This window comes from Anolis sagrei, chromosome 2, assembly GCF_037176765.1.
Source record: "Anolis sagrei isolate rAnoSag1 chromosome 2, rAnoSag1.mat, whole genome shotgun sequence".
Lineage (NCBI taxonomy): Eukaryota > Metazoa > Chordata > Lepidosauria > Squamata > Dactyloidae > Anolis > Anolis sagrei.
The window spans coordinates 22,303,346-22,445,983 of record NC_090022.1 but is presented as its reverse complement, the minus strand read 5'-3'; the positions used below and the strand labels follow the sequence as shown (position 1 = coordinate 22,445,983).

General features: G+C 41.4%; 4 protein-coding genes and 2 long non-coding RNA genes across 9 annotated transcripts; 4 read left to right on the top strand and 2 right to left on the bottom strand.

The window, feature by feature from the left end:
• Window positions 1-10,401: 10,401 nt before the first annotated feature.
• On the top strand, window positions 10,402-22,923 carry LOC137096014 (C-type lectin domain family 2 member D-like). The gene is made up of 6 exons (XM_067463346.1): window positions 10,402-10,490; window positions 14,139-14,561; window positions 17,816-17,953; window positions 18,170-18,348; window positions 19,940-20,043; window positions 22,174-22,923. The coding sequence occupies exons 2-6, from the start codon at window positions 14,429-14,431 to the stop codon at window positions 22,301-22,303; spliced, it is 684 nt and encodes a 227-aa protein (XP_067319447.1). The 5' UTR covers window positions 10,402-10,490; window positions 14,139-14,428; the 3' UTR covers window positions 22,304-22,923.
• Window positions 22,924-28,536: 5,613 nt separating this feature from the next.
• Window positions 28,537-43,760, top strand: LOC132765176 (C-type lectin domain family 2 member B-like). 3 transcript variants are annotated; one of them, XR_010909132.1, is made up of 7 exons: window positions 28,537-28,960; window positions 34,915-35,333; window positions 35,782-35,910; window positions 36,830-37,017; window positions 39,765-39,871; window positions 40,084-40,548; window positions 43,181-43,760. XR_010909132.1 is itself a non-coding variant. In XM_067463344.1 (6 exons), exons 2-6 carry the CDS (start codon window positions 35,198-35,200, stop codon window positions 40,211-40,213), a joined length of 690 nt encoding a protein of 229 aa, XP_067319445.1. In that variant the 5' UTR covers window positions 28,537-28,960; window positions 34,915-35,197; the 3' UTR covers window positions 40,214-43,760. The 3 variants fall into 3 exon arrangements, 2 of the variants coding, with proteins under 2 accessions (XP_067319445.1, XP_067319446.1); XM_067463344.1 differs by having other exon boundaries at window positions 40,084-43,760; XM_067463345.1 differs by lacking the exon at window positions 28,537-28,960 and having other exon boundaries at window positions 34,732-35,333; window positions 40,084-43,760.
• Window positions 43,761-48,797: 5,037 nt separating this feature from the next.
• LOC132765661 (C-type lectin domain family 2 member B-like) lies at window positions 48,798-55,561 on the top strand. Its single transcript, XM_067463343.1, has 6 exons — window positions 48,798-49,969; window positions 50,639-50,761; window positions 51,381-51,565; window positions 53,929-54,035; window positions 54,257-54,430; window positions 54,764-55,561. Exons 1-5 carry the CDS (start codon window positions 49,834-49,836, stop codon window positions 54,384-54,386), a joined length of 681 nt encoding a protein of 226 aa, XP_067319444.1. The 5' UTR covers window positions 48,798-49,833; the 3' UTR covers window positions 54,387-54,430; window positions 54,764-55,561.
• Window positions 55,562-76,797: 21,236 nt separating this feature from the next.
• Window positions 76,798-84,576, bottom strand: LOC132766742 (killer cell lectin-like receptor subfamily B member 1B allele A). Its single transcript, XM_067465531.1, has 6 exons — window positions 84,296-84,576; window positions 82,953-83,045; window positions 80,478-80,609; window positions 78,900-79,060; window positions 77,747-77,862; window positions 76,798-77,508 (listed from the first exon to the last, which is right to left on the bottom strand). Exons 1-6 carry the CDS (start codon window positions 84,378-84,380, stop codon window positions 77,385-77,387), a joined length of 711 nt encoding a protein of 236 aa, XP_067321632.1. The 5' UTR covers window positions 84,381-84,576; the 3' UTR covers window positions 76,798-77,384.
• Window positions 84,577-104,023: 19,447 nt separating this feature from the next.
• LOC132761981 (uncharacterized) lies at window positions 104,024-110,352 on the bottom strand. 2 transcript variants are annotated; one of them, XR_010909412.1, is made up of 3 exons: window positions 108,888-110,352; window positions 105,440-105,838; window positions 104,024-104,171 (listed from the first exon to the last, which is right to left on the bottom strand). It is a non-coding gene; the product is annotated as an uncharacterized lncRNA (long non-coding RNA). The 2 variants fall into 2 exon arrangements; XR_010909411.1 differs by lacking the exon at window positions 108,888-110,352 and adding an exon at window positions 106,305-106,780 and having other exon boundaries at window positions 104,025-104,171.
• Window positions 110,353-121,077: 10,725 nt separating this feature from the next.
• Window positions 121,078-130,275, top strand: LOC137096377 (uncharacterized). Its single transcript, XR_010909410.1, has 3 exons — window positions 121,078-121,242; window positions 125,888-126,027; window positions 130,236-130,275. It is a non-coding gene; the product is annotated as an uncharacterized lncRNA (long non-coding RNA).
• Window positions 130,276-142,638: the final 12,363 nt, after the last annotated feature.

Here is a 142,638-nt window from a genome sequence, read left to right as displayed (position 1 = left end):
GTTTGTGTTTTATCTGCACTCCCCCACCCACATCATGTCAGCTTCAAAAGCAAAATCCTTTCTTTGTGTATATTTTTTACTATTACCTGTTCTTATTCCTCTGTTAACTCAAAACTAACACAATGTGCTAGATTACACTTGACAGGAGACAACTTAGCCATTGGTCAAATTGACTGGGGAGTATGGATGCTGTAGTTCATCTGGAATTAATTCTGTTGAGGAAGATTCACTTTTGAATATACTGACTCATAATGTGCAGCCTGTTTTTATGTGGAGCTGAGGGAGGATATTTTTCTTTGCAGAGTTCTTCATTTCACATGTGGTTACAGCAGTGGTTCTCAACCTGTGGGTCCCCAGGTGTTTTGGCCTACAACTCCCAGAAATTCCTGCCAGTTTACCAGCTGTTAGGATTTCTGGGAATTGAAGGCCAAAACATCTGGGGACCCACAGATTGAGAACCACTGGGTTACAGTCTTGGAATTCCTCGAAAGAGGAGCTGGAATAATTGCAAGACTCAAGTTCTGGGCACTGCAATTGAAGGGAGATGTTGGCAAGCTGGAATGTGTCCAGAGGAGGGCGACTAAAATGATCAAGGGCCTGGAGAACAAGCCCTATGAGGAGCGGCTTACAGAGCTGGGCATGTTTAGGCTGAAGAACAGAAGAACAGAAGGCTGAGACATGATAGCCATGTATGAGCATGTGAGAGGAAGTCATGGGGGGAGGGAGCAAGCTTGTTTTCTGCTGCCCTGGAGAAAAGGAAGTGGTGTAGTTTCACCACAGGAAGTGGAAAAAACAGAAATGAGGCCAAGTTATAATCCAAAACATGAGAGGTTACGCAAAACATTTCCTGTTGTGCTGCATCAGTGCATGTACTCATACACCCTGTAGCTCTCTAGCTCTCAGGTCATGTCCTATACCCAAAATGCTTGGGACCAGAAGTGTTCCTTGTTTTGGATTTTTTCAGATTTTGAATTGCTTGCATATGCATTATGAAATATCTTGGAGATGCAACCCCAGTCTAAAAGCAAAATTCACTTCTGTTCCATAGACATCTTATACACATAGCCAGAAGGTAATTTTATACACAATGTTTTATACACAAATTTGTGTATTTTGAACCATCCAAAAGAAAGGGTGCCACCATATTAGCCACCCACTATGGACAATGTTGGGATTTTTCAGATTTCAGAATTCTGGTAAGGGATGCTCAACCTATAGTCAATCTCTCTCAGGACCATACCACAATTCACTGCTGAAGTGGGGGCAAGGCTTCAGTGTCTGTCCATATAAATAGTTTCCAGTTCAGCTCATCTGGAACACACCTGAAAACTCACCAACACAAAATGTAGTTGATGTTCTTCAGTAAAACTGCAATAACACAGATCTTGGCTTCTACTTGCTCAGTGTTTCTCAACCTTCCTAATGCCACGACCCCTTAATACAGTTCCTCATATTGTGATGACACCCAACCATAAAATTATTTTTGTTGTTACTTCATAACTGTAATTTTGCTACTGTTATGAATCTTAATGTAAATATCTGATATGCAGGATGTATTTTCATTCACTAGACCTAATTTGGCACAAATACCCGATACACCCAAATCTGAATACTGGTGGGGTTGGGGGCGGTATGTGGATTGATTTTGCCATTTGAGAGTTGTAGCTGCTGGGATTTATAGTTAGCCTATAATCAAAGAGCATTCTGAACTCCATCAACGATAGAATTGAACCAAACGTGGCACACAGAACTCCCATGACCAACACTGGAAGGATTTGGTGGGCATTGCCCCTGAGTTTTGGAGTTGTAGTTCACCTACATCCAGAGAGCATTGTGGACTCAAACAATGATAGATCTGGACTAAACTTGGCACGAATACTCAATATGCCCAAATGTAAACACTGGTGGAATTGTAGTTGCTGGGATTTATAGTTCACCTACAATCAACGGGCATTCTGAACCACACCAATGGTACAATTGGGTCAAACTGCCCACACAGAACCCCCATGTCTTGAAGGGACTCACTGTCATGAGCCTCCCTCTAGCCTTGTGCACTCTCTTCGCCCGTGCATGCACTCCACAATGCCATGTGCTGAGCATGCCTGATGTACCCTCATCGCTTGGAGTGTCAGAAACAGCCCTCTTCTTGCCTGAGAGGCCAGCTGAGATGGTTGGTTGAGATTGGTTGAGATGCGCCAGCCCCCAGCAGCTCCTCCCGGTCTGCTGATGCCAGGGAAACCCTGGACCAATCACAGTGAAGCCGGCCCAGGGCGGCAGGCATGGGAATTTCAAAGGGGAAAAGTGTATAAAAAGTATGTTTTGCTGTATCTATGTATGCCAGCTTCTTCAGCAGATTACTGCAGCCATCATCCTTTTCCAGCTGGAACAGAAATAAAACTTTGGTGGTCTTTGCTTCATCCTGGTGAGATTTATTTGGGGAAAGGGAAAGTTTTATTTGCTTCAAGAAGCTCTCCAGGCATTGTGGATCCTCAGGGCAGCCTCTGGTAAGAGCATCTTTCTCTGGCATTTGCAGCCCTTCCGGGGGGGGGGGGGGGGGGGTGAGGGGGCAAGGATTTTCTGCCTTCCACCAGGAGAGCATGCTTCTGGAACATGGCCATACAGCCTGGAAAACTCACAACAACCCAACGATTCCAACCATAAAGCCGTCGACAATGTATCAGAAAAATGGCTAAAATTATCCTATAGGAAACAGTTTTGTCAGAGCTCAGCAGCTGTGCAAATTTTATCACCTACCTCATAATGTGCACCAAAGCAGAAAAACCAATATAATTTGTTGCTATTATACATCTGCAATAATCATTTTTCAGCTAGCTTGTTTGCTTGTGTTCCATTTTTAAAGCAGAGTGCCATATGCTCCATCTGTCCACTTGCACAGTCTTTGTAAATCCAGTCATAAGTACAGATCTAACAAAACTCTTACAACCCTCCAACAATATTTTGTACAACCCTAAAAGATACAGATTGCCTGGCTAGACAACAGTCATTGTGAAAAAGATCTTAGCACTCTTTGTAGACAACAAGTTGAACATGAGCCAATTGTGTGTTGCAGCAGCTAAGAAAGCCAATGGAATTTTGGGCTTCATCAAAAAGAATCTAGTACAGGGGTCAGGAACCTTCGGCTCTCCAGGTGTGGTGGACTTCAACTCCCACAATTCCTTGGGCCAAGGTAAGCCTTTGGGGCAAATGCCGAGCCTCAAGGAATTGTGGGAGTTGAAGTCCACCACACCTAGAGAGCCGAAGGTTCCCCATGCCTGGCTAGTGTCTAGATTGAAGGAAGTCATGGTACCTCTCTATTCTGCTTTGGTTAAACCTCTCCTGTAAAACTGTGTCCGATTCTGGGCACCACAGTTCGAAAGATGTATTGACAAGTTGGAAGATGTCCAGAGGAGGGCGACCAAAGGTCTGGAGACCATGAGTCCCTATGAGGATCATCTTAAAGAACTGGGCCTATTTAGCCTGCAGAAGAGAAGGTTTAGAGGAGACATAATAGCCATGTATAAATATGTGAAAGTGTGTCATCAGGAAGAAGAAACAGGCTTGCTTTCTGTTGTCCTGGAAACTAAGAGTTGGAGTAATGGATTCAAATTACAGGAAAAGAGATTCCACCTGAACATTAGGAAGAAGTTCCTAACTGTAAGAGCTGGTCAACAGTGGAGCTCTCTGCCTCAGAGTATGATTGAAGTTCCTTCCTTGGAAGCTTTTAAACAGAGGCTGGATGGCCATCTATGTGCTTTGATTATGCTTCACTTACATGGCAGGGGATTGAACTGGATGGCCCATGTGGTTTCTTTCAGTTCTATTATTCTATGATTCTATGATCACAAGTGAATAGCCACTTAGGAATGTCACATCTGTTCATGAGTCAGCTGAGGGATTTTCTAAGGTCAAGGCTGTTAGCAGCACCTGTGAGCATTAAATACAGAAACGAAATTGCCAGATATAGAATAGACCACAGAGCAACTCAGGGAACGTCTACCACTGTATAATTAATGCAGTTTGAAACCATCTTCATTGCCAGGGCTAGTGCTACGGAATCCTTGGAACTGTTGTTTGCTGAAGCCCCAAGAACCATTTGGTGGAGAAGACTATAAAACTACCTTCCCCAACACATAACTTTCTATCTCTGTGTCCTTTCTAAAAAAAAAAAAAGTCTAGGACAATTTTCCCATAAATTCTTTCTTCAGACTTTTACATTTTACATCAGCCCTGCTTTTATCTTTCTTTAGTCTGTAACCAGACTCGCCTATCTTGGACTGAAACCCATGACACATTTTTTTCTTCCATTTCTTTTCAGCACTGGCCATCTACCATGTAATCAGCCTCTTAAAAACTGGATGCTGGCCTCATAAGCCCCTATCCCATAATAGCACATGTGAATTCTGTGACCCTGAGCTTACAACTGGCAGTGAATATTCTGTGTTTGACTGGTCTTTCCCCGCTCCCTTTGATGGATGCTTCTCCTGACACAGGATTGATACTTTGCCTCCTCCAGTGATAGTGAATGTGCAGAAGGAATATGAAGTAGCTCAGGCGCTGGACATGTGTTATTATTGTTGTCTCTAATTGATTGGATAGAATATGGACCAGAATATGGCAAGATGCATTGAATGCTCATGTTCTGGTTAGATCAGCACTTCCCTGATAAAATTGGAAACCACCAACCCTCCGCTAGGCAATGGCAATTATAACCCTATGTATGCCTACAAATTGCCCAGTACTCTCTGGTAGTCTTGTTGTTTAGAATTTTCCTCCTTGATGATTATCAACATTTCTCCATTTTCTGTTCTCCAGACCCCTGGGCTACCACAATTCATTACTGCTTATCTGGACTATTGCCATGCTTAATGACATCTGGACTGGTGGTGATCAATCTAGATGCCTTTGCTGCTTACTTCAGTCAACTGGATACTCTGTGACTAAACTTGACTAAATCAACTAACTTCTTATTTTCTGGAGCACTTGCATACTGAAGCACAAGACACTTATAACCACGAACAGATTCTTTGAGCAGATTATCTTTTTTGAATTTTTTTTACATAATGCTTTTTAACTTTTTCAAATTAAGGTGGTGGTGTGCCTTCCCCTGAAATAAGTGTTCCTCAACTCAGCTTTACTGAAAGAGTGTTGAGGGCAAATGATCCCAGAAAAAGCGATTTCTTAAGTCTGGTGCCTCAACCCAGGTCTTATTGAAGGATATAAGGAGAAACGATCCCAGAAAGGGTGGTTTCTTAAGTCTGATACCGTAACAAAGATGGAAAGGGAGTCTTGGAAGTTCCCTTTTATCGCCAATGGGCCGGATCTTTCCTGAGGGAAAATGGATTTTGCCTGCCAGATTGAAAAATGGAAGTTTGCCCACCTGATTTTGGAAGGCTCCTGATAAATGAACACACCGAAATCTGGACATTGAAAATGGCATGGGATTTAGCTGAATTGCACATTTTGCTCTGAAGAGTTAAGAGTGGCTGCTGGTCAGGAGACAGAGTAAGATCATGCAATGGTGTGTCAGCTTCTCATGACTCCCTGAGACAAGAATCATAAGCCTTTTTAAAGTGGGAGACCTAAACTTCTCTTTTCTATGAGACTAGGGGAAATTCTGATGGTTTTTTCCCCATCAAAAATACTCTTCTTGACCTTGGGTGATTTGTCACAGAAAGATAACATTACAAGTACTTGAAAGAGTTTACACAGTGAAAGAGACTACAGACCCAAGGTTTTCCTGAGTTTTAGAATTATAGGTTGGAAATGACCACAAGGGCCATCGAGTTCCATCCTTGCACACTGTCTCGGTAAAATTGAGAGATCATCCAACCTTCAAAGAAGGAAAATCTACCAGCCTTTGAGGCAGTATATTACACTATGTAACTGCTCTTAAGACCCTTCTACAATGCCATATAATCCAGATTATCAAAGCAAATAATCCATATTATCTGCTTTGAACTGTATTATATTAGGCCCCTTCTACAGTGCCATATAAAATCCAGATTATCTGCTTTGATAACTGTTTTTGCATGGAGATCCTCATTTGCCAAAGAAATTTGGGAGGCTATACACCATGGTTGTAATCTTGAGTGAGGGCTGTCATCCCTCTCCCCGCCCCCCCCCCCCCCCCCCAACAACTCTGCTATTTACAGATACGTTGCGGGAAGTTTTTTTGTGGCCAACTCCACCAAACTTTAGCTGATGCAGATGGCTGATTGTATGGGTGTGTGGCGGGAGGGGTGGGGTTCATTTTGCACATTTCTACCATAACAGAAAGAATTTGAAACTTTTAAAAGGTTATGTGAACAAAACTAAACTTCATCAAAATTTTACCAGTGCTAGTCAAATAATTACTTTCCCACAAAGTATAGCTGATGAATTTCCTGGCCAGGAAATTTATAGTATAAAATTAAAGGAAAGGATGGGCTATTTTCATATAGGAAATGTTTTCACAAAGGAAATGTCCAATATTTTAATCAAGGCAACTGTTTATTTTACAGATTCTATGAAAGGTCTAAAGTGTCTATCAGGATGTAATTATATGCAGTGTATGCATAATGAGGAATAGGAATGGAAATAATCTTAGAGTCTCCTTGCCATGCCAACACCTTAAATCAAGAAATAATTTTCTAAGATCTACAGAGATACTCACAGGAACATCTCAGCAAGCGAGAGTCCAAAAGTGGCAGGCTAAAGCCCAGATGAGATACCAGATGAGAGACTCCTTTCTGGGCAGACAGAAGACTGGGTGACCTGGAAGGCACCGAACAGATTGCACTCTGGCAACCTTAAGAAATGAGGCCACAAAGTGGAGTCCATGACTTGTGAGTGTGGAGAAGAGCAAACCACAGACCACTTACTACAATGTAGTCTGAGCCCTGCCATGTGCACAATGGAGAACCTTCTTGCAGCAATACCAGAGGCACTCCAAGTGGTCAGCTACAGGTCAAAAGACATTTGGTGTAATGCCTGGTCAAAGGACATTTAGTATAACACCAAGTTTTTTTCCCAAAAAAAACCCTCTGTGTTCTTTTTAAAATGCATTGCAACTGTACCCTTGGTTCGCTCCTGATACAATAAATAAAATAAAACCTATATGTAGTAGGCATTGTGAGAATAAGGGATGCAGGAACCCTGCAAAAGTAGGGAATGAAATCACATTCCTAATTCTTAAGAAGGTTCATATGGGCACAAGTATCCTAAGGCACCAGATTTCACCTGATTTTGGAAGTTAAGCAGGTTCAATCCTGGAAGCCCACCAATAATGCCAGATGCTGTAGGTTATATTTAAGAGGAAGGAATTGGTAAACCACATCTTACTATTCCAAATAAAATCCTATGACATTCATGGACTTGCTATAAGACAGCAGGTGACACGTAGTTGACCCTTTCTTTCAAGAGCTGTATTTCCTCATACGTTGTCCACCAGAAACTGCATTTTATTAGTGGGAATTTTTAAAGCCAGAGCTGAGGTAATTTTACTATACATATTTTAATAACTACTTATGAGGTAAAGCAGAATGCAAATAATATTCTGGATGGAAAAATAGGCAAATTTATGAACTCAAAGGTTAGATTAACAATGCATGTTTACTGTCAAACAAAAAGAAGAATGCGGTAAACATTCCGGATGGAAAAATAGGCAAATTTATGAACTCAAAGGTTAGACTGACAACACGTGTTTGCTGTCAAACAAAAAGCAGTATGAACAAAATACGACAGTTATTTTGTTGTTGGTTCCGAATATATGTGTTATGCCAACAGTGCAATTGTACTACCAAATATTTATTTATCTCCCTTGACTTCTATAGAGGTAGGTGATATTTCTGTGCTCTATTTCAGTCCTTTCAAAATAATTAATAGAGTTTGCAGGAGACAGCTAAGACCATACTAGAACCTCTAGTGCAGTGGTTCCCAACCTTTTTTTGACCAGGGGCCACTCTCCAACATTAGCACCAAAAGGGTTATGAATCAGTTTTTGGTCAACTTTAGATTCAATTTGGTTATTTGGGATGCTGATTCAGAAAACTGCATTGGATAGACCACATCAGCTCTAGTTTCTGATACAGAACATATGCCATCCAGTAGTCGCCATCTGCTCACCCACAGAAAACCATGTTTAATAATCTAGAGCGAATGTGATAGTAGTAATCTTCTGTGAGTAGTCAGCTTCTCCCCCTCTTCACATCCCCGTTGCCTCAACACTATAAGAGGGTTTCACAAGACCAGTTGCTCTCATTGCCACATCGTTTTGAAGCAATAGTGTAGTAATAGTGAGGCAACAGACCATATTTTTGTTTTTGTGGACCACTGGTGTTACACGGACTAAAGGTTGAGAACCCCTGCTCTAGTAGCTTTGGCATTCTGCAGTTCTGAAGCTGTGTAAAATATTTTTTTTAAAAAAAAATCTCTTGCTTAGAGTCTCTTGGAGGTCTATTAAAAATTGGGGTGGGGTGGGGGTGCCATGGCTTGACAACAGATGGAGCTACTTGAAAACATGTGGGTGGAAATTATACTTGGCAGTTTCTCCTCATATGTTTGCTTGTATGAATCTCTGATCCCTCAGCCAAGGAATTCCTTCCTCTTTCCCTAGCAAAAACCTCCTCTTTATTCATTAAATGTTTACTGTGTATAAAAACAAATGGCTAATTACAATACATTTTTGAGTTGAGTTGGATCTGGATGACGTCAAAGCCTAGAATGGCAAAACAAACTTTTCTTCTCTGTAAAAACAACTGAGCTGAACTTTTATTGCTGTTTGGTCTACCGTCAAAATATGGCCTCTATCAGGAAGGGGAATCATGATGGGTTAGGAGGGGAATGATTTTGTCATTTGAGAGTTGTAGTTACTGGGATTTATAGTTCACCTACAATCAAAGAGCATTCTGAACTCCACCAACGATGGAATTGAACCGATCTTGGCACACAGAACTCCCATAACCAACAGAAAATGCTGGAAGGGTTTGGTGAGCATTGACCTTGAGTTTTGGAGTTGTAGTTCACCTACATCCAGAGAGCAGTGTGACTCACACAATGATGGATCTAGACCAAACTGGGCAAGAATACTCAATATGCCCAAATGTGAACAGTGGTGGAGTTTGGGGATAATAGACTTCACATTTGGGAGTTTTAGTTTCTGGAATTTATAGTTTACCTACAATCAAATCTCATTCTGAACCCCACCAATGATAGAATTGGGCCAAACTTCCCACACAGAACCCCCATGACCAACAGAATACTGTTTTCTGATAGTCTTTGGTGACCCCTCTGACACCCCTTCACAACCTCTCCAGAGGTCCCGACCCCCAGATTGAGAACCACTGCTCTAGCTGGATTTTCACCCATACCTGGTGGAGACACACCTACTGAGGCCAATCTCCCTAATATGGGCATTGCAAGCTCCATGAACCTTAGAGCAGAGCTAGTAGGTTAAAGATTTTATCCTTATCTGGGTTTTTAAAACTTCATTAGAAAATAAGAACAGGAAGTAGCCATCAAAGTCAGCATTGTTCCTTATTTTCCCTTCCTCTATTTTAGAGGATGTAAACACTCTCTGGAAATGTTGGGGCCGCCACAAATTGAGAATGAACTTGAAGGCACGCACACAATGCACAAAAAGATCAGGTTCACACCCTAGTTTTTTTTTTGTCTTGTCCTTTATTTACTGTTCTGAATTTAGGGAAATTGGAGCTCCCAGTGACACAGTGGGTTAAAGCGCTAAGCTGCTGAACTTTCTGACCAAGGTGTCACAGGTTCGAATCCAGGGAGCTTTGTGAGCTCCTGCTATTAGCCCCAGCTTCTGCCAACCTAGTAGTTCGGAAACATGCAAATGTAAGTGGAGCAATAGGTACTGCTCTGGCGGGAAGGTAATGTCAGCCACATGACCTTGGAAATGTCTACTGACAACGCTGGCTCTTTGGTTTAGAAATGGAGATGTGCACCAACCCCCAGAGTTGGACACAACTAGACTTAATGCCAGGGGAAAACCTTTGCCTTACCTTTACCTTTAGGGGAATTCCAGACAAGAATCAATCAGGGCCAGCTAACACCTCCCAACAAAGGATTCCCCCAGACAGTAACCAGCCAGGCCTTTAAACTGCAAACCACTAAAGGCTAATCAAGGTGGCAAATTGCAACATTCACAAGTACCTCAAGCAGACAAGAGTTGTTTCTCCCACCCTGGACATTCCACAGATATATAAACCCCACCAAGAGACCCTACAATCGTTGAGGATGCCTGCCATAGATGTGGGCGAAACGTCAGGAGATAATGCTTCTGGAACATGGCTATACAGCCCGCAAAACTCACAGCAACCCATGAAAGCCCAGCCCCTCCTCTCCGATTTGTTCTCTTCCCAAGAGGCGGGGAGGGATTTGAAGGGCTCGGAGCCGTTACCACAATGCGGAGCCCGCTCTTTCTCTTTCGACTCTCCTGGGATCTAGGGAGGATCAAGCAAAGCGAAGAGAGGCAACCAGCCCCTTCTTGCCTGGTAGGTGCCTTTCTTCTCCTGGGCTCCCTCCCCCTTCACTCGCCTCTCCCCCACTCCCATGACAAACATCTCCCGTTTGGGGCTTATAAGTTGGTCGCTAGCTGCTTTCAACGCACTTCTTTCTTCTTAAAGCGAATCAATGTCTTCTTGGCAAGGTTTTTTCAGGCTTTTGCCTTTGTATAAATACCTGAGAGGAAGAATGGGGTTGGACTGGATGGCCCACGAAGTCTCTTCCCACTCTATGATTCTATGAAGCGTGTGGATGCATCTCCCACACTGAAGAGTTAATGCAGTTTGACAACGCTTTATCTTCCAGTGGGTTAAACCCTTGTGCTGGCAGGACTGACTGGAAGGTTTGGTTGCTGACATGAAGGTTGCCGGTTCGAATCCAACCCGGGAGAGTGCGGGTGAGCTCCCTCTGTCAGCTCCAGCTCCATGCAGGGACATGAGAGAAGCCTTCCACAAAATCCAGGTGTCCCCTGGGTAATGTCCTTGCAGATGGCCAATTCTCTCATACCAGAAGCGACTTGCAGTTTCTCAAGTTGCTCCTGACACACACACACACACACACACAAATCCTCCAGGGTTCAATATTATAGAATAGAACTTCTCGATTTTCAAGTCTTGAGCTGGTGCATGACAGCTAGCCTGGGAAGGGAAGCTGCGAGATTAAAACTAACACTTTTAAAATCTCGCAGCTTTCCTTCCCTGGCAAGCTGTAATGCAGAGGGACGAGGCCGGCTTGGCCTTCAAGAAGAGCTGTGCTTAACCATGCCCACCCCATCCGTCCCTCTGCATCACAGCTCACCGCAAGGGAAAGAAGGGAAACCAGGAGATTTTGATGGTTTTGGAGGGAGGGAGGGGCACCTTCCATTAAGGAAGCAAACAAAGCGATTAGTATTTCCTGATATTTCCAATCTTTTTTTCAAGAAAATTTCAGAAATAATTTCAAAATCGAATCACCAGCGCCCCCTACATCTGAAACGAGTTTTGAACCTTTTTTTTTTTTTGGATCACCCAAGCCTAATAGATATGATTCACACACACAGATATAGTATCATAGATTTGAAAGGGACCCCTAAAGGACAATTATATGTTGCATATTCCAGAGTAGGCAAACCAGACTGCACCACAGCAACACATGGCAGGGGATGGCTAGTCTTTCAATAATAAAGATATATTTTTTAAAATCAACTTAAAATCCAGTTTCTGCTTCCTGAAGAATTCTGAGAAGACTGTTAAAGGGTCCTTCCTTCCTAGGATTCTGTGAAAAATGACACCTTTGGGTTGGGAGTTTTAGTTGCTGGGATTTATAGTTCGCCTACAATCAAAGAGCATGCTGAATTCCACCAACAATGGAATTGAAACAAACTTGGCACACAGAAGGGCTTGGTGGGCATTGACCTTGAGTTTTGGAGTTGTAGTTCACCTACATCCAAAGAGCACTGTGGACTCAAACAATGACAGATCTAGATCAAACTTTGCATGGATACTCAATGCGTCTAAATACTGGTGGAGTTTGGGGGAAAATAGACCTTGACATTTGGGAGTTGTAGTTGCTGGGTTTTATAGTTCACCTACAGTCAAAAAGCATTCTCACCCTCACCAGCAATAGAATTGGGTCCAACTTCCCTCACAGAACCCTCCTGCCTTGAAGAGACTCACTGACCTGAGCCTCCCTCCAGCCTTGCACACTCTTTCTCACCTGCACATGTGCACCACACTGCCATGCCCCGAGCATGCCTGCTCTCCCCTCCCCACTTGGAGCCTCAGAAAGAGCCCTCCCCCTTGGCTGAGAGGCCGGCCTATCACAGCAGAGGAGGGCTTTTGATGGGAGGATTCGTTTCTGGTTTCAAAAAGGAAGAGAAGGACAGGCAGACAGATCTTCAGCCTTCTCTGCCAAAAGGGTTCCTAAGAACATCAAAAATAAATGTTTTCTGATGGTGTTTCGTGACCCCTAGGTTGAGAAATGTTGTCTTAGGCAAAAGAAGATTCACATATTATGTATTGATTCCTCTTTCAGTCAGCAGTATCATGTTCGTTACTGGATTACAACTCCTGTTGCTTCAATTCTGTATGTATGTATGTATGTATGTATGTATGTATGTTCTACAAAGGCTCCTACGTGACTTGATGGTTCTAGACCAAACTTGGAACACATGATCCTTTATGATTCAATTTAAAATACAGGTTTTAAACTAAAATAATCACTCCCTTTTGTTAGCTGCCTTATTTTTAAAATAGCCTACATTGGTGGCTCATGAACCTCATGCTGCAATGCTTAGATGCTACCACAAGAGGGAAGACTATCGATAGAAAGGTTACCTTATGAAGAGATGACAAATCGAAGAGAATTAGAGTGTCTTTACAGAGATGTTCTAATTGTGGTGGTGAGAATTGGAGGAGTAAGCTTAAAGAGCTGGGCATGTTTGACCTGCAGAAGAGTAGGCTGAGAGGAGACGTGATGATGGTCATGTATAAATATGTGAGAGGAAGTCATAGGGAGGAGGGAGCAAGCTTGTTTTCTGCTTCCCTGGAGACTAGAATGTGGAACAATGGCTTCAAACTACAAGAAATGATATTCCATCTGAACTTTACGAAGAACTTCCTGACTGTAAGAGCTGTTCAGCAGTGGAACTCTCTGCCCTGGAGTGTGGTGGAGGTTCCTTCTTTGGAGGCTTTTAAACAGAGGCTGGATGGCCATCTGTCAGGGGTGCCTTGAATTCAATTTTCTTGCTTCTTGGCAGGGAGTTGGACTGGATGGCCCACGAGGTCTCTTCCAACTCTGTGATTTTACGTATGATTCTATGAGGTTTTCTCAGAAGGACAGCCAAAGATGAAAGTGAGCTGGGAATGTGAGAAAGAAGCCCTTAACATGACAAAACTTGGATAATTATAAAGTTCTTAACCGAATCCTATATTCAGACAGTGTATTTCTTCTGCAGAGAGGAAAATAATTAACCTGAGTTACTTTGTGCCAAAAAGCTTTATGATATTGCAAATGGTCCCTTTAGAAAATGTATACGTGGGAATACTAGGTATATTTTCTAGTTGCGTACATATAGAATTAGGACAGTGGGAACTATAGCCCAAGGTCTAAAAACACTACATCAGGAAAAGTGGTTGTACGCCGCTGTGTCACATTTGTTGCAAAGCTGTGGAAGCAAAGCTAAAAAGCCACTCTGTAACAAAAGTACACTGCATGTGGAAATATTTATTTATCGTGTCAGAAGCGAACCAAACAGTTGTGTTTTTAAAAAACCACAAAGTTTGCAAACTTGGCATTCTATTAAATGTCCTTTGACCAGTAGCTGGCCACTTGGTGTTGCTATAAGAAGGTCCTCCATTGTGCATGTGGCAGGACTCAGGTTGCATTGTAGTAGGTCATCAGTGGTTTGCTCTTCTCCACACTCACATGTTGTGGATTCCACTTTGTGGCCCCATTTCTTAAGGTTGGCTCTGAATCTGGTGGTACCAGAGTGCAGTCTGTTCAGTGCCTTCCAAGTCATCCAGTTTTCTGTGTGCCCAGGGGGGAGTCTCTCATTTGGTATCAGCCATTGATTGAGGTGCTGCCGCTTTTGAACTCTCGCTTGCTGAGGTGTTCCAGTATAAACTATTTGTATTCTGTGCATTTTTTCCCCAATACAGATCAATCTTGGAGACAGACCTTAAGAGGAGAATATCTTCACAAAACAAAGACTGTCACTTCAGCAAATGAAAACTTGGGTCATTTACATTAACTAGAAGAGCAGACAAAGCAACGGTTTTATACAGGACTAGAGGGAAAGACTGCATTGCCAGTTTGGATGGGCAAAGGCACAGATTAAAGTGCATGATTAAATGGTATTTGAAGTTTGTTTTCTCTGATCATATCACGTGAATAAAATCTGCAGCAAGAATCGGCTTAGTGTAGACAATCAAGTATATTCTCAAGAAAAATGGCTGAAGCTCATAAAATAGAAAAAGGCAAGGAATATTCTTTTGTGAAGTCAAATGAAGAAGAGAATGGAGCTGTGATTCGAGCAGTCAAAATGCCTTTGGACGGAAGATCCTCAGAGTATTTAAAAAATGGTGAGTGTGATGGGACAGACAGTACTTTATTTCCAGAAAAGCTATGAATTCACTGCCAACCCAAATTGGATGCATAGCCTGTTAACCTACGTCTAAGAAAGAGGAGCTCCCCCGCTTCCTCGGCAAAAGGCAGATTTTCTTCTCACTGTATGTATCTTGTGCTCCTTGGATGTATGTCAACAGAGACATATGCAAGATACTCCACTTCGGCAGAAAAAATGAAATACAAAGATACAGAATGGAAGACAGAGCAGTATGTGTGAAAAAGATCTTGGAGTCTTTGTGGACAGCAAGTTAAACATGAGCCAACAATGTCATGTTGTGGCTAAATAAACCAATGGGATTTTGGTCTGCATAAATAGGAGTCTAGTGTCTAGATCCAGGGAAGTAATGCTACCCCTCCATTCTGCCTTGGTCAGACCACACATGGAAACACACTGTCCAGTTCTGGGCACCACAATTGAATGGAGATGTGGACAAGCTGGAACATGTCCAGAAGAGGGTGGCTAAAATGATCAAGCTCTATGAGGAGCAGCTTAAAGAGCTGGTCATGTTTAGCCTGCAGGAGAGAAGACTGAGAGGAGACATGTTATTGTTTATTCATTCAGTCACTTCCTCATGGACCAGCCCATGCCAGAACTCTCTGGGAGAAGACATGATGGCCATGTATAAATATGTGAGGGGAAGTCATAGGGAAGGGGCAAGCTTGTTTTCTGCTGCCCTGGAGACTGGGATGTGGATCAATGGCTTCAAACTACAGGAAAGGAGATTCCACCTGAATATGAGGAAGAACTTCTTGACTGTGAGAGCTGTTCAGTAAGTGGAACTCCCTGCCCCGGAGTGTGGTGGAGGCTTTTAAACAGAGGCTGGATGGCCAACTGACAGGGGTGCTTTGAATGTGATTTTCCTGCTTCTTGACAGAATAGAGTTGGACTGGATGGCCCACAAGGGCTTTTCCAACTCTAAGATTCTGTGTATACTGTACATAACCAATATATAGGTTCCTTGTCTCCAAGACCTCAGACTTTTCTCTCATTTCAGTACATGATATAAAGGGGGGGGGGGGGGGTCATATCCTTTCATCCGGACTGTGGAGGACTGTGGGATAGGGAATTTCTCCATTCCTAATATGACATCTTTGCAGATATTGGAACTATGTAGAAACACTATTGGGGAAGGGATCTTTCAGCAGCAGACTCCTTCCCTGATTCTGGGTTAAGAGCATAGTCCATGGACATTCTCACTATAGTCAAGTCTTCTGTAATGTTTTACCTGTTGTTGTTCATTCGTTCAGTCGTCTCCGACTCTTCGTGACCTCATGGACCAGCCCACGCCAGAGCTCCCTGTCGGCTGTTACCACCCCCAGCTCCCTCAAGGTCAGTCCAGTCACTTCAAGGATGCCATCCATCCATCTTGCCCTTGGTCGGCCCCTCTTCCTTTTGCCTTCCACTTTCCCCAGCATAATTGTCTTCTCTAGGCTTTGCTGTCTCCTCATGATGTGGCCAAAGTACTTCAACTTTGTCTCTAGTATCTTTCCCTCCAGTGAGCAGTTGGGCTTTATTTCCTGGGAGGCAGTTATTCCTACCTTATGCTAGGGTTGGTGGTCCTAGTTGAGGGGTGATGTTAGAAGACCAACTCAGTGGTTTTCAGGAAACATAATTGCATCTTTCATTTCTGTGACCTGGGGCATGACTGCAGATTATGGGCTAAAAGTTACATTTTCAGGACATTCTGAATGATGATACCAACAATATAGGTGTGTTGGGATTGATTGATTTACGGTATTTATATTCCACCCTTCTCACCCTGCAGGGGATTCAGGGTGGATTACAATGCACGTGGCAAACATTCAATGCCATTAGACATACACATATATAGACAGACACAGAGGTAATTTAACATTCCAGCTTTCCGGCTTCATGAGGATATGCTTGATCCCGGCTACAGGGGGAGCTGCTGCTTCATTCACTTGTGACACCAAGTCCTTGACGGAGTACTTCCTTATTCTTTTGCATGCTGCTGAAAGGTTTCATGGTGTTGTAAATTAGTTAAATTAGCCTCCTCGCATAAAGCGGTACCTAAATTTCCTACTTCACAGAGGCAACTGTCTTTCAGGCTGCATAGGTCAAGAGCAAGCTACACTATTAATGGTCGGGAGCTCACTCTGACCTGGGCTGGCTTCAAACTCATGACCTCTCAGTCAGTTTTGATTTAATGCAGCTGGCTACTAACTAGCTGCGCCACAGCCCAGTGAAAGAAGCTGTGTACTTGATACCTTGGTTGCTTATTTATTATTTATTGAGTCATCAGCAACCAGTCAGTTATATTACATTTCTAACAGAACAAAGCAAACAAACAGACAAAAATACAAAATACAGAGTACAAAATTTATGAGTTTGGTAGTTGATTAAATGTCCTTTGACCAGTATCTGGCCACTTGGGAGTGCTTCTGGTGTTGCTGCAAGAAGGTCCTCCATGGTGCATGTGGCAGGGCTCAGGTTGCATTGCAGCAGGTGGTCAGTGGTTTGCTCTTCTCCACACTCGCATGTCGTGGACTCCACTTTGTGGCCCCATTTCTGAAGGTTGGCTCTGCATCTCGTGGTGCCAGAGCGCAGTCTGTTCAGCGCCTTCCAAGTCGCCCAGTTTTCTGTGTGCCCAGGGGGGAGTCTCTCATTTGGTATCAGCCATTGGTTGAGGTTCTGGGTTTGAGCCTGCCACTTTTGGACTCTCACTTGCTGAGGTGTTGCTAGCTTTCACGAAATACATTCTTTGAAAGGGGTTGTTAGTGAAGATTTAAAATAGGAAGATCTTACTTAAAAAATAATTTCACTTTCTTAAGCTCTTTTTGGACCCCCTGGTGGTGCAGCTGGTTAAACCTCTGAGCTGCTGAACTTGCTGACCAAAAGATTGGCAGTTCGAATTCAGGGAGAGGGGTGAGCTCCCGCTGTTCAGCCCAACTTTTCCCAACCTAGCAGTTTGAAAACATGCAAATGTAGGTAGATCAATAAGTACTGCTTCTGTGGGAAGGTAGTGGCGCTCCATGCAGTCATGCTGGCCACATGACCTTGGAGGTGTCTATGGACAACACCAGCTCTTCGGCTTAGAAATGGAGATGAACACCATCCCCCAGAGTTTGACTAGACTTTGTCAGGAGAAACCTTTACTAAGTTCCTCTTATTCACTGATGTTTCCTCTTCTACACAAAATTGTTAGATTCACTCTGGGTACAAATTCATCCTGCTTTTTCTTTTAAGGGTCTTCCTGGAACAACCGTTGGTGCTACAAGAGTGGAAGAGGAGAGTGGGTCATATCTGCAACATATTTCTTATATGCAGTAATTTTGCCAGTGATACTTATTAATATTATTCTTATCTCTGCCATTTTGTTCTCAGGTGAGTGAAGAACTGCATTAGTCCAATTATACAGTACAATCTATCAGTTATATTAAATTTTGAAAGAGTCTTAACATATTTGTGAGCAGTCTAGAATGTGTGTTAATAGATCCACTGCATTTATGCTCATCTTAATCTTTTTAGTGCTGACATTCTGACACGTAGTATGGCCAATGCTGTTAACATTCTAGTTTATGAAATCCTTTGTCCTACCAGGGAGAAGAAATGCAAGATGTCCAGATCTTCTCCCTGCTGATCCCTGTCCAAAGGGTTGGCTGGGATATCAAATGAAATGCTACTACTTTTCAACAATTGAAGGAAACTGGACCTCTGGCAACAGACACTGTTCCTCCCACAATGCCTCCTTGGCCATGGTCGATTCCCAAGAAATACTGGTAAGTATAAAAATTCAGAGCACGGTTAATCTCAGATCATTCATCAAATTCTATAACACATTATCACTACATTTTCAAAAGAAAAATACTGTATCAACTGGTTTGCTGTGTTTTTTTGGTTGATAATATAGCAATCCGCTTGGGGTTCTTTTCTAAGAATGAAAAAAACAGATTGAATAAAACAGAAGCAGCAAACTTTAAAGTTTGGTGGATTTTGCTCCTTTGCTTCCAATTGCTAAATGAAGGGTTTAAAATACCGTTGCATTTTCAGTTTCACCCCTCAGTAATTTCTGAAAGTATGTGTAGAAGTGAGTTGCTGTTAGCTTTCCAAGCTATATGACCATGTTCCAGAAGCATTCTCTCCTGACGTTTCACCCACATCTACGGCAGGCATCCTCTGAGATTGTGAGGTCTGTTGGAAACTAGGCAAGTGAAGTTTATATATCTGTGGAATGTCCAGGGTGGGGGAAAGAACTTTAGTCTGCTTGAGGCAAGTGTGAATGTTAGCAATGATTAGCATTGAATGACTTTGCAGCTTCAAAGCCTGGCTGCTTCCTGCCAGGGGGAATCCTTTGTTGGGAGGTATTAACTGCCTCTGATTGTTTCCTGTGTGGAATTCCCCTGTTTTTTGAGTGTGGCTCTTTATTTATTGACCCAATTTTAAAGTTTTTAAATACTGGTCACCAGATTTTGTTCATTTTCATGGTTTCCTCCTTTCTGTTGAAATTGTCCACATGCCTGTAGATTTCAGTAGCTTCTCTGTGTAATCTGAAATGGTGGTTGTTAGAGTGATCCAAATTTTCTGTATTCTCAAATAATATGCCGTGCCCAGGTTGGTTCATCAAGTGCATTACTATGACTGACTTCACTGGTTGAGATAGTCTGCTGTGCCTTTGTGTTCCTTGATCCGTGTCTGGGCAGTGCTGTGTTTGGTGGTCCCTATGTAGTCTTTTCCACAGTAGACTCCTGCGGAGGTGAGAGGATTCCTCTTGTCCTTTGCTGAACATAGCATTTGTTGTATTTTCTTAATGGGTCTGTAGATAGTTTGTAGGTTTCTTCATCAGCTTTCTTCTGCGGTCAGAGGTTCCCTTGATGTATGGCAAGAACACTTTTCCTCTGGATGGATCTTTGTCTCATGGCTTGTTTTTGGTCTTGCCACTCTTCTGATGTCTGTGGTGGAGTATCCATTGGCCTTTAGAGCCCAGTTTAGTGATTCAGTTCCCCTTGGAGAAGGTGGGGTTCACAGATTCTTTTTGCACGGTCTGCCATGGTTTTAATGGTGCTTCCTTTATTTAGACTTGGGTGATGGTTGGAGTTTTCATGTAGGTATCTATGCATGTGTGTAGGTTTTCTGTAAACTGTGTGGCCCAATTGTTGATTGTGCAGAAGTTGTGAGAAGATTATGTGTAGAAGATTATGAGAGAATTGAGGGTGGAAATGGCTTCACATGTTCACAGCTATCCAAATAAGGCAATGTTTATTTCAATGTTTCAACCATCAGTTTTATTTTCACTTCATCTAGTTCTCAAATGAGAGGTAAATCAAATTGCAGTTGGTAATCTGTGCTTCCTTCCTTCCTTCCTTGATTAAGGATTTCTTTTTACGTTACAAAAGCCCTCCCGATCACTGGATTGGTCTCCAGAAAGATTCAGGTCAACCTTGGATATGGATTAATGGCAGCATCTTCACAGAATGGTAGGTAGTTAGGATAACTAACAATCATGTGTGCATTTTGAAACGGCTTCTGTAGTCTCCATGTTTATGTGTAACCTAACCCTCTTGCCTTGCTGAGTGTTTATGGCATCCTCATTTGCATGGGGTTCAGGGAGCGTCTCCATTGAAGACATGGGACAAGTCACATATTTGATGTCAGGAGTCTATAAAAGAGGGATGCTTCTTTGTTTCAGCTCTAGTGTTAGAATGTAATGTGTGCTTCATGTTTCTCTACTTCTATTCCAGTTTCTTTCTTCGCTATGTTGCTTTTTGCAGGTTGCATGGTGATTTTAGGCCCATGCTATAGAAGAGAATGTTGCCTTTTTACTCTCTATTTTGGATTGTATCTTTTGATATTCTGCAACCAAGAATGCTGTACCTGTGTGATTTTTAAAATTTAATTTAATTTAACTCATGTTTTAGCTGATAAGGCCTCGAGTCCCCCTCAGGGTAGAGAAAGGCTGAATATAAATGAGGTAAATAAATAAATAAATAAACTCAATATTTGTGAGCAAGCTACCTTTTATTACATCAGCAAGTTAATGTGGGGTTTTCTTTTGTTTTACTGGCCTTTCTGAATGTGTATTGTATGTTAATGGGGGTGCTGGGATCAATAGCTAATTGAACTTTTAAATTTGGTTGTATCCTTTGCTTCTCAAAGGGCAAGCTATCTTGTATGTCTGCTCATCCCATCGTTGTTTTAACTCTGCTAATGTGGTGCTTTTGCAGGAAGATATTACTATTTCAAGCGATTTAGGATTTAGTTTGCCTCTGGTCAACCCCCCCCCCCCCCCAGCCCTTCCATGCTCTAAGTATCTGCATAATAAAAACACAATATAGGGGGGTTTTTTCTATTCTGTTAGAAGCAAAAAAAAATGTCCAGATTAGGGTTGGCAGGTCGAGAAATGGAGAGGCTTCTGTACCTTCAGTGCTTGTGTAGAAAGGAAATTTCAGCAGGTATTGCTTGATGACTACCAAGACTGAAATTCCCACTTCTACACAATCCTTAAAAGTAAAGGACCCTTTTCTACTTTTCAATTAGGCAACCCTAGATCAAATGCTGATAAATTCTTAAGTGCAACAACATAACATTCTGGCCTCTAAATTTGTTATGTTTTGTTAAATTTCAATCTTCTAGTGAACTGACACACAACCAATGAGTTAAGTGAAATATGAACTTTATTGTGGAACTTAATAACAGTAATTAAAATGGGAGAGAAAGAATGTAAGAATGACTAGTGAGATAAATGGAAGGATGAGATCTAAATAAATGTGTGGATAAGTCCACACAGATAGCTAAAACTGAGAGCAGATTCGTAAGGGACAACCAACCAAACAGACATGCCAGACAACTCTATGGACCTCATCACACTAGAGCATGGATCCACTTTAAATCTAGTTTCTGCCTCCTGTTAAATTCTGGACCTTGTAGTTTATGGAGGGGCCTTTAAAGTGCTCAGCTGGACAGGTCCTGAGCCTCACTAAACTATAAACCCTTGAATTCAGAAGGAGGCAGAATCCAGATTTATAGAGGATCCATGCTGTAGTGCAGTGGATTCCAACCTGTGGATCCCCAGATGTTTTGGCCTTCAACTCCCAGAAATCCTAACAGCTGGTAAGCTGGCTGGGATTTTTGAGAGTTGTAGGCCAAAACACCTGGAGACTTACAGGTTAAGAACCACTGCTCTAGTGTGATGAGGCTGTATATAGATAACAGACACATAAGGAAAACACATTGCAAGCTAATGTAATGGACTATTACATGCCTGCCTTGTTGGAACAGAACACTCCTCACTTGGAATGATTAGATTTCACTAGTCATTTAATATAAGATGACAGTTCCTATGCTGATCCCTCACCACAGTAGAAGAGCAGGATGACTGCAACAAGAGGTTTAAAAAATGTGTTATACAGGCTGTGAATTACTCAAACCTTTAGTGAATTTTAATTCTAACAGTCCTCCTCTGAGTGTTCGCAAATGGAGGTTGTAATAATCTGGTTCAGTCTTCTTGACTTGGTGTTCCAAAGGGTGGTACTGGATTTCTCACCATGTGACTTCATGCGAGCTATATCGGTAATGCCTTTGCCTGACAGAGTTTTGTTGCTCCTCAGGTTCTTCATGCTTCCAACGGAAAAAGGGAGGAGATGTGCATATTTGAATCATAAAGCTGTTGCCAGCTCCAGCTGCACAAGGGAAGAACGCTGGATCTGTAGCAAGGACATGTTTGAAGGATTTGCCTGATTTGCAGAAACTGAACCCTGATTCCTGCTCTACTTAGCACCGAGGCCCTTCAAAATGTACTTGAGCTTTGCTATGTTTTCAGCCTCTTGCCCCATGCAGGAAAGAGTCTATTCAGTCCTTGCAGAACTTTTCCTAGAAGACTTGGCACTTGAGCTGTCTTGTAGTACCCGGCTTTATAACCAGCTTTATAAACGCTGGCCAAGCTGAAGCAGGAAAAAAGGGATAGAGACAAGACCAGATTCACATTAAAAGATGTGAATCAAAAGATGTTCAATTTCCCAAGACTTTCTTTCCAGGATGAAGAGGAACCATAGCTGAGCACCCTTTGGGCTTGGTCACTTAACCAATTACAAATCCACCTAACAGTAATATTGTCTAGTCCACATTTTACTAGTTTGTTTGCAAGAAATCATGAGGACCTTGTCAAATGACTAACTGAAATCAAGACACAGCAGGTAAATCGCCAGCTGCAGTAAATCTTGCTAACCAAAAGGTTGACAGTTTGAAACCGGGACAGGGTGAGCTCCTGATCTTCAGCCCAACTCCCCACCCACCTAGCAGATCAAAAACAGCAATGTGAGTAGATGAATAGGAACTACATTAAGTGTGTGTGTGGGGGGGGGGGGGGGAGGTAGGCACAGCATTTGGGGAAAAGAAAGCTCTTGGCAAAGAGATGGAGTGACAGCACCCCCTTGTGGCCGGAACTGAGCACAGCCTCCAAAAGATGCCAAATGATGAGAAAAAGCCTATACACACCTCTATCTGTTGTCTGTCTTGTCATTGTATAATTGTCATTGAATGTTTGCCATATATGTTTCTGTGATCCGCCCTGAGTCCCCTTCGGTGTGAAGGGTGTCCAGACTCTGAACCGGTGCTTGGCTGCTGTGTCGGACTGAATGAGAGCTAGCAAATTGAAACTGAATCCAGACAAGACAGAGGTCCTACTGGTCAGTTGCAAGGCCAAACAGGGCATAGGGTTACAGCCTGTGTTAGATGGGGTTACACTCCCCCTGAAGATGCAGGTTCGCAGCTTGGGAGTGATCCTGGACTCATCGCTGAGCTTGGAACCTCAGGTCTCAGCGGTGGCCGGGAGAGCTTTTGCACAATTAAAACTTGTGCGCCAGCTACGCCCGTACCTTGGGAAGTCTGATCTGGCCAGTGGTCCACGCTCTTGTTACATCCCGAATAGATTACTGCAACGCGCTCTACGTGAGGTTGCCTTTGAAGACTGTTCGGAAACTTCAACTAGTCCAGTGGGCGGCAGCTAGACTTCTCACTGGAGCATCATACAGAGAGCATACCACCCCTCTGTTATGTCAGCTCCACTGGCTGCCGATTCAGTTCCGAGCACAATTCAAAGTGCTGGTTTTGAGCTATAAAACCCTATACGGCTCCGGCCCAGTGTACCTGTCCGAACGTATCTCCTTCTACGTCCCGCCTAGGTATTTAAGATCTTCTGGAGGAGCCCTGCTCTCAGCCCTGCCCTTGTCACAAATGAGATTGGTGGGGATGAGGGACAGGGCCTTCTTGGTGGTGGCCTCCCGCCTGTGGAATTCACTCCCCGGGGAAACTAGATCATCGTCATCATCCCTCCTCTCTTTCAGAAGGAAATTAAAAACATGGATATGGGACCAAGCCTTTGGAAAATCTGGCAGACTGGCAATGGACAATGACGACTAAAGCTTTGATAACAGACTATGATAAGCGGAATGAATTTATTAATTACGGACTTGGCAAAACGATGGCTACCAGGCTGGCCTTTTATTGTAATTTTATTGTATTAATGCAGTGTTTTAACTGTTATAATTTATTGTTACTATGTATTTTACTGTGTGAATTGTAAGCATCAATGTATGCCGGTTGGAAGCTGCCCTGAGTCCCCCTTTGGGGGTTGAGAAGGGTGGGGTAGAAATACCTGAAATAAATAAATAAATAAATAAATAAGGGGCAGTATATGAGTACTGTAAATAAAGAAATAAATAAATACTCACAGCATTCTAACTCTATAAAAAAAAAGAGATGCAACCCTTCAAAAAGTGAATCTTCTCTCATTGAAACTATCCAACAGGATGCTAGCCCTAGTATAAGTGGAAACCAGGGACTTTCCTTTGATCTTGCTTCGGCTCCGGCTTCTCAAGAGATGTTGACATGCTGGACTGTGTCCAGAGGAAGGTGACTGAAACGATCAAGGGTCTGGAGAACAAGCCCTATGAGGAGCGGCTTAAAGAGCTGGGCATGTTTAGTCTGGAGAAGGCTGAGACAGCCATGTATAAATATGTGAGGGGAACTGATAGGGAGGAACAGGCCCATAGCCAGGATTTTGATTCGGGGGGGGGGGGGTGAGTCTGATTCGAAGGGGTGGGGGCTGAGGATCTACCCTAGCAAACCTTTTGTATTGTTATCCCAATAGCTCCATGCATATGGGATATATTGAGTATGGTGATCAGATCATGATATGAATAAACACAACAGTTTAAATAATGTACCAGTAAGGCCTTCTTGCGGACCACCCTGAGAATTTCGGGGGGGGGGGCTGAAGCCCCTCAAGCCCCCCCCTCCCCCGCTACATGCCTGGGGAGGAGTGAGCAGGCTTGTTTTCTGCTGCCCTGGAGACCAGGATGCGGAACAATGGCTTCAAACTGCAAGAAAGGAGATTCCATTTGAACATGAGGAAGACTGTGAGAGTTGTTCATCAGTGGAACTCTCTGCCCTGGAGTGTGGTGGAAGCTGCTAGGCTTGGGCGATCAAGAAAAAATTTGGTTCTAAACTCGTTTCGTTTCCAGGGGGCGCTAGCATTTCAATTTTGATAGGACTTCCAAAATGTCCATTTTCAAAATTTCGAAATTTACGAAATTTCGTTAATAACGAATCGATTTGTTAATGGCGGACGCAATTGCGCAATATGCTAAAAAACCCTCCAAACAGGACAGGGGGAACTTCTGAAGCTTCCCTCTCCCTCTGTTGTTGACTGTTGGTGTGATAAAACAAACAACAACTATATTATATTATATTATATTACATTATTGTACATTATATTAAATTATTATATATTATATTATAATATATTATTGTATATTATATTATATTATATTATATTATTATAATATTATTATATTTTATTATAATATTATTATATTATATTACTATATTATTATATTATATTATTATAGTATTATTATAATATTATATTATATATTATATTATATATTATTATTATAACAACAAAAATAGCAAGAAGCACTTAATTCAGTGTATCTACTTCTAGTATCAAGAACTTAAAGTCTGTAACAAATTGCTGTGCAAAACGTAATTTAGCAAATAATCCAGATTATCCTGGTATTTAATCTGGTATAAGAGCAGTTCAAGCAAACTGTTTCAGAATCACAGGGTTAGAAAACCTGTGGTGGAAGCAAGGAAAAGTGTTCTCAAAAAACTGTCCCAAGCCCATAGCATGCCCAAAAGCAGAAGATTAAGTCAGAAGGAAATGTCCATCCAAAAACAATCCGATGTAAGAATCCAGTTTAAACCACTTTGAAACGGCTTGTCTTAACCCAGCAAAACGTCTTCCTTGGCCAGCAGCTTAAAACTATTATAATACAATACAATATAATATAATATATTATTATTATTATTATTAAGAATGAATGGACATCTGTCAGGGGTGCTTTAATATACAATTATATTAATATAATATAATAATATACAATTATAACATATAATGTAATATAATAACAATATAATATAATATAATATACAATAATAATATAATATTATTGTATATCATTGTATATTATTATTGTATATTAAAGCACCCCCTGACAGATGTCCATCCATTCTTAATAATTATTATATTATATTATTTTATATTAGAATAGTTTTAAGCTGCTGGCCAAGGAAGACGTTTTGCTGGGTTAAGACAAGCCATTTCAAAGCGGTTTAAAGACTGGATTCTTACATCGGATTGTTTTTGGATGGACATTTCTTTCTGACTTAATCTTCTGCTTTTGGGCATGCTATGGGCTTGGGGCAGTTTTTTGAGAACACTTTTGCTTGCTTCCACCCAATGTTTCTTGTGTTTTCTAACCCTGTGATTCTGAAGCAGTTTGCTTGAATGTCCTCTTATCCCAGATTATATACCAGGATAATCTGGATTATATGCTAAATTACGTTTTTGGCACAGCAATTTGCTACAGACTTTAGTTCTTGATACTAGAAGTAGATACACTGGATTAAGTGCTTCTAGCTATTTCTGTTATATTATTATTATATTATTGTATATTATATTATATTATATTACATTATATTATATTATATCCATCAAAAACAATCCGAAGTATAGTAATAATAGTTTTAAGCTGTTCCTCCTGATCCTCCTCCTCCTGATTCTTCTCCTCCAGCTGGCTGCAGGATTCTGAGTTAGATGGCTGTGTGGAAAGGTCCTGGGTTATCTGACTCCACACTGCCATATAATCCGGTTCAAAGCACATATTGTGGGATTTTCTGCTTTGATATTCTGAGTTATATGGCTGTGTGAAATCGCCCTGGGTTATCTGAGTCCACATTTCTGATAGTTTGGCTGATAGGCTGATCAGTAAACATATTCATGGATTTCCTGCTGTTATATTAAGACTCTTACCCACGCTGTGACAGTAATCTGCCCCCCCCCCCCCTTTAAAACGTTTGAGGACCCCTGATATATAGTAATAATAGTTTTAAGCTGCTGGCCAGGAAGACAATTAGCTGGCTTAAAGACTGCATTCCTGTAAGTGGTTTTAAAGACTGCATTCCTGTAAGTGCTGACCATTCTTAATTCGGATTGTTTTTGATGGATATAATATAATATAATAATATTATTATAATATAATATAATATAAATAATATATTATACTACATTACATTATATTATTATAATATTATTATATTATATATATTATATTATAATATACAATTATAATATAATAATAATATAGTAATATAATAATATATTATAATATAAAATAATATAATATATAATATATAGTAATAATAGTTTTAAGCTGCTGGGCGAGGAAGAGGATTAGCTGAGTTAAGACAAGCATGAGGAAAGAGGAGGGAAGCAGCAGAGCAAAGGTGGCTGGCAGGAGGGGAGAGATTGGAAGTGGGGTAAATGCGTTGCTTGCTAGCTTGCTACCAGGAGGGAAGAGAAATGGAGAGATTGTAAAACTTGCACCAGACATACGAAAATTATTACAAAAATTGGAAAAATTGTTTCGATTCTTAATTACTCCTCACACTATTCCTGCACGGCTCGATATTGGATCGTAAGCTAATTTAAATATGAATCCATAACTAGTAACGAAAATAACGAACACGATCGCCCAAGCCTAGGAGGCTCCTTCTTTGGAGGCTTTTTAAACAGAGGCTGGATGGCCATCTGTCGGAGGTGTTTTGAATGCGATTTTCCTGCTTCTTAGAATCATAGAATCATAGAATCAAAGAGTTGGAAGAGACCTCATGGGCCATCCAGTCCAACCCCCTGCCAAGAAGCAGGAATATTGCATTCAAATCACCCCCGACAGATGGCCATCCAGCCTCTGCTTAAAAGCTTCCAAAGAAGGAGCCTCCACCACACTCCGGGGCAGAGAGTTCCACCGCTGAACGGCTCTCACAGTCAGGAAGTTCTTCCTAATGTTCAGATGGAATCTCCTCTCTTGTAGTTTGAAGCCATTGTTCCGCGTCCTAGTCTCCAAGGAAGCAGAAAACAAGCTTGCTCCTTCCTCCCTGTGGCTTCCTCTCACATATTTATACATGGCTATCATATCTCCTCTCAGCCTTCTCTTCTTCAGGCTAAACATGCCCAGTTCCCTAAGCCGCTCCTCATAGGGCTTGTTCTCCAGACCCTTGATCATTTTAGTCGCCCTCCTCTGGACACATTCCAGCTTGTCAATATCAATTCTTGGCAGGGGGTTGGACTGGATGGCCCACGAGGTCTCTTCCAGCTCTAGGATTCTAGGCAACGTGAACAGGTCCCAGCGCCCTCATCTCCCTTGTTCCTTCCACTCGCCTCCCTCCTCGCCCCTACATTCCAATCATTCCTTTCCAGTTTTGTAGTCTCCCTTCAAGCCATTTCTGACTTCCTCAGGCGGAACCTCCCACGGAGTTCTCTTCCAAACATAGTTCGGAGAGGTTTCATTTTTGCCTCAGAAGCTGGGAGAGTGTGATTCACCCTCCACTTGCTCTCCAGGGTGGTCGCCCAGCCCTCAAAGCGCCAAACCGCGCTGGCTGGTCTGCGCTCGTTATAATACGGGTATTGCCAGCATTATTCGCTAGTTTAAGTGATTCCAGGCCATGCATTCATGCGGGTTTTTTTACCCACTACGTTTCAGGCGTGGCACGACCATTTTCATAGCGGGATCCCAGAGACCCAAGTTTTGACTATCCCTTGGCTCAAAGTTTACGCCTTCTTCTGGGCAGTCTTGTGCTGCCCCACTACGGGAATTGGGACCCATCTGTCTACATTGCCGTGGCTTTTGTTCATTGGTGAGCTGCTTGGCCGCCCTATCCTTTTTTGATTTGTTGCGACCACATTGGATCTAAAGTCCACCAACGGCTCTCCCTCCGCTCCGCGTCTTTGGGATCCCGGAGGCTTATTTAAGGGTCGGCTACCCTTCTTCTTTGGTAGGTGCCTTGCTTCATTTGGGGTCCCTTTTGCCCCCCCCCCCCTCGCCTTCCCATCAGTCCTATTTGAAGCTTTCCTCTTCAGTGTTGTGTGTGTGGCTGCTGTGTGCTTTGAATCATTCCTGAGTTCTTAAAGTGAACCCATCAAAGGGGGTTTCCTTGACAAGGTGTGTTCCCAGAGGTGGATTTACCTCTGAGGCTGAGAGAGTAACACCTGCCCAAAGTTTCCAGGTCCAAGCAGAGATTGGAAGTCTGCCTGCATCTAGAGTTAATGCAGTTTGGCACCACTTTAACTGCCCTGACCAGGTTTTGTTGACCTGAATAACCGTAAAACTTCCTTTCTCTTTAACCAAGTATGTAAAAGTTTCTTTGTTTTTAGGTCCCTTCCACACAGCCATAAAACCCAGAATATCAAGGCAGACAATCCCACAAAAGCTGCTTTGAACTGGATAATCTGAGTCCACACTACCATATATTCCAGTTCAAAGCAGATGTGGGATTTTAACATGGCTGCGGAGGGATTTTCAGACACCTGACCGCTCCACCCGTCTCTTAATTACACCAGAAGACAGTTTATGGCTTGATGAGCTGTTGGCAATACGATCCTGCCTAAAGAAATGGGGCATTACCATCACAAGGGTAGTTGTGGACCCCCATATTCGCCCCCTCTTTGACACCGGGGTACCTTCCCATCTTGTTCCACCAGGTCCCCGTGATAAAGCCATAGATAGCTCCCCAATTAGGGCCCCCCCTCCTGGTTTGTACCAATTTGAGACCCCATCAGCCCCAGTTGTCCCCACACAATCAGCCACACTTTCCCGCCTAAGAACACTTCCCCTATTCAACCCTCTCAGTTCCCTCACTGGTTCTCTGTCCACCTCAGCATTGGAAACATCCCTACCTGAAACCCAAGGGAGACTATACTCCAGCCTCACTTCCTCCGGGAGTTGACTAGCCACAAATTCCAACCAGGTAGGAGTTCGGGGGGGAGGGGGGGAACCGGAGGAGGGGACGCCATTCGGGTTGTGTGGGGGAGGAGATTTGCTGATCACCAACACCCCAGGGAGAAGCGCAACAGAGTTCTTGCGACCCTGGAGAAGGTAGGAGGTGGTAGGCTCCAAGGCAGTCCCCTTGGCCTTAAGGTCCTGCTGATTAATGCTAGATCCGTCAATGGTAAGACCGCTGTCATTCAGGACCTGATCCTGGATGAGAGGGCGGATCTGGCGTGCATTACTGAGACCTGGTTGGATGAACTGGGGGGAGTAAATCTCACTCAGCTGTGTCCACCGGGTTTCGGAGGGGTCGCAGTAGTTTTTCAGCAATCCATCACCGTGGTCAGATGCGCTGTTCTGCAGGCACCTGGGTTTGAGTGTGTCCACCTGAAGGTGGGGAACCGTGACAGTGAGGGGTTCCTGCTGGTGTACCGCCCACCCCACGACCCAGCGGGTTCCCTGTCTGAGCTAGCAGAAGTGGTCACCAATTCGGCCTTGGCCTCCTAGCGCTGGTGGTACTGGGAGACTTTAACATCCATGCTGAGACCTCTTTGTCTGGTGCAGCTCAGGACGTTATGGCCGCCATGACGACCATAGGACTGTCACAAATTATATCTGGATCCACCCATCAGGCTGGACACACACTCGACCTAGTTTTTGTGGCAGACAGTGGAATGATCAGAGTGGAAGAACAAAACATCCTTCCAGTGTCATGGTCTGATCACTATCTGATCAGTTTGAGGCTTTCTGCGACCCTTAACCTCTGCAGGGGTGGAGGACAGATTAAGATGGTCCGCCCCAAGAGACTGATGGATCCGGATGGATTCCTGAGGAATCTTGGGGTTCTTCCTGCCATGGAGCCTGGCGATCCTGTCGACGCCTTGGTCGATCTCTATAACAGGTAGAAGTCCAGGGCGATAGATACGATCGCTCCCGAACGCCCTATCACGTTGCGTCGTGACAAGCCGTCTCCCTGGTTCACTGGGGAGCTGGCTGTGATGAAGCATACGAGAAGGGGGCTAGAGCGCATTTGGAGGAAATCCCGGGACGTGTCTGCCCAAGCACGGGCTAAAGCCTCTCTTAAGGCATATTCCGTGGCTATTCGGGTGGCCAGGGAGTCTTTCACGACCACCCATTTAGCGTCTGCAGCAAATAGATATCGGAGCTGTTTCGGGTTGTCGGGGAACTCCTTCACCCACCTGTGGTTGAGGAGATCTTCGACGACCCAACAACTCGGTGTTGCGATTTCGCACACCATTTTGCAGGTAAAGTTGCTCAGATACGTCTCGAGCTCGACTCCAATTTCATCACAGTACCAGATGAGGTGATTGAGGCATCTGCTTGTCCAATTTTGTGGGATTCTTTTAGGCTTGTTCTTCCTGAGATCGTGGAGGAGGTCCTTGGAGCTGTGAGGGCGACCACTTTGACTCTAGACCCTTGCCCATCATGGCTAATTAAATCGGCCAAGGAGGGGTTGGTTGATTGGTTTTTGCTGATCATTAATGCATCGTTGGAGCAAGGGATTTTTCCATCTAATTTGAAACAGGCTGTGGTTCGTCCACTCCTCAAAAAGGCCTCCCTTGACTCCACGGTGCTGAACAATTACAGACCGATCTCCAACCTCCCTTTTTTGGGTAAGGTGTTGGAGCGGGTGGTCACCTCCCAGCTCCAGGGCTTTTTAGATGACACCAACTACCTAGATCGGGCACAGTCTGGTTTCAGGCCTGGTCACAGCACCGAGACAGCCTTGGTCGCCTTGGTGGATGACCTCCGTAAAGAGCTGGACAGGGGGAGTGTGACTCTGTTGGTTCTCTTGGACATCTCAGCGGCTTTCGATACCATCGATCATGGTATCCTTCTGGATCGCCTATCTGGGATGGGTCTCGGGGGCACGGATTTGTTGTGGCTCCGATCCTTCCTGGAGGGTCGCTCCCAGATGGTGAAGCTGGGAGACGCCTGCTCGGACCCCTGGCCTTTGACCTGTGGGGTCCCGCAAGGCTCTATTCTGTCTCCCATGCTTTTTAACATCTACATGAAACCACTGGGAGAGGTCATCCGGAGTTTTGGAGTTGGGTGCCACCTCTATGCAGATGACACACAACTCTACTACTCATTTCCACCAAATTCCAAGGAGGCCTCTCGGGTGCTGGACGAGTGCCTGGCCGCTGTGTCTATCTGGATGAGGAGGAACAAGCTGAAGATCAATCCTGACAAGACAGAGGTCCTTCTGGTCGATCGCAAACCTGACCGGGGTATAGGGTGGCAACCTGTGTTGGACGGGGTTACACTCCCCTTGAAGTCACAGGTCTGCAGTTTGGGAGTCCTCCTGGACTCATCGCTTACGCTTGAGGCTCAGGCGTCGGCGGTGTCTGGGAGGGCTTTCGCACAATTAAGACTCGTGCGCCAACTGCGACCGTACCTCACAAAGGCTGATCTGGCCGGAGTGGTCCATGCCCTGGTCACCTCTAGGATGGATTACTGTAATGTGCTCTATGTGGGGCTGCCCTTGAAAATGGCTTGGAAATTCCAACTGGTTCAACGAGCAGCAGCCAGGATGTTGACTGGCGCTCCCTACAGAGAGAGGTCAACCCTCCTGTTCAGGGAGCTCCACTGGCTGCCGTTTATCTACTGAGCCCAATTTAAGGTCCAGGTGCTGACCTACAAAGCCCTGAACGGTTTGGGACCTGCCTACCTGCGTGATCGCATCTCCGTCTACGAACCCACACGCTCTCTTCGGTCATCTGGAGAGGCCCTGCTCGTGATCCCACCTGCGTCGCAGGCGCGCTTGGTGGGGACACGAGACAGGGCCTTTTCCGTGGTGGCCCCTCGACTCTGGAACACCCTCCCCAAAGATCTTAGACAGGCCCCTACATTGGCAGTCTTCAGAAAGAACTTGAAGACCTGGCTGTTCCGATGTGCCTTTCCCGAATAGGAAACCTTTTTCATTACCAAGTCCCACAAGCACTTTATTAAAGCCAAGATCGCTGCACACTACACTTGTCCATAAGCCCCATTTCCACCTGTCACATCAGCACTTTTAACCCTTGTACCCTTACTCTGGCCTGGCCCAGTTTTATTGTGTCTTAATGGATTGTTTACTGTTTGTTGTTTTAGATTGCTTTAGTTATTTTAATTTGTTTAGGTTTGTATTGTTGTATTATTGTTGAGGCCTTGGCCTTTGTAAGCCGCATCGAGTCCTGCGGGAGATGCTAGCGGGGTACAAATAAAGTTTAATAATAATAATAATAATAATAATAATAATTTTATTCAACTGTGGAAGGGCCCTCCACATAGCCCTATATCCCAGAATATCAAGGCAGAAAATCCCACAATATCTGCTTTGAACTGGAACGTATGGCAGTGTGGACTCAGATAACCCAGTTCAAATATTGTGGGACTTTCTGCCTTGATATTCTGGGTTATATGCCTGTGTGGAAGTGGCCTTAGTTTTCTAACAAGAGTTGAGGTGAAACAACATGCTTTCTCTTTTCTCCCAATCTCTTTGTTTTCCAAATGAAATGGTGGAAGCAAGATATTCTTCTTTTAAACCCTTGAATGGAAAGTTTTTTTCTGGCTTACTTAACTTGATTTGTGGATCTTTTTCTGTCTTCCTCAAGAGTCCTTTTGTCTTAATTCGCATGCTTTTATAAGTTAATATTTTAGATATTTTACTCTTGTGTTCATTTGCTTTCTTTTAAACTAGTGTGGTTTTGAAGGCCAGCAAATACTGAGAGAGAGAAAAGAGGGGAGACTGAACCACTGTTGATCTATCTTTTTGAAAAGGAGGCCTCTTCCACACAGCTGAATAAAATCCCACATTATCTGCTTTGAACTGGAATATATGGCAGTGTGGACTCAGATAACCCAGTTCAAAACAGATATTGTGGAATTTTCTGCCTTGATATTCTGGATGATATAGTTGTGTGGAAGGGCCCAGAGTTTCAAAACAGCAGCAGAAAGCCTAAAACTTTTGTTGTTCGTTGCTCTGGTTTTCTTTGTTTACCAGAGAGATTTGCATCTCATGTTTAATTCAGAGAATTAAACCTCAGCAACTTTTGGATCAACCGGCTTTATATTTCCAGTAAAAACACCTCTCCAGGAATCTATATATTAGTGGTCAGTACTGATCTTTAAGGAGAGTGGGAAGATCCAAAAGGGGGTAAAGAAAAAGGGGGCATTATCTCCATTAGAGAGAAAGAAACTTTGGGCAGAAAAAAATCAAAAATTCATATACTATCTCATGGACTGGTCAAGCCATCGCAGCATCCAGCTCCTTGGATATTGTATTGTGCTAATTTCTAACCTTAACTCAATCCATACCTGATGCTTCTCTGATGCTAAGATAAATAACTGGGATCTGATCATTGTAGGAGTGGGGTGGGCATAGAGACTCATAGAATCATAGAGTAGGAAGAGAACTGGTAGGCCATCCAGTTCAACCCCCTGCTAAGAAGCAGGAAAATCACATTCAAAGCACTCCTGACAGATGGCCATCCAGCCTCTGTTTAAAAGTCTCCAAAGAAGTAGCCTTCATCACACTCTGAGACAGAGTTCCACTGCTGAACAGAGCTTTGCTTCAGTCCATGTCCAGGAGACAAAGGTCACTTTAGGAATTTTTTATGTCCTCCCGAGATTCTATGGCATGCTTCTAAAGATGATGTCTCCCTCAGAATTTTTGAGTCCTCCAAGGTGACTCTATGGTAAGCTGGGAAAAGGAAATCAGGTAATTCTGCAGTTTCAGGGACCCTTTCTGGCCAGGAATGCATCTCCCATGATACAGGGGCTTTACTGCACACATATAAATTGTTGCATCATAACATCATATTGAACTTACTATGTGTGAAGCTGTTAAGATCCCCATTAACATAGAGATTGGAAGATAACTTCTATGTATGGAAATAATACTTTAAAAATTATTAAAGCTATTTAGAAAAATGGCACTCTTCCCATGGTTCTCCACAGATAAATCTTGGGTAAAGACTTCAGTGGGAGAGTGTGTTGACAGAACACCATACAGATACTTCCTCATCTGGAGCAGCGCTCTTAACATTAGCCATAAGAGCAGACCCGAGGATCATTTTCCATAGGACAACTGGGCAAAACAGGCAGCCCAGTTTTGCTGGACCAAGGCTGACACTAAAGTGCATGGTTAAATGGTACTTATGGTGGGTTTTCTCTGACCACGGCACATGAAGTAGAATAATTGACTACCCAACATCTGTAAACTGATTTGAAAAGAAAATAGATGGTTGAAACTCAGGAAAGAAAAGAAGGATGGCAATCCAGATGTGCCTTGGATCCACATGCAAAAGAAAATGCAATAATGGCGGAAAGCATCGAAATAGAAGACTCTCATTTGAAGGGAAAGGACTCTAAACATGGTAAGTTGTGGTACCACATGCAGAAATATCTTCTTTGCCTCCCAAATCCCATAAGATAGATGCATTCACTGATCACATGAGATGAAAATGAGGCCCCTTTTACATCCAGACTATCAAAGCAGATAATCCATATTATCTACTTTGAAATGAATTGCATGAGTCTACACTGCCATATTATCCAGTTCAAAGCAGATAATCTGGATTTTATTTGGCTGTGTAGAAGAGGTCTTGGTGCTTAGGTTCTGAGCTGGAACTGGCTGAAGTCCCTTGCCTCCCGAGATTTCTTTTTGATAGCAAAAGGTGACACGTATCACTATAGGATCAGCTGCCACTTTTCATTAATGTAAAAAAAAAAAGTTGCCAATCTCAACTTCTTTTCTTTCACTGAGTGTGATTCTTCATTCTTTTGTATCTTGGATCAAAATGTCACATTTTCTATTCCTTCAAGGGTCTGCCTGGAAAAACTCTTTATGCCTCAGAAGTAAAAAGGGTTCCAATGAAAAATGCAGACCAATTTTGAGCATGACACTTGGGAGCCTGATTATCATTCTCATAATTTCCATCATTGTATTATTTGGTGAGTAAATCATCATCATCATCATCATCTTCATCTTCATCTTTATTTATAACCCTCTCTGTCTCCCTGAATGGACTCAGGGTGATTTACAAAAAATAACAAAATGGCAAACATTAAATGCCCAGAAACAAATAGACAATCAAATCGACAGTATAGTAAAGAGCTATACTGATCTTTTTGCCACGTACTTCTATAATTTTGTTTTAGAACTTCAAATATTCTTAATGTTGAGGAGTCTAGAATGTTGCTGATTATTGTGAATCAATTAAATTTCTGTTCTGCCTAAAATTATTTCATTTTTTTTTTTTGCTATAGACTGTCCAACATAGTTATCATGAAAAATTCATGAACTCTGGTGGACCATTCTTCAAGGTTTTTGTTTTTGTTGCTGCTGTTGTTGTGTCGTGATATACAAGTAAACCCATTATCTACAGATTCACTACTAGAGGTTTCACTTATCCTCACTGCAACCCACTCTTGCCTCCTAGAAAGTGTTTGTGGGTGACTATAGGTCTTCCATTGCCATCCTGTAGTATAGGATATACCAGGCATGGACAAACTTTGGCCCCCAAGTGTTCCAAAACACCTGGAGGGCCAAAGTTTGCCCAGGCCTGGGACATGCACTACAACGTCTTGTCCACAGATTTGCTATCCATGGTTTCACTTACATTCACCAGTGTTTGTTTGTGGCTATAGGTCCTCCATCACCATCATAGTCTTCTTTCAGCCCAAGTATAGTCGAAATATAGGTTTGCTACTATTAAATGTTTCAGGTATCCATGGGAATGGGGTATTTTGGAAGATAGCTCATGTTGATATGGAAGTTGCACTGTATAGCCACGTGTTTGTTTATCATTCTGAAACATCACTGATCCAAATAATACCCTGGGAATTATGTATATGTTTATATTACCACTAGTGAAAAGATGTGAAACATGCCCAGCTCCTGCTCCTCTCCTCCCGTGTGATCTCTGTCCAAATGGCTGGATTGGGTTCCAGAGGAAATGTTACTACTTTTCAGAGGCTGAAGGAAACTGGACATCTAGTAGCCTCCACTGTTCTTCTCACAATGCCTCTCTGGCTGTGATCGATTCACAAGAAGAGATGGTGAGTTCAATGGTTGAAACCTATAGTGAATCCCAGGGGGTTTCCATTATTGTGTTAAGTAAAAAAGGTAAAGGTTTCCCCTTGACACTAAGTCTAGTTGTGTCCAACTCTGGGGGTGGTGCTCATCTCCATTTTTAAGCCAAAGAGCCAGCATTGTCCGTAGACACCTCCAAGTTCATATGGCTAGCATGACTGCATGTAGCACCTTTATCCATGGCGGTACCTATTGACTTATTCACATTTGCAGGTTTTCACACTGCTAGGTTGGCAGAAGCCGGGCCTAACAGCAGGTGCTCACCCTACTCCCTGGCTTCGAGCTGCCGACCTTTCGGTCAGCAAGTTCAGCAGCTCAGTGGTTTAACCTGCTGTGCCACCAGGGGGCCCTTCTTTTGTTTTACAAATTTGCGAATTGGTTTTGTGAGATTCATTTTTATTATTAGTTGAACATCCCTTATCCAGGATTCTGAAATACAAACGCTACAGATTATAAAACTGAACACATGTGTGGCTGTCCAACTTTGATTTCTGATGGTTCAGTGTAAACAAACTTTGTTTAATGGACAAACCTATTAAAAGCTATTGAATATAAATTTATCGTAGAACTAAGTGTTTAAAGCAGGGGTCCTCAAACTAAGGCCTGAGGGTCAACCTAAGTCTGGAATTACTTGAAAGTACACAACAACAATAATCCTATCTCATCAGCCAAAAGCAGGCACACACTTCCCATTGAAATACTAATACGTTTATATTTGTTAAAATTGTTCTTCATTTTAATTATTGTATTGTTTTAAGTGTTTTTTGCACTACAAATAAGATGTGCAGTGTGCATAGGGATTAATTCATTTTTTTCAAATTATAATCCGTCCCTCCAACAATTTGAAGGACTGTGACCTGGCCCTCTGTTTAAAAAGTTTGAGGACCCCTGGTTTAAAGTGTATACCAATCATAAATAAATTTCATATTTAGACATGAGTTCCAACTCCATTATATTTTGTTACGTACATATATTCCAAAATCCATAACATTTTAAGTGTTTTGGATAGAGACGCTCAACCTCTATTGCAAAATATTTTTAATTCGTTTTTTGGATGAAAAGTACAGTATCATCCTTTGATCATGGATTTGATATTCAGATTTCACTTATTTACACATCACAAAATATTCCTCCTAGAAGGATGTGTTGGCCTGTCTAGGTTCTTTAGTGCAATTATATGGTGTGTTTCTGGCCCAAGTTCTATCAAAATCATTGGTTTCAGGTGTGCGTGTGTCTTGAAATGTGTCCTCTACAAATATTGATGTCTCAATCTATAAAAATATTCTGAAATAGATCACTAATCTGTCTACTTAAAATTTGACATCTGGCTCTTGACTCTTTCAGCAGCTCAAGTGAATTTATTTATTTTTACATTTTCCAGTTTTTTTGTGAAATATTTCAATCAAGTTGATAATGCACTGTATTGTCAAAGGCTTTCACAGCCGGAATCACTGGATGTTGTGTAGTTCCCTGACTCTATGGCCATGTTCTAGCAGCATTTTCTCTTAATGTTTTGCCTGATATCTTCAGAGGATGTGATGGTAATCAAGCAAGTGGAGTATATATAGTGTGGAATGTCCAAGGTGGGATAAGGAACCATTGTCTGTTAAAGTAAGGTAAAGGGTGTAACCATTGTTTGTTAAACTAGTTTAGCAGTCAATGCTTCTTTCTCCCACCTTGGATATTCCACAGGTATATATACTCTAATGCTTTATTTATTTATTTATTTATTCATTCATTCATTCATTTCACAGACTTGTACCCTGTCCTTTTCACCTCGAAAGGGAATCGGGGTGGCCTCACAACTGGCCACAATTTGATGCTCAACAAACAAGGCAGATTCCAAAAAATAACAATTACATTTAAAACCAGCAATAAAACAGAAATTGTTAAAACAGCAATTAAATTCATGCAAGTTCAAAATTGTAGTCCAGAATCAGTCCATTGGTCAGTCACCTTAAGAGATCTCAAGTATTGCATTGCTATAGTTACTGCTCAAATGCTTGGTCCCATAATCATGTCTTAAGTTTTTTTCCTGAAAGACAGGATTGAGGGGGCTGTTCTAATTTCATTGGGGGGGGGGTTGCACATGAGGAGCCAGCATTGAGAAGGTACTGTCTCTTGTCCCCACCAGTCGCGCTTGCGAGGGTGGTGGGACCGAAAGCAGGGCCTCCCCAGACAGTCTTAATCTCCATGATGGTTCATAGGAGGAGATATGTTTGGACAAGTAAGCTGGGCTGGAGTCATTTAGGGCTTTATAGACTAAAGCTAGCACTTTGAATTGTGCTCCGTAGCAGACTGGAAGCCAGTGGAGCTGCCATAGCAGGAGAGTGGTATGCTCCCTGAACAATGCTCTGGTGAACAATCTGGCTGCCACCTGTTGGACTATTTGAAGCTTCCAAACAAAGGCAATCCCACATAGAATATGTTGGAGCAATCTATATGGGATGTAACAAGAACATGGAACACCATGGCCAAGTCTGACTTTTCAACTGCGTTCAAGTTTTAGTCGTGCAAAAGCTCCCCTAGCCACTGCCGAGACCTGGGGTTCCAGGCTCAATGATGAATCTAGGATCACTCCCATCAATATTTCTAAAGATGCCAGCCACAAATGCAAGTGAAATGTCAGGAGAAAATGCTGCTAGCACACAGCCATACAACCCGGAAACCTCACAACACCCCAATGATAATGCATTTCTTTCTATCTTTCAAGCGTTTCCTTTTACGTTTCAAAAGCCCTCCCGACCACTGGATTGGTCTCCGAAGAGATAATCCACAGCTGCCCTGGAGATGGATCAATGGTACCATTTTCCACAAATGGTGAGCATTTTTTTTCTGTATGGTCTCATCAAGAAAAAAACAGCTCAAAAATCAGATTGCATTGATGTGACATAGTAATATCACACTTTAAAACATCGTTTTTATAAATGGGTTGCAGATAGTGTCACTGTTGATTGTGATTACATTCTGCAATGCAAATTAAAATTAATACTTCTAAATCCCATTTGTTTCAATGTTCTATTGCTGTTTAGGCTTACAGTTTATGGTGGAGGAAGATGTGCATATATGATATCTGATGCTATCGCCAGCTCTAGTTGCTCAAGAGAAGAACACTGGATCTGCAGCAAACCAGTTGAGAGCTGGGATTGTGTCACTGTCTGAATCCAGCTTTTGTTGGCCCATGTGTCGATTCGGCCATTGAATGTGCAGGATCTCTGCCTTGCTCAGAATGCTAACACTAGAAGCTTTCTTGGAATTGAGCAAGATTATTCACTTATGTGGGACCATATTGGTGTCCCATACTGCCAGACAGTTCTGGAGACCTTTGGCTTCTTCAAACCAGTTTTCCTCAGCAGCTGGTCCAGAGGCCCTGAAGCATTGCCAGGAAAATAGACACTTGCCAGTCATACTCCCATTCCAGGCATTTCAGAAGGGCTGAAACGATGACAGTGATAATGATTACCCTGCTACAGGACACCCCTTATCCAGATATCCAGGTAATTTCGTCAAATTAAGTTCCAATCAAATATTATTTAATCAAAATGTTGCCCAAACCCAATGAAAAGAATATCAGTCCCCTTGTGACTGCATGACTGGAGATTCTCTAACCAAGTGTTGCAATATGCAGCTGAGCCAGGCAGCAACACTCATATCAAAGAAATTCAGACAGAGGATCATGTGCAAGGGTGTGAGCTTGGGGGGGGGGGGGGGTCATTCTCAAACTGAAAAGGAAGGGAAAGACCCACTCTTGCTAAAGGTCATGAGTTTGAAGCCAGCCCGGGTTGGCGTAGGTTTCCAACCAATTGTGTAGCCTGTTGTCGACCTTTGCAACCCGAAAGACAGTTGCATCTGTCAAGTAGGAAAATAAGGTACCACCTTAAAGTGTGGGAAGGCTAAATTGACTAATTTATGGGACCATAAAAAAAAGACTCCAGCAAAAGCATGCGGGGAATGCGGAAGTACTTCATCATTGTCGCAGATGGACGATGAAAGCGACAGCTCCCCTGGTGGCCAGAAAAACTTAAATAGCCTCTGTCTATGTCTGTATATGTTGTATGTCAAAATTGGCATTGAATGTTTGCCATATATGTGTACACTGTAATCCGCCCTGAGTCCCCTGCGGGGTGAAAAGGGCGGAATATAAAAGCTGTAAATAAATAAATAAATAAATAAATAAATAAATAAATATTTGAGGGAGGCCTGGGCAGGACAGATGGGATCACACAACAACTAGTCAACTACATCTGCACCAAGTGTAAACAGATGACTCTCATGGAATAGAGGATCCAACAACTCGAGGAGCGTATTAAGACCCTTAAGGGCATTAAAGAAGCTCTTCTTGGGCATGGCACAGCAAGGTGTTCTAGAAATGCAAATCGCATCACATCAACATAAACATGATAGTGAAACTTATGGGGAGATCACTTCAAATGTAGACAATCCTCAGGCTTGGAAGAATGTCACCCTTAGAAAGAGACACAAGACCTGGCAGCCTCCTCAGAATACTTCAGCTCAGCTGCAGTTATACAATCGATTCCAAATTCTGACACTACTAACACCTGATCAGAAAACACATCTTGGGGATGACCACAATTACTTAGATACCACTCAGTGGGCCATCCTTGATCAATACATGGTGGATGGCCCTGAGTGGGATGATACTTCATCACATTCACGCAGATACTCCATATCCATACACCAAGCACAACAGAAACACATGCAGGTGAATGACGGGCTCTTGGACGCATTTCAATGGACTGTCCTTTATGACTGCTCTAGGGATGCTGAGGAGGAGGAGGACAGCACTTTACACCTACACAATCCACTTCAACAGGGACACTTTTTGGAGGACCTACACACTACCTTGTCAATCCTCAAAGGAAACAGGTCTTGGTTGTAGGCGACTACCTCCTTAGAGGAACAGAAACCATCATTTCCAGAAAGATGTTGCTTCCCAGGGGCAAAAAAAACACCATGTCACTAGGGGCTCACCAGGCTCCTCAAGTCCCATCACACACAACCTTTAATATTGATTTATGTAGGAACCAATGATACTGCTAGGCATACTTTTCATAAGATCACAAACAATTTTCGAGTTCTCGGAACAAAGCTAAAACAATGTAATGTACAGGTGGATTTTTCATCCCTCCTCCACATTGTAAGATGTGACCCTACAAGGGCTAGAAAAATAGTACGGCTCAGAAAATTGTGTCAGAAGGAATGCTTTGGCTTTCTCGACCATGGCCTGCTTTTCCAGGAGGATGGCCTACTGGCAAAGAATAGGTGCAGCTCACACAAGTAGGAAAACACCTTTTGCTCACAGACTTGCAAACCCCATCAAACACACTTTAAACTAGGTCTATCAGGGGAGGGGGACAACAACCTTGCACACAGTACTTTATCCAAGACTGCAGGGAACCGCCAAAAGACTAAATGGAGGGTTGCAAAACACAACAAGAACCAAGTATCAAGAGCACAATAATCCCAAATAAACAGCTCAGGGAAAGGTCCCAGGGGCTTACATGTATTTCCACTAATGCACAGAGTATGGGAAATAAACAAGGTGAACTCCAACTTTTAGTACAACACCACACTTATGATGTCATAGGCATAACTGAAACCTGGTGGGATGACTCCTATAGCTGGAATGTAACCATTGAGGGCTATAACCTCTTTCACAGAAACAGAACAAAGGGGATGGGAGGGGGAGTAGCCTTACATGGCTTTGGGATCAGGCCTTTGGACAGTAGATGTTTGTAGAGTTTAAAGGACATGGACTAGAATGACAATACGACTGGCGAGACTGTTTTTATTATTTATTTTTTAATGATTGCTTATGTACTGTCTAATTATGATTTATGTTTAATTGTGGTTTTATTATTGTGGTTGTTATGGTTTGGCATCATGTCAGTGTCCAATGTATGGCACTGAAGTTTTGTCAGTTATGTGTAAACCGCTTTGAGTCCCCCTAGGGGTGAGAAAAGCGGTATAGAAATACTGTAAATAAATAAATAAATAAATAATATACATAAAAAATGATGCAAAACTGCAATCCAGGAAATCAAGCATCTCGAAAAGAATCAAGAAAACAGGGACTCAAAAAGATCTTGTTGTGGGCATCTATTACAGACCTCCAAGCCAGGATGAAGAACTTGAAGCCTCTGACAGCAGTTGACCATACAGGCACAAAGAAGAATATAGTAGTCATGGGCGATTTCAACTATCCTGATATTTGCTGGAAAACAAACTCGGCCAAGTGTACAAAGTCCAACAAATTCCTTGCCTGCCTTGCAGACAATTTTATGGTCCGGAAGGTAGAAGAAGCAACAAGGAAATCAACTACTCTCAATCTCATCCTAACAAACTTGGAGGACCTGATCAATGCAGTTAACGTGGTCGGATTCTTAGGGGCAAGTGACCACGTACTCCTGGAGTTTATGATTCTGGCAGAGGTATAATCATATACATAGTCTCAGGTGTCCATAGGGAGGAATATAAACTCAATTATTTCAATCATTTTCACTTATCAAAGGACACCTGTTACTGAAACTCTGTAATGGGGGCACGAGTTGTCCTGGGCCATTTTAATTCAAGTAGAGTTCTTCGTTTAACAGGAAGTGAATGAAAGCTGACTTCTACCCATTCTCTATTTCATCAAAGACTTCTCCTCAGAATAAAGTGACCTGAGGTAGTGGGTCAGTGAAAAACACCTCCATACCCTTTACTATCTCATGTTGGAGCAAAAGCATATATATTATTTTATCCTCAGAGTCACACTTCTCCTATGACCTACAGGGCTCACCTGTTTTACAGCTTTTGCCTTATAAAAAGAAAGCAGGTTTTTGATTTAAGAGTGACCTTCCATGATCATAAAAACATAATCTTTGTGTATAGTACAAATTCTGAAATGCTCTTTTGGGGTATAATCCATGTCATGAGATATTGTGTATATCTGCCTCATGATGATGATTATGATGTTTGGAGTATTAACAGAAGATGGTTGCAAGTGAAAGCAGAGAGGAAGAACTCAACCTTTTGATTTTTTCAGCTCTGCTTATATCAGGCTGCCTCAGCTGAGACACCAAGTCTATTGAAGCCTGGTAGGAGCCTGGTAGGAAAATGTAGTTCAGTTGACATCATCAGCAGCAGCAGCAATAATAATAATAACAACAACAACAACAACAATCCTGCTTTATCTCCCCCAAGGACTCAAAGTGGCTAAGAATACATCAATTTAGTGGGAGTACTATGGGGAATATCATTTGCTAGAGTTTATTTGATACAGCTTTTGAGCTGTGGTGTTGGAGGAAAGTTCTGAGAGTGCCTTGGACTGCGAGAAGATCCAACCAGTCCATCCTCCAGGAAATAAAGCCCGACGGCTCATTGGAGGGAAGGATACTAGAGACAAAGTTGAAGTACTTTGGCCACATCATGAGGAGACAGGAAAGCCTAGAGAAGACAATTATGCTGGGGAAAGTGGAAGGCAAAAGAAAGAGGGGCCGACCAAGGGCAAGATGGATGGATGGCATCCTTGAAGTGACTGGACTGACCTTGAAGGATCTGGGGGTGGTGACGGCCGACAGGGAGCTCTGTCTACTTTTTAGAATCATAAAAGTGATACAAAGGCAGTGCAAGGATGGGCCCAGCATCCTGATATATCTGGTCAGAAGACAAGATACACCTATGAAATTTCTATGATAGAGCAATGCCCTTTGTAGAAGACTTGAACACTGCAAGCTGAAGGTCAGAAAGAAAGCACTAGTTTCAACAGCTACAATTGATTTACAGTGGCCTATCCATCTTATAACACCACCTACATTTTTAAAAAACAGCAAAAATCCACAGAATCTATTGAAATAAAGTTTCTCTGGCCTTGTTGTGGGCTTTTAAGTTGTTTCCAACTTACAGCAACCCTATCACTGGGTTTTCCTGGCAAGATTTGTCTAGAATAGGCATGGGCAAACTTCGGCCCTCCAGGTGTTTTGGACTTCAACTCCTATAATTCCTAACAGACTATTGGCTGTTAGTCCAAAAAACCTGACAGGTCAAAGTTTGCCCATTCCTAGTATAAAAGTTTGCCATGGCTTTTCTTGGAGGTTGAGAGAGTATGGCTTGTTTAAGGTCACTCAGGGCCCTTCCAGACAGGCCCTATATCCCTGGATCTGATCCCAGGTTTTCTGTTTATTCCAGATTATCTGGCAGTATGGACTCTTATAATCCAGTTTAAAGCAGAAAACCTGGGATAAGATCCCGAGAGATAGGGCCTGTCAGGAAGAATCCTCAGAGAGTTTCAGTGGATGATTTAAACCAGGGGTCCACAAACTTTTTAAACAGAGGGCCAGGTCACAGTCCCTCAAACTGTTGGTGGGCCAGATTATAATCCGAAAAAAACATGAATGAATTCCTATGCACACTGCAAATACCTTATTTGTAGTGCAAAAAACATTTTAAAACAATACAATAATTAAAATTAAGAACAATTTTAACAAATATAAATGTATTAGTATTTCAATGGAAAGTGTGGGCCTACTTTTGGCACCAGAAGATTTTAGCAGATTCTAAAAATATTAGGAAACTATAACTCCCTAGCAGGGAGCCCTGGCAGATAAGTGGTGTCAGACTGCATTCGTTCTACAGTAAACGCACCTCTCCTCCAGCACTCAAACTGCTATACACCCCCCTCCCCCCGAAATTCTCATAATGGTTTGCAAAAAGGCCTTACTGGTACATGATTTAAACTGTTATGTTTATTTATATTATGATCTGATCACCATGCTCAATATATCTCATATGTATGGGGGTATTGGGGTAATGATACAAAAGGTTTGCTAGGCTAGACCCTCTTTCACTCAGACTCAGCCCCCCCCCCCCCGAATCAACCCCCCCCCCTCCCCCCGAATCAAAATCCTGGTGTATTGTGATCTGCCCTTTTGTGATCACCATGCTCAATATATCCCATATGTATGGGGGTATTGGACTAACGATACAAAAGGTTTGCTAGGCTAGGCCCTCTTTCACTCAGACTCAGCCCCCCTCCCCCGAAACTCAGCCCCCCCAACCCCCCCCCCCCCCCTGAAAAAAACCACCGGCTGGGGAGCGGCAGTCAGTTGCAAAGTCGAGTTGTAGCTCTCGAAAGCGTTCCCTTAAATAAGTGGGTTGACACCTCCGCTTTTGCTATTGATGCCCCAGGAAGGCACGTGGGGGGAACAAGCTCCGCTTTCTTCTCAAAGCGCTTCTTTTGCTTTCCCTTTCGAGAGCTACAACTCGACTTTGCAACTGACTGCCGCTCCCCAGCCGGAGATCTCCATGAACACAGACAGGTATATCAGTGAAGCATGATGCTTTCTAAGCTTGGGGAGGACGAAGTGAAAGGGGGAAGAGGGAGCACTCACCTCTTGAGCGACTGGAGTTTGCTCCTGAGTGAGGGCACAGCAGGTCTCTCCCAAAGAGGCGCCGCCCCTCTTTTTTTCTGGGGGAAAACGAACTGGCTGTTGCAGTCTTGCTTTTGATGGTGTGTTTTGCAGATTTTAAATTGCATTGTTTTTAAAGCTGTGTGTCATTTTGGGTCTCGATCAAGAGAGAAAAGCATAGTATAAATAAATACAATGATGATGATAGTATTTTTGTGTATCAGGAGCGACTTGAGAAACTGCAAGTTGCTTCTGGCATGAAAGAATTGGCTGTCTGTAAGGATGTTGCCCAGGGGAAGCCAGATGTTTTTTTTATTATAATGTTGTTTGGTGCTCTTTTAAACTCTTCACTATTTTATCGAGATTGGACATTGCCGTTTAGGACTTTATAGGCCAAAGCCAGCACTTCGAATTTGATCGCCCTCATCCAGACTGTCACTGCAGCCAGGCACCAGTTCAGGACTTCGACAGCCTCCTTAGCATCTGGTGGAAATGAGTGATAGAGTTGGACGTCATCTGCGTACAGATGGCATCGAACTCCAAAACTCCGGATGATCTCACCCAGCGGCTTCATGTAGATTAGTGGTTCTCAGCCTGGGGTCCCCAGATATCTTTGGCCTACAACTCCCAGAAATCCCAGCCAGTTTACCAGCTGTTAGGATTTCTGGGAGTTGAAGGCCAAAAACATTTGGGGACCCCAGGTTGAGAACCACTGATGTAGATGTTAAACAACATGGGGGACAATACTGAGCCCTGCGGGACCCCACAGGACAATGGCTGTGGGGCTGAGCAGGAGTCCTCCAGCAACACCTTCTGGGAATGGCCCGCCAGGAAGGACTGGAGCTACTGCAGAACAGGACCTCCAAGACCCATCCCCACAAGGTGCCCTAGAAGGATACCGTGGTCTACAGTGCTGAAGGCTGCTGAGAGGTCCAGAAGAACCAACAAAGGCACACTCCCCCATCAAGCTCTCTGCGGAGATCATCCACTAAGGCAACCAAGGCTGTCTCAGTTCCATGTCCCAGTCTGAAACCAGACAGTGACAGATCCAGATAGTTGGGTTTGTCCAAGAACCCCTGGAGCTGCGAGGCAACCACACTTTCCAAGACTTTGTCCAAAAAGGGGAGATTGGAAACTGGCCGAAAGTTGTTCAAATCGGTTGGATGCAGTGACGGCTTTTTCGACAGTGGTTTTATCACAGCCTCTTTTAGGCTCACTGGAATTTTGCCCTCCCGAAGGGAGGCATTCACCCCCACCTTGACCCACTCTGCCAAACCTCCTCTGGCTTCCTTTATCAGCCAGGATGGGCAGGGGTCCAGGATGCATGTGTTCACCCTTGCCTCTCCAAGAATCTTGTCAACGTCCTTGGGTTGCACAAATTGACATGAATTCATTAAAACCAGATAGGCAGGTGCTCTCGCTACATCTTCAGAGACTGCAGTAACTGTGGCGTCCAGGTCAGAGCAAATCAGAGTGACTTTATCCATGAAGAACTGCACAAATGCCTCACAGCGAACTGTCAAAGGGCCAGGGACCCCGTCATAGGTGGTGGGGTTCAACAAACCTCTGACCATTTGAAACAGCTCAGCTGGATAATTTCTCATGGATGCAATGTTGGCCACAATGTGAGATTTACTAGCAGCCTTCACTGCCGCGGAGTACAGCACCATCCTTAACCCAGAGGGACCGCCATCCTGGTTACCCAAATTCACCATGTCAGGAGACAGTTTTGGAAGGTGTTTTGAAACTACCAATTCCCCCTCACATTCCCTAGGCAGAATTAACACATTTGATCTCCTTTTCCCCCCGCATCTCCCTCTCACCAATATTGTTTATATAGCGCCCCCTGGCCAGTTGAACTCCTCTCATCCTCTGTCTGATCTCTCTTCCTGTCCTTAGGCTGTGGTACAGCATTGCTGTTGGACTGAGGGACCAGGGAACAAAGGCTGTTGGACTGGGGAATAGGAAATGGGGGGCTCTTGGGTTGAGGGGTAAAGGGAAGGGGGCTATTACTCTGGGGTATAAGGAGAGAGAGTGAGGGGCTATTGGGCTGTAGGGTAGGGGGAGGAAAGCTATTGGCCTGGTGGGTAGGAGGAGGAGGGCTGTTGGACTGAGGGAGAGGGGGGAGGGGGCTATAGGGTTGGGGGGTAAGGTATAGGGAGCTATTAGACTGGCGGGAGGGGGACAAGGGGATATTTAACTGGGGGAAAAGGGGAAAGGGGCCATTAGGCTGAGGTGTAGGGGGTGGTGGGCTAAAAGGCTGGGGGCAGAGGGCAGGAGGCTTTTTATATAGAGGTTGGGGGATTGGGGGTGGTATTGGGCCGAGGAATGGGGGATAGAAGTCTATTGGATTGGGAGGAAAAGGGAAGGAGACTATTGGTCTGGGAGATAGGAAATTGGGGGAGTTTACTCTGAAGTTCTTTCTGGGTTACTCAGTATAGCATTGCTTGGCTCCCACCAAGTTCTTCTCATGATTCTCTTAAGTATAATAGGACAGAATCATAAATGTCATGGGAGAAGAGCTCTAATGATTCTTTCCTTAGGTTCAGGAGCTGTGGGGCTGCTTGCTCATATCTACCTAGTGGGACCATTGGGTTAAGTTGGAGGAAGTTGGGCTCTGCTGTCAGTTGTGAGGCATTTTCCTTGAGACTTGAGTGGCTGGGAAATGTTCCTTGTTACCTAGTCTCTGGGGGTAGTGGGTACCATTTTCTGGACTGGATCCATATTTTGAGTCTGGGGGCAACTACTAAGATTCTCTCTGGCCTATTAAAAGTTTGATTTTCCTGGGGAATTGCCAGAGACCTACACAAGAGGGGACGCACAGCTAGATTTTGAAACACCTTCCTTTAATTTCCCATTCTTGTAGGGCGGGCCTAAGTGCATATAATTCTTTGGGTGTATCAGCGTCTCCAAAAGTTATTAATAAACGAAGGAAGTGGATGTTGTACTCTCTACGAAGCCATTTAATGGCTGTCATCTTAAGTATGAGAAGATAACTTTCCCCCCTGTGCATGGAAATAATTGTTTAGAAAATTATTAAGCCATTTGGAAACATGGCACTATTTTTTCAGTGTAATTATTTTCCACAGATCAGTCCTGAATTCAGAGCTCAGGGTGAAAGTGTGTTGCTGCAAAGCCAGACAGATACTTTAGCACCTGGAGCAGCACTTTTAATATTGCTGCTAATATAAGAAGAGACCCAAGGATCATTTTCTATTTCATAGTTGCCCAATGCAGGCAGCCTAGTTTGGCTGGATCAAGACAGAGACTAAAGTGCATGATTAAATGGTACTTATGGTGTGTTTTCTCTGATCACATCACGTGAAAATAATTACCTGACATCTGTAAATTAATTTGGCTGAAACCAAAAAGATGGTTGAAATCCATGAATGGAAAGAAGAGTGGCAGGCTGGTTGTCCTTTGGATTCACTTGAGAAAGAAGGCAGAATCATGAATGGAAACATCAAAATAGAAGAATCTTTTTCAATGGAAGAAGACTCTAAAGATGGTGAGTTATGGAAATGAGACAAATTTTTGGACAGGGTGGGGACAACAGAAAGGAGGCAAAGGAAGGAGGAGGAGGGAAGGAAGAGGCATTATCTTCTGGAGAGATGGTGGCCAAAGAGACATGGCATGCTTGGATCAGTTGCCCTGATGTTGCTCTTTAAAGGCCACTCAGTCCCCTTCTACACTGCCATATAATCCAGATTATCTGCTTTGAACTGGATTATATGAGTTTACACTGCCATATAATCCAGTTCAAAGCAGATAATCTGGATTTTATATGGCAGTGTAGAAGAGGCCTCTAATGGCATAGGGAAGAGATCTCAAATGAAAAGGAACCAGGCTAAAAGGGATATCTGCATTGGTCTCGAGTTGTATGAACAGTTATATGGATTCTAGGGTCAAATAACCCGCAGAAAAGCTATGGCCACTTTACCCCTTATATGTTCTTCCAAGAATACCTGCCTGGACTTTCTTGGAACCCAAATCTTGTCGTTTGTGGTTTTTAAAGACACAGAAGCAGGATCATTTTTAAAAAAGGTTGACAATTGCAATTGTAAAACAAATACATCTTTCCCATAAATCCTTTCATTGATGTCTTATTTTGGGTTCTTGCAAGAAGAATAGATTTATTTTGGATAAAAATCTCACACTTTTTACCACGTCTTTCTAGGGTCTGCCTGGACCAGCTCTTTGTGCCTCAGGATTAAAAAGGCATCCAGTGCACATTACAGAGCACTTTTGTGTGTTATGGTTGGGAGCGTGATTCTTAATCTCATTCTCATTGCATTAGCTGGTGAGTGAAGAGCTACACAGACCTTATTAAATTTCTGTTCTGCCTAACATGACCTTACTCAAGTTTGAATTGCTACAGCCTTTCCATCATAGTTCCCATGAGATATTCTAAAACTCATTTAGACTATTCCATATAGGTTTTGGTATTATGTAAAGTAAACCCCTTTATCCACTGATTTGATATCTATAGTTTCCGCATTCCAAAAGAAAAATCCCCTTCTCGTAGAAGTGTTTGTGGGCCTCTCTCATTCCTCCAGTGTGATTCTATGGTATGCTTACAGTCTAGATATAATCAAGATATAGGTGTTCTACTATCCACAGTTTCAAGTATCCACCATGTTTGTGTGTGTATCTTGGAATGTATCCCTTGTGGATGCAGAAGATGCACTCTACAGTAATGTGTGACTATAATTTTGAAACATTACAATGAGCCAAATGACGCTCTGGAAATTTGCCCTCTAATGGGTGGAAGGTTAGAACAGATGAAAAATAATGTGATATAGATTAAGCAAATATTATTATTGATATGTGTAATATAAATTAATTAACTGTTGAATTGTTGAATGTCAGTTTGTAAATTGTTAATCCTAACCAATAATACATATGAATTTTAAAACTAGTGCGAAGAGATAAAAGAGAAGAAGCTCTTTTTATCTTGCTTGGTGATCGTTGTCCGAGTGGCTGGATTGAGTTCCAAAGAAAATGCTACTACTTTTCAGAGGAAGAAGGAAACTGGGCATCGAGTAGTCTCTATTGTTCCTCTCACAATGCCTCTCTGGCTGTGATTGATTCCCAAGAAGAAATGGTAAGTTCAGGAGTTCGTCGTCGTCGTCATCACCATCATCAGTGATCCCTCATGGGAAGGTATGATTGCCTTCCAAATATAGGGCCTTGGCATTGGGCCCACAGGTGACTGTAGAGACCTGTTCTTGATCAGTGACAACATCGGTTTTGAGATGGAAGGCGGTCTCTACAAGGGTTGGCTTGATGCACCTTCCTCTTGACATGTTTCTACCTGTCACCCTCTATTTGTACCTCTTCAAATTCCACAGCACCGTTGGTCACAGCTGACCTTCAGTTAGACCACTCAAGGGCCAGGGCTTCCCAGTTCATGGTGTAACAACCATTACTGTATTATTCTTATAGAATCAAAGACTTGGAGTGTTCAAAAGGCCATCCAATTCAACCCCCTGCCATGTAGAAAAAACAATCAGAGCACTCCTGAAAGGTGACCATCCAGCCTATATTTAAAAACCTCCAAAGAAAGAGACTCCACCACAATGTGAGGCAATGTGTTTCATTATCAAACACTTTGTCATCAAAACATTTCCCCAAATGTTTAGGTAGAATCTCTTTCCCTGCAATTTGAATCCCTTGCTTCAAAAATCAAACTCTTATTTTTCAATTTTATCAATAGGTTTTGTGTGGAAGGTTTTGTTTTTTTTTATTATACATGAGCTCCCTTTATCCAGAATTCCTAAATCCAAAATACTGGAAAATGGTCCACATGCCATGAGCTCATGATGCCTTTGCTTTCTGATCATTCAGTTTACATAAACTTTATTTCATATACAGAATTATTAAATACATTGTGTATAAATTTTAATTCCATCCAATCCCATTATGTACATATGTGCAAATACAGGTAATCCAGAATCTGAAATCCAGAATATTTGTGTCCTAAGCATTTCAGATAAGGAATACTTAACCCATATTGAAAAATGTTTTTAATTCTTTTTTTCATAAATGGAAAGTACAGTATGACCACTTTTTTTAAAAAAAATATTACCTTGGAATTATTATTATTATTATTATTATTATTATTATTATTATTATTATTTCAAAAGCATTGCATAAATTAGTATAAAACTTATAAAAATAGGTGTGTAGCTGTCTGCACCTTGGAATTATAACCCCTAATAAGTGCCATTAGATATATATTTCTCCTGTTTTTTTTTAAAAAAAAATGGAGCAAAAACAGAAGAGCAAATAGCTGCAAGTGAAAGCAGAAGGAAAGAATTCAACCATTTGATTTCATCTTCATTCATTAACAAAAATGCTAAAATTGCCTGGTGGATGGAAAGCAATAGTGCAAAGAGCAGGGGGAGTGGTATTTACACACATAGGATCATAGAGTTGGAAGAGACTTTGTGGGCCATCCTGTCCAACTCCCTGCCATGGAGAAGGAAAATCGCATTCAAAGCACCACCGACAGATGGCCATCCAGCCTCTGTTTGAAAGCCTCCAAAGAAGGAGCCTCCACCACATTCCAAGACAGAGAGTTCCACTGATGAACAGCACTTTTTACAGTCAGGAAGTTCTTCCTCGTATTCAGGTGGAATCTCCTTTCCTGTAGTTTGAAGCCATTGTTCCGTGTCCTAGTCTCCAGGGCAGCAGAAAACAAGCCTGCTCCCTCCTCCCTATGACTCCCCCTCACATATTTATCCATGGCTCTCATCATGTCTCCACTTAGCCTTCTCTTCTGCAGGCTAAACATGCCCAGTTCTTTAAGCCACTCCTCATAAGGTAAAAGGCTAAGAACCAATCGCCCTCTTTATGTCCCTCACTCAAATGTGTTCTTGCTTTTTTTTTTTTTTGTTTCATTTTGTCATACATAGAAAGTTGTGCACATTTTGTACTAGGACAACTGGCAACTCAGGGCATTTTCTTTCTTTTGCCTGGTCCATCCTGAATCTCTCTACATGATATTGCGGTGGCACAAGATCACAAAAATGAGAAATGGTAGCAGGCCTGGCAGGGATAAATTGATCCCCAAACTATTTTTTTTTAAAAAAAACCACCATGTAATTGCTGACATTATCTAGATAGGCAAAGCCCTATTTCTCATCCAAATTGGATGAGAAATGGGAATTGTCCATAATTGCTTGCTAGGAACAAAAATGGGACACTTTTTAAGGGTTGTGCTTTTTATGGTCTTGTGCTTTCTGGTGAAAACTCTTGGGAAGATGTTATTTTGATAAATTGTGGCTCTTTCAAAACCTATTTTTATTTCTTTAGTTTGACATCTGGCTCTAGACATCTTTCAGCATCTCATCAAGTGATTTTATTTCTACATTTTCTAGTTTCTTGTAAAATATATCAATCAAATTGGAGTTGATAATGCAATTCTTTTTCTTTCTTTCTTTCTTTTTTTTTTTACTTTTCAAGAATTTTCTCCTACGTTACAAAAGTCCTCCTGACCATTGGATTGGTTTGCAAAGGGATAATCCAGAGCAGCTTTGGAGATGGATCAATGGTACCATTTTCCATGAATGGTGAGACTTTTCTCTGTGTACTTCCAGAAAGAAAAAAAAAAAGAAGGTCAGAAACCAGAGTGCAATATTGTAGCAAGATAATATCAGGCCTTCTAAAATATTTTGGGGGTTTCTGATCAGTTGCTGACAGCCTCACTGATGCCTTGTGTGGATTATATTTTGGGATGCAAATTGGGGTATTTTTTAGATATTATTTATTTTAGTGTTGTATTATTGTTTAGGACTACAGTTCAGGGAAGAGGAAGATGTGCATATATGAACCACGAAGCTATCGCCAGCTCCAGCTGCTCAAGAGAAGAGCACTGGATCTGCAGCAAACCATCTGAGAGCTGTCAGTGTGTCACCGCCTGAGCCCAGCCTTTGAATGACCATGGGTCCAGCAAGAAAGATCAGAGGTCAGAAACCAGACGTGTACTCACATGTCATGGAGTATCAGGCCTTTTGTTTATTTACATGATGTTTTATATGTGCATGTCTTTTATTTTGTTGTATTTTATATTGTGCCCATCTGTAAGCTGCCCCGAGTCCCTTCGGAGAGATGGTGGCGGGATATAAGAATAAGGTTGTTGTTGTTGTTGATGATGTTGTTGTTGTTGTTATTATTATTACCTCTTAATCAGTTGCAGATAACATCAGTATTGCCCTGCCATTCACGTGTGTGAGATTATAGTTTCTGCCATTTAAATCCTTTCAAATACAGTTTATTTCAATCTTGTACTATTGTTTAGGTTCACAAGAGAAGATGTGCACAAGAGAAGAACACTGGATCTGCAGCAAAACATCTGAGAACTATATTGTTCCATTGCATGAGTCCAGCCTTGGCGTAAGCCATGCATGGGTCCAGCCATTGAGCTGTTCGGAATGGACTGGAGTCCCAACTTGCTTTTAATATTTTCCTTCCTTTTATATATAGGTAGTGTTGTAGGCTGGCAAGAGCCAGAGGATTCTGTGGATGAGGGGTTTCAAAATGAAGTGGCTGAATGTATTCAGGGAGAATCTGAGAAGACAGGGAGGGTGAGGAGGTCACCAGGGAGTGTAGATTAGATCTACAGGGAGTGAAAAGTAGATAGACCAGGTCTTCCCAGTGCCTCCAAAGATAAGGCCATGAAATCCAGATGTCTTAGACATGAATTCATGGGAACCTGGACAAGCTTAGATTAGGTTCCAAGCATTTCAGAGGAGACAACATTGCTAAAGGGGAAACAGTCTCCTGTTCATGTTACCAAGTTTTCAAGTCCATGGTTCTTGTAATGTCAAGATTCTTGTTTCATGTTCCTGCCTGTGCCTATGTACCTTCAAAGAGTTTGGACTGGAAAAGTTTCCTGTATTCATGTTTCTGGAATTACCTTGGATTATTTCTATGTTTTTGGATTTCTGGCTTCTGTACTGTTTCCTTGGCTTTCTTGAAAAGCTTTTTATTGAACTCTGGCTTATTTTGTATTTTGCAAGTTATATCCTGATTGCTCCTTTTTTGATATAACTCCCTCCCCCCCTTATTTTTATTCAATAAACAATGTATTGTTGGACTTCTGGCCTCAGGTCTGGTGCTGGGCGAACAGGTGCCTCAGGGCTAGGGTGCAGCATGGAGCCAGTTAACAAGCATCACCTATTGAAGACCGACAGGTCGCAGGTTCGAATCCAGGGAGAGGCAGATGAGCTCCCTCTATCAGCTCCAGCTCCTCATGTGGGGACATGAGAGAAGCCTCCCACAAGGATGATAAAAACATCAAATCATCCAGGCGTCCCCTGGGCAATGTCCTTGCAGATGGCCAATTCTCTCACACCAGAAGCGACTTGCAGTTTCTTAAATCGCTCCTGACACAACAAACAAACCTACTGAGACTCACTTTTCAACAAAAGCAATAAAGAGACAGGAGCCCTGTCCCTTCTTTCATCCAGCAGTTGTAATAAAAATAAAAAGTTGTTAGTGGTTAGAGATTGAAAGCAGTGAAGAATTTTAACTACAACTGTTAAAGTCTGTGTTCCTCTGGACTTTTACCAAACTGATCAGTAACCTGCTGCTATCATCAAATAAGACTCTCCCCACAGGGACCCCATGTCATATTTACCATCCCTCAAGAAGGCCCAGAACATTTTTGCCCTGCCCCATTTGTACCCAATCTGCACCAAGAGAACTTTGTGTTTTGAAGGGATTGGGGGAGTGGGGAAGGCATAAAAAGAAGGGCTGAAACGCAATGGAGAGGGAGATGGAGAGTGGTGATGGTGGTGGTAGGAAGAGGTCTACGTTGTTATATTGTAGCAATATCATAAGTTGTAATAATAATTAGTTTTTAATGCATAGATGTTTTCCTAACAATTATAGTTTAATGTATATGATTATTGATTTTTGTTTGTTCATATGGCATTGAATTGTTGCCAATTTGTAATTGAGTCTAATGTATAAAAACATACCAAAGGACTGTTGGAAATGTAAAGACCAAGATGGCAGCTTCTTCCACATGTGGTGGACTTTTAAAGAATCCAAAAAATATTGGAAATTTATTCATGAAGAATGTCAACAGTTTCTTAAGAAAAAATTCTTAATAAAGCCAGAATATTACTTATTAGGAATAATAGATTCGGATTTAATATTACATTCTAATAAAGACATTTTATTTACATATTTGATGACATCGCAAGGATTATATATGCGAAACATTGGAAACAGATGGAACTACTGGACATAGTGACCCATTTAAGGTGGAATCCAGTGTCAAACAGGGATGTGTTATTGCCCCAACTTTATTCTCCATCTCCATCACTATGATACTTCACCTTGTTGATGGGAAGCTTCCCACTGGAGTGGAAATCATCTATCGGACAGATGGCAAGCTATTCAACCTCAGAAGACTGAAAGCCAAAACCAAGGTTACAACAACATCTGTTATAGAACTCCAGCATGCTGATGACAATGTCATCTGTGCGCATTCAGAAGAAGATCTACAAGCCACTCTAAACACCTTTGCAGAAGCATACGAGAAGCTCGGCCTGTCATTGAACATCGAGAAAACCAAAGTGCTGTTCCAGCAGTCACCAGCCCATCCCTGTCCAATGCCAGAGATACAGCTTAATGGTGTAACATTAGAAAATGTTGACCATTTCCGCTACCTTGGCAGCCACCTCTCCACCAAAGTCAACATCGACACTAAAACACAACACCTCCTGAACTCTGCAAGTGCAGCATTTTTCTGAATGAAGCAGACAGTGTTTGAGGACCAGGACATCCGTAGGGATACCAAGGTGCTTGTCTATAAAGCTATTGTCCTCCCAACCCTGCTATACACCTGCGAGACATGGAGTGTCTACAAACGTCACATGCAACTCCTGGAACGATTCCAGCTGGAGGTCAGCTGTGGCCAGCAGTGCTGCAGAATTTGAAGAGGCACGAATGGAGGGCGAAAGAGAGAAACATGCCAAGAGGAAGGCACGTCAAGCCAACCCCGACCAAGATGCCTTCAATCTGGAAACCAATGCCCTCACTGCGGGAGAAGATGCAGATCAAGAATAGGGCTCCACAGTCACCTAGAGACCCACCAGAAAACTGATCCTGGAAGACTATCCTACTCTGCCAATGAGGCATCACTTAAGTAAGTAAGTAACTGGACATAGACAAATTGACAAATAAAATAACGGAGATTAGAGACATGGACAAATTAACTTTTTTATTTAAAAAACTCAGGAAACCTCATCAGACAGACAAACTGGTCACAGGTAGATGAATACAAAAGAATGAAAAAACAAAAGAAGCATTTAAAGTAAGCTCTCCCCCCCCCCCCCCCCCCCAAACGGCTATACTAGAAGAATAGACTTAATCATATGTTAAAGTCAAGAGCTTGGTTTTCCCACCTTTAATATAGAAGAATTTTGATTGAACAAGTTTTAAAACCTCAAAGGATTAGATGGAAGTCACCAGGTGTTTTGTTGTTGTTGTTGTTGTTGTTGTTGTTGTTATTTTTGTGTATTTTTATTCTCTTCTCTTTTTTTCCTTTCTATTTCATATCTTATTTTTCTTTTCCTACTTTCACTATACAACATTGTTCCCCCACTTTAAATGTATAAACAAAAATACCCCCTTTTTTACCTTCCCTTTTTTACTCCCCAAAAATACATATTTTAAAAAAATTAAAAATAACATAATTTTAAATATCACTTTCTTGCAAGCACAAAATTATTAATTATTTGTACTTGAAGGATCATCTGAGTAAGCAAAACAGATGTGTTCTAAGACATTATGAACAGAAAATTTGATACCAGAGGCAGAAATAATATGGAAAGAATAGGGTTAGGTTCCTGCAACACAAAAAAGAATAGTTCTATATGTTTCAGCAAACGTTTTATTCGAAACGAATAACATCTACTTGTGAAATAAAAGAAAGAGCTCTGGCAATCCCAGTACAATTAAATAAAAAATATTTTGAAATTTCCAGAGACCAGAGTTTTTTTTCCTTTCACTACCTCCATGATTCGTATAATTTCTGTTTCTCATCGAACTTATATCTATGCTTTTAAAAATAAAATGGGGATAGCTGGTACAGTAAATTTCTTTTTGTTCATGCATGTTGAATGCGATTTTCCTGCTGCTTGGCAGGGAGTTGGACTGGATGGCCCATGAGGTCTCTTCCAACTCTATGATTCTATGATTCTAATATGGGATCCTGGAAGCAACTGCTGTGTACCTTCCTTGTTGTAGGGAGGAACACAGAGCTACAGTAGGATTATCTGGAGTAGAACCCCATTTCAGCTCTGGTTTTATTCCAAGGTTTATAGCAGACACACTACATAATCCGGTACTACATAGCTGTTTCTAAAGCCCTTCCTCACTATGTGTTGAAGCTGTGCAGAAATGTTCAGCTAGACAAAAGACATGGAAAACTGCAACTGAGAGGTGTAAACTGTCAAAACACTATTTAAAGGAGAACATCATTATCAGAGCCTTCTTAAACTATGTGTGGCACTTCCAGTCTCTAATGCTTTAATCATTTCTTTCTTAAGAATACCTATCCATAGTCCCACATTCGAGTTCCTAAATATGTAGACAGGCCATATAGGTGATGTCTCCATAATTGTCAAATGAAGACTCTTTTCTCTATAAATATTGATTTAACAGTACAGAAAGCTAGATAACTGTGCCTTCATGAAACACAAAGCCTACAAACTGACCTGCAATCATGCTGTTAGCCTGATCTTTATTTTATTTGATTTATTTATTTGATGCACTTATTAACCGCCATTCTCAGCCCTTACGGGCGACTCATGGCGGTGTACAGTACACATAAAAAGACAATTACAAAGGCCAGTATCAACAACATATAACTATACGACAAATACAAACTACATAAAAATCCGCTTCGTCTCTTTGTAGAATCATAGCCAGTCTCATCTTCCTTATACCATTCCAGTTCTCATTACCGTAATGTTGTTGCTTAGCACTTAATTAAATGCCCTCTCGAACAGCCAGGTCTTAAGGCTTTTTCGAAAGGACATGAGGGAGGGCGCCTGTCTGATGTGTGCCGGGAGAGTGTTCCACAGCCGGGGGGCCACCACCGAGAAGGCCCTCTCCCTCGTCCCCGCCAGCCGTGCCTGTGATGCAGGCGGGATCGAGAGAAGGGCCTCCCCGGACGATCTCAAGGTCCTCGTGGGCTCGTAGGCCAAGATGCGGTCAGAAAGGTATTTTGGGCCGGAACCGTTTAGGGCTTTGTAGGCCAAAACCAGCACCTTGAATTGGGTCCGGTAGCAAATCGGCAGCCAGTGGAGCTGGGACAACAAGGGCGTTGTGTGCTCCCTGCTACCCGCTCCAGTTAGTAACATGGCTGCCGCACGCTGGACCAACTGAAGCTTCCGGGCCGTCTTCAAGGGCAGCCCCACGTAGAGAGCGTTGCAGTAATCCAGGCGGGATGTGACAAAAGCGTGTACCACCGTGGCCAAGTCAGACTTCCCGAGATACGGGCGCAGCTGGCGCACGAGCCTAAGCTGTGCAAATGCTCCCCTGGTCACCGCTGAAACCTGGGGATCCAGGCTCAATGATGAGTCCAGGGTCACACCCAAGCTGCGAACCTGCGCCTTCAAGGGGAGTGCGACCCCATCCAGCACAGGCTGTAACCCTATATCCCGTTCGGCCTTACGACTGACCAGGAGTACCTCTGTCTTGTCTGGATTTAGTTTCAGTTTGTTCGCCCTCATCCAGACCGTTACAGCGGCCAGGCACCGGTTCAGGACCTCGACAGCCTCCTTAGTAGCAGGTGGGAAGGAGTGACAGAGTTGGACATCATCTGCGTACAGATGACACCGCACCCCGAAACTCCGGATGATCTCACCCAGCGGCTTCATGTAGATGTTAAACAACATGGGGGACAGTATGGAACCCTGTGGCACCCCACAAATCAACGGTTGTGGTGCGGAACAGGAGTACCCCAATGACACCTTCTGGGTGCGACCCTCCAGAAATGACCGGAGCCACTGCAAAGCAATGCCCCCAAGACCCATTTCCGCAAGGCGCCCCAGAAGGATACCGTGGTCGACGGTATCGAAGGCCGCTGAGAGGTCCAGGAGCACCAACAGGGACACACTCCCCCTGTCTAGCTCCCGGCGCAGATCATCCACTAAGGCGACCAAGACCGTCTCGGTACCATGCCCCGGTCTGAAACCAGACTGTGCCGGATCCAGATAATCCGTGTCTCTCAAGAATACCTGGAGTTGTGAGGCCACCACGCTTTCCATGACTTTGCCCAAAAAGGGGAGATTGGAAACAGGCCGAAAGTTGTCCAATTTAGTGGGGTCCAGTGATGGCTTCTTCAACAGCAGCTTTATAATAGCCTGTTTTAGGCTCGCTGGAATCTTGCCTTCCCAAAGGGAGGCATTCACCACCACTGTTACCCACTCGGCCAATCCCCCTCTGGCCTCTCTCAGAAGCCAGGATGGGCAGGGGTCTAGGATGGACGTGGTGGGCCTCATTCCTCCAAGTATCTTGTCCACATCCTCGGGTTTCACAAACTGAAAAGAATCCAACAAAATAGGACAAGCAGGTGCTCTCGTTACATCCACAGAGTCTGCATCTAACGCGGCGTCCAGCCCAGAACGGATCAAGGCGACTTTGTCTGCGAAGAACCGAGCAAATGCTTCACAGCGCGCGACCGAATTGTCAGGGCTCCCACCTGCAGAGGCGGGAGTTAAAAGACCTCTGACAATCCGAGACAGCTCCGCCGGACGGTTCTTTGCAGACGCAATAGTGGCCGCAAAGAAAGTTTTCTTTGCGGTCTTTATTGCCGCGGCATATGCCCTAAGAAAGGACACAAACCATGCTCGGTTTGACTCGCTCGGTTCCGAACGCCACACGCTCTCTAGTTCCCTCTTCCTTCGCTTCATAGCTGCCAGCTCCTCAGTAAACCAAGGGGCTGGTTTAGCTCGGCTACTTGAGAGGGGACGTTCCGGAGCAATCATGTCAATAGCCCTGGTCATCTCCCCATTCCAGAGAGCCACCAAGGCTTCGACATGGTCACCTACCGAGGTGGCGGGAAAATCCCCAAGAGCCGTCAGGAAGCCATTCGGATCCATCAGTCTCTTGGGGCGGACCATCTTAATGGGTCCTCCACCTTTGCAGAGGTTAGGGGGTGCAGTGAGCCTAAATCTGATCAGGAAGTGGTCGGTCCATGGCAACGGAGAGATGGACAACTCCTCCACACCGCCACCCTGTTCCCATCCCTGGCAGAAAACCAAATCCAATGTGTGTCCAGCACAGTGGGTGGGGCCAGATATTTGTTGGGACAGCCCCATGGTTGCCATGGCAGACATGAAGTCCTGAGCCGCGCCTGTGAGGGTTGTCTCGGCATGGACGTTGAAGTCTCCCAGCACAAGAAGCCGTTGAGACTTCAATGCCAGGCTCGAGACCACCCCCGCTAGCTCAGGTAGGGAGACTGTAGTGCAGCGAGGTGGACGGTACACTACTAGAATCCCTATACTGTCCCGGTCACCCACCCTCAGGTAGACGCTTTCGAAATTTTCGGTCTGCGGGATGGGGCACCTGGTCAGATGGATGGAATCCCTATAGACCACTGCGACCCCGCCTCCCCGCCCTCCGGATCTAGGTTGGTGCTGCACGGAGAAACCCGGAGGACAAAGCTGTACTGTGATCTTTGACACCTTCCAGAAAGTAAAACAAACCCCTTCAGCTTAGTATCTTGCAACTGAGTTGTTTCATGGAGATAGAGAACCATTGTACTCTTATTGTGTATAATACCTCTGTTTCCATATTTCTATATTTGTGAGCATAGCAAATAACAAAATGGCATATTATTATCTTGTGCACCAACATGCAATGTCATATAAGGATTGGGTCCTTTTGGCAAATCCACCTGAATATAGTGTCGCAGCTTTCAAATAGGATTTTCTTGTTTTTTATTGCTCCACAGTACTTGTCTTCCTGGAACCTAGAGAAGAAAGAAAGGCAGGAGCTCTGAGTCCTCAAGGTTTGGCACCTTTTCTTAGTTCCCACCAGAAGTAATCTCTGGTTCATCTCAAGCTTTGCAGGAACTCCTATTTTGAGTTCCCAGTACTCCTGTTTAGTATTACCTGGCCCATTCCAGCAAAGTCATGCAAAACTCAATGCTTCATTTGCTCTAATCTCAGTATTTCTGAAAAGCAAAAGTACTATGAAAAATAAACTCACACAATATGGTTGACCAGGGATCCTGTAACCCATTCCCATTTCTTCATTGGTAATGACCAGGACAATCCAATCCAGTAGTTTTCATGCATATTCGGTATATTTTTTGTTACAAACTCCTATATCAAAAACAGAAAGAACTGTGAGTGACCACAAACTACGTATTATTATTTAACAACAGTCCAATTAATATTGAATCCAATGTTCTGTTCAGAAAAGTTCACCAGCTCTGGGTGTGAGAGTTACCGGGCATTACTGATAGACCTTCTGAGCAAAAGTACCACCTGCTCCTTTAATTCAAGAAATAATAACTAGTTTTAGAAAGGAATGCTTGGGCTTCTCACTACATAGTTGCAATACAAATTGGCCATGAATTTTTAGTACATTTCTTGTAAGAAAAACATCAAGCAAGTATCTGAATCCATACCAAATGGACGAATGAAATGTAATGCCTCCACCTTTGTAACTTCCCAGCAGATGGCAGTATTGGTATGTGGCAGGTATGGGCTTGTTCAGTAGACTTTCCTCTACAGTTCCATTTTGGCAGGAAGCCTTAGCATTGAACGGTTGTGTTGTCAAAGTGAAAAGTATTGAACCCTGCACAGACGGTCGGTCAAACAAAGAGTTGGACATCCTGTGACAGCAACCACTGAGTTTCACAAGCAAAAGGTTGACAGATTGATTCAGGATGATCGTCGTATCACTCAGAGATAAATTGCAAGCATAATCGGCATTTCACAAGAAGATGTGGGTCACATTACTGCTTTGCTTGGCTATTGGAAGATCTGTGCACGATGGGTTGTGGAAACAGAGTGTCGACTTCTTCCATGACTGCTTCAGAAAACTTGTTCCTCCTTGGCAGAAATGTATCCAATTGTCTGGTGATTGTGTCAAAAAGTGAATAGTGGTAGTTAAAGATCACATTCTAAGGATTATTTCCGAGTTTGATTTATTAAAATATTCCCATCCAAAATCAAGTAACGAAAGTGGAAGCATTACTTTTCATTCAATCCTCATACCAGTAAGCCATCAGATAGATCTAGAGAGAGATTAGATAAGTATCTACTAGGGGATATGAATAAATCCTACAGCCCTTATGCTATGTTTCTGAGCTTCCCATGAGTATTTCCTTGGTCACTGAGTTAAATAGGGGTGGGGCTAGACAGAGCCAGCATGTTTTATGGAATCTGCTGATAATACGAGCCTCATTGCTACTGCACCATAAATATCAACTTTGCAGGAGGATATTACCCCTCTGCATAAAAGGTAACTCAAAATGTGTGGTGGCACAGAATTATTTTGTGCAACCTGATTTTTTATTCTGATTTTTTCCTCCAATTAATAGCTTTTATCAGCCTGATTTTAAAAAAACCAAAAACAAATCCTTGCACACTCAAACTGCATGGAGATAAACAAGTGGCCTATTCACGTTGATTATAATTAGGAGCAGTTATATCCTAACTAGCAGAACCAAATAAGACAGACATTATTTACAAAGTTTTATTTAAATCAAAAAGACATATTGGGCTATGATTATATGTGTTAAGCTTATAGATTGGTCATCACTGATTACATTTCCCTGGTGCTGCGGAAACAGGATGGACACTGATTAAGTTCTACTATCCTGCTGTTAATGTAAGCCTGTAATTTGCATTGATCAGTTCAATTCAGCAAAGCTTATTTTAGATAAACTTGTGTATGGATACATAGAAATAATTTAGTTTTGTTTCCTTTACCAAATCTTCCATGTCTTGAATTACCAGCAGTTCAGCGTTCCTTGCAGAACAGTCATCTTGGCTGTCATTCCAACTTTTAAGAGTGTTCTTTGATTGGATCTGGTAGCACTTGTCCTTCTTTAGATGCCAATGTGAAGGGCAAACTTGGCAAGTGGAATTTACTGGAGGGGGAAGGCAGGCCATTATTGTTCCCATTAACACTTTTGAAACTTCAGAATTATATGTCTTACAGCCCCTCACAAGTGAGCCACCGAACATCAAATTGCAGGTTGTATTTTGATAGTAAAGCATTTATTCACCTCTTTTTTTTCTTTTCTGTTTTTTTCTTTCTTTTTTTCTTTTTCTTTTTAATCTGTGTGTTTGTTTTGCTCTGTTAGAATTGTAATACAATGGTATGGTTGCTGATAACACGATAAATATATACCTCTAAAATTAGTTTTCTTATACGGAAAACATTAGAATATCTTGTGTTTCAGGCTGAACAATATAGTCTTCCTGTGGTTTTGTACCCCAAGGAGCCTGACTTGGGGCCCTTCCAGACAGCCTTGTATCCCAGAATGTAAAGGCAAAAAATCCCACATTATCTGAGTGTGGATTCAGAGAACCCAGTTCAAAGCAGATATTGTGGGATTTTCTGCCCCTGGCCACTGTGGTTCATGCCTTAGTTACACCCAGGTTCGATTATTGCAGTGTACTCTATGTGGGGCCGCCTTTGAAGATGGCTTGGAAACTGCAACTGGTGCAAAGATTGGCAGCCAGGTTGCTAATTGGAGCTAATTATAGGGAGCAGCCGGCACTCTATTAAAATAGCTCCATTGGTTGCTGAAAAGTTTCCAGTCCCAATTCAAAGTGCAGGTCATCACCGACAAAGCCCTAAATGGCTTGGGCACTGCCTATCTTCATGACCACATATCCTCCTATGTTCCTGCATGAGAATTAAAATCTGCCAGGGAGGCCCTCCTCACGGTCCCGCCACTGTCACAAGTGCGGTTGATGGAGACGAGGGAGAGGGCCTTCTCGGTGGTGGCCCCCCGGCTTTGGAATGCCCTCCCTGGGGAGATAAGGCAGGCCCCCACACTGTCCTCCTTCCAGAAGGAATTGAAGACTTGGATGTTTGGACAAGCCTTTGAGAATGTCTAGTTCCAATGGTCCGCAATAAATGCCACAGCACTGCACTTTCGTTCCATGCTAGTTCATTAGTTAAAATTTGCACTATCCTTTTCCCTGATCCTGTTTACAGTTGGCCATGTGTTACGGCAGTTCTCATCATACGTTATTCGGCACTGTTTTGAACTTAAACTTTGTTTTATGTGCTATTGGTTTTATCTTGTATTCTATTGTGTGTTTATTCTATGTGTTGTTTTAGGTACATTTTGCCATATGTAAGCCACTCCGAGTCCCTTTGGGAAAATGGAGGCAGGTTACAAAATTATTATTAGTAGTAGTATTAGTATTATATCCTTTGCTTACTCCTTAGTACTGATTAGTCTGCTTCTTGGAGTTTAATTTCCTTGTACATATTCTAATTACCAGTTCTTCTCAGAATTATATTTACAGCTCAATTATTAGACCTGACTACACCATTAAAACCCCCCGCTGCGATTCAGATTACATTCAGCACCAGAGCAGCCCCAGTTTTACCCTATTAGTTCTGCTCCTCCCTATAATATACTGCACCAAATGTATATTGTTGTCCACAACCCCAGTTCTCAGTGTAAATGCCCCTTTTACCTAGCCCAGCTTCTCAAGTGCTCTCCTCTCTTTTAGCTCCTGGGCAGCTGGATGGCCTGTAGGTTTGCTATGGAGATGCTGCTGCTGCATCTTCCTCCTGTCTAAAGAAAGACTGCACAGAGGTGGGAAGACTACAATATATATTCCCTACCTGAAGTTTGGTTGCAGACACTGCTTCTTAGATGAGACTTAAAACTGTCTAAAGAGGTATTGCATTCCACCACATTAGTCCATTTGCTGATATTCATCCCATTCTTTCCTTTCTTGAGCTCCAACTGCAAAGCTTTTTTTTTTAAAAAAAAAAATAACACCAGTCCATTAATAAGCATTAATGCTCAGATTCAGATTCAAAATTGAGTTGGTCCTCTGTATCCACGGATCCTTTATACACTGATCCATGGCTTGAAAATCATCCTGAGCGATCAAGGAAAAAAATGTTTCTATATTCATTACAAAATTGGGGAGCACTGGAGATTATTTTCTTAAGTGTTTCTAAAATATTGTAAGTGTCCTTCTCATTACTATAACAAAATTAACAAATCCTTTTGCTACTTTTCATTAAGTTATTGCGCTAGTGAGGGGGGAGAGATTCCAACCTCCTTTATTCTGCCAGGCAGAAAAAGCAGAGTGAAACCACTCCCAACTGATACCCATCCAGCTTTTTAAATAATAATAATGATAATGATAGCAACAACAATAATAACAACAAAACTACTAGGTCAACTTTGGAATTTCTGCCTCTCAACTTTGTCTATCTCATAGGGTTGAATCAACTCCCAGTAATCCCTTTATTTTATCACAAAATCAAATTTAGAGAATAAACACAGAGAAGGAGGAGGAGGAGAGCAGGAGGCATAAGGTGGAAAGCAGAATTCTGGGAAATGAAGTTTGGGAAGGCAAGGACCCCTGTGGCAATGAATTCAAAAAGCTCTGCCCTAAACTACATATACCAGAATTCTACTCACTTGCCGCATTAAAGCCTCAATGTGAGTGTGGTGTCTGCTTGTCTCCTCCTTCTTCCTTGCCTGGCCAGTCATCCCTCTCTCCCTCTGGGAAATGAAGTTTGGGAAGGTGAGGACCCCTGTAGCAGAGAATTCAAAAAGTCCTGCCCTAAATTACATTTCCCAGAATTCTGCTTGCTTCCTGCATTAAAGCCTCAATGCGAGTGTGGTCTCTGCCTCACTTTCTGGGTCAGCTATGTGCGGAGCAGCTTCTTCCATGCCCGGCCATCCAGCCAGGCATCCCTCCCTCCCTTGCCACCCCTTTTGGAGAAAAAGCAGAGCTTCCTCCTCCACTCTGGCTTCACCATCCTCCTTTGTGCCCTTTGGGGGAAACAACCCCAGCCCTTTTGGGGGACCCATGACAGAGACCTGGAGCCATTTACGAAAGTTACAAAACTTATCCGGAAGTTATAGATCAATGTTTTGAATCTTTTTTGTGTGGGAGCCCATTGTGCTTCTTAGTATTACTTTGTATGTATGAATCTAATGAATTACAAATTAAAATGAATTTTTGCACAGCCCTAATGGTTACACACCAAAGTAGGAGTTCTTCTTAATCATAGCTGATGGGAAACAGAGCAGTGCCTTTTTGCATTCCCTCCCTGAAAAATTGGACCTTATCACATGGATGAGGTCTCACAGGGTGATTTGCTTCTAGGACAATTGGTGGGGTGGTGGGGCAATCTCACCCTGTGACATTCTCCTATCACATGTTGCCATACATCTTGTTTTTGTGGAGTTCTCCATCTTCTGTTTCCAATATGTAGCTTATTTGATTTCTGCTGACTTTGCAAAATGTAATCAGTCACCCAATTAGTTTTTTTAAAATCCTTGGCCTAAGAAATGAAACAAAAAGACTGACCGATTACATTTTGCAAAAGGTAAGTAGAAAGATGAAAGGATCATTGCCTAGTGGTCTTCCAGTTACACATAATCCTATACAATCCAGTTCAAATAAGATATAATTAAAATAGAGTTAAAATGCAGTAGATGCAGTTTTAAAAGTTATTTTGTGAAAGTCCCACCATAGTTAAGTTCAAAAATAATAGTTTGAAAAAAGCAGCAGAATGAAAAGGTGATTTTCATAGTTTAATGATCTAGAAGGCTATTGTTTTTAAACAATGGAAACAAAAGTGAAGAATATTTATTTATTTATTTAAACCTTTATCTCTTGCACAATGTCCAAAGATATCAAGGAAGTTTACTAAAACATGCTTATGAAGGTTTCCCACTGAGATTGAGGCTGATTTTATTTTATTGTTTGTTGCACTTTTTAAAATCTTTACTTCTTGTTTGTTTGTATTTAGAATAATAATAACAGTGTAATAAAATATTAAAAGATAAAGAGGATTCAAGGATTCAAAAATAAAAAATGGGGGTGGGGCAAGTTTTTGTGAACATGTTTACAGAAAAATCAACAAATACACTGTGGTTTCTTTTTTATTTTCAAAGTAGCCCATAACACCATTATAATCCTTCCCTGGTACTCACCCAAGACGATCAGAGCTGCCAGAAAAATAACATTCCCAATGCATGAAATCCATAGAGTGATCTTTTGCCAGTGAAGATGCTGAGAAGAAGCACCTGTGAAGAGTAAGCATTCATTTTTTTTCTTTAAGAATTATCTTAAACAATTAAAGATACACATAATAATATAACCAAACAAATACTCACAAGAAGACTAGAAGACACAGGGATGTTTAGATTAATAACTGCCTCAAGAGGCCAATTAATATGACTTTACAACCACTGAAGAATAAAAGGAAGTCAAACCATGTGTGTGTGTGTATGATTTTTTCTCTTTCTTTCTTTCTTTCTTTCTTTCTTTCATAACTTTTCTATCCAAAAATTGTTCTCACTCTTTCAATGTTTTTCTAAATTTTTCTTATTTCATATCTTTTCTGTCGAATAATTGTTCTCACTCTTTCGATGTCATATCTCAATTTATCTTTGAATTTATTTATTTATTTATTTGCATTATTTCTACCCCGCTCATATCAGCCTGAAGGCGACTCAGAGCGGCATACACAATCGGCACAATTCAATGCCATAAAAATACATATATTGATAAACAAAAAGAACCATTATAGTGCAATTAGACATAAGACAGTGCATAATAACAACATTAAAAACTAAAAACTATATCCTCTCATTCAAGTCCTTATCCATTCCATCATCTTGGGCTGTTCCTTGGTCATTTTCCAATTCAAATAACCTAATAAAAAGTTAATTATATAAAAAAAGAGTGAGCATTCATTTTTGAAGTCTCTTATATAAATGGCAAATACATCCAACTGATTGCTGGTTGAAAATATAAATGTATTACTTTCTCGTTCTTCAGTGTGTAAAATTATCTACATCTAACCATTCACTGTTCTACCAATTAAGCACCCAAAATTTGCTCATCTTTAGACTTAATAATGAGTGTCAGCAACTTCCATTCACTTTTTCAAATCCCAGTAATTGGTTAATTTCTAGGATTTTTCTTTTTTCTTTTTAATTTTCCTGTATGAATACTTGAAAAGACAATTTCCTTCAAAGCAACCATACTGAAGAAAAAATAAAGAATAAAATACTGAAGACATAATTTTTTATAGCCAAAACTTTGTCTAGATTTCTGTTCTACTCGAAAAACTGCAAGTATGAGGTTTTTCTTAAATTCTTAAAATTGAGTGGAGACATGCAGCCCCCGCTGTAAATTGTGATCCATGCTGTAAACTGAAGAGCTGTCCATCAGCATGGATTTTATTAATGGCAAGAGAGTACTGCATAAATTGAGGTAATTTCTTCAAACACTGAATCAGGAAAATCAAAGAATTATACTACTTATTTCATGATCAGACAAAATGTGCAAGCACAACACCCTTCCATCCCTAACTCACATGCATGTTTCTCTCAATTCCTCCAAAATAACATACAGCGGTGAGGTTATACAGCTTCTGTGTTATTCCATTTCTGTGTAGAACATACACTTTTTCTTATATCAGCATAGTTCCTGATATATTTGCACAGAGAGAGCTATAAACACTCCAGCACAGAATGATGGGATTCTGTTCTTGAAAAAGCAATCAACTTTTAGATCTGTGAAACAATTTATTTATTTATTTATTTATTACGGGTTCTTATACCCCGCCCTTCTCACCCCGGAGGGGACTCAGGGCGGCTTACAAAAGCAAGGCACCATTTGATGCCCGCGTCACAAAACAATCAATACAAAATTATTACAATTTCATAGTTAACAGCAATTCATCCACTATACCAATAAAATCAATAAAATCGATAAAATCCCCATACAAACCCTCATCATCCTCCCACATGGTCAGCGTTCACTAACTCATAGAACTCATTTTCAATTCCACTTCTTCCACCTGCTGATCGTATTCATCTGATTTAATTGCCAGATTGCCCGAAGGCCTGGTCCCAAAGCCATGTCTTCACCCTCCTCCTGAAGGAGAGGAGGGATGATGATGTCCTGATTTCCCCCGGGAGTGAGTTCCACAGGTGAGGGGCCACCACTGAGAAGGCCCTGCTCCTCGTCCCCACCAGCCTCACTTGTGACAGTGGTGGGGTCGAGAGCAGTGCCTCCCCAGCTGATCTCAAACTCCGGGGTGGGACGTAAAGGGAGATACGTTCGGACAGATACACAATCAACAATCAACTCGCTAACATTCACTTACAGAGCCATGGAGATGAATGCTGTGCCCTTGAGGGGAGTGGATCAGAAGAGACTGTGAGATCAGAACAACAACAACAACAACAACAACAACAACAACTTTACTCTTATATCCCGCCAGCATCTCCCCAAAGGGACTCAGGGCAGCTTACAAATGGCACAAAGTGCCTAAAACCAACATAAAAGTGAACACAATATAAAATACAATAAAATAAAACACATGCACATATAAAAACTTCAATTCAGACTCAATCAAACTGTGATCCTCTAACCATGGTGGTAAATTACTGTAATTATGGCCAAGCTGCAAATATTAAGACTAAAATAAGTGCCAGCTGCAGTAATGGAGAGAGGTCATGAGATATAAAGTGCGACCACTATGCAGGACAACTAGGGGCTAAATATTCTCAAAGCCTTGATTAAACAGCCACGTCTTCAAGTCCCTATAAAAGGAGGAAGGTGTGGGGGCCTGACCAATCTCCCTGGGGAGGGGGTTCCAAAGATGTGGGGCCACTTTGGAACCTCTCCCTTGTTCCCACCAACCACACTTGTGAAGGTGGCGGGATCGAGAAGAGGGCCTCACTGGCAGATATTAGAGCCTGTGCTGGTTCCTAGGCAGGGGGGATCCAGTCATGAAGATAGGCAGGACTCAAGCTGTTTAGGGCTTTATAGATGATAACTAGCACTTTGAATTGGGAATAAACAGCGGTCAATGAACAGAATAGACTTTCAGTAGCAAGGGGAAGTTACCAAATGTAAAGGAAAACATACCTTGCTCCCTCTTGGTTTGTGCACAACGGATAATTGTCCCACCAGAAGGACGGGGTCTTAATGCCATGTAGCCCTCTTCATCTTCCATAGCCTCTAATTTCATGAGACTCCCAGAAAACTGCCGTTGACTAGAGACTGTGGTTTTATTGTCTTCTGCTCAGAACTTAGGGCTGCAAAGGAAATGTGAGAGCCTTTTCCGGTGCCTTGAATGTGAAACCACAGGTAAATTTCCAATAGTGGCCTTTTACAGACCACAATCTGGTGCAATATAGTAGGTGTGCATAGCTGTCCCTGAATCTAGCATTTTCCTTCACTGGTGACTGGTGGCTCACATTGAACTTTAGTATGAACTTTAAAGAAGTTATCCAAGGTGTTGAATATATTTTGGACTCAGGAATCAGTCCCTTGGATACTCAACAGATCAACTTTTTTATCTTGAATACAGAACCCACCAGGAAAGGGGGGGGGGGGTTCCTTGGCAAGGTGTGTTCCCAGAGGGAGCTTTGCCTCTGAGGCTGAGAGAGTATCACCTGCCCAAGGTTTTCGGATTTAAGCAGGGATTGGAATTCTGCCTGCACCTATAATGCAGTTTGGCACCACTTTAACTGCCCTGGCTTAATGCAATGGAATCTGTGGAATTGTAGTTTGACATGGTCCTTTTGCCTTTCTCTGCCTCACCAAACTACAAATTCTAGTGTCCCAGAGCACCAAGCCATAGCAGGTAAAGTGATGCTAAATTGTATTAATTCTACAATGGAGATGTGCCTCCAAAGTCCAAAGGTTGGTCCAATTGGGTCCATAGATGTTATTGGACAACAGCTCCCATCATTTTGATTATTCTCCATGCAGACTGGAGATGATGGCAATTGTACCTCAACAGTACTTATGGTTCTGAGGTTGAGAAAAGGCTAAAGGACCTTTCAAAGTGAAACATCTTACCCATAAGCCTTGTATCTCAATTTCTGACTACGCAGAACAAAATGCAACCTTCCAAATGTTACTGTACTACAGCTCCCGTCAAGTCATTATATTCCATGATCAGGAACACAGGACTTGTAGTCCAATATCTGGAGGGTCACATCTTCAAGTTTGATACATGGTTTTTAGGAGAAAGAGAAATCAATACACTTGGCATACAGTTTGGACTTTTAAAGAAAAGTTTCTTATATAATTCTTTCATTTATTCTTAAAAACATAATTTCAGTTTGTTGGGTTTTATCCGTGGACTGCACAAGTCTCTTGTTTCATCAGATCTCTAGTCCTCAATGAGTAGCTAGACTAGAGATAGGATTAGGCAGAGGGATTCCTCCCCCACATTCCTATGTCTTTCCTCCTCCTCCTTGCCACTGTCTCCTCCCCCTTTGAAGACGTAGCAATGGAATTTCTTTGAGGGAACTTCCTTTTCAAAGGTATCTTTATTGCCCTGGGCTGGCCATGTGGCCATTCGCCACCATGGTCTCTTTTACCTTTTCTTCCTTCCAGTGAGGATGCACATTTTGCCTCTCTCTTTAGGCAAAATGTAGCTGCATGGAGGTTTTGACTTTTGTCTGGTTGTGATCACCAGGTTTTGCTAGTCAGCTTTCGTATGATATTGTTTCTAGCACCCACTTTTTGCTTGATAGTCAAGTAGTGCTTCTTGAAGTCAGAGCACAGTCCAGAGTGACTCCCACGTATTTTGGTGTGCTGCAATGCCGCAGTAGGATTCCTTCCCAGGCATTCATTGGCACAAAAAAGTACAGAGTGATCCACTTTTAATTAAAGACCTAGCACAAATCACTTTTACTTGTAGATGCCATAGGAAGTTGAGTCTTCAATCCTTCATGGTTATTTTCCACTGAATATGTTTCACACTAATAAAAACCTCTGACGGACATGACAAAAATGCTTATGCCTATATGTGGGTGGTTCACAACTGACTGACTGAGTGTTGATGGAATCCTCTCATATGAAAATAACTAACTTGAAGAAACTTCAAAACTAACTTTCGGCAACATTCAACAGCACACTTGAATGAACTTCCTCTGATGTCATCTACCAGTCATCTACCTAATTGTAAAGTGTACTACTACTGTAGTGCCACTTGGGGCTGGTAGATGGCAACATCTTAGTTTTCTATACTGTAATACAGCTTAATGGCTGGTGAGCGTAACTGAAAAAGTTAATGTGATTTGCATTGTCTGACAGACTGGAGAACCACACTCCAACCAATGTATTCTACGCAGATACAAGTCTCTTATATAAATGGCTCTCTCTCTTTTTAATCAGTGGCATCATGAAAAGATGTTGAAATTGTATTGTTTGAAGATGTTAAGATCACTTAATAGATGGAAATATAACTTTTTTCTGTGTATGGAAATAATAGTTTAGAAAATTATTAAGCCATTTGGAAACATGGCACTATTTTTACAGTGTAATTATTTTCCACAGCTAAGTCCTGAATTCAGAGCTCAGGGTGAAAGCGTGTGGCTACAAAGCCAGACAGATACTCCAGTGCCTGGAGCAGCCCTGTTAACATTGCTGCTAATATAAGAAGAGACCCAAGGATCATTTTCTATTGCATAGATGCCCAACACAGCAGCCTAGTTTGGCTGGATCAAGACAGAGACTAAAGTGCACAATTACATTGTAATTATGGTGTCTTTTCTTTAATCACATCACATGAAAATCTCTGAGTAAAATAATTTCCTGACATCTTTAAATTAATTTGGCTGAAAGCAAAAAGATGGTTAAAATTCACAAATGGAAAGAAGTGTGACAGCCTGGTTGTCCTTTGGATTCACTTGTGAAAGAGGGCATTATATATTCCATTGTATGTTGTAATTGTTAGGCATCGAATTGTGTCTTTTGTAAGCCGCCCTGAGTCCCCCCTGAGGGGTTGAGAAGGGTGGGGTAGAAGCACCCCAAATAAATAAATAAATAAATAATGAATGACAACATCAAAATAGATGAAACTCTTTCAATGGCAGAGGACTCTAAAGATGGTGAGTTATGGGAACAAGACAAATTTCAGGACAGTAAATAAAGAACAATACTCAGAAAACAGCGGAATTTCAGAGAGAAACAATCAGGGCCAGCCAACACCTCCCAACAAAGGATTCCCTCAGGCAGGAAGCAGCCAGGCTTTCAAGCTGCAAGGCTATTCGATGCTAATCAAGGTGACCAATTGCAACATTCACACTTGCCTCAAACAGACAAGAGATCTTTCTCACACCCTGGACATTCCACAGATATATAAACCTCACTTGCCTAGTTTCCAACAGACCCCACAACCTCTGAGGATGCCTGCCATAGATGTCGGTGAAATGCCAAGAGAGAATGCTTCAGGAACATGGCCATACAGCCCTGAAAACTCACAGCAACCCAGTGATTCCGGCCATGAAAGCCTTCGACAACACAAATTGAAGTTGATCATGTGTTTCTTTTTTACTTTTCAAGAATTTTCTCCTACGTTACAAAAGTCCTCCTGTCCACTGGATTGGTCTGCAAGGGGATAATCCAGAGCATGTGTGGAGATGGCTCAGTGGTACCATTTTCTAGTGGTGCCTTTTTTCTGTATACTTCCAGAAAGAAAGATCGAAGGTCAGAAATGTGAGTGCAGTATTGTGACAAGAGAATATCAGGCCTTCTAAAATATTTTGAGGGTTTCTGATTGGTTGCAGACAGCCTCACTGTGGCCTTGTGGGGATTACTTTTTGTGATGCATATTTTTTTTAGATAAATCCAATTTTTTTACTATTTGTTTAAGTGTTGTATTATTGTTTAGGACTACAGTTCAGGGCAGAGGAAGGTGTGCATATATGAACCACGAAGCTATCGCCAGCTCCAGCTGCTCAAGAGAAGAACATTGGATCTGCAGCAAACCAACTGAGAGCTGTCAGTGTGTCATCACCTGAGTCCAGCCTTTGAATGGCCATGGGTCCAGCAAGAATGATCACAGGTCAGGAACCCAGACTAAGTAGTATCATGGCATGTGGTATCAGGACTTTTGATCATTTATCTCTTAATCAGGTGCAGATAGTGTCAGTATTGTCTTGCTATTCAGATGTGCCAGGTTTTAGTTTCTGCTGTGCAAATTAAGATTAATCCTTTCAAATACAATTTGTTTCAGTATTGCATTTTTGTTTAGGTTCACAAGAGAAGACATACACAAGAGAAGAACTAGATCCGTTGCAAACCAGCTGAGAACTGTCATTGTGCCACTGCATGAGTCCAGCCTCGGAGTGATCCATGCATGGGTCCAGCCACTGAGCTGTTCAGAATAGATTGGAGTCCTGACTTGCTCTTTATATTTTTCTTCCTTTTATATATGGGTAGCCAGTTCACAGACATCACCTACTGAGACGTACTTTTCGACAAAAGCAATGAAGAGAGAAGAGCCCTGTTCTTTCTTTCATCTAGCAATTGGATGTGACATTCTTATTGGTTAGAGATTGAAAGCAGTGAAGTATTGAAATGCTTTTAAAAATTAAAAATAACATAATTTTAAGTATGCACTTCTTGCAAGGATAAAACACTAAATTATTTGTACTTGAAGGATTATCTGAGTAAGCAAAACAGATGTGTTCTTAGACATTATGAACCAAAAAATTGATACCAGAGTCAGAATCAAAAAGAAAGAATAGGGTTATGTTCCTGTGTCACAAAAATGAACAGTTCAATATGTTTCAACAAATGTTTTATTCCAAACTAATAACATCAGCACGTGAAATGAAAGAAAGTGTGCTAGCAATCCCTGTACAATTAAATAATAATAATAAAAATATTCGGAACTTCCCAAAAACCAGAGATTTTTTCCCTTTTCTCTTACCTTTACTATTTGTACGATTTCTGTTTCTTATAAACCTTATTTCTATGCTTTAAAAATAAAATGAAAATAGCTGGTGCAGTAAATTGCTTGCTGTTCACACTTGTTGAATATGGGATCCTGAAGGCAACTGCTGTTTACCCTCCTTGTTGTAAAGCGGAACACAGAGCTACAGTAGGATTAGCTGGAATAGAACCCCATTTCAGATCCAGTTTTATTCCAAGGTTTATAGCAGACACACTGCACAATCTGGTACTACATGTCTGTTTCTCCAGCCCTCCTTCACTGTGTGCTGATGCCGCACAGCAGTGGTTCTCAACCTGTGGATCCCCAGATGTTTTGGACTTCATCTCCTAGAAATCCTAACAGCTGGTAAACTGCCTGGGATTTCTGGGAGTTGTAGGCCAAACCACCTGGGGACCCACAGGTTGAGAACCACTGTCCAACTAGACAGAAGACGAAGAAAACTGCAGCTGAGAGGTGCAAACTGTAAAAACATTGTATAAAGGAGAGCATCATTGTCAGACGCTTCTTAAACTGTGTGTGGCACTTCCAATCCCCGCTGCTTTATTCCTCTCTTTCTTAAAGATACTTATCCATAGACCCACATTCAAGTTCCCAAATATGTAAGGTTTGTAGACAAACCATATAGGTGATGTCTACATAGTTTTCAGGTGAATACTATTTTCTCTGTATATATTGCTTTAACAATACAGAAGGCAATATAACTGCCTTCATGAATCACAGAGTGTACAAGTCAACCTGCAATCATGCTGTTAGCTTGATCATTTGACACCTTCCAGAAAGTAAAGCAGACTCCTTTAGCTTAGTATCTCGAAAATGAATTATTTCATGGAGATAGAGAACCATTGTACTCTTATTGTGTATAATACCTCTGTTTCCTTACTTCTATAATTGTGAGCACAGGAAATAACAAAATGACATATTATTATCTTGTGCACCAACATGCAATGTCATATAAGGGTGGGGTCCTTTTGGCAAATCCACCTGAATATAGTGTCGCAGGTTTCAGATAGGATTTTCTTGTTTTTTATTGCTCCACAGTACTTGTCTTCCTGAGGTTTTTTTTCTTGGAACCTAGAGAAGAAAGAAAGGAAGGAGCTCTGGGTCATCAAGGTTTGGCACCTTTTCTTAGCTTCCACCAGAAGTAATCTCTGGCTCATTTCAAGCTTTGCAGGAACTCCTATTTTCAGTTCCCAGTACTTCTATTTTCTAACACCTGGTCTATTCCAGCAGTCATGCAAAATTGAATGCTTCATTTGCTCTAATCGCCGTATTTTTGAAAAGCAAAAGTACTATGAAAAAATAAACTCACACAGCATGGTTGACCTGGGATCCTGTAACCCATTTCCATTTCTTCATTGGTAATGACCAGGAAAATCCAATCCAGTAGTTTTCATGCATATTTGGTATATTTTTCGTTAGAAAATCCTATATTAAAAAAAAGGAAGAACCATCAGTGACCACAAACTATTATTATTTAACAACAGTCCAATTAATATTGAATCTACTGTTCTGTTCAGAAAAGTTCACCAGCTCTGGGTGTGAGAGTTACTGGGCATTATTGACAGATCTTTTCTGAGCAAAAGTAGCACTTGCTCCTTTAATTCAACAAATAATTACTAGTATTAGAAAGGAGTGCTTGGACTTCTCACTACAGAGTTGTAATACAAATTGGCCATGACTTTTTAATACATTTCTTTTAAGAAAAACATCAAGCAAGTGTCTGAATCCATACCAAATGAAGTATTAGTCAGCCATCAGATAGATCTAGAGGGAGATTAGATAAGTACCTACTAGGAGATATGAATAAGTCCTATTGCCCTTATGCCATGGGCTTCCCATGGGTATTTGCTTGGCCACTGAGTGAAATAGGGGTGGAAATAGACAGAGCTTTGATCTGATTCAGCATGTTTTATGGAATATGCTGATTATTCGAGTCTCATTGCTACTGCACCATAAATATCAACTTTGCGAGAGGACCTACACCTCTGCAGAAAAAGTAACTTAAGATGTGTGGTTGCAAAGAATGTATCATTATTTTTTGCAACCTGACTTTTTATTCTGATCTCTTCCTTCATTGAATAGCTTTTCTCAACCTGATTAAAAAAAATCCTCAAACTGCGTGGAGATGAACAAGTGGCCTATTCACATTGATTATAATTAGGAACAGGTGAAATTAATGTTTATATCCTAAGTAGCAGAACCAAAGAAGACAGACATTCTTTACAAAATTTTATTTAAATCAAAAAGACTCATCGGGCTATGATTATATGTGTTAATCTTACAGATTGGTCATCACTGGTTATGTTTCCCTAATGCTGTGGAAACAGAATTGGGTTCTACTTTCCTGCTGTTAATGTAAGCCCATAATTTGCATTGAACTAAGCTCAGTTTATTAAGAAAAGCTTATTTTAGATATGTTTGTGTATAGATACATAGAAAGAGTCTAGTTTTGCTTCCTTTACCAAATCTTCCATGTCTTGGATTACCAGCAGTTGAGCGTTCCTTGCAGAACAGTCATCTTGGCTGTCGTTCCAACTTTTAAGAGTGTTCTTTGATTGGAACAGGTAGCACTTGTCCTTGTGGAGATGCCAATGCGGAGGGCAAACTTGGCAAGTGGAATTCACTGGAGAGGGAAGGCAGGCCATTATTGGTTTCATTAACCCTTTTGAAATTTCAGAATAGCGTGTCTTTCTGCCACTCACAACATCAAATCACAGGTCGTATTTGGATAGTGAAGCACAATTCACCTCTAAAATTAGTTTTCCTGTACCAAAAGGACTGGATGATATCTTGTGTTTCAGTCTGAACAACATGGTATTCCTATAGTTTTGTATATTTAAATAATTTGCTAACTCCTCAAACCTGCTTAGTATGCTTCTTGGACTTTGATTTCCTGCAACGTATCCTAATTCCCAGTTCTTCTCAGAATGACATTTACAGTTCAATTATTAGACCTGACTACACCATTAAAAATACAGCTGCAATTCAAATTACATTCAGCACCAGAGCTGTCACAATTTCACCCTGTTGGTTCCACTCCTCCCTATAATATACTGCACCAAAATTATATTGTTGTCCACATCCCCAATTTTAGTGGTTTACTCATGAGTAAATGCCCCTCTTACCTAGCCCAGCTTCTCAAATGCTCTCCTCTCCTCTAGCTCCCCAGCTGAATAGTCTGTAGGTTTGCTATGGAGATGCTGCTACCACTACTATTAAAGAATATAGTTGCTGCCACATTCTTGGTACTGCACGGCTATTCCGTCATATGGCCAGTAACAGCAGTGCATAAGACTGAAGTTAGCCAAGGTTAGGATGGAAAAAGTGGTCCTCCCTTCATACATGAGTAAACCATGGCTTCCCTGTTCTGAGCTGAGATTGTGGTATTCAGAAAAATTAAAGGTATCTACAGTATTAGAAAACATAAATCCCAGGAAGTAGCAGTGATATGTAAACAGACATGGTTATCATTACCACCTGGTACACATAGCCTAATAATAATAATAATAGCAACAACAACTTTATTTTTATATCCCGCCACCATCTCCCCTAGGGTACTCATGGCAGTTTACAAGGGATAAACCCAAAAATTACAGATAAAAACAGAAACACAATAAAATCAATAAAAATATAAAACAAACACAATCAAAACAACATCATAAAGCAGTATGGCTGAGATAAAGGGAACAGTGCTGAGTTCAGGCACAAAAGTACATTAATTCCAGACAGGAGCACAGCAACACAACACGGGGACAGCCTGCATACCACAATTCCTGATATTAAAATGTCCTTACTTCACTATGCAGGGATATTTCAGAAAGAGAGGGAAATAAAATGCACAGGTCAGCAAGTTGTCAGTGCATGCAGAGTGAATTATCAATCGCAGTGCAAAAGTACTATGAACAAACAATTATGAGCTAGGTTGTCTGTTTAATAACTTTTTTCCTACTATGTAGACTGGTTTAACATCTTTGTCCTGTCTAAAGAAAGAATGTACAGAAGCAGGAAGACCATGTCCGAAGGTGATATACATTCCTTACCTGAAGTTTGATTGCAGAGTCTGCTTCTTAGATGAGACTTAAAACTGTCTGAAGAGGCATTGCATTCCACCATGTTAGTCAATGTAGTGACATTCATCCTACTCTTTCCTTTCTTTTGCTCCAACTGCAAAGCTTTTTTAAAAAAAAAACAAACAAAACAAAAAACACCAAAATAACAACAGTCAATTAAGAGGCATTAATACTCAGATTCGGATTCAAAATTGAGTTGGTCCCCTGTATCCATGGATTCTTTATACACTGATTCAACCATCCATGGCTTGAAAATCATCCAGAAAAAATTCAAAGAGCACATCTCAATTTGCCGTCTTAGAAAAGGAAGAATATTTTACTATGCCTTTGTATATAATAGAGCAGCATTCACAGATTTTGGTGTTTGGGGGTAGGGTTGTCCTGGAACCAAACCACAGTGGATACCAAGAGCTCAGAGTATACATAGGTGGAAACAAAGGAAACACTAGATAGATGATAGATGGCAAGACATGGTGTTCTTCTCCAGGACAAGATGAGATTCGTTGGACAAGCTACACCACCCACAGTTCTCTGTTCTGCCTGGACATTACATTTTTAGGAATCCTGTCCTCAGGCACATATACTCATTATTTTGTGAGATGTTCTATATTGTCACTTTGACCACAAATGAGCATTATATTTTATGCATTAATTTATAAATGCAGCTTTCTTGAATATAGTCCAGGATCCTCCACCCCTCTATTTAATCCACCCAACAGCCCTGTGAGATAAAGGTTAAGATGAAAAATAACTGGTCGAAGGACACAGTAGCATTACAAATATCTGTGCATGTCAGAAGGTGATTATTTGCTACACCAGGAACACACAGGTATATAACAGCTGATGTGCTTGGAAACAAAATTGTAAAAGCCTGAAGCTGTAATAATCATCATTATCAACATCATCATCATCATCTTTATTTGTACCCCACCATCATCTCCCCAAAGGGATTTGGGTCAGTTCAAAGAAGCACTCCAAGTGCCACATGCAGACAACAATGCATAAGTATAAATACAATGATGTAAGTTTAATCAACAGTCTCATTGATAAAATTATAACAAATTGAAAATTATAAAATTCCTAAAATGCACTGGAACCTGTGGGCCAGCTATCTGTCATAACAATTAAAGTACGGGCCAGTAATTTGATTGTTATGTACTTTCGGTAGTGGGACTGAAAGAAGGGCCTCACCTGCAGATCTTAATGCCTGTGCCAGTTCATAGAAGGAGATGCAGTCTCAAAATATTATAGGAATACAGAATGTAAAAGGTACAAATCAGTGAAAGACAAAGACAGTAAAATACGAAATGGAATGTATAAATAAAATATAGCAATGATTGCAGCAAGTGAACTAAAATAGACAGGAAAGGGACATTCTGGTTCAAATAACAATACAATGTTTTACACAGGAATTGAAAAAAAAAACCAAGAAGAAATGGAGTGGCATTTATAGCAAAGAGAAACGTAGCAAAAACAAAGCATATAATGCAAAATTTGACCCAATCACCTCAATAAGATTTCATTGAAAACATATTTATATAACCATAACCCAAGTATAAGCTTCAGCCAAAGTGGCACAAGAAAAAGAAACTGAATGATTCTATAGTAAAATCCAAGAGGAAAATAGTCACTAGGCCTGTGTGATTGATGGAAAAAAAAATCAATATTCATTACAAAATTAGGGGGCACTGGAGATTCTTTTCTTAAGTGTTTCTAAAATATTGTGTCAGTTTTGTTACTATAACAAAATGAATGAATTATTCGTTACACTTGATTAATTAATTGTGCAAGTGGACGGAGGGCGGGAGGGGGAATCTAACCCCCGATTCTGCCAGGCAGGAAAAGCACAGTCAAACCGCCCCCAACAGATACCCATCCAGCCTTTGAAAAAACAACAACAATAATAGGAAACCTATTAGGTAAACTTTGGAGAACACCTGTGATAGACCTGCTGACTTTGCAAAATTCCATCAGTAGTCACCCACTTAGTTTTTTAATCCTTGGTCTAAGAAATGAAACAAGAGACTGACTGATTCAATTTTGCAATGGGAAAGCAGGAATAGGAAAGGACCATTATCTAGTGGTCTTCCAGTTGCACAGTCCTTGAGCATCATCCTATACAATCCAGATCAAATAAGATATAATTAAAATAGAGTTAAAATGGAGTAATTCTAAAAGTTATTTTGTGGGAGTAAGTCTCAGCATAGTTACGTTCAAGAATAATGCTTGGAAAAAATTAACAGAATCCAGTCCAACCCCCTGCCAAGAAGCAGGAATATTGCATTCAAATCACCCCTGACAAATGGCCATCCAGCCTCTGCTTAAAAGCTTCCAAAGAAGGAGCCTCCACCACACTCCGGGGCAGAGAGTTCCACTGCTGAACGGCTCTCACAGTCAGGAAGTTCTTCCTAATGTTCAGATGGAATCTCCTCTCCTGATACTCACCCAAGACAATCAGAGCTGCCAGAAGGATAACATTCCCAATCCATGAAATCCATAGAGAGATCTTTTGCCAGCGAGGATGTTGAGAAGAAGTACCTGTGAAGACTGACCATTCATTTCTGAAGTCAAAGTCTCTTATTATATACATGGCAAATACATCCAACTGATTGCTGGTTGAAAATATAAATGTATTACTTTCTCTTTCTTCAGTGTGTAAAATTATCTACATCTATCCATTTACCGTTCTACCAATTAACCACCCAAAATTTGCTCCTAATAATGGATGTCAGCAACTTCCATTTGCCTTTTCAAATCTCAGCATTTGGTTAATTTCTAGGACTTGGCAATTGTGGCTTCTGTTCTTTAATGTTCCTATATGAATAATTGAAAAGACTTTATTTATTTATTTATTTATTTTACTATATTTATATATCGTCCCTCTCAGCCCACAGGCGACTCAGGGCTGTTTACAGTTGGTATCAAGACCATAAAATACAATTTCAATACAGTAAAAACAATTGGATAATAAAACCATAGCAAATCAATAAAACATGTATCATTAGGGTCTCCTTGTCAAAAACATTGTTCAGTCACCTCGTCCAAACATTCCATTTTCCTATGACTGTTACTTCCCTTGAGAACAAACTGAACTGAACCAAACATGCTACCAGAAGACATAATTTCATGTAGCTAAAACTTTGTCTAGATTTCTGTTCTCCTTGAAAAATCACAAGTATTAGGTTTTTCTTAATTTCTTATAATTGAGTAAGGTTATACAACCCACATTGTAAATTATGACCCATGCTGTAAACTGAAGAGCGGTCCATCAACATGAGCTTTATTCATGGAAATATAGTACGTCATAAATTGAGGTAATTCCTTCAAATGTTGAACCAAGAAAATCAAAAAATTATTATTTTATTATTTATTTACTATATTTATATACTATATTTTAATACTATAATCTCAACCCTGAAGGGGACTCAGAGCAGCCTTACAATTGACAGCAATTTGATGCCATGAACAGACAACTATACTACTATACTACTTATTTCATGATCAGACAAAACATGCAAGCACAATACCCCTCCATCCCTAACTCACATGCATGTTTCTCTCGATTCCTCCAAAATAACATACAGCAGTGAGATTATACACCTTCTATGGTATTCCATTTCTGTGTAGAAAATACACCTTTTTCTTGAACAATAGCATTGTTATTGATAGATTTATGCAGAAAGAGCTATCAAAACTCCAAAACAGAATGACGGGATTCTGTTGTTTTTGAAAAAGCAACCAACGTTTAGATCTGTGAAATAACAACCAACTTGCTAACATTCACTTACAGAGCCATGGAGATGAATGCTGTGCTCTTGGGGAGAGTGGTTCAGTGGAGACTGTGAGATCAGCATAAACAGTTTCTCCAGCCATGCTAGATGCAAGCAGTAGATGAACAGAATAGACTTTCAGTAGTGAGCGGAAATTACTAAATGTCAAGGAGCCCTACCTATACTGATAGGTAGGTGACAAGGCAACCATGATCAGGAAGTTCTCACCACATCTAGTTACAGAAATCCCCCAACTGTGTGCAGGGCTGCAATAAAGTCACATTTACCCTCTTTCAGGAATAACATATTGTGTCTATCCAGCATTGTGGCGATAATACAGAATGATACTTATCTATCAAGGATTTTTGGTGCAAGATGGGAGGTATTGGACTACAAAACTACAGGAGTTGTTACCTGGAGTCAATGGCACTTACTTTTCAGGATATATGTCTAGGATAGCATTACTGGTATAGCTTTTGCTCTGTACTTCTTGTTCAAATATGTAGCAGAGGTGGCCTATAAACCAAAAGTGGATAGGGGTACATCCCTTTAAAATTTGTCATCCATCCCCCCTCCCCCGTTCCAGTATCCAAGTAGTGGTTGGTATTCTTCATCATCTATTTAGTTAGGTACACTTAACTAAGTAAGATTTCTTGGCATAGGGAGACCAGAATGATCCCCTCCCTGATTGGATCTACATTGCTATATATTCCAGTTACAGAATGCAGATTAACTGCATTGAACTGGATTATATGGCAGTGCAGATCTAGCCCCTGTTGTTCTTTCAGAAGGCTTTTAAAGGCTAATGTTTTTAAGATCGAGTTGGGGGTATTATGTGGAGTTTTCTGTTTTTAAACAGGGTTTTAATAGTTTTAGCCATTTAACTGTTTGATTCTAAACAGTGCTTGGTGCAATTCCATTTTAATGTTTATCACTTTGAGGTAATAATAACCACCACTATTCACTATTTGTTGAATGTATGACAGTAAGATAACTGATGCATATGACTGCCAAAAGCAGGCAAATATTTTCTCTTTTGGATAGATTTTAGCTCTGAAATCATTCAGCTCAAATAATAATGCGCTCTATTTATATTCTGCTTTATTTTCCTGGAGGAACTCGGGGCGGATTACAATATACACATATGATGCAAACATTCAATGCCTTTTACACACAGTGAATGACATACAACACAAAGGAAAAGGCCTTCCCTTTTTTTTCCATCTCCGGCGTCTGGAGGCGATGCTCAACTCCAGCCATGAGGAGGTGCACTTGTTACATTTTTCCATACCAAGGAGCCTTTTGTCCATAGACATCTCCAGCTAGCGGTTTAACCCTCTGCATTTGTGCTAGAGTAGCAAATGCAGTCAGCTCCCCATATCAATGGAATCCAAGATTTTTTTTCATACGTATTGCTATGGAGCCATGCATCCCCCATTCTGTATATTTGCATTTCCTTTTTTTCTGCCTAAGTGGAGTATCTTGCATTTGTCCCTGTTGAACTTCATTTTGTTAGTTTTAGCCCATCTCTCTAATCTGTTATGATCGCTTTGAATTCTTCTCTTATCTTCTGGAGTATTAGCTATCCCTCCCAATTTGGTGTCATCTGCAAACTTGATGATCATGCCTTCTAACCCTTCATCTAAGTCATTAATAAAAATGTTGAACAGGACCGGGTCCAGGACAGAACCTTGCTTATGGCACTCCACTCGTCACTTCGGGATGAAGAGGAAGCATTGGTGACCACCCTCTGAGTTCCTTCATTTTACAGATCCATCTAAACATAGTTTTGCCTAGCTCACATTTGAGTAGTTCGTTTACTAGAAGGTCATGGGGGACCTTGTTGAAGGCCTTACTGAAATCCAGATATGCTACATCCATGGCGGTTTTTTAGTATGCTTTCAATCTCTTAATTATTTCTTTCTATGTTAAATTCTCAAATTGTTCTAAATGACTTGATGTGTGTGTGTGTGTGTGTGTGTGTATGTGTGTGTGTGTTGTTGTTGTTCATTCGTTCAGTCGTCTCCGACTCTTCGTGACCTCATGGACCAGCTCACGCCAGAGCTCCCTGTCGGCCGTCACCACCACCAGCTCCTTCAAGGTCAGTCCAGTCACTTCAAGGATGCCATCCATCCATCTTGACCTTGGTCGGCCCCTCTTCCTTTTACCTTCCACTTTCCCCAGCATAATTGTCTTCTCTAGGCTTTGCTGTCTCCTCATGATGTGGCCAAAGTACTTCAACTTTGTCTCTAGTATCCTTCCCTCCAGTGAGCAGTCGGGCTTTATTTCCTGGAGGATGGACTGGTTGGATCTTCTCGCAGTCCAAGGCACTCTCAGCACTTTCCTCCAACACCACAGCTCAAAAGCATCGATCTTCCTTCGCTCAGCCTTCCCTAAGGTCCAGCTCTCACATCCGTAGGTTACTACAGGGAATACCATGGCTTTGACTAGGCGGATCTTTGTTGCCAGTCTGATGTCTCTACTCTTTACTATTTTATCGAGGTTGGACATTGCTCTCCTCCCAAGAAGTAAGCGTCTCCTGATTTCCTGGCCACAGTCTGCATCTGCAGTCATCTTTGCACCTAGAAATACAAAGTCTGTCACGGCCTCCACATTTTCTCCCTCTATTTTCCAGTTGTCAATCATTCTTGTTGCCATAATCTTGGTTTTTTTGACGTTTAGCTGCAACCCAGCTTTTGCGCTTTCTTCTTTCACCTTGATTAGAAGGTTCCTCAGCTCCTCCTCGCTTTCAGCCATCAGAGTGGTGTCATCTGCATATATATATATATATATATATATATATATATATATATATCTCAAGATCTCAAGATCCTGTGATACAAGACAGGCTATAAACCAGCAGACTGGTTAATTGGCTGAAACTCAAACAGCAGAGCAAATTTTAAACTAATAAAATAATTTTTGATAGTGTAGGAAAGATTCCCTAGATACTAGGCCTGGGTAACAACGGAAAAAATTGTTTCTAAAATCGATTAGTTTTTTGGGGGGTTTTGCATTTCGTTATTTAAAATAATTACAAAATTTTCCTTTTAAAAAGTTCGATATTTACGAAATTTCGTAAATGGTAAAAAATTAACGAATCGATTTCCGAGACAATAACGAATCGATTCGTTAATGGCGGACGTGACTGCGAAATATGCTAAAAAACCTCCAAAAACTTCTGAAGCTTCCCTCTCCCTCTGTTGTTGACTGTGATATTATAATTTTTTTTTCACTAATTAAACCATAAAACTGGCCCAGACATGCGGAAATAATAATGAAACAACCTCAGAACAATAACGAAACGAATACAATAACGAAATACGAAGCATTTACAAAACGTATTTAAAAATTCGGTTTTTTTTAATAATTGCTCCAGAATGGTTCGTTATCGTTTTGTAATTGAAAAAATTAACGAATTATTAACGAATTACGAATTAACGAAATGAAACCGCCCAGGCCTACTAGATACCTTTCCCACCCCTCTGCCCCATAATTGGGTTGGACTGGACCTTCTTTCCTGATTTTTAAACGGAATATTTTGATAATTTGTCCAAAAGAGTTTTTTAAAAACCATATTAAATATTAATAGAAAAGACATATTCTTTCTAAAGATCTACATCCAAAATGGAAAGAATTATGGTTAACACCTTGACCATAAAACATGTAGAGTTAGATTGTAATGGAACAAGTGAGTCATAAAAATCTGCTTGGGCTTCTTGAAAACAGACCACAATGTTAAGAAGCTGTAAGAAAATACTGATACAGCCAGACTCCTTAGTTACCCAGAAATGACCTCTCTGCTTAATTGTCTTTGTTTTAGAAAAGGATGTGGGTGTATAGTGTGAGGGAGCTTACTATATTTCATGTGTAACCTTCATATCTGCTAGCGTTTGGTTCCTGAACCCCCTGTGGGTTTTATATAAAATGGCAAATGACTTAATTGCATGCTGAAGAAAGCCCAAGGATCTGGAAAATGTGGAAGGCTACAGCAAGATGTGTCAATACATTTGTGCTTGGTGTACTAATAAAAGAAAAGGGGGGAAAAAATCAAGGTTTGTTTTTTGGAATTCTTCCCTGGATATATTCAAGCTATAATTGGTTGAATCCATGGATGTATAACTTATGGATACAGAGGGCTGATTGTCGTAAGTAGCTACCATTACACAAATGGGTTGCATGGCAATATAAAGATAAAGGCAAAAGTTTCCCCTGACATTAAGTCTAGTCATGTCCGACTCGGGGGGTTTGTGCTCATCTCAATTTCTAAGCCAAAGAGCTGGTGTTGTCCATAGACACCTTGAAGGTAATGTGGCCAGCATGACTACATGGAGCGCCATTACCTTTACGGAGAAGCAGTACCTATTGAACTACTCACATCTGAGTGTTTTTGAACTGCTATGTTGGAAGAATCTGGGCCTAACAGTGGGAGCTCATTCCGCTGAAACTGCTTTATATGGCAGTGTAGATCTAACCAGCATGTCACAATTACAAAAGAATATAGGGGACAGAACAAATTTCTGCATATAGGTTAACTCCATTGAACTGGATTATATGAGTCCACACTGCTATATAATCCAGTTCAATGCAGTTAATCTGGATTCTGAAACTGCATTATAATGGGAGTGTAGATGGGGCCACTACCTCCTACTGATTCTTTCTGTTAAATTACCCATCTATGATCTTGCATGCTAATAGTGACTTTGAACATATGTGTTTGGTGTACTTTCAGTGATACTACTGGAATGTTTAAATTGTCCTTAAAATGTCCCACAAATGATTAACAACATGACAGAATGCCATAAACACATAGATGATGTACTTGCGGAAAATGTATTCTCCCCCACACACAAGTTATTATAGGACCATGTTATCTGACAGATTTATAGGCAGCAAATAAAATATGGAAGGATGGGTTCTACCTCTCTAGGGATTTCTTAACAAAGAATTCTAAGTGCATCACTAAACAACAAATCCAAGGATTCTATAAAATAACATCACGGCTGTCAATGTGGTATCAAACTGACAGTACTGCTAGTTGCAGGTACTATGCTGAACATTTTATGGAAGAAGTGGGTCTTACAAAGACACAGGGAGAAAGTATGAGGGGTTGTTTTGGGAGAGAGGCAGCTCTGGACAACCGAAAAGACACAGTTTCTAGACAAATACAACATTGTTTATTTTTGTGAAAACACACATAGCAGAATTCTATAAAATGCTGTAGTGGGAATAATGTAACCCTTCATATATTGTTGGGCTTCAAAATCCATTTGACTTCTCACTTGCAACCTCATGACACAGGCAAAATTGCCCATCCTATGGTACTTTCACCTCAGTTCTGGGATGGAGCGTGCCAGATCTCATCAGATGACGTAGATCTACTTCTGACTGGGCTCTGTCCCTGAACTGAGGTGAAAGTATTGTAAGAGGGAGCAAGTAGAACATGGAAAGTTTCCATATTCTCATTGAGAAGCATGAGGAGAAGCCAGGCAGTGACACTTCTCACCATGGAATAGATAAGGAGTGATATGGTTGATGCGAGGTGTGGGGTGATGGGTTCCTCACACTGCTCTCTAGATTTGTAACGATGCAAAACCCTCCTGCTATTGCCTGCAATTTTGACCTCAATATTATGAGATCCTTTTCTCCCTTCCCCCTTCTTTCTTGCTGGTCTTGTCCTATTTTGGAGTCTTTGTAGAGCAGCGTCTCTCAACCTGGGGGTTGGGACCTCTGCGGCAATCGCAAGGGGAGTGTCAGAGGGGTTGCCAAAGACCTTCAGAAAACATAGTATTTTCTGTTGGCCATGGGGTTCTGTGTGGGAAGTCTGGCCCAATTGTATCATTGGTAGGATTCAGAATGCTCTTTGATTGTAGGTGAACTATAAATCCCAGCAACGACAACTCTCAAATATCAAGATCTGTTTCCCCAAATTCCAATGTTCACATTTGGACATATTGAGGATTCATGCCAAGTTTGGTCCAGAGCCAACATTCTGTCTGAGTCCACAGTGCTCTCTGGATGTAGGTGAACTAAATCTCCCAAACTCAAGGTCAATGCCCACCAAACCTGCTAACCAGGTGGTAGGATACGCAGAGATCTCTTGTCCTCCAGCTTGAAAAATGGCTCGCTGACATCTCCTTCCCCTCTTGCATGAGTGATATCTGGCAAAAGAGGGGTTCATTTTCTGCCTGTCATGTCAGAGACCATTCATAGAAAGGGGTGAGAAGGTCATGTAGCCACTTCCTCATTGACAGGGGAACATACGCCCACCACCCCAGCACCTACTTACTAATAACTGGGGTGGAGTGGGGATTTCTGGCTGGAATCCAACATGGTTTCAGCACTATGTAGTAGAATTATAGAATCATAAAGTTGGAAGACACCCCAGTGGCCATCCAATTCAAGCCATTGATATGTGGGATCAAACAATCAAAGCACTCCAGATAGACAGCCATCCAGCCTGTTTCAAAACCTCCAGAGAAGGAGGTTTCAACAGACTCTGAGACAGGGTGTCACATTGTGAATATCTCTTGCCATAAGGAAATTCTTCCTAATGCTCAAGTGGAATCTATTTTCCTGCAATTTGAATCTGTTCCTCAATGGAATCTGAAATCTTTCTTCTTGGACTGTTACATATGTGAACTCTCTCTATATACATGAACTCCCCACAAACATGGACAATGGGAGGCTAGAGATCGCAAGTGCATATAAAGGAAACAATTGCAATCAGAACTATTTATTTAGTTATTTACAGTATTTATATTCTGCCCTTCTTACTCCGAAGGGGAATCAGGGTGAGTCACAGAACACAGAACACATATACGGCAAACAATGTACAATGACAAGACAGACAACAAATAGAGGTATGTATTTAGGCTTTCCTATCTTTCGGCATCTTTGGAAGCTGTGTTCTGTTCCAGCCACAAGGGGGTGCAGTTGCTCCATCTCCTTGCCAAAGAGTATTTTTCTTTGTTCGTAAACTTTCCTTCTTTTTCTGATTGAAAGCTATGCCTAAAATACCTCCCCGCTTTAATGTGGTTCCTATTTATATGCTCACATATTTGTTTTTGAACTGCAAGGTTGGCAGAAGCTTTGCTGAAAGGTCAGGTACACACCCTGTCTCAGGCTTTGAACTATCAACCTTCTGGTTGTCAAGATAGATTGCAGCTTGGTGTTTAACCTGCTGTGCTGAAGCCTGGCACTCTGATACTGTTTGAATTCCAGACTTTCAATCTGCTGCCATTTTGTTATTCAGACCAGAGTTTCCCAAATATTTTATGTTGATGACACACATTTTAGGCATGTATCATATTGCAATACAGTAATTCAGTTTTACTAGCAAACTGGAGATCAAACCAACCCCTTATTAAAGATACCAACACATACACAAATTGTAATAAAAACATCTCTGAGGTCATAACATATGAAAACCCTTCATATATATTTATTTAAATATGTGATTTGAAATATAATAACATACATTTCAGAGATTTTTGCCATTTCCCATCACATTAGGGTAATACACCAAAACACTGCAGGGACACACAAATGCATTGAGTCTTTCTACACAGGCCCATAACTTGCAACCCATTACAGGTTAACCTGAGGCATCCAAACAATATCTCAGATTAACCCGCATTAATTCAGAGTAAATGGGGATTTGTCTCGTTGCCCCCCCCCCCCTCCACAAAATTTCATTTTCCTGTGTCAGGAGAGGTCTTCGGAGAGACCTACGCTGCCGAAAGACTCCTCAAGTAAGTTTTTTTGGGGGGAGAAGGGGAACTGGGAGCCCAAAGAACCAGGTCTCTGCGGATGCTGTCCTGGAAGTCAAACCTTCACTTAAGGTCCTGATCTTTCCAGGTGTTTTATTAATTTGGAGCAAAATGGGAAATCCTACTTTTCTCCAGATTAATTTGGTTTTTCCTGAGGTGTCATTTGGACACCTCAGGTAAAACTGAAACAAGTCTCAAATTTTGGGCCTCTCTGGAAGGGCCCTGAAATGGTTCTCTCTCATGCATATTTGCGATGGTGGTGAGATCCACATAAAGCTTTCTTTGGAGAATCTTAAAAAATGGACAAGCTCATATAGGAAAATATGGTCTTTTAGACAATCTGGGCACAATGGTGTTATAGAACCAGGCCCATAGCCAGGATTTTGATTCGGTGGGGGGTGGGGGGGGGGCTAAGTTTACAATACCCCCCTGATATATTGAGCATGGTGATCAGATCATGATATGAATAAGCATAACAGTTTAAATAATGCACCAGTAAGACCTTCTCATGGACCACCCTGAGAAATTCGGGGGGGGGGGGGGCTGAAATCCCTCAAGCCCCCCCCCCCCTCCCAGCTATAGGCCTACATAGAACATAACCATAAACAACCATACACATGTCTGGTTGTGAAATCTAGACAGTGAAGAAAGCGGATTGAACAAAAGTAATTGAGTACAAAATGACTTTGATGGTTTCTCATTATAGGGATATTAACTGCCATCAAAGTTCACTTGATTGCAGTTAACTAAAGCAAACAATCAGAAACAATGCAATATAAACAAATGTCTACTTGCCTATCTAATTACAGAGATTTACAGAGTAATTTCATTTCCCATAAATACATCACACTTAAAAAAAAAAACAGTGTCCACACATAGACAAACAACTATCATTCCATGAAAACATGTCACAAGTTTAAAAAACTAATAAAACCATAATGGATTAATACCCAGTGCCAGTAAGTTCATATTATATCCACATTCATAAGACTTGGATTTCAGAGAAATCTCGTACACCTATGCTGGTGTAGCTTCAGTCAGTTACACAATAGTCTCGGCAAGGTGATTTGACGATGAGAAGTCAGCTAAATGCATCATGGACATTTCTTCACTTCCAGTTGATATATCACTGTAGTACTTCTCATTCCGTGAAAGGAGTTGATGATGGACCATGGTTGACATGTCTGTGTCAGTCAAGAGTGAATCTGCCTGGGGAACCCATAGCCTTTTTTCCTTGAGTGCTGCTGCTAACATCCCAAATTGCAAATATACTAGGATGCAAAAAGAAGAAACAGTCAGCCCCATTTGATCCCTGTCCACCTGTGCAAGTTTAAAAACAGATCCTTATTTCTGCTGCTAATGTTTACTTTCTTCCTTTTACACACAGGCGTCTATTGTCGAAGGCTTTTATGGCCAGAATCACTGGGTTGTTGTTTGTTTTCCAGGCAAAACGTCAGGAGAAAATGCTTCTGGAATGTGGCCATACAGCCCAGAAAACATACAACCCATACAGGAGTCTCTTCATATGAAGGTGCTTGAAGTCTACATATCTGCTTGGCTTATTTTTCCCTTCATATAGCTAATCTACAGCCTTTATGTTGCAAAGTTAGTACGCATCTACCCACATTCCCTTTTGATTCTTAACCTCTATGATTTTATCACACAAGGCTACTAAAGCACAATTATAGCTTGAAAAAGAGCACCTGTTCGGGATTACTACAGTATATTGTGATTCATGGTTGAATGATCTCTTTTCCTTGAATCTAATATTCCAGTTCTTTCATTGTTTTCCACTATGTTGTTATCTTTTTTTGCTGCAGTCACCATATTATAAAATGGAGGGAAGTTCAGGCAAAACAGGACACCCTCCAAAAAAAATAAATAAAAAGCCAACACAAAACAAAGTGCATGTGTCCTGGGTTGGACAAATATGAATATGAAGCAAGAGTATGTAGAAGACTAGTTGTGGCGTGCCCACATTGTGCAATTCCACCAATGTATGTAAGAAATTGTTCCAATAATGGTATGTTTCCATTTGCTTAAACAATCCAATGTGGTAAAGTTTTATGAATTTTTTAAAAGTTATTATGTGTCATTTTATGTATGTTTGGCGTTGTAAATTTATGATGTTATAGTCTATATGCAGAGGCGGCCCTAGGTAATTTTCAATGGTAAGCAAACAGTATTTTGGCGCCCCCCCTCCAACCAATCACTATATATATATATATATATATATATATATATATATATATATATGGGCATGGACAAACTTTGGCCCTCCAGGTATTTTGGGCTTCCTACTGGCTGTTTGGAATTGTGGGAGTTGAAGTCCAAAACACATGGAGGGCGAAGTTGGTCCATGCCATCCATATATATATATATATATATATACACACACACACACACACACACACACACACACTAGCCATCCCCTGCCACGCATTGCTGTGATCCAGTCTGGTGATCTTGAAAAGAAAGCAATGAGAAAGTTTCTAATATATGTAATTTCTTGATGCTTGTGGGTAAACAGTATTTTTGTTGTTTCTTTGTCAGTGTTGATGTAGTTCCAACACAAAATACTGGAGGGATTTGGGGAAAATAGACCCTGACACTTGGAAATTGCTATTGTGTGGATTGATAGTTCACCAGGCACCAAAGAGCATTCTCAGCTCCACTAATAACAGAATTGAACCAAACTTGGCATATAGGACCTCTCAGCCTTCTCTTCTTCAGGCTAAACATAAACAGGTCACCCTCTGGACACATTCCAGCTTGTCAATATCTGTCTTCAATTGCGATGCCCAGAACTGGACACAGTATTCCAGATGTGGTTTAACCAAGGCAGAATAGAGGGGTAGCATGTCTTCCCTGGATCTAGATGCTATACTCCTATTGATGCAGGCCACAATCCCATTGGCTTTTTTTGCTGCCACATCACATTGTTGACTCATGTTTAACTTGTCCACAAGGACTCCAAGATCTTTTTCACACGTACTGCTCTCGAGCCAGGCATTGTCCCCCATTCTGTATTTTTGCATTTCGTTTTTCCTGCCAAAGTGGAGTATCTTGCATTTGTCACTGTTGAACTTCATTTTGTTAGTTTTGGCCCATCTCTCTAATCTGTCAAGATCGTTTTGAATCCTGCTCCTGTCCTCTGGAGTATTGGCTATCCCTCCTGTAAAGAAGCAGCGCTAATCTCACTAGATGCCACCAAAAATGTAAAGAAGCGTTAATCCCACCGCTTGTCAACAATATTATGTGAGGAAGTATTAATCTTCTTTATAGCCACTAATATTCTGTGAGGAACCTTCTTTTAGATATCAATTAAGCTGCCACCAATATGTTTAGAGACGCTGGTTTAGGTCTCTGTTTATCTTTAGTTGTGTTGTGAGGTGACTTTGGTAGTGTGGAATGCACCAAGCATGACAGCAATCGAGGAGGCAGGTTTGAAATATAAAGAGAACAAGTTTTATTGTTAACAGAATGTAATTGTTGCAGTTTTGAGAATTTGAACTTGGCACAAGGCTTGATGTTACAAAATGGCTGGTTTGAGATACATGCTTCTGATGATACAATTCTACAAACTTCTTCTTAGTGAAGTGCTTATACTACTTCAGAGTTCCCTATTGTGAATGTCCACACTGTTTGCCCTATACTCGGAACAAACCACTGATCACCAGTCTTTCCTTACTGGCAATCCTGAAGACCCCCTCTGTTAGATTCTTTTAACCTAAGCAATCTAACAAGGTAACACCTTCAGCTCTCTTGCTGAAGAAATATTCACAAATTCTAGGAACTACTGAATTCTCACAGCTTCACAACAGAGCCCTAACTGGCTATCCTCTTCCCCGGGTCTCTTCCACCGGACTGGAGCTTAACTGCCACTTTCAAACCTTTTCCTCCTTAAGCTCCGCCCACCTCCTCTGAGGCTTTGTCTTGTCACCATGGCAACCTATCCCTCACAGCTAGGCCATGGCAATAAATGTAATACATAAATACAGTTTAATAAACACTCTATAATAAACATTTCTCTACACCTTCCCCCCCAGACAAATATTTTTGCACATTTCTTAATCCTAGAATAGCAAAAATAATCCTACATAACATTTAACAATAAATATACATATATCAATTCTGAAAGGGAAACATATTAGGGTTAAATACATTTCAATTACACATACATACAAACCTTTAACCTACGACATTCCAGTATCATCTATGGATGTGGTATCAAAGTCTCACATTTTTATACTTATACATATATTTGTAAATATTTATTGCCTATTGCAAAACGTATATACCTACCACACTTTATTATAATGGGATTATATCTTATATCTATGGTATGAAACATATACAGTTCACCACTGTAATAACATCCTATATTTTATAAGTCTATAATAAAACAGTATACCCATTTGGTTTAAATATTACACTATACTATTTTATACTATATTACACATACATTACCTTTATACATTAACATATATAATTGACCTTCTACCTAGTCTGGTTAATTTATAAGACATTTATCTATATATTATACCACAACTTTTCTCCATACATATGGTTTCAATTTGTTAATAGCCCACACAATAGTTAAACTTCCACATTTGATCATTGACATAGATGTCTTAGTGTCCAATGTCCCATGGTTCAAACACAACCTCAGTTGTATTGGACCAACTGTCTACAGCAATGTCTCTTTATGATGATCTTTTAGCTTCTTTTTTCCACTTTTTCGTTTCTTCTTTTTAGGTTTCTTCTTTTGTCTCTTGATGTCTTTTCGATTACCTGGAGATATGGTTTTCTTCCTCACACGATGTCTGCAAGTCTTTTCTCCTCTCTTTTTTGTTGCTGGGGTATCTTCTTTTAATCTAACCTTCCAATTATCAGGAACAGTTCTGTTTCCATCGATTTTCAGGGCTTGAACAATGGCTTGCTTCCATGAAGCATCAGGTTGTAGTGAATAATCTGGAATTCCTTTAGCATCTTTTCTTGGCACTGAAGAGAATTCACTGTCATTAGAAGAACGAACACGAATATTGTCCTTCTTCATGGCAAGCTCATCACTGCTATCTGGACAAACTTCTAAAGCTAGAAATTGCAGCTTTTTCTTTTTATCACCACCAATATAGTCTGCGTACATCAGCTCTCCTATCAGACCATCAGCTTGGCTTTTATTCTCTCCTTCCTCTCCGTTCAAGGATAAAGGAGATCTCTCTTCCGACACATGGCCAAATCTTCTCTTTCTGTTCACTTTCTCTTCAGATGTATGGATCTTTGTTTCACAGAAGACCCCTGGATATTCTGAACTCGCATCAGCTTCTACTGTCACATCTAGAGTTTGTTTTTCTTCAGCTTTCCCTTTAGAATTTATTTTATTGTCTTTGTCAAAAAGTTCAGCTGAGGTAATTTCTTTACGTGGAGCTGAAGGAAATACATCTTTTAAGGTCAAGGATTCCTCTTTCTCCTCAGAGTTTATCACTTGTCTTTCCAGACCTATTGTTTCTATACTCTCTTCACTGGTTCTCAAATAATCAGCCACTGGAATCGGCTCTGCTGCAGGGCTTGTTCCTCGTTTGCATGGTCTCTCCTGGCTGTACACTTCTGACTTTATATTTGGAACACCATCTCCAGCAATAAATCTATAGGGTTGTTCTTCTGCTCTTTGTTCCTGTTGAATTTCCTCAACTCCTCCTGTCTTCTTAACAACCTTAGCAACTGTAGCACTGGCTTCTGGGCTCTCATCCCCATCTTGTCGGATGGCAAAACACAGGGCTTTCTGTTCAGGGCTTTTGTTGATACATTTTTTCTCCCCACACGCCATCTTACAGTATTTAATCTCCTCAGCCAAATCATTTCCAATTAAACATTGGTATGGTATGTCAGGACTGACTGCAAAATCCCACACACCCTTCCATCCTTCATATTGTATTGGCAAAGTCACGACCGCTGTCGGAATCGCAGGACCTAAGCCTTTTAATCTTACTTCAGAGGTTGGCTGCTGAAATCTCTGAGGTATTATTTCGGGATGCACTATGCACACTTCGGAACCTGTATCTCGGAGTCCTTTCCTGTCTTTGTGATCAATAGAAATGGTTTCTAAATAGTCCTTAGATGGGCTGCCTGACAGGATGAACAGACATTGTTTCTCTTGAGGCTCTGAGCTTGAACTCTCCTTTGAAACAGTATCTGCTTCTGCCCTTGGTGTTTCTTTCATTTTATTCACAAAGAGGGTTGTTTTCTCATTCCTTAACAGAGGACATTGATATTTTATATGATCCAATTTTCCACATTGATAGCACCGACGTTTTACCTCAGGAGCAGTTGGTCTTATTACACTCTGCCTCCTATAGGGGGTGTTTTCTATGTCAGCACCCTTTTCTTGCTGTGGGCGCTTTTGTTGTGAATAAAATGGCTGCCTGTTTGTTCTTTTGTCATTTGGCAGATCTTCCCCTTTGAATCCTTCTTTCAAGGTTGTTATTTGATCCGCCATACCCGCTGCCTCTACAATCGTGGATGGCTTGCGATCTTGAATCACCCAACGAATTTCATAAGGAACTAATTGGAAAAATTGTTCCAATTTCAAAAGTTCCCTCAGCTGTTGATAATCTTCTACCTCAGACGTCTTTATCCAACTATCGAACAGTTGAGACAATCTAGAGGCCACCTGAGCAAAACTTTGTGTTTTATCTTTCTTCAACGTCCTGAACTTAAATCTATAATATTCAGGAGTCAATCTATATTCCTGTTGAACCTGTTTCTTAAACAGATCATAGTCTCTACAAGACTCCTCCGGCATCTGTCCATAAATCTGTAAAAGCTTCTCATTTATCTGAGGCCTTAGGTATATCATCCATTTGTCTTTAGCTAACCCAAAATCTCGACAACACCTCTCAAAAGATATAAGGAATTTCTCTGGGTCATCTCCTTTTGTAAATTTTGGGAATTTCTTTGTCAAATCTGGGGTATCCACTCCAGATCTCCCTTCCTGGACAACACTGGATGTTTGTGCCAAAGCCAACCTTTGTTTTTCTAGCTCAAACTCCATTCTCTTCAATTCTAACTCCTGTTCTCTCTCTCTTTCTCTTTGTCTTTCTTCCAGTTCTCTCTCTCTTTGTTTTTCCTCCATCTCCAATCGTTTTTCCTCCAGTTCTCTCTCTCTTTGTTTTGCCTCCATCTCTAGTTCTAACCGTCTCATCTCTAATCGTTTTTCCTCCATTTCCAGTTTGTATTTATAAGCCATTTCTGACATAGGCACTGCCTCTGTCTCTGACTCAGAGCTCGAGCTTTCCCCTTGGTCTCCCTCTCTTTCCTCAGCCAGCTTTCTCTGCCGCCTGGTAGCCATGTTTTCAACAACTTTTACCTCACAACTTATTCCTAAATTAAACTTAAGGCACTCGATTAGTTGTTACACGAATCCCGTCGTCTGCCACCAAATTATGTAAAGAAGCAGCGCTAATCTCACTAGATGCCACCAAAAATGTAAAGAAGCGTTAATCCCACCGCTTGTCAACAATATTATGTGAGGAAGTATTAATCTTCTTTATAGCCACTAATATTCTGTGAGGAACCTTCTTTTAGATATCAATTAAGCTGCCACCAATATGTTTAGAGACGCTGGTTTAGGTCTCTGTTTATCTTTAGTTGTGTTGTGAGGTGACTTTGGTAGTGTGGAATGCACCAAGCATGACAGCAATCGAGGAGGCAGGTTTGAAATATAAAGAGAACAAGTTTTATTGTTAACAGAATGTAATTGTTGCAGTTTTGAGAATTTGAACTTGGCACAAGGCTTGATGTTACAAAATGGCTGGTTTGAGATACATGCTTCTGATGATACAATTCTACAAACTTCTTCTTAGTGAAGTGCTTATACTACTTCAGAGTTCCCTATTGTGAATGTCCACACTGTTTGCCCTATACTCGGAACAAACCACTGATCACCAGTCTTTCCTTACTGGCAATCCTGAAGACCCCCTCTGTTAGATTCTTTTAACCTAAGCAATCTAACAAGGTAACACCTTCAGCTCTCTTGCTGAAGAAATATTCACAAATTCTAGGAACTACTGAATTCTCACAGCTTCACAACAGAGCCCTAACTGGCTATCCTCTTCCCCGGGTCTCTTCCACCGGACTGGAGCTTAACTGCCACTTTCAAACCTTTTCCTCCTTAAGCTCCGCCCACCTCCTCTGAGGCTTTGTCTTGTCACCATGGCAACCTATCCCTCACAGCTAGGCCATGGCAATAAATGTAATACATAAATACAGTTTAATAAACACTCTATAATAAACATTTCTCTACACCTCCCAATTTGGTGTTGTCTGCAAACTTGATGATCATGCCTTCTAGCCCTTCATCTAAGTCATTAATAAAGATGTTGAACAGGACCGGGCCCAGGACGGAACCCTGCGGCACTCCACTCGTCACTTCTTTCCAGGATGAAGAGGAAGCATTGGTGAGCACCCTCTGGGTTCGTCCATTTAACCAATTAGTGATCCACCTCACCGTAGTTTTGCCTAGCCCACATTGGACTAGTTTCCTTGCCAGAAGGTCATGGGGGACCTTGTCGAAGGCCTTACTGAAATCCAGGTACGCTACATCCACGGCATTCCCCGCATCTATCCAGCTTGTAACTCTATCTATTTATTATTATCCTCAACTTTACTTTAATGTAGTTCTTACCTGCCAAGATCTCAATTGGATTCATTGTTTCTAGCATAGAACAGAGGTCCCATGTTAGTTCTGTTAGTATCTCCCTTTTACAAAAGAAATAAGCCAATGGGCCCGAATTGTCAATTCATGAGGTACTTTGCAATACAACAGGGACGGCACATACCAATATACCAATGCTAGAAATTCAATTTCTCCCATGAGCTACTCAGAAAATCACAGAACAGTAGGGCATCATGTTCCCCTTCTGCATTTTAAGTCATTTCCCCAAGCTGATCTATGGTTTGCCAAGTATCAAAACAGTTCACACAATGAGTGTGATATACACTACACTATCCTACACTGCACAATCTTAGCCGGAAGCCAAAAACAACAGTGTGTAGCTGAAGCAATTTAAGTCTGCCTCATAAGTGAAATGTTATGGCTCAGGCCTCTTCCACACAGCTGAATTAAATCCCACATTATCTGCTTGGCAGTGTGGACTCAGATAATCCAGTTCAAAGCAGAGATTGTGGAAATTTTCTGCCATGATATTCTGGGTTATATGACTGTGTGGAAGGGCCCTCAGACAGACAAAAAGACCTTCAATGGGTACCTTGCTTCCCGTCTGGAGAGGCATCCCTTGCTGCCGAGGCACTCCTTGGCCTCCTGGACTGGAAATTCAGAGTAGTGTAGCCTTCTTCGTCCTCCATTTGCAAGCAAAGGTGGCAAAGAAACAGCACAGCACTACAGTGCAGACTGTTTGCAAGGCAGTGCGGAAGGTTTGCTTGTGTGGTCTGAGCCGATGGTCCAACCCTTCTGTCAGAAGAGCCGTTGTCTTCAACCACAACTCCAGTTACATTGTATTAGAATATAATGTGCAACACAGTCGAGTGGAAGTGTGAGTGTTTTTTTCCCCTCAATTCTTGAGTGAAGACGGGTTGAAAAAGTAATGTTTACCGCCTTTTGGTTTATGATTATAGTTATGGGAAGTTATTCAGAGTGACGGGGGCTTGAGAATACCAAGTTTGATAGATTCATTTTTTAGGCTGGCTTTGGGCTAACATGAATGATTACAGCAAAACTCTTGTCAGATAGTCATAAAGATTTTTTTTGAATGTGCATGACTTGTACAGGTAGGGGCTCCCTTGACTTGTCCTGTTCTATGTTTAAAATTATGATTTGAGCTGGACAAGCAGTCATTGCATTGGGTGGAATGATGAAAAAAGTGGATGTTGGAGATTTGGAACAATTACATATATGAACAGGTACAATTCCAATTATGAGAAGTGTAATGAAGAAGGACGCACAAAAGGAGAAAATAGAGGAAATAAAAATCAAATGGGCTCTGTGTGTGTGTGCGTGTGTGTGTGTGTGTGTGTGTGTGTGTGGTAAAAACAGATAAATCCAATACAAATATTATTTAAAAAGTAAGAGAACTGTGCACATGGCTAAAGATAATAATATAATGGAAAATGTGGTAGGGTAGGTGGGTGATGGTAGAGGGGGATAACACAGGAGTTTTATTGTACTTTCTATATTTTTATTATCATCTGCATAGAAGTTTAGTAGTAGAATCATAGAGTTGGATGAGACCTCGTGGGCCATCCAGTCCAACCCCCTGCTAAGAAGCAGGGAAATCGCATTCAAAGCACCCCTGACAGATGACCATCCAGCCTCTGTTTAAAAGCCTCCAAAGAAGGATTCTCCACCACTTTCCAGGGTGGAGAGTTCCACTACCAAACAAATCTCACGTCAGGAAGTTCTTCCTAATGTTCAGGTGGAATCTCCTTTCCTGTAGTTTGAAACCATTGTTCCACATCCTAATCTTCAGGGCAGTAAATGTTAATAAGATAAAGAATATGTAAAAAATTAAGATATAAACAAAAGAAATGCTCCTGCAATTTGAGGTACAAAGGAAGGCTGAAATTAAGACAAGTCAAACCCTTTTTGTCCATGTTTCAGCATTATTTCCAATTTTAATTTTCCATTTGGCCTTCCCACAGTTTTTAATTGTATGTTGTCTTATTGATAATGTTATATTATTGTTTATGTTTTTATTTTAATTGCTTGTATTGTTGTGATTATAGCTTGTATTGTTGTGTTCGGCCTCGGCCTCATGTAAGCCGCACCAAGTCCCTTGGGGAGATGGTAATGGGGTACAAATAAAGTGTTATTATTATTATTATTATTATTATTATTATTAACCCGCATTTTGGACTTTAGGAGAGCTGATTTCCAAAAAATGAAGGAAACACTGAGCAGCATTCCGTAGACACAGATACTAAAAGACAAGGGAGTTACGGATGGATGGGAATTTCACAAGAGTGAAATACTCAAGGTGCAATTGCAAACTGTGCCAACAAAGAGAAAAAATAGGACAAGTGCAAAGAAGCCAGAATGGATGTCCAAAGAACTTCTAACTCAGCTAAGACACAAAAGAGACATGCACAAGAAGTGGAAAAAGGGAGAAATCACCAAAGAAGAATTCAAACTAATAGATAACACCTGTAGGGAAAAGGTCCACAAGGCTAAAGCACAAAACGAGCTCAGGCTTTCCAGGGACATTAAAAACAATAAAAAGAGCTTCTTTTCTTATGTCAGTAGAAAAAGGAAAAACAAGGAGGCGATAGGGCCTCTTCAAGGAGAAGATGGGGCAATGCTGACAGGGGATAGGGAAAAGGCAGAACTACTTAATGTCTTCTTTGCCTCGGTCTTCTCACAAAAAGAAAGTCAACCTAGTGATTCAGGCCATGAAAGCCTTCGACAATATAATGAAATTTTGTTACTCTCCTTATAAGCCACTGCACCCCCTGGTAGTGCAGTGGGTTCAACCGCTGAGCTGCTGAACTTGCTGACTGAAAGATTGGCAGTTTGAATCCGAGGAGCAGGGTAAGTTCTCGTTGTTAGGCCCAGCTTCTGCCAACCTAGCAGTTTGAAAACATGCAAATGTGCGTAGATCAATAAGTACCACTTCTGCGGGAAGGTAATGGCGTTCCATGCAGTCATGCTGGCCAGATGACCTTGGAGGAGCTTAGAAATGGAGATGAGCACCACCCCCCAGAGTTGGACACAACTAGACTTAATGTCAGGGGAAACCTTTACCTTTACCTTTATAGTAATGTAATTTTCACTAACACTTTAGGAACACTTTAGAAATGAAACACTGGCCCTACCTAATTTTTTATGAGTTTTGAAACATTTTTTTCATCAATTGCACCACCTTACTAATTAGCCATCTTAATTATCAAGTCTTGGGAAATTTACAGTACTTTTGGGAGTGACAGTAAGCCAGAATTCACTGGCTGTCTGTGATTCGGAGAGATGCAGTCCAAAACAGTAGCTTTTTCCAATCTCTGGAATGCAATACTTACCTCCATCACCACTAGTCCAAGAAAGCAGAAGATAAGGCAGGCCAAGACCATTCGAACCATATTCTCTGTGTTAAATTTTCTCAAGGCTCCTGAACCTGCATGTGAAGAAGGGAATGGACAGCAGAATGTGAGGGAAATGTAATGTAGCAGTGTAGATAGATGAGGGCTCACTTAGAACTCTTCTGAAAAATGTATTGCACCTCACACTTTTTTTTCTAGATGCTGTTCTGAATAGCTCCTGCCTATACATTCTTAAAGCACCAGGTCTGATTATTTGAGAAAGGCATTGTTTTGTCTGTGCTCCAAGTTTAGTCTAGATTCAATGTCAGCTGGGTTCAGTGGGTGCGGGTGAACTACAACTCCCATATGCAAGTCACATCATCCATGATCCATCCTCCTCCAAACTGCACCAGAATGTTGAATGGGTCATGGGGGCTCTGTGTGGTAAGTTTGGTCTTGATCAATCATTGGTTTGGGTCACAGTGGTCTCAGGAATTGAGTGAAGGTACTGCAAGTCCCATCATCCATGGTCCATCATCCCAAAAACCACACTAGGATGTAGAGTGGGTCATGGGGGCTCTGTGTGTCAAGTTTGGTCCTGATCCAGGGGTTGGGGGTTGCAATGGTCTCATGAAGTAAATGAACATACTGCAAGTCCCATCCTTCATGGTCTATCCTCCTCCAAACAACACCAGGATGTAGAGTTGGTCATGGGGGTTCTGTGTGCCAAGTTTGGTCTTGATCAGTCATTGGCGAGGGTCGCAGTGGTCTCAGGAAGTAAGTGAAGGTACTTCAAATCCCATCATCCATGGGCCATCCTACTCCAACTGCACCAGGATGTAGAGTGGGTCATGGAGGCTCTGTATGCCAAGTTTGGTCCTGATCTGTTATTGGTGGGGGTAACAGTGGTCTGTGGGAGCTGAAGATATGGAAAGTACTGAAAATCCCCTCATCCGTGGCTCATCCTCCCCCAAACCACTCTAGGAAATAAAACGGGTTATGGGGGTTATGTGTCCCAAGTTTGGTACAGCTCCACCACTCTTGCAGGTCGCAGTGGCCTGTGGAAGTGGCAGCCAATCAGAAAGCCGGCACATACCCACCCACAAAAAAACATAGAGCCAACATGGTATAATGTTCTGAGCATTGGACTATGACTTTGGAGACTAGAATTCAAATCCCCATTCATCCATGGAAACCTCACACTCTCTCAACCTAAGAAGATAGCAAAGGCAACCCCCCTTTGAACAAATCTTGCGAAGAAAACTTCATAAGACAGTCAATTCAAGATCTCCATAAGTTGGGAAAGACTTGAAGGCACACAAAAACACAACACATTCCTTCACACACTCTTCCGCCCCCTTACCTTGAGTTACTGTAAGATTTACAATTGCTGTGTGTTTTCTTGCACCTGAGCTTAATATGGTTGCTTGATATATCCCAGCATCCTTTATCTGCACAGGGTGAATTTTCAGAGTACCATTCCTGAGGATATCAGCCCATTGCTTATATGAATCATTTATTTCTTTGATAATGGTGCAATCCCTTTCCCACCAATGGCGGGATATGCTATCCTGACTGCAATTTTCCACCATGTACACAAGGATGGCGATGCTTTCGTTGATGGCTAGAAATTCCCACTTGATGTTAATAAATTGCCAGAAGAAGTTTGAAGGATGAAAGGAGAAGGGGAGCAGAGCGGTTTGGTGAACAGTGGCCGTGATCCAACTGTATTCTGTGGAAATGTCCTTTGCCGTTGACATACCTGGAAGTAACACAGACAAAGAAAATGTCTGAATTGACAGGATGTTATAATTCACTCAGGAGCAGAATATGTTCACAAGATATTGGGTTCTATATTGGGAGAAAAGTGGGATATAAATTAAATATTAAATACTAGCCGTATTTGTGAGGCGGGAAAGAAATAATAATAATAATAATAATAATAATAATAATAATAATTTATTCCAACATAATAGCCAATTTAATTCTATTATAATCTCATAACCTAAATAGCTGAAATCTTTTTGGTGAATTATGCTCATGTTAAGTCAAACATATGCGTTTTATAATTTACAGTTTTGGTCATTGCAGGGATCTGACTTCTCTACTGGCTACACAGCAACCAACTCTGTTCCCAAACCACCTTCTAAATGACTCATATTCCTCAAACATAATCACTTCTTCTCCCCATGAGATCTGAGGGAGTGGAAACACAACCAGCTATTTACCTGTGATTGGAGGTGTTGCAAGGGTGTCATCTTCAGGAACCTTCTGAGGACATCCAGAGGTCCCTGTAGATGCCTCTCATAGTGATCCTAGCTGAAGGAAAACAGCTTGTTTTTGTCTACACAGCTTTTTCTGCTTTCCAGTGACACAGAAATGGGCATGTTTAACAATGGAGGGATGCTCAAAATGAGAATTTGTGGGAGAATTTTAACTGCAGAGATGTAGCCATGTGTTTGTTATGTGTATATTTCTTGATGTGGGAAATATGCATTGATGTACTGTCTTGAATCTCATTTTGGGCATAAATGAAGGAATGAGATTCCTTTAAACCAGGAGTTGCTTCCATATTGAGAAACAAGACCATTTACTTAACAAGCAGGAAACATGAAATAGCTACTTTGTCTCTCTTTCATTGGCTGCCATTCATTTTCCAGTCCCAATTCAAGGTGCAGGTGCTTACCTACAAAGCCCTAAATGGTTTGGGACCCGCCTACCTGTGTGACCGCATCTCTGTGTACGAACCCACACGATCTCTTCGTTCATCTGGAGAGGCCCTGCTTACGATCCCACCTGCATCGCAAGCACGATTGGTGGGGACGAGGGATAGGGCTTTCTCGGTGGTGGCCCCTCGACTCTGGAACTTTTTCCCTAAGGACATCAGGCAGGCCCCGTCGCTAGCAATCTTTAGGAGGAGCTTGAAAACGTGGTTGTTCCAGTGTGCCTTCCCAGAATAAGGAAACTCCTAGCATTATGTCCCAACACACTTTATCAGAGATCCAGGATATCTGCATGCCCATCCCCCTCCAAACACTCCAACTGCTCATGCCCAGTACTTTTAATTTTAATTATTACATTTGGCCCGGCCATTGATTTTAATTGTGTCATTGTGTGTGGTTAATGTTATTGCTTTGTTTTTCGAGTTATTTTTGTTGTTGCTGCTGTTGTTTTTTACTATTGTATTTGGGCTCGGCCTCTTGAAGCCGCACCGAGTCCTTTGGGAGATGGTAGCGGGGTACAAATAAAGGATTATTATTATTATTATCATCATCATCTTCCCCTCTTCTCAATTAATGTGTGATCTCAGTTAAGAAAAAAGGTATGGAAGAAGTTGTATTTTTTTTTTAAAAAAAAAATATCTATTTGTACACTGTAATTTTATTTGGATTCTCAGACCTTTCACAGGGCACAGTTATAGTCATGGGATTCTGTTTTAAGTGCCATGGCACAATCCTATGAATCACTTTGAAGAAATAATTCTGTAACTTGTGTAGCTCCTTTAAGGTTCAGAGTAAAATCCAAAGTCAATTCATCATCCTACTTGGGTGCAAGGAATACCTTGCTCTTCAGGATGCATGAAATAAGTAAATAAATATAATAATAATAATAATAATAATAATGATGATGATGACAACTACTACTACTTTGGGTTGTTGTAGGTTTTTTCGGGCTATATGGCCATGTTCTAGAGGCATTTTCTCCTGACGTTTCACCTGCATCTATGGCAAGCATTCTTAGAGGTAAACCCTCACAACCCAGTGATTCTGGGCATGAAAGCCTTCGACAATAATAACAACTTTATTTGTAAACGCCCTATCTCCCCAAAGGGACTCAGGGCAGTTTCCAACATGTAAGGCAAACATTCAATTGCTGGAAAGAAACCATACAATTACATCAAGCTAAACACATTAGATAATATAACACAACCTAATTAAACTTAACAGACAAAATAATAACAACTGAAAACATCATAAAAATACAAAAAAATTCTGCTAAAACACACTAAAAATAAAAATATTAAAAACCCATTTCCTTGCATCTCCATCAGTAGAGGTTCAACAAAACCAATGGCCAGGGTTACAGATGGGCATGGCTAACTATAAAAGGACTGGGCATGGGATAGTGCAAACAGGAATTCATAGAGCCAGGGAAGTGCATGAAGTGTAGGACAGAGTGCTATCTGTGTACCTGGGAACTGGGCCTAGGGACTAATCATTCTCGAAAACTTGCTGGAACATCCAGGTTTTCACATCTCTACAAAAGGAGAACAGTGTGGGGACCTGCCTATTCTCCCTGGGGCGGGAGTTCCAAATTCGGGGGGCCACCACCAAGAAGGCCTTCTCTCTCATTGCCACCAACCATGCTTGTGATGGTGGTGGAAGTGAGACAGGGGTCTTCCCAGCAGATCTTACAACCCACACTGGTTCACAGCAGCAGATGCAGGCAGGGCCCAAACCGTTTAGGGCTTTGTAGGTCATAACCTGCACCTTGAATTGGGACCTGAAACTTATCATCAGCCAGTGGAGCTGCTTTAATTGGGGCATCATACATTCCCAATTAAATTAGCTCCAGTTAGAAGACTGGCTGCAGATCTTTGTACCAATAGCAGTTTCCGGGCTGTCTTCAAAGGCAGCCCACATATATAGTGCATTGCAATAATCCAATCTGAATGTAAATAACTCAGCTACATCATAGTAATTCATTTTCTAAATGTCTATATAAGAAAGCATGTTATCCAACTCTGTTCATTATTTCTGATTCCCAAGAAATAACTTTTAAAATACGGTCTTCTTTTGCTTTTTACTCACCTATGAGGGCCCAAAAAAGCATCACACCAATCATGATTCTACAAAGCCGTACAATTGCATATCACAACAATTCCAATGCCAGGATCTCTTCGAACTAAAACCCTTTTCTCTTCTTCAGTGAAAACAAGTAAATTGTTTCCTTGATACAATTAATTGTTTCCACGTTTCCATTTTCCTTTTGCAGTACCAGTGAAAGGTTTTCTTTACTAATGTGAAATGTAGGTGGTTCTTGATATGTGGTCAGTTCAAATGCTTTCTGTGATGAACAAAGGATGTGGTCTAGCTAACCAGGGGTCCAAATGCCTGCTACCCAAGATCTCTTGGCTGGGTAACTGGAAGTAAAACAGAAAGTAGTCTTTGTATCTGTTCAAAGAATCATGGCACCAAGAAACAGAATGGAAAGGGGAACATGACAAATTTGCCAAGTTGAAGTTGTGGACAGGGGAAAACTGAAAACAACTTTATTATTGTTTTCATAATTACTCTAATAGCAAAGAGAGGCCTAGCACATCATTTCTGCTTGATGTGCTAGATCAGTGTATCTCAACCTGGGGGTCAGTACCCCTGGGGGAGTATCATGGAAGGGTTTCAGAGGGGTTGCCAAAGACAATCAGAAAACACAGTATTTTCTGTTGGTCATGGGGTGTTCTGTATAGGAAGTTTGGTCCAATTCTATCCTTGGTGGGGTTCAGAATGCTCTTTGATTCTAGGTGAACTATAAATCTCAACAACTACAACTCCAAATGTCAAGGTCTATTTTCCGCAAACTCCACCCATGTTCACATTGGGCATATTGAGTATTTGTGCCAAGTTTTTGGTCCAGAACCATCATTGTTTCAGTCCACAGTGCTCTCTGGATATGGGTGAACTACAATTCCAACACTCAAGGTCAATGTCGACCAAACCCTTCCAGTATTTTCTGTTGTTCATGAGAGTTCTGTGTGCCAAGTTTGGTCCAATTCCATCCTTGGTGGAGTTCAGAATTCTCTTTAATTGTAGGTGAACTATAAATCCCAGCAACGACAATTCCCAAATGACAAAATCCATCTCCCCTCCCAACCCCACCAGTATTCAGATTTGGGTGTATTGGGTATTTGTGCCATGTTTGATCCTGTGAATGAAAATACATACTGCATCTCAGATATTGGCATTACGATTCATAATAGCAGCAAAATTATAGTTACGAAGTGGCAACAAAAAGAATGTTATGGTTGGGGGTATTAAGAGGTTGCGGCATTAGGAAAGTTGAGAACCACTGTGCTAGATCATAGTTGGTAAGGTCATCGAATCCAACCCCTATCATGCAGGAATACACAACATATACTGTGCAGTCAGCTCTTTCGATGCTGGGGAAAATCCCACTAGTTGATATTATTGGTCTTAGTGTTACTGTCTTCCAGTTATTAAAATAGCGTGTACTTCCATGGTATGGTGTTCTTTGACAGCAGATCATTGGAGGCTTATAGTGTTCACAACTGAAGCTGCCTGCATGGAAGCATAATATGGGTCAAGGTTGATTTCAAATTGTTGATTGATGATCACCTGGTAGATTGACTAATTGGCTTCCCATTTAGACCACAGGTTGATAAGACACAGCTCCCTCTTGGTAGGTTGGGTTGATGACAAGCTGGAAGATGGCTGATAGTAGCAACTCAATGGCAAGAGGATGGCAAGGAAAAGATCTAGAACTAGGGACTATACTGACATAACTAGAAAGAGGTCAACCAACAATGTCTTATGGGGAACCAATTCAGGAAACATGTCCATTGGGCCCACCAAGGTAAATTTTTGTGAATCTTTTGAAACCATGTAATAAACCTGTTTTTCCTCTCAAATATTAACAAGGAAGAACAAGCAGAATAAAGGAAGTGACTGGGACCCATCTACAGTGCCATATAAAATCTAGATTATCTAAGGCTTTCATGGCTGGAATCACTAGGTTCTTGTGGGTTTTTTCGGGCTATAGAGCCATGTTCTAGAGGCATTTCTCCTGACGTTTCGCCTGCATCCTCAGAGGTATGAGGTCTACCTCATACCTCTGAGGATGCTTGCCATAGATGCAGGCGAAACGTCAGGAGAAATGCCTCTAGAACATGGCTCTATAGCCCGAAAAAAACCCACAAGAATCTAGATTATCTGTTTTGAACTGGATTATATGGCAATGTAGACACATACAATCCAGATCAAAGCAGATAATGTGGATGATCTGCTTTGATAATCTGCATTATATGGCAAATAATCCAGATAATTAGACTCAGGCTTTTGCATGGGTCTGAGGCTCCTTTTACACATTTGTATAAAATGCACACTGAACTGGATTATATGGCAATGTAGACTCAGATAACCCCATTCAAAACAGATATTGTGAATTATTTGCGTTTATATTCTGGGTGATCTGGCTGTGTGGAAGGTCCCAAAGGGAACAATTTCACTCCACTCCTCTCCCCTTTGCAGAGTTTATGGAATGGGAGCTACTTGTGCACTTTGAAGTCAGTTTGTAACATTTGAAGGATTTTTTTCATGTCAGGAGACTTGAAAAATTGCAAGTTACTTCTGGTGTGACAGAATTGGCTGTCTGCATCTGCAAGGATGTTGCCCATTTCTAACATTTGAAGTAAAATGAGGACAAAGGGAGAAAGTGGGAGGAGGAGAGAGTAACTGCTGCATTTTAAAATCTGTTGAAAAAAATGAAACAATGAAGCATTAACTGAGGTGTCTTTGCCAAATTAAGATAGTAGCACCAAATACCTTAAATAATATATACTAAATTACAATGTAGCCCAAATGGTAAAGAAATTATGTAGCACTAAATCTGCAATAGAGGCCACTTCTACACTGCCATATAAAATACAGATCATCTGATTTGAAGTGGATTATATGGCTGTGTAGACTCATATAATCTAGTTCTGGGGTCCTTTAACTTTTTAAACAGAGGGCCAGGTCTCAGTCCCTCAAACTTTTGGAGAGTCGGATTATAATTGAAAAAAACATGAATGAATTCCTATGCACACTGCACATATCTTATTTGTAGTGCAAAAAACACTTAAAAACAATACAATAATTAAAATGAAGAACAATTTCAACAAAAATAAAATTATTAGTATTTCAATGGGAAGTGTGGGCCTACTTTTGGCTTATGAGATAGGATTGTTGTTATTGCTGTGTGCTTTCAAGTCATTTCAGACTTATGCTGACCCTGAGCGGGGGCCGGGTAAATGACCTTGGAGGGCCGCATCCGGCCCCGGACCTTAGTTTGAGGACCCCTGATCTAGTTCAATGCAGATAATGTGGATTGTCTGCTTTGATAATCTGGATTATATGGCAGTGTGGAAGAGGCTGTAGAAAATGCAAGACATAAATTGGCTCCAAACCACTGATGTGTTGGAGTCCCTTTACAATACAGTCAAACTCTGTAGTAATCATTTATTATTGACTGAAATTACCAGTGTTTGTAGACTGCTTATTGCCTGCTTATTGCAATGAAAAAAATTAACCACAAAAATTTCACTTTGATTAAACTTGCACAGGAAAAGGGAAGTGTTATTTTCCCATGGTGATCAACAAAATAACATAACTGTTCAGAAAAGTCCCATGCCAGTTGTCAGCTCGCTTAGCACAACTATGAAAGTATGCTTTTTACTACACCTAAAAAGGAACTTTTTAATAAAAAGACAAAGCCCCAACTAAATATTGTTCCTTAGCAGCCTGCAACCAAATTCAAAAAAATCTTTCTTTCTCCCTCAACTCTCACTTCCTTTCTCTTTATTCCTTTTCTTTGACACCAAATGCTTAGGAGTGAAATCAGAACTGTGGCCATGCAATATAGTTTTTTAAAGTATGATTTTAATTGCTATAAGGTAAAGGTAAAGGTTTCCCCCTGACATTAAGTCCAGTTGTGTCCAACTTGGGATGTTGGTGCTCATCTCCATTTCTAACTCAAAGAGCCAGTGTTGTCTGTAGACAACTCCAAGGTCATGTGACCTGCATGACTGAATGGAGCACCGTTACCTTCTTGCCTGAGTAGACCTATTGATCTACTCACATTTGCATGTTTTCGAACTGCTGGGTTGGCAGAAGCTGGGGCTAACAGCTTTCAAAATTCTAAGAGACACATCAAACTATAAATTCCAGGGTTCTTTAGGCTAAGAGACCAAGGTTTTGTATTGATTATCTTATGACTGACAAATCTGAAATTACCACCAAAGTTGCTAGCGTGGTGGTGAAAGATGCTGTCATAGTCTTCAAAAGTTTTATTATTTTATCTTAATTTCTGTCACTGATATTTAAAAATGCAAATATTTAATACTGTTTTATTTTTCATAATACTATCTCTCAACTCTGTTTTTTTAAAGCTGTATTTTAATCCCTAAACATTTGTTTCATTTACCTTTTACTGTTTATCTGAATACTAATCATTGACTTTTTATCATGTCAGAAGCAACTTGAGAAAATGCAAGTTGCTTCTGGTGTGAGAGAATTGGCCGCCTGCAGAGACATTGCCCAGGGGATGCTGGGATGTTTTACCATCTTGTGGGAGGCTTCTCTCATGCCCCCGCATAAGAAGCTAGGGGAGCTCACCCTGTCTCGCGTCTCATTGACTGAAATAAACATTTTCATTTATTCTTGGTTGTTAAAGGACTTTCAAATAGAACGCAGAACACAGAAAGGAGTTCTCCAGTTGGTCCTCTTGGGGCAACTTTCCACCTTCCCCATTTCTTCAGCATTAGATTCATCACCTCTATTATTTATTATTTATTTTTTTGCAGTATTTGTATACCACTTTTCTCAACCCAGAAGGGGACCTGTATCTCTCTTACACACATAAGAGACCTTATACAGATTATTTGAACTGAGCCAATTTAAAATATTTCAAACTTATGACATTTTCCCATTAATTAATTAATTAAAATCTCATTATCAACTGCCATTTTGGTGTTGCTGGAAGTAAACTATTCCTCTGCCTGCTTAGAAGGGGGATGTAAGGAGGAGAAAGAGGCTGGAATCTTGCCTTGGATGATGGGGCATTCTTTGTCTGCTCAGAAGTAGGGAGGAAAAAGAGCCTTTGCTATCTCTCATTTGACCTAGCCCACAAATAGCTAGCATGTTCCTCTTCTGAATTAAGGGGCACTGCACTGTCTCTTTTCCCCTCCCCTGATCTGAGCATGTGACGGCACGAGTGGCGCCACCTATGTATAGAACTGTTCGTTGTAAGATTTAAACTGGTGTTTCATGCTTAATCCTGCCCCTTTTTATCCTTCTCATGTATAGTTGTATGGATTGGTTGCTTGTAGCTGTCAATCAGTACTGTTTGGCTTCCTGCAGGAGGGGAGAGTTTCCTTTTTTCTTTTCATTCTGCCATCAGAGTTCATACCACATGGATGTGAGTAAAAGACTTGATTCTAAAAGACCCTGATTTAAGTTACCTCTTAGCATCAGTTCTGAGGTTTTTTACTCTTGGGACTCATGCTTTATGTCCAGATCATCCTGGATAACATTGAGGAGTTCCCAAGCGCCTTCAAGCCGATTCTTTTGGCACCAGAGGAAGATCCTGAATCTTCAAAACATAGGCCATCTGAACTGGGGTTGTGGTTTGCTCCGGCATTCACAGCCACTGAGGAAAGAGGAAACTTGGTGAGGCTTTTCAGCTTCAAACCCCTTGGACCCAGGACTAATTGAGACTGTAATGTATGTTTTCCTTCACCCCTCTAAAGTTTTCCAGCTCATTGCTTTGAAGAAATGACTTTGTGATAAATAAAACTTATTTTGAGCTATTTACAGCGTTTTGGGTTTTTGGGAGTTTCAGTTTCCTATAGGAGGGCAAGAAGCAATCCCCTGGGGGAAAGATGCCACGTCCATCCCTCCTTTATTGAGAATAATAGCCCCTAGGCGCGACGGCACAGAGCACATTGCTCTCAAATAACCCTGGTTCCACATTTCAACAAATTCCAGTTTTTTACCATAATCAGGTCCCTGACCCATCAGCTACGAGGACTTTCTCTATTGCAATTGAGCTGTATATATCAGTTACTAAGGTCAGCATTTTAAAATTCCACTTTTCTGTTCCCATTGCCCACTTCTCTGTTTTGGACTTTTTAAAATATGTATATGCATTTAGTCCCAGCGTTGTGTAGTAGTTTGAGTCACTTTGAAAACCAAGGTTCAATTTCCTACTGGGTCAACAAAACCCACTCATTGCATGAAAGATTTGCCGTAATTCAGAAACAACTTGAAGGCACACAATAATAATATTTGTGTTTTAAATACAGACCTATACATGGACTTGCTCATAAATATGTGTACTCTAAGATAGGAAAGACAGGACAAGACATCTAAAATTCACAAATTGGCAGTTGATTTAGAAAGAAAGCAAGTCCAATCATTGTATGTGTATAATAATAATAATAATAATAATAATAATAATATCTTTATTTATATCCCGCCACCATCTTCCCGAAGGGACTCAAGGCAGCTTACAAGGCTCTCCAAGGTGCACATATTACATACAACAGGTAAAAACAGTACAAAAGTATAAAACAAATCACATAAAATTATATCAATAACCCCCATCAATACATGAAGCATAAAATAAAAATACAATTTTAACGGTAGATAAAACTAACTGCTGTCAGTTCACAAGGTGCCAAGTGTCAGCTTCATATGGACATATTCAGCCTTCTCAAGGTCAAGGGCATGTCTGAACACCCATGTTTTCAGATTAGAACGAAAGAATTGAAGGGTGAGGGCTAATCTAATCTTTTTTGGGAGGGTACTCTAGAGCCGGGGGGGGGGGGGGCACCACAGAGAAGGCCCTCTCTCTCGTCCCCACCAACCATGCTTGAGATGGTGGTGGTACCAAGAGAAGGACCTCCCCTGTCGATTTCAGAGCCCATGCTAGTTTGTAGAAAGAGATGCAATCTCAAAGATAGGTTGGACTCGAAGCATATAGGGAAGTGGTTCTCAACCTGGGATTCCCAGATATTTTTGGCCTTCAACTCCCAGAAATCCTAACAGCTGGTAAACTGGCTAGGATTTCTGGAAGTTGTAGGCCAAAAACATCGGGACCCCAGGTTGAGAACCACTGGTATAGGGCTTTATAGGTAATAATCTGTACCTTGAACTGAGCCTGGAAACTTGGAGCTGTTTCAGCAGGGGTGTGTATATATAGATAATAGATATCCCTTGATTTTCTCCCTTGAATGGCAAAATAATGTAGCTAAGCCTTGATTATTGATCTTGGCTGGCACAGCAGCTGTGGTACCTTCAGCTTTTTTGCCTCAAGTTGCAAAATGTCTTGATTCAGTTCCTTCACCAATGTTTTTTTTTTAATTCTCCGAGATTGACTAATCTGAAGTTCAGCACCAGTGTGCTTTGATTGTCCCCTGCTGGTTCCAGCAGTTAAAAGCACTGAAGAATGGAGGACAGCAGAACTATGCAATAATTCATGCATAGGAAAAAATGCTTAGCCTCTAGCTGACAGATTTTGAAATAAATGAACTCATTTTTTATTTGGGGAAATTACAGTAATTCTGGAAATTGAGATAATTTATGACGCTTGTGGAGAACATTCAGAGCCAGATAGAATTTCATGGCTCTGTTGAGTTCCACAAAATCATGTTGTTGTTGTTGTTGTTGTTGTTGTTGTTGTTATTTTAAATGTTATTTGTACCAAATCAATGGTTGTTGCATTTTATCCAAATATTGTACATTACAAGATTCTAATGATCATAAAACAAATAATCACTAAGAAAATAAATAAATTCAATGCATACTGGATAAATTGAGAAATAACACCCATCCCCCCACCCCCCACTACCAAAAAACCCCCAATGGTTAGTGTCTTGATTTTTCGGTCTATTCATAGATTAATTTGGGGAAGTTATTCAGAAAATTGCATTGGATAGACCCATGAGCTTTAGATATGGTTATCATGATTTTCAGTGGGAGTGCAGATGAAGCGTGGTATAAGTTCTGTACCTCAAAAACTAGAACTGATAGGGAAAACTTGTGTCATTTTTTAAAATCAGCAGGTCAAATATACCCAGAAACAGGTCTAACATTTGAGGCACCAAAATGTGGGTTGGCCAGTTAATTGGTCAAGTATGAACATGACCTATTTGAGTAATTTTCCCCAAATACAGACATGCATGATTCTCTTTTTTTAAAAAAATATATAAATTTTTATTTACATACATTAACAACTTACAGTATAAACGGAACAGAAAACAATAAACATTTTACAAACATGACCCCACCACCAAGGCCTGAACAAGTATCCTTTCCTTTGGCATAAATGTATGAGTCAACCATTAACCAAATGTCAAATGTCAAAACATACAAGGGTTGAATGAAAATTAATGTCTCTACCTTTGTTACTTGGATTTGGATGGGAATATTTTAATATTTAATATTTTAATAAGTTTGCAGACGACACCAAATTGGGAGGGATAGCCAATACTCCAGAGGACAGGAGCAGAATTCAAAATGATCTTGACAGATTAGAGAGATGGGCCAGAACTAACAAAATGAAGTTCAACAGTGACAAATGCAAGATACTCCACTTTGGCAGGAAAAACGAAATGCAAAGATACAAACTAGGGGACGCTTCCCTCTAGAGCAGTACGTGTGAAAAAGATCTTGAAGTCCTCGTGGACAACAAGTTAAACATGAGCCAACAATGTGATGTGGCAGCAAAAAAAGCCAATGGGATTTTGGCCTGCATCAATAAGAGCATAGTGTCTAGATCAAGGGAAGTAATGCTACCCCTCTATTATGCTTTGTTTAGACCACACCTGGAATATTGTGTCCAATTCTGGGCACCACAATTCAAGAGAGATATTGACAAGCTGGAATGTGTCCAGAGGAGGGCGACTAAAATGATCAAGGGTCTGGAGAACAAGCCCTATGAAGAGCAGCTTAAGGAGCTGGGCATGTTTAGCCTGAAAAAGAGAAGGCTGAGAGGAGATATGATAACCATGTATAAATATGTGAGAGGAAGCCACAGGGAGGGGGGAGCAAGCTTGTTTTCTGCTTCCATGGAGACTAGGATGCGGAACAATGGCTTTAAACTACAAGAAAGGAGATTCCATCTGAACATGAGGAAGAACTTCCCGACTGTGAGAGCCGTTCAGCAGTGGAACTCTCTGCCCCGGAGAGTGGTGGAGGCTCCTTCTTTGGAAGCTTTTAAACAGAGGCTAGATGGCCATCTGTCAGGGCTGATTTGAATGCAATATTCCTGCTTCTTGGCAGGAGGCTGGACTGGATGGCCCATGAGGTCTCTTCCAACTTTTTGATTCTATGATTCTATCATTGGTGGGGTTCAGAATGCTCTTTGATTGCAGGTGTGGGATTCTTCCAGGTAGTGCCATTTTGCCAGGTTGTCTTTTGATCTGCCCACTCTGTTTCTGATTCTATTCAGGGACTTACAGGTTGCCCATACTTGGTTTGCCTCTGGAGGAAGACCCTCGTGGGGAGGGGGGGCATCCAGTTGAGATTTCCAGGTCTAGCTGCCCAGAGGGATACCCTTGCTTTTTCTGGAGGGATGCCAAGAGGAGTGGTAGTTCTCATAAAGCTTTTCCTTGGTTTGCGTCTACTGGGAGGAGGCTGATAGCCATGCAGTGGGTGACTTTCACAGTGTTTAACCTTATTTCTCTCAGTTTAGCAGCAACTTCCCTTCACACATGGGGGGGAGGCAATGCCAGCTAGCTTGTAGAGTTTACCAACAGGTGTAGGTTTAAGACACCCTGTCATTATTCTGAAGGAAGGATGAAAGGGTAGAAGTGAAGGAAGGAGGGAAGGAGAAAGAGGATGGAAGGGAAGGATGGAAGGAGGAAGGAAAGAGAGAAGGGAGGGAGGAAGAGAAGATGGAAGTAAGGAAGAGTGGAAGAGAATGGAGACAGGGATGGGAAAAGGAAAGAAAGACAAAAGGGAAGGAAGGAAGGAAGGAAGGAAGGAAGGAAGGAGAAAGGGAGGGAAGAGGGAAGGAAGAAAGGATGAAAGGGTGGAAGGGAAGGAAGAAGGGAAGGAGAACGAGGGATGTAAGGAAAGAAGAGAAGGATAGAAGGAGCAAGAAAAGTTAGAAGGAAGGAAGGAAGGAAGGAGAAAGGGAGGATAAAGGGAAGGAGGGAGGAAAAAGGGGAGGAAGAAAGGGTGGAAGGATGGAAGGGAAGGAATAAGGGAAGGAGAAAGAGGGAGGTAAGGAAGGAAGAGAAGGATAGAAGGAGGAAGAAAAAGTAGAAGGAAGGAAGGAAGGAAGGAGAGAGGGAGGAAGGGAATGAGGGAGGAAAGAGGGAAGAAGGTAGGAAGGATGAAAGAGTGGAAGGAAAGGCAGGAGGGAAGAAGAAAAAGGGAGGGAAGGATGAAAGGAGGAAGAAAAGAAAGAAGGAAGGAAGAATAGGATGGTGAGAGAGGAGAGATTGAGAAAAGAGCTCAAGGGGCTGCATCTGGGCCCCAGGCCGGGGCTTGCCCATACCTGATTTTTAGCAATCTCTAGGCCCTCCAGTGTGATTCTATGGTCAGCCTCTCATGTGCCCTCTCTACTTTCTCCTAGCTAAATATTCCCCAGGAGGAAAGGAGGAAGGAAAGAGAGAAGGGAGGGAGGAAGAGATGGATGGATGGAGGAAGGGAAAAGGAAGGAAAGGCAAAAGGGATGGAAAGTTCCGGCTGTTATACAGTACAATACAAAACTTTATTATGGTCACTGACCAACACAAAGTGGGGCACAAGCACCCCGGAAATGGGAGACACAGCCCCAGTGAAGCAGTTATTTAAAAATAGATTAGAAAACAGTTTTAAATCAGGTTTGTTATTTATTCTTTATTTACAGTATTTATATTCTGCCCTTCTCACCCTGCAGGGCAGATTCCAATGTATATACATGTGAAACATTCAATGCCATAGACACACAACATATATAGACAGACACAGATCTTCCAGCTGTTGGAAGATCTAGAAATTTTTAGATGTTCTCTGGGGTAAAAAAAAATAAATATAGCAATTTCTGTATTTGCAGTTTTTCACTTTCATCAAATTCAAGTGTCCCTAATCTAAGAAAATGGGGAGGGCTGGTTGTAATTCTAAATCAATCCAAGGGACCCTAGGAATCTTCCTGGGGTTTTGTTCTAGGTCCCCATGTATATACATCTAAAATCCGTGGGTGCCCAGATCTCATTGCATACAATGACGCAGCTGTAAAATGATGACCTTTCTATAAAAATGGCCAAATCAAGGTTCGCTTTTGGGATTTTTTTTCAATCCCTGGATGGTGGAATCCGTGGATGCAGAACCTGTGTATACGGAGACCCATGGCTCGAGAGCAGTATGTGTGAAAAAGACCTTGGGGTCCTCGTGGACAACAAGTTAAACATGAGCCAACAATGTGATGCGACGGCAAAAAAAGCCAATGGGATTTTGGCCTGCATCAATAGGAGTATAGTGTGTAGATCCAGGGAAGACATGCTACCCCTCTATTCTGCTTTGGTTAGACCACATCTGGAATACTGTGTCCAATTCTGGGCACCACAATTGAAGAGAGATATTGACAAGCTGGAATGTGTCCAGAGGAGGGCAACTAAAATGATCAGGGGTCTGGAGAGCAATCCCTATGAGGAGTGGCTCAAAGAGCTGGGCATGTTTAGCCTGAAGAAGAGACAGCTGAGAGGAGACATGATAGCCATGTATAAATTTGTGAGAGGAAGTCATAGGGAGGAGGAAGCAAGCTTGTTTTCTGCTTCCCTGGAGAATAGGACGTGGAGCAATGGCTGCAAACTACAAGAGAGGAGATTCCACCTGAACATTGGGAAGAAATTCCTGATTGCGAGAGCCGTTCAGCAGTGGAACTCTATGCCCCGGAGTGTGATGGAGGCTCCTTCTTTGGAGGCTTTTAAACAGAGGCTGGATGGCCATCTGTCGGGTGTGCTTTGAATGCAATTTTCCTGTTTCTTGACAGGGGGATGGACTGGATGACCCATGAGATCTCTTCCAACTCTATGATTCTGTGATTCTATGAGGACAGAGTGTATACCGACATTAGAAAGGCGAGGGGAACATGGCTTTCTTCTCTCAGCCTTTTCTCCTCTTCCTTCTCTCCCCACTTTTCTCTTGCCTCTGCCTTTCACAGGAAGGAGAAGGAGGAGGGCGGCTGCGTTGACAAATTTCGGTGTGATAGGAGTTGCTCTCAAACTTTAGGGGTGTGCCTTTTCCAGGAGCGGCTTTTCTCAGCTTCTCTCTCTCTCTCTCTCTCTCTCTCTCTCTTCCGAGAAGCAAAATCACACCAGAGACGACTCTCCCCGTGCCGTGCGTCTCTTTGCTGGTATCTGTGGCCTTTGCTGCTGGCTCACAAGAAGCCCTGTGGAATCAAGTGAGTTTTTACTGACTCTCTCCAGCCTCTCTCCATATGTGCCTTCAAGTCGCCTTTGAGCTTACCTCCAAATGATAAGGGTTTTCTGTATTGTCGAAGGCTTTCATGGCTGGAATCACTGGGTTGCTGTTGGTTTTTCGGGCTGTATTGGGTTCACAGTATTTATTTGGTTTGGCTTGCTATAAGTTGCTATAAGTTTTCTGTATGACCACCATGTTCGGGCGTGATGTTGATGAATGCAAGGCTGGGGTTAAAACTGCTGAGACATCAAAAAGACCAAGATAAAGGAAACCAGAGTGATTGACAATTGGGAAATAGAGGGAGAAAACGTGGAGGCAGTGGCAGACTTTGTATTTCTAGGTGCAAAGATGACTGCAGAGGCAGACTACAGCCAAGAAATCAGGAAACGCTTCCTTCTTCGGAGGAGAGCAATGACCTTTCTCGATAAAATAGTGAAGAGTAAAGACGTCGCACTGGCAACAAAGATCCACGTAGTTAAAGCAATGGTATTCCCCGTAGTAACCTACAGATGTGAGAGCCGGACCTTAGGAAAGGCTGAGCAAAGGAAGAGAGATGCTTTTGAACTGTGGTGTTGGAGGAAAGTTCTGAAAGTGCCTTGGACCGCAAGAAGATCCAATCAGTCCATACTTCAGGAAATATAGCCTAACTGCTCATTGGAGGGAAGGATATTGACTGAATGAATAAACAACAACATGATCATGTTCCAGAAGCATTCTCTCCTGACGTTTTGCCCACATCTATGGCAGGCATCCTCAGAGATTGTGAGGTCTTTTGGGAGCTAGGCAAGTGAGGTTTATAAATCTGTGGAATGTCCAGGGTGGAAGAAAGAACTCTTGCCTGCTTGGGGCAAGCATGAATGTTGCAAATTGCCACTTTAATTAGCATTTAATGGCCTTGCAGCTTTAAAGCCTGGAGGAATCCTTTGTTGGAAGGTGTTAACTGGCCCTGATTGATTCTTGTCTGGAATTCCCCTGTGTTTTGAGTGTTGCTCTTTAGCTACTGATTTTGGAGTTTTTTAAAATACTGCTAGCTAGATTTTGTTCATTTTCATGGTTTCAGAGCAGTTGATGAACCAACCTGGACACAGCCTATTATCTGAGAACACAGAAATGGACTACTCTTTTAACAACCACCATATCAGACTACACAGAGAAACCATTGAAATCCACAAACATGTGGACAATTCCAACAGAAAGGAGGAAACCATGAAAATGAACAAAATCTGGCTACCAGTGTCACTCTTTATTTACTGTCGTGATTTTAGAGGTTTTTGAATACAGGTAGCCAGATTTTGTTCATTTACATGGTTTTCTCCTTTTTGTTGAAATTGGCACATTAGTAATTATTAAAATTATGTAATAAATCTCCATTAGGAGACTTTTATAATCAAAACAGTATGTAGTAGTGACATTCTTCATTTATATAAGTGTATTTTATTGCTCCAGTCAAGATCTGGTCTGCAGAAGATGCAAAGGAGACACTCCCTAGCCCTTCCAGAGTCTCTACATCTTGCTCATAATCCTTGTTTGCAAAGCCAGCATGACTAACAATCGCTGAATGAAAATAATGCAGGGACTTCCCTACCCTGTGCTGCCCTTCTTTTCCATCTGGAAGGTGTGCAGGGCAAGGACCAGTTAGACTTCGCCGTGAGATTGTCTAATGTAGACAACTCACAGCTGCTGCAAGGTGAGATCATTGTATTTGACCCATTCAGGAAAAATCTACACTGATCACTTTAACTGTATTAAAGGATGCAGTTTCACTGTATGAATGATTAGATGGTAAATCCTGGAACCAGTTTGAGATATTGATGGAGATTACACACAGAGAGAAGCTGGCATCAAACCAGTTCCAGGATCTGCAGAATTGAAAATGCAGATTTTTTAAAAACTCCCTTCTCTGGATTGTACACGTGTGCATCAATAGAGCACTCTAAGTGTCCACACAGTGATTCATGTACCGTGGAGACAATTTTGCTGTGCAATGTGCTTTATACTACAATATATAAGTATTAGGCCTGGGTAACAACGGAAAAATTTGTTTCTAAAATCGATTCTTTTTTGGGGGTTTTTGCGTTTCGTTATTTAAAATAATTACAAAATTTTCCTTTTAAAAAGTTCGATATTTACGAAATTTCGTAAATGTGAAAAAAATTACAAAACATTAACGAATCGATTTCCAAAACAATAATGAATCGATTCGTTAATGGCGGACACGACCGCGAAATACGCTAAAAAACCTCCAAAAGCTTCTGAAGCTTCCCTCTCCCTCTGTTGTTGACTGTTGGTGTGATATTATAATTTTTTTTCACTAATTAAACAAAAAACAACCATAAAACTTGCCCCAGACATGCAGAAATAATAACAAATCGACCTCAAAACAATAATGAAACGAATACAATAACGAAATACAAAGCATTTACAAAACGTATTTAAAAATTCATTTTTTAAAAAAATTGCTCCAGAATGGTTTGTTATCGTTTTGTAATTAAAAACATTAATGAATTATTAACGAATTACGAATTAACGAAACGAAACCGCCCAGCCCTAATAAGTATAGATGATCTGTTTTAATGTTTATTTATCGCATTTATCGTATCAGAAGCGAACCAAGAGTTAGTTGTAATGTATTTAAAAAACAAGAAGTTTAAAAAACTTGACATTATATTAAATGTCCTTTGACCAGTAGCTGTCCACTTGGAGTGCCCCTGGTGTTGCTATGAGAAGGTCCTCCATTGTGCATGTGGCAGGGCTCAGGTTGCATTGTAATAAGTGGTCTGTGGTTTGCTCTTCTCTGTACTCGCATGTCATAGACTCCACTTTGTGTCTCCATTTCTTAAGGTGGTTTTGATAATCTGTAATATATGGCAGTGTAGATCCAGCCTGGGAAACTGGGATTCAAATACTCATGGAAACCTATTAACTTTGGATGAGTCACTCTCTCTCAGCTTCAGAGGAAGGCCACACCAACCTTCCACCCTGAGCAAATAATACTAAGAAAACCCAATACTGGGGTCAGCTTAGTTTGGCCTTAAATCAGAAATGTCTTGAAGGTGAACAAGAATAACAACAATTACAGCCCATTAGACCATGATGGACAAGCTGGGTTAGCTTACATTTTACCAGGAAAGATAGATAGATAGATAGATAGATAGATAGATAGATAGATAGATAGGTAGATAGATAGACAGACAGATAGATAGATAGAAGATAGATAGATAGATAGATAGATAGGGGATATTGTTGTGTTGTGTATTTATATAATAATTATATATGGGGGATATTGTTGTGTTGTGTATTTACATAATACTAAGCATTACATTGCCATGGCTCTTTAGATGTAGGTGAATTACAACTCCAAAACTCAAGGTCAATACCCAACAGGCCTGTAGCCAGGATTTTGATTCGGGGGGGGGGGGGGGGGGGGGGTGAGTTTGATTCAGGGGGGGGGGGGTGGCTGAGTCTGAGTGAAAGAGGGTCTACCCTAGCAAAACTTTTGTATCGTTACCCCAGTACCCCCATGCATATGAGATATATTGAGTATGGTGATCAGATCATGATATGAATAAACATAACAGTCCAAATAATGTACCAGTAAGGCCTTTTCGCAGACCACCATGAGAATTTCGGGGGGGGGGAGGGCTGAAGCCCCCAAAGCCCCCCCAAAGCCCCCCCCCCCCGGCTACATGCCTGATGCCCACCAAACCTTTCCAGTATTTTATGTTGGTCATGAGAGTTCTGACTAGGATGTTTGGTCCAATTCTATCATTGGTGGAGTTCAGAATGCTCTTTGATTGTAGGTTATCTATAAATTCAAGCAACTACAACTCCCAAAAGACTAAATCAACCCCCCCCCCCCCCCCAGTATTCAGCATTCAAATTGGGCGCATCAGGTATTTGTTCCAAATGTGATCCAGTGAATGAAAATACATCCTGCATATCAGATATTTACATTACAATTCACTAGCAAATTTACATTACAATACAGTAGCAAAATTACAGTCATGAAGTAGCAACAAAAATAATTTTATGATTGGGGGTCACCACAACATGAGGAATTGTATCAAGGGGTCACAGCATTAGGAAGGTTGAGAACCCACATGCCTTGAAGGGACTCGCTGGTGCAAGCCTCCTTCCAGCCTTGCATGCTCTCCCTTGCCCTCACATGCACACCATGCTACCATGCGCCGAGCACACCTGCTCTCCCCTCCCCACTTGGGGTCTCAGAAACAGCCTTTCCCTTGACTGAGAGGCCAGCCACTCACAGCAGGAGGAGAGCTTTTGGTGCGAGGATTCGACGTCTGTTTCCAAAAAGAAAGAAGACAGGTGGAGAGATCTTCGGCCTTCTCTGTCAAAGGAGTTCCTAAGACTATCAGAAACATGTGTTTTCTGATGGTCTTTGGTGACCCCCTGAAACTCCCTCACGACCTCCCACCCAGGGGTCCTGGCCCTCAGGTTGAGAAATGCAGGACTAAAAATTTTGTAAAACTGCAACTTTGAGAATGTCATAGCATTAAGTCATGACAGTTAAAATGGGTTCAATGCATTAATTCTGCATGGTTGAGGAACCCCCAGTTGCTCTGATATCTTGACCCCTGGCTGATTGCTTTGTTTCTTATTTTCAGATCTCAGACGTGAAACGGATTTGGAGAGAAAGAAGTTATAGTCCAACAAGTGAATAGAGGAAAGATGGCCAATAATGGAGACAGTCATGAAGTAGAGAGTCCTTTCATTAATGTAGATAGCCAGCCAACATCTGAAGAAGGTAAGGCAAATCTCTCTTTTGGAGACAGGCACTGTGATATATGGCAATTTAACCAGATGGCGTCAGAGCCTACGTGTATCAGCCTAACAAGATTCAAATCCACCAGGACTAACTTTAAAAATTAGTGATTGAAAAAAAAGTGATTATTTTTTATATAAATCAGTTTATTTTTAAAGTGATAATTTCCTTAACAATTAGTACATAAGGAGGCTAGTTCAAATATATCCTTACAAATGGTAACTGTGTGACTTCCAAATGTATTCTGACAATGTAAAACACAGCCCTACAAGGGCCAGAAAAATAGTACAGGTCAATAACTGGCTCAGAAAATGGTGTCAGGAGGAACATTTTGGTTTCCTTGATCTTGGCCTGCTTTTCCAGGAGGATTGCCTACTGCAAGGGATGGGATAGATTTTACACAAGTAGGAAAACACATTTTTGCTCACAGACTCACAAACCACATCAGGCACACTTTCAACTAGGTCCACCAGGGAAGGGAGACAACAGCCTTGTGAACAGTACCTTATCCACAACTACAGGGAACCGCCAAAGGCTAAACAGAGGTTGCACGAACACAAGAAGGACAAGGTAGCGAGAGCACAGTAATAAATAAACAGCTCAGGGGAAGGTCCCAAGGGCTTACATGTCTTTCCACTAATGCACAAAGCATGGGAAATAAACAAGACAAACTCCAAGATTTAGCACAGCACCTGATGTTAAACTACATTTCCCACAATTCATGCCTGCTCATTAGCCAAAAATGGCTGAAGGACCCAAAAATAATATAGCTGTCTGTAGCAGTCTTCATCTAAACATAAAATAAACTGATTGAATCTACAAAGGTGTCTAAAGAAGGCAGCAAAACAATAAGCAACTTTTGCAAAGCCAAGAGAACATAAACTGCTTAAAAGCCAATCATTTCACTTTGGCCTGATTGCCATGAACAAGGCACTGGGGTCGTCAGCCACAGCCAGCCAGCCCTTTGCAGTCAGTAAGTAATGATAAAATAAAATGATTGATTGCATCTGCAAAAAGGAATAAATGGATGGATTTGTCTCGAGAGTCCCCTCCAACTCAGTGGAGGAAGCAAATGGATGTCAGGAGAGTTTGGATGGTGCCTTTCTGCCCAGAAGAAGGGGATAAGTCTAGAAGTCCCTTGATGGGGTCTGTGCTATGATTTCTGTTCTCCACCAATTTAACACAGTTTGTGCCACACAAACAAAGTTTCTGGAGTAGAAAAACTACTTTAAAAGTAAAGACTACCCAATAAAACAGGAAATAACACTTTCAAACGAGGAACAGGTTTGATTTAATATTAAAAAATGTTTTTATAAAAACTTAGAATATTTGCTAAAAATCCATAGATAAGTCAAAGGTTATGAAATTTGTGAGCTAACAGTGCCCATGTGTTTTACCACTGTAGCAAGTTTCATCAGGATTGGTCTAAAAGAGAGAGGGAGAATCCCCTGAAGTTTCCCCAGTGCCAGTGCTGTTTTTCCTTACTGCGCATGTGTGTCTGCATTAAGGAATCAATTCAGAAGTTTCTGAAAGTTTCAAACTTTTTTTAAAAAAAATCCAGAAGTGACTTTAGAATTAGGTTCTTGTGGGTTTTTTCGGGCTATAGAGCCATGTTTCTAGAGGCATTTCTCCTGACGTTTCGCCTGCATCTATGGCAAGCATCCTCAGAGATAGTGAATTTTGGATTACGATGAATTTTGGATTACGATTCCAGTTATGAGATGCATAGGATTGTTATTGGTGGCCCAATAATTTGTACTGTATATGTGTTTTATGCTTTTAACTGAATATTGTTTTTTAAATGTTGTAAACCGCAATGAGTCGCCGATTTAGGCTGAGATATTAGCGGTATACAAGTGCATTAATAAATAAATAAATAAATAAATAAATAGTGAGGATGCTTGCCATAGATGCAGGCGAAACGTCAGGAGAAATGCCTCTAGAACATGGCTCTATAGCCCGAAAAAACCCACAAAAACCTAGTGATTCCAGCCATGAAAGCCTTCGACTTTAGAATTGAATCATCAGTACCCCCTACATCCGAAATGAGTTTTGAACCTTTTTTTTTATCAACCAAGCTTAGAGGTAGGCTTATTTATTTATCATGTCATCAGCAACCATACCATTGTATTACATTTCTAACAGAACAAAACAAACAAACAGATTAAAAAACACACATTTTGCAAATTTGGTAGTTGATTAAATGTCCTTTGACCAGTATCTGGCCACTTGAAGTGCCCCTGGTGTTGCCGCAAGGAGGTCCTCCATTATGCATGTGGCAGGCCTCAGGCTGCATTGCAGCAGGTGGTCAGTGGTTTGCTCTTCTCCACACTTGCATGTTGTGGATTCAACTTTGTAGCCCCATTTCTTAAGGTTGGCTCTGCATCTCGTGGTGCCAGAGCGCAGTCTTTTCAGTGCCTTCCAAGTCGCCCAGTCTTCTGTGTGCCCAGGAGGGAGTCTCTCATCTGGTATCACCGACGGATTGAGGTGCTGGGTTTGAGCCTGCCACTTTTGGACTCTCGCTTGCTGAGGTGTTTCAGCGAGTGTCTCTGTAGATCTAAGAAAACTATTTCTTGATTTAAGTCGTTGACGTGCTGGCTGATACCCAAACAAGGGATGAGCTGGAGATGTCACTGACTTGGTCCTTTCACTTAGTGGCAAGCTAAAACTGGGAACTTCAATCAATGACTGAGGCCAGATGAGAAACTTCCTCCTGGGTACACAGAAGACTGGGTGACTTGGAAGGTGCTAAACAGGCTACACTCTAGCACCACAAGATGCAGAGCTAAGCTTCAGAAATGGGACTACAAAGTGAAGTCCATGACATGTGAGTTCAGAGGAGATCAAACTCCAGACCATCTATTACAATGCAGTGTGAACCCTGCCACATGCACAATGGAGGACCTTCTCACAGTGACACCAGAGGCAGTCCAGGTGCCCAGCTTTTGGTCAAATGAAATTTAGCATAATACTAAGTTTTTAACTTTGTTTGTGTTTTAAATATATTTTAACTGTACCCTCAATTTGCTTCTGACATAATAAAGAAATAAATAAATAAAGAAATAAATAAATAGCAGTAGAATAGGAGCCTAAGAGCATGGTGGAGGCTCCTTCTCTGGAGGTTTTTAATCAGAGGCTAGATGACAATCTGTTAGGGGTACTTTGTGTTTTCCTGCATGGCAAGGGGTTGGACTAGAAGAAACCATGCGGTCCCTTCCAACTCTATGATTTTATTATTCTACTAGCTGTACCCGCCACGCATTGCTGTGACCAGCCTTCCCTCTCTCTTTCTCTCCTTTCTTTCTCTCTTTCCTTCCCTCCTTCTTTCTTTCTTTCTTTCTTTCTTTCCTTCCTTCCTTCCTTCCCTTTCCTTCCTTCCTTCCTTCCTTCCTTCCCCTTCCCCTTCCCCTTCCCCTTCCCCTTCCCCTTCCCCTTCCCCTTCCCCTTCCCCTTCCCCTCCCCCTCCCCCTCCCCCTCCTTCCCCCTTTTCTTTCCCTTCCTCTTTCTCCCCTTTCTTCTTTCTCTACCTATTCTTGGACTGCAACTCCCAGCAGTCTCCTGATCTATCTATCTATCTATCTATCTATCTATCTATCTATCTATCTCTTTCTAATCTATCTATCTGGAGGATTGCTGGGAGTTGCAATCCAGGAATAGGAAATTGGAAATATATACAGATCGGGATGCTCTAAAAGAAATCCCAGGAGAAGAAAGCTTGCATCTTGGAAGCAGTGCATTAGGATCATCCTCTTCTACTAAAGGGCCTAGTCTAGGGGATGCTGGGAGCTGTAGTCTGAAACAGAGTTTGGATATGCTATTGTGTGTTTTGTTTGCTGGGGGAGTTGTTTCTGCGCATGCACTGTTGCATCTTCTTTGTTTTTTGGCTTTTTAAGTCCCTTCTCCTGTGTTTTTCAGTGTTTTTATGAGGGATGATCACTCATTGGCCTGAGAGGTGTATTGTGTCCAAGTTTCGTGTCAATTCATCCAGTGGTATTTGAGTTATGTTAATCCCACAAATGAACATTAGATTTTTATTTCTATAGATGCTACTAGCATTATGCAATAATAATGATTCAGCAATGCAAAGACACACTCGTGGGTGGATAGCATAACACCCACTGTGCTGTGCTTTTGTCTTCTTTTTAAAAAGTAATTCCCAATTGCTTTGTTAAAAGATTTTTTTTCTGCAGGGAAAAGGAAAGGATGGCTGGACTTCATTACACGAGGTACGTCTTGGGATTTTACTGTAATAAGGTGCTTTTGACACTTTCATCATGGAGAGGTATTCTGTTGGTAATAGTTCTTAACCTGAAGGCCTTTGTTTTGCTGTATTTAGGGGGTGACAGTTTTCTGGATCTTGAGGAAGGCAAAATAATGCTGTTTTTCTCACAATTCCCATACAGGGTAGATTAAGAGAATTTCTTTAAAAATACTGTAAATGGCATGTATGACACACACACACATTATGTTAAAGCTGTGGGTGGTTCAATCTGTGGGTATAGAATCCATGGATATGGAAGACCAACTATACAACATTACTTAGGTCAGCGTTTCTCAGCCTGGGGATCAGGACCCCTGAGGGATCACAAGAGGGTTTCAGAAGGGTTGCCAAACACCATAAAAACCCATATTTCTGATGGTCTTATGAAACCTTCAGCAGAGAAGGCTGAAGATCTCTCTGGCTATCCTTCTCTTTCTTTTTGGAAACCTCCCACCAAAAGCCGCCCTTCTGCTGTGATTAGCCGGCATCTCAGTTAGCCTCGGGGGGGGGGGGGGGGGCTGTTTCTGAGACTCCAAGCAGGAAGGGGAGAGCAAGTGTGCTCTTCCCAAAATCACTATCAATTCCTCCCAAATTCCTCCAGAATTTTCTGTTGGTCATGGGTGTTCTGGGTGGAGAGTTTGGCCTAAATCTATCGTTGGTGGGGTTCAAGGGGCTCTTTGATTGTAGGTGAACTATAAATCCCAGCAACTACAAGTCCCAAATGTCAAGGTCTATTTTCCCCAAATGCCAGCAGTGTTCACATTTGGGCATATTGCGTATCTGTGCCAAGTTTGGTCCAGATCCATCATTGTTTGAGTCCACAGTGCTCTCTGGATATAGGTTAACTACAACTCCAAAACACAAGGTCAATGCCCATCAAACCCTTGCAGTATTTTCTGTTGGTCATGAGAGTTCTGTGTGCCACGTTTGGTTCAATTCCATCCTTGTGGGGTTCATAATGCTCTTTGATTGTAGGTGAACTATAAACCGCAGCAACTACAACTCCCAAATGACAAAATCAGTCATCCCCCCCAACCCCACCAGTATTCAAATTTGGCCATATCGGATATTTGTGCCAAATTTGGTCCAGTGAATGAAAATACATCCTGCATATCAGATATTTATATTATGATTCATAACAGCAGTAAAGTTACAATTATGAAGTATTTATTTATTTAGAATTTTTATTTAGAACTTTTATATACCAGTCTTCTTGACCTCTGAAGGGGGACTCAGGCTGGTTTACAACAAAAGATTTATAAACAATAGTTTAAAACATCACACCCCATAATACACTAATACATAAAATACATTAAAATGCAATCATATAATTACATACGGCCAAGTCATCAAAAAGAGATCACAATTCATCACCATCCGTCCGTGTGGTCAAGAGTTATTGACTCACTCATCAAACGCTATCTTTTAGAGGACAAGGGCCACAGGGTGACTCTCATAGTGGGAAAATTCCTCGCAGTGGCAACAAGGCAGAGAAAGCAACTAACCTCTGATAGAAGTATTACTTGAAACCATGTAGATCTATTTTGTACAATGGACTTCTCCTGAAATGGGAGAATTTATAATGGTTGTTGGTTGTGCTGATGTGTCTATGGACTACAATAAAAATTGTTGTGGTATGTTTTCATTATCGGTATGCATTTTTATCCAGAAGGCTTTAGTCTTTGGGCAAGTCCACCACATATGATAAAAGGTTCCAGTTATTTAGTTACATTTCCAGCAATTTTTTGTATATCTTTGAGAGTTTTAATGGAGTTATGTAACATCTGCAGATCAGTTTATTAAAAAAATCTTTAACAGAGCAGGTTCTTGTAAATTGTAATGTTTTCTTCCAAAGTTCTTCCCATTCTTCTAAAGTAGCAACGAAAATAATTTTATAGTTGGGGGTCCCCACAACATAAGGAACTTTATTAAGGGTTCACAGCACTAGGAAGGTTGAGAACCACTGACTTAGGTGTTAGACATCATTGGTCAAAAAAATTCTTCTTAGGAATTTTCTTTTCTTTAACAAAAGTAATACTTCTAGGTAGATGCCCTGACTAATTGACCATGTTATCTTCATGGTTACTCGCATGCTAATGATCCCACTCAACACTTCAAAATCAAACTTGTTAATTACACCTTTTACACTTGGTGAACAGACAATGGTTCCTTCTACCATCCTGGACATTCCATAGATAGATAGATAGATAGATAGATAGATAGATAGATAGATAGATAATAGATAGATAATAGATCGATCGATCGATCGATAGATAGATAGATAGACACTTGCTTTACTACCATCAGATTCTCTGAAGTTGTCAACCATAGATATAGGCAAAATGTCAGGAGAAAATGCTGCTAGAATGCATCCATGTAGCCTGGAAACCACACAACATCCCAGGGATTCTGGACAGGAAAGCCTTTGACAATACAAAAGTAATACTTTGATATATCTGGTCAGTCTCTATGTATCAAAAAATCATGAATCTGCCAAGCAGATAGACCTACTTATTTCATTTTTTTAAATAAAAAAAATGACATGACCTACCTTCTGTTGTTCAGAGCAGCAACAAGGTTTTTCCTTTCTTGCTAGATGTTTGGGCTTTCTCTGTGAAATCTTTGCAGCAATTAAGATCTCTGTAAAGGCAGAAATGAAAGTAAATACACATCATTTTTGGTAAATGAAATGCTTCCTTCCTTCCTCTAACTAGGGACAATTCTCTGGCCTCCTTCCAAATGTGAGAGGATCCCTCTTGTCCTTTGCTCTCACTTCTACAGGAGTCTACCATATACCATGCAGCTGTGGACAAGTCGACATAGGGACCACCAAACGCAGCAGCATTGCCCAAACACGAATCAAGGAACATGAAAGGCACTGCAGACTACTTCAACAAGAGAAATCAGCCATAGCAGAGCGACCCCATGAACCAGCCTGGAGACAGCATATTATTTGAGAATGCGGAAATGCTGGACCACTCTAACAACCACTATGTCAGACTACACAGAGAAGCCATTGAAATCCATAAGCATGTGGACAATTTCAACAGAAAGGAAGAAACCATGAAAATGAACAAAATCTGGCTACCAGTATCAAAAAAGTCTAAAATTACAACAGCAAAACAACAGAGGGGAAACAATCAGGGACAGCTAATCACCTCTCAACAAAAGATTCCCCCAGGCACTAACAAGCCACACCAAAAACTGCCAGGCCATCAAATACTAATCAAGGTGGTCAGTTGAAACATTCACACCAAGCTCCAGCAGAGAAAAGATCTTTGTCCCACCCTGGTCATTCCACTGATATATAAACCCAATTTTCCTAGTTCCAACAGACCTCACAACCTCTGAGGATGTTTGACATAGATGCACGTGAAACGTCAGGAGAGAATGCCTCTAGAACATGGCCATATAACCCCAAAAAAACAACAACCCTACAACAGCCGAGTGATTCTGGCCATGAAAGCCTACGACAATACATTGGATTATATGAGTTTACACTGCCATAGAAACCAATGCAAAGCAGATATCCCAGTGTAGTTGGGGCCGCATGCAGCCCTCTAGACTTTTTTTGGACTGAAAATTCCTGCAATCCAGGTAGGCTAGCAAATGATGAGGGAAAACTGGGAGGAGTAGCCTAGTAACTTTAGAAGACTGCAAGACCTATCTTTCTTTACACTGAAGAAGACCTTGTTAGGACTTTCCCCAGACACCTTTCATGCCTAAAGCAGAGGCCAAATGCTACCGTTTCCTAAGGTCCCCACTGAAAATTGCTATGTTCAGGCACCTCCACAAACCTGTCCTTTGCCTCCCTGGTGCTGCCTGGTGAGGTTGCTGCACTCGTCTCCTAGAGCAGTGTTTCTCAACCTTCCTAATGTTGCAACCCCATAATACAGTTCCCCATGTTGTGGTGACCCCCAACCATAAAATTATCTTCATTACTACTTCATAACTGTAATTTTGCTACTGTTATGAACCGTAATGTAAATATCTGATATGCAGGATGTATTTTCATTCCACATGCTCATGGATTTCAATGGACCAAATTTAGCACAAATACCCACTATGCCCAAATCTGAATACTGGTTGGGTAGGAGCGATTGATTTTGGCATTTGGGAATTTTAGTTGCTGGGTTTTATAGTTCACCTACAATCAAAGAGCATTCTGAACCCCACCAAGGATGGAACTGAACCAAACTTGACACACAGAATTCCCATGATGAAGATAAAATACTGGAAAGGTTTGGTGGGCATTGATCTTTGGAGTTGTAGTTCACCTACATCCAGAGAGCACTGTGGGCCGAAACAATGATGGATCTGGACAAAAGTTGGCACGAATACTCAATATGCCCAAATATGAGCAATGGTGAAGTTTGGGGAAAATAGACCTTGACATTTATGAGTTGTTGTTGCTGGGATTTATAGTTCACCTACAATTAAAGAGATTCTGAACCGCACCAATGATAGAATTTGGCCAAACTTCCCACACAGAACCCCCATGTCTTGAAGGGACTTGCTGGCACAAGCCTCCATTCTGCCTCGCACACTCTCTCTTGCCCTCACATGTGCACCACGCTGCCATGCGCCGAGCATGCCTGCTCTCCCCTACCCCACTTGGAGTCTCAGAAACAGCCCTCCCCTTGGCTGAGAGGCCGGCTAATTGCAGTGGAGGAGGGCTTTTGGTGGGAGGATTCAAAGTCTGTTTCCAAAAAGGAAGAGAAGGGCAAGCGGAGAGATCTTCAGCTTTCTCTGCCAAAGCGGTTCCTAAGACCATCAGAAATAATATGTTTTCTCTTGGTCTTTGAAATCTCCTTGTGAACTCCACAGGAGTCCCGACCCCCAGATTGAGAAATGCTGTGCTAGACAACTAAATATTGAAGTGATTAATAGAGGACAACTCCATATATTCCTATTTTCACCCAAAATTATAACCATTTACATGAAAGACAGAGGGCATCCATGGCATTCTCAAAGGGGTATGTTTGACCTCCAAAACCTGAGAATCACAGAATTAGAGCAAAAGAGGAAAATCTCGGTATAAAAAAGGTTCCAAAACCTTTTCACATTTAAATCATGTGTGAATTTTTGTTAGGACTTTACGTTATGCAAAATTGACCATATTAATGTGGTGATATTGCTATTCCTTATATGGGATCTGGACTGGCGTGATGGTGGATCTGATTCCTTTTTTTCTTTCTTTTAACGTTTTTACAGGTACAGGGGCACGCAAATGGATTTTACAGAACAAAGCCCTATGTGGACTTATTGGACTTATTGGACCTATTATTGGGCTTATCATTTTTATCAGTTTTAGAGAGGGTGAGTAGCCCAGATTTTGATGCTGCTACCTTTGCAATTTAGCCTTCAATTTAATATTTGGTTTCAGATGTTCCTTAAAATCCTAGAATTGGAAGAGGCCTCATGGGCCATCCAGTCCAAATCACATTCAAAGCACTCCTGACAGATGGCCATCCAGCTTTTGTTTAAAAGCCTCCAAAGAAGGAGCCTCCACCACACTCTAGGGCAGAGAGTTCCACTGCTGAACAGTTCCCACTGTTAGCAAGTACTTCCTAACGTTCAAGTGGAATCTCCTTTCCTGTAGTTTGAAGCCATTGCTTCACACCATAGTTTCCAGGGCAGCAGAAAACAAGATTGCTCCCCCCTGCCAATAGCTTCCCCTCACATATTTATACATGGCCCTCATGTCTCCTCTCAGCTTTCTCTTCTTCAGGCTAAATATGCCCAGCTCTTTAAACTGCTCCTCATAGGACTTGTTCTCCAGACCCTTGATCATTTTAGTTGCCCTCCTCTGGACACATTCCAGCTTGTCAACATTACTGAACACAGTGTGATTTCAGGTGTGGTCTGACCAAGACAGAATAGAGGGGTTGCATGACTTCCCTGGGTCTAGATACTAGACTCCTATTTATGCAATTCCATTGGCTTTTAAAGCTGCCATATGACATTGTTGGCTCATGTTTAACTTGTTGTTCATGAGAACTCCAAGATCTTTTTCACACATACTGCTCTCGAGCCAGGCATCCCCCATATCTTTTCATTTCATTTTTCTCCCCCTAAGTGGAGTATCTTGCATTTTTCACTGTTGAACTTTATTTTGTTAGTTTTGGCCCATCTCTCCAATTTGTTCAGATCATTTTGAATTCTGCTCTTGCTTCTGGGGTATTGGCTATCCCTCCCAATTTGGTGTCATCTGCAAACTTGATGGTCATGCCTTCTAACTCTCCATCTAAGTCATTAATAAAGATATTGAACAGGACTGGGCCCAGGACAGGACCCTGCTTCTGGCACTTGTTACTTCTTTCCAGGATGAAGAGGAAACATGGGTGATCACCCTCTGGGTTTGTTCGCTTAAACAATTACAGATCCACCTAACTGTAGTTTTGCCTAACCCACATTGGACTGGTTTGTTTGCCAGAAAGTCATGGGAGATTTTGTTGAAGGCCTTACTGAAATCGAGATAGGCTACATCCACGGCATTCCCCGCATCTGGCATGACTTATTTTTGATAAATCTGCATTGACTATTAGCGATGACCACATTCTTTTCTAAGTGTTTTCATTCCACTTCCTTGTTGCGCTAAGTGTATTTCAGTCAAGTCCAATGCAGAAGACACAATAACATTGCACCCAGGCAAGAGGAAAAAGAACAGAAAAACTTTACTCTTATCAGCAGAGTTAAAACATATACTTGCAATGTTACAAACAATGCAACAAACTTGTAAGCAATACAGAATAAGGCTTCTTCATCTTCATCCAAATGAGAGAGCAGTAGAAATGATTGAGCAAAATGCCTGAGCAAAGGCTCCTCATAGCAAAAGCTGACCTGTATTCTAAAATCCATATAATTATACCCCACCGGGTGTGGTCCAAACTTACTAGTTTGGACTTGTCCTGTTCTCCAAGAACTCTCAAATATGATTGCCAGTGGCTCTGAAATGCCTTCCACTAGTTCCTTCAATACTCTTGGATGTAGTTGATCCGGCCCCAGGGACTTTAATTCGATTCGAGTGGCTGGGTATTCCTGGATGACTTGTTTCCCTATTTGGGGTTAGATTTCCCCAAATCCTTTGTTCACTTCATATTGCTGAGGTTGAGGACGAGTTTCTTTTTGTGAGAAAACTGAGGCAAAGAAGGATTTAAGTAGTTCTGCCTTTTCTTTCTACTGTCAGCATTTCCCCATCTTCTCTTCGCAGAGGCCCGATCGTCTCCTTGTTCTTCCTTTTTCTACTGACATAAGCAAATAAGCCCTTTTATTGTTTTTAATGCCCTTGGCAAGCCTGAGCCCGTTTTGCACTTTAGCCTTGTGAAACTTTTCCCTACAGGAGTTGGGGGTCATGTCATGTTATGTCATATGTCAAAGAATCTATATGATCAAGGCAGCAATGACTTTATTTGCCCATGTAGACAGGCTGTAAGCTCCCACGTGTGGTTATCCCCTATCACAACATAAATAAAAGCATGTAAGTCAATAGCTCCTTCTTTCACATGAGTTAGGAAATACTCAACAGCAGCCCAAGCAAGGAAGGTTTCCTACAGGGAAATAAGTGACGTTAACACTGTAAATATTCATTAACTCAGTAGTGATAAAGGAGAAAAAAACCATATTCTGATTTCATCTGTGGAATGTTCAGTGTTATGATACAATGACACAATTAGCATCTCAAAAAGCTCCTGGACTTGCAGTAAATCATGTTGCACCCCCGCTGTCTCCATAACTTACCCTTTGGCTCTAAATCATAAACATCTCCTTTAAGGGAGATACATATACTCCTGTCCCTGAGTTTCATACCTTTTGACATTTCACAGATGAAAACCAGGACACATGTGGTCAAGCAATGTGTAGTCAAGATGGCAAAGGTTATTGATTAGAAAGAAAACACCAGCTAGGAAATGCTGTAGAAGTTTGCTATTTCATAAACCTACTGGGAAAGGCAAGATTCCACCTTTCTTCTGGAGCCCCCAGTAGCACAATGGGTTAAACCCTTGTGCCAGCAGGACTGCTGACTGAAAGGTTGGTGGTTCAAATCTAGGGAGTGGGGTGTCAGCTCCAGCATCCTATGAGGGGTCATGAGAGAAGCCTCCCACATGATAGTAATACAACCAGGCATCCCCTGGGCAACGTCCTTGCAGATGGCCAATTCTCTCACACCAGAAGCAACTTGCAGTTTCTCAAGTAGTTCCTGACACGAACAAAAAATTCTTTCTTTGCCCCTTTCCCTCATTAACATCACTGAGTACAAACTACTTTTGTCTTTTGAACTCATTTTGCACCAACTGTAGTAATGGAGAAAGTGGGAGAAGACAAGAGAAACACAGGTTATTTAAAAACAGCTGAGAAAGTGGGACAATGAAAGATTAGTTGGGACTTTCCCTGTCACACCAGAACAGTGGAAGGTACTCTAACAACAGAAGAAAATCTAAACCAGTATATAGGTCTGTAACACTATCATCAGTAATAAGGTGCTGTCTAAAATCTCTGTTGTTTCTCTGTAGCATATTTTGCATCTCAGCAATCAAGAAAAAGTGAGCAGTCATGCATGCAATCACCACTCTTCTGTCCAGATGACTCAATTAAGTATAGGAAAAAATGTTTCTACATATCACAAGAAGAATCTAATTGGAATAATAGCCAAAAGTCCTGCTTGTCACGTAACAGCTCCTTGGCTAGAATTGAAAATGATGAAAAGGTGAGAAAACTCAAGATTTCTGTTCAATTAGTTCAGTGGTTCTCATCCTTCCTAACATTGTGACCCCATAATACAGTTTCTCATATTGTGACGACCCCCAACCATAACACTATTTTCGTTGCTACTTCATAACTGTAATTTTGCTACTCTTTTGAATCGCAATTTAAATATCTGATATGCAGGATGTGTTTTCATTCACTGGACGTAATTTGGCACAAATATCCGATATGACCAAATTTAAATACTGGTGGGGTTGGGGTGGGGGGATGATTGATTTTGTCATTTGGGAGTTGTAGTTGCTGGGATTTATAATTCACCTACAATCAAAGAGCATTCCGAGGATGGAATTGAAACAGACTTGGCTCACAGAACTTCCATGACCAACAGAAAATACTGGAAGGGTTTGGTGGGCATTGACCTTGTGTTTTAGAGTTGTAGTTCACCTACATCCAGAAAGCACTGTGGACTTGAACAATGACTGATCTGGACCAAATTTGGCATGAATACTCAACATGCCCAAATGTGAACACTGGTGCAGTTTGGGGAAAATAGACCTTGACATTTGGGAGTTGTAGTTGCTGGGATTTATAGTTCACCTACAATCAAAGAGCATTCTGAACTCCCACCAATGATAGAATTGGGCCAGACTTCCCACAGAGAACCCCCATGACCCAACAAAAAATACTATGTTTTCCGATGGACTTTGTCGATCCCTCTAACACCCCCTTGCAACCCTTCAGAGGTCCTGACCCCCAGGTTGAGAAACGTTGTATTAGTTGTTCCTTGTAAATTTTTAAAAACTGATACTATCTGAGTGCTTGTGTCCAGTTATTGTGTTGTTGGCCTGTCTGGGGTTTTCTCACAAGTTGCTCTTGCTCTTTACAGGATTTTGTGAAAGGTATCATGCAAAACCAACCCTTTTGGATTGGCCTCCATAAATCCTTTGATCAATCATGGAAATGGCTTAATGGGGAAAATGCAACGTGAGTTTTTTCCTTTACCTTTCAGTCTTCGGGAGTGAGATAGCAAATGAAATGCCTTCCAGAGATAATGCTCCATATCACTGCTGCCTAGAAAAATTCTCATTTTAAGATTTTTTTTAATAGGATAATATTGCGTCATTATATTGTAGTCTCCAACATTTCATAGATGAGGATATGTGCAGCCAAGTGATATCAAAATGTGGTCAAAATGACAAGATATTAAAGAGAAAGAATAGATAACAGCAGGCCAGACAAATTATTTTGGCAGAGACAGAAAATCTCCTCTCAATAGTCATTAGAGACCATTATAACACGTAAAATAAGAAACAGGCTGGATTTATAAAGCCATAGAATGCAATACCTGATTCAAGATTATCTGCTTTGAACTAGTTTGTATGAGTGTATCTTGCAATATAATCAAATTCAAAGCCGATAATCTGGGATTGGAAACTGGATTATATAGCAGTGTAGATCCAGCCACAGTTTGGAGCATCTTCGTGGCAAACAATGTCTGTCTACCCATGTGCAGTGTGATCCTAATTCAAAAATATGCCGAGAAACCTCTTATGCTAGTTGAAATGAACTTTTGTTGAGTCAACAGACCCTTCTGCACTGCCCTATAATCCAGATAATTGAAGCAAATCATCCACACTATCTGCTTTGAACTGGATTATATGAGTCTACACTGCCATATAATCTAGTTCAAAGCAGATAATCTGGATTGTATATGGCAGTGTAGAAAGGGCCAACCGTCTTTATGCCCTTCTTCCAACCAAGCTGTTGGTACAACTGATCTTCTGCTAGACAACAATTTGCAGAAAAGCCAAAAAAAGGAGAGAGAGGTGGGGTGTATGTTGAAGAGGAAAAGAAGGGGTGCATCTGCACTGCAGAATGTATCCAGTATGAAACCTCTTTAACTGCCACAGTTGAATGCTATAGAACAGGGGTCCTCAAACTTTTTAAACAGAGGGCCAGGTCACAATCCCTCAAACAGTTAGAGGGCCGGATTATAATTTGAAAAAAAAAAAACATGAATGAATTCCTATGCACACTGCACATATCTTATTTGTAGTGCGAAAGACACTTAAAAACAATACAATAATTAAAATGAAGAACAATTTTAATAAATATAAATGTATTAGTATTTCAATGGGAAGTGTGGGCCTGCTTTTGGCTGATGAGATAGGATTGCTGTTGTTGTATGCTTTCAAGTTGTTTCAGACTTAGGTTGATCCTGAGCAAGGGCTGGGTAGATGACCTTGGAGGGCCGTATCCAGCCCCCGGGCCTTAGTTTGAGGACCCCTGCTATAGAATCTTTCAGGTTTGTAGTTTTGTAAGGCATCAGAACTCTTTAGCAGAGAAAGTAAAAAAAACTTTGGAAAACTACAACTCTCATGATGCCATAGCACTGAGCCATGGCAGTTAAAGTGTTATCAAACTGCATTGATTCCACAGTGTAGATCTACCCAGGAATGAACTTAGACCCCATCTAGAACTTAGCCCCCATCTAAACTGACATATAAAATCCAGACTATCTGTTTTAAAATGGAATATATGGCAGTGTAGACTAATGTAATCCAGTTCAAAGCAGATAATCCAGATTTTATATGGCAGTGTAGAGGAGGCCTTAGTGATGGCAGTTGCTGGATCTAAGACCTTTGCAGTCCAAAGATAAGGTGGCATCACAAAGTCCTGTGTGATTTCAAAGCTTCTTAGGCTGGATCTACACTGCAATATAATCCAGATAATCAAAGCAGATAATCCATATGGTCTCCTTTGAATTGCATTATCTTTTATCATACAAAAATGACTTAACAGCTTGGTTGGGGAAATCAAAGATCCCACAATCACCCCAGACTTCCATCAGGCCCCTCGAATTCTGGTCAGAGAAAAAGGCAGCATACATATGTATCAAATTAGAAAAAAAGAGGGGGGATCTATTATGACTGAGTTTTATTCCTCTTTGTATCTGTGTTTCCACTTTCCAAAGAACTAGGCTCGATCTAATGAGACATGTGTCTCCTGTTGCTTCGGGAATATTTTACCCTTGCTTAACATTACCATAATTTGTCTTACAGGAAGCCAGCAGGAAATGGTGGAGATTGTGCCTATTTGCATGGCTCGGAAAAGGTGGAGGCTAACTCCGGAAGATGCAACATACCACACCGTTACATCTGCAAATTTGAAGTACCTTAAAATGTATATTAAACATAAAGAACAATGGCATGTGGCAGAGGTCAAAGTTTTGCCTAGAAGAAACTGTGCAGATACAGCTGTACTAGGAGCTCCAATTTTGTTTGCTTTGCATTGAATGTTTGTTGTAGTCCTGAGTTTCAGGGGCTCTGCAGATAGGTGGCTTCTTTTGGCTGCAATCATAGGACAAGCCACCTGTCAATTATAGTTAGGTTCCCTGGTCCCGCCCCCCTTTTGGGTTTTGGAGGGAATAGGAGCCAGTTTGGGTTCAGTCCACACAGAGAAGCCTTTCACACAGGACATGAAACCAAGAGCTCCTGTAGAAAGCTTCGTCTTTTACGGCTTGGCCGGGGAGTATACAGCCCACAGCTTGGCCGGGGTTATACAGCCCTACAGTTCCTTTGCTAAAGGACTTCAGCCAGCCATCACTGAAACCTGAACTCCTTTTT

What these genes read in the sequence shown, in the direction of transcription:
- LOC132765661 (XM_067463343.1), top strand. Translation starts at nt 49,834, where the DNA reads ATGGTTGAAATCCATGAATGGAAAGAAGAGTGGCAGGCTGGTTGTCCT. An exon ending in GGAAGAAGACTCTAAAGATG is followed by an intron (nt 49,970 to 50,638) that starts GTGAGTTATGGA and finishes ACGTCTTTCTAG; the next exon opens with GGTCTGCCTGGACCAGCTCT. An exon ending in TTGATTCCCAAGAAGAAATG is followed by an intron (nt 51,566 to 53,928) that starts GTAAGTTCAGGA and finishes TTACTTTTCAAG; the next exon opens with AATTTTCTCCTACGTTACAA.
- LOC132766742 (XM_067465531.1), bottom strand. Translation starts at nt 84,380, where the DNA reads ATGGCTGGAGAAACTGTTTATGCTGATCTCACAGTCTCCACTGAACCA. An exon ending in ACTCTGCAATCAAACTTCAG is followed by an intron (nt 79,061 to 80,477) that starts GTAAGGAATGTA and finishes TTCCCTCTCCAG; the next exon opens with TGAATTCCACTTGCCAAGTT. An exon ending in TCCCAGGTCAACCATGCTGT is followed by an intron (nt 77,509 to 77,746) that starts GTGAGTTTATTT and finishes TTTCTTCTCTAG; the next exon opens with GTTCCAAGAAAAAAAACCTC.
- LOC132765176 (XM_067463344.1), top strand. Translation starts at nt 35,198, where the DNA reads ATGGTTGAAACTCAGGAAAGAAAAGAAGGATGGCAATCCAGATGTGCC. An exon ending in TTCCATCATTGTATTATTTG is followed by an intron (nt 35,911 to 36,829) that starts GTGAGTAAATCA and finishes TATTACCACTAG; the next exon opens with TGAAAAGATGTGAAACATGC. An exon ending in GGTACCATTTTCCACAAATG is followed by an intron (nt 39,872 to 40,083) that starts GTGAGCATTTTT and finishes ATTGCTGTTTAG; the next exon opens with GCTTACAGTTTATGGTGGAG.
- LOC137096014 (XM_067463346.1), top strand. Translation starts at nt 14,429, where the DNA reads ATGGCTGAAGCTCATAAAATAGAAAAAGGCAAGGAATATTCTTTTGTG. An exon ending in CTCAGAGTATTTAAAAAATG is followed by an intron (nt 14,562 to 17,815) that starts GTGAGTGTGATG and finishes TTTTCTTTTAAG; the next exon opens with GGTCTTCCTGGAACAACCGT. An exon ending in CTCTGCCATTTTGTTCTCAG is followed by an intron (nt 17,954 to 18,169) that starts GTGAGTGAAGAA and finishes TTGTCCTACCAG; the next exon opens with GGAGAAGAAATGCAAGATGT.